Raw genomic sequence first — 144,179 nt, 5'->3', positions numbered from 1 at the left:
AATTTTCCAATGTTTTTAATCAAGTTTTTTGTTTTCTTATTATTGAGTTTTATAAGTTATTTGTATACCTTGGAAAACAGTCCTTTATCATATGTGACTCTTGCAAAGATTTTCTTCCAGTCTATGACTTGTCTTCTCATTCTCTTGACACTGTTTTTGTAGATCAGATTTAAAAAAAAAAATTAATGAAGTCCAGCTCATAAATTATTTCTTTCATGGATAATGACTTTGGTACTGTATATAAAATATTGTTGCCATACTCGATGTCATTTAAGTTTCTTCCTATGTTATCTTTAGAATTTTTATAGTTTTCATTCTATCTTTAAATCTGTGATCCAGTTTTAGTTAATTTTTGTGAAGGGTATAAAGTCTGTCTCTAGATTTTTTTTTTTTTTTTTTTTTGGTATGTGAGTGTACAGTTTTTCCAGTATTGTTTGCTGAAAAGACTATCTTTGCTCCATTGTATGGCCTTTGCTTCTCTGTCAAAAATGAATTGACTATTTATTTATGTAGGTCTATTTTGGGACTGTCTCTTTTGGTCCATTGATATGTCTATCTGTTTGTCAATATCAGACTGTCTCGAGTACTATAGCTTTATAGTAAGACTTGAAGTCAGGTACTGTCAGTTTTCCAACTTTGTTCTTCTCCTTTAACATCACTAGCTATTTTGAGTCTTTTGCCTCTCCATATAAACTGTAGAATCAGTATGACAATATCCACAAAAAAGCTTTCTGGGATATTGATTGGGCTTGTACTGAATATATAGATTATTTTGGAAAGAATTGATATCTTGACAAAATTGAGTCTTCCTATCCAAGAAAATGGAATATCTCTCCATTTATTTAGTCCTTCTTTCATTTTACCTGAGACTTGTACTTTTTTCTCATGTAGATCTTATAGATATTTTGTTAGATTTACACCTAATTAATTAATTTTTTGGTATGCTAATACACATATTGTATTTTTAATTTCAAATTTCTCTTGTTGATTACTAGCATGTAAGAAAGCGATTAAATTTTATATATTAACTTTGTCTCCTTTAACTTTGCTATAGTCATTAATGACAGTTCACCCTTCACAATGCATGGGTTAGGGTCGCAGACCCTCAGCACAATAAAAAAAATGTGCTTATAACTTTACAGTCTGACCTCTGTATCTGCGTTTCTGCATCAGTAGATTCAACCAACCACAGATCATGTAGTACTGTAGTGTGTATTACTGAAAAAAAAAGCATATAAGTGGACCTGTGCTCTTGGTGTGTGTTTTTTTTATTTGAGGTATAATTGACATAACATTAGTTTCAGCTATACAACATAATTTGATATGTGTACATATTATAAAATTATTACCACAGTTAGGGTAACATCCATTATCACATAGTTACAATTTTTTTTTTTGCCTTTTGTAGTTCTGAGCATTTTATATGATTCATTTTCTCTCATTATATTGGTTATACTTTATTTTTTTATTACTTTTACTTTGTCTTTTTTAGTGGTTTCCTCCTTTATCTTTTAAAATATTGTCTCACCATCTTTCTCTTCTTTATTTCTGGAATCTCCAATTAGATGTATAACGGGACTTTGTACTCTCTACTCATGTCTCTTATTTGCTCTTTCATATTAAAACAGAGTTTTTAAGGTACTTCATCTCTCTGTGATAAATTCCTTGTAATTTTTAGGCTCTATTTTTTGAATAAATACTTCACATTTCAGTGAAATCTATTTTAAAGCTGTCTGTGTCATTTAAAGTTTTGATTTCTATATGTTTTTTTATCTCTATAAATTCTCTGGGAAATTATTTTCAAATTTACTCAGTCAGTTTAGTATTGTCATATATCATATTTATATTTTCAATAACCTTTTATTATCTAGACAGATTACATACACCCATTTTTTTCTATGCCTGATAATTTAAATATTTGGAATATTTTCAATTCATATTTTGTGTTGGTTGTTTCTGGTGTTTTTCACTTTTAGTGGCTTTTTTTTCCCCTTTGGTAGCTTTTAATTGTGAGTTCATATTACTTTGATGTAATTATTTGATGGTGTCTATTTTTTATTTATTTTTGTTTGATTTTGGCAGGGTACTGGGGATACCACTTTAAAATAATCTTTGTTTTTTTTTACTTTTACAAGTATTGCAAATTTCAGATGAAAACTCAATGACAAGCTTTATATTATCTTCTGTGAGAGCTTACTTCTTCTCATTGATAGAATCAAGGTTGATACAATCTAGCATCCTACTGCTCCCTTCAGCAGCAGCTTTATGTGTGGATCTTCTATTAAACTCCCCATTTGAGGCTTATCCTCCTTTCATCACTGTTCTGTATTGGCAATAAGGCTAAAACTACAGGTACGTGTGGTTGGCAATTTCTCCCTCTTGAAAGCTACCTTAAATGCTGGCTTACATTTCAGGATTCCTGCTTTCCCTTCATTTGAGGTGTCTGTGGATACCATACATTTTTGCCAATGAAGAAATGTATTAAAAAGTTTGTGTATGTACTTTAAAAAATTATCATTTTCTTGGGGTTTCAGTGGCAGTGTAGTAGGGAGTATTAAAAATGGAAGTATATATGGTAATTAGTGTTTGTTTTTAGCTCTTAAGCCCAAGAGAAGTATTTTTAGATAAATGTCAATATTTATTCCAGGATAATGGAGTTTAAGATGACAAACTGGTACATTATTCTCTACCCACTCCCACTCTAGGACCCAAGCTATAATATATAATATAATAATATATAATGACCCAAGTCATTATATCAAAGGTTCTGATAAATACTATAATGGTGAAACATAGTTTTTGCCTTAACATTATTTGACCAGAAACTCTTCAAAAACTTCACCATAAGATCTTACCAAATATCCATTGGATATATATTTTGAAGTTATATACTGAGTTATACGCAGTAGAGACAGAGAATGGCATTATAACAATCAGAAGAAAAGAATTCCAATGTTTCCACTTCAATTGCAATTCAGCAGATATAATTATGTTGTGAACTTAGAAAAGCTGAGCTTTTTGACCATGGAGCAAAGACCCACTCTCTTTTATGAAAGCTATTTAGAAAAGGAAGCTCTTATAAATATATTCTATCTGCTAATTGTACATCTTTTCTCTGATGAGGAAACAAAGTTTCTGTGGCTCACCAAAGGAGATAAAACTATTCTCTCTCTCAAAGAGTTCTTTACCTGATTTCTCTGAATTCCAAAATGTTTTAATTTATATAGGTCACATAGTAGGTTTTACAGAGTTGAACTTCTGTACTTTAGTGGGAAATTCAAAGAATACATCAAAGTAGTTACATACTTTTCATGATTTAGAATACTTTACTTCAGTCAGATATACAGACATGGATAAGAGAAGGCAAAAAAAAAGAAAGGTAATCATTTTACAACTAAAATATTTTCTAATCAGAGAAAAACTCAAACAATTGACCTTGCTGTTAATGGCTTAATATATCATAATTGAAAATGCCCCAATTATCTTTTATTATCTGATTTTCATTATAATGAGCATTAAATTGAGCTTTATTGATTTGCATAAAAATAACATATCCCCTTAAAATACAAAAAAGAAAAGAGGAATGGAAACCTAATAAAAAATTGAGGGTTAAAAAGAGCTTTCAAGATATCCAAACGTTAATTAATATTCTATATACCTCATTTCCCTTTTATTTGCCTGAGCTGATGTATGTTTGGACATTTGGGGATCTATCCATGTATCTAACTACTTTTGTAGTAAACATAATTTTAAAATTACATTTTACAGAAAGGCTAAACAACAACAAAAACATTGTTTCTTCTTGTCTCTATTGTACAAAGGAAAATTATATTAAAGTAATAGTAGCCTTGACCTGCTGATAGCTATTTTTTCTCTGTTTTTAACTTCTTTTGATGAATTAAATAAAAAGTTTTTCAATAAGGTTAAAACAAAGGTAACCTTCAGGAGTTTTACAATTTCAGGCCTTATGTTTAAGTCTTTAATTCATTTTTAGTTGATTTTTGTATATGATACTATAAGGTAGGAGTCCAATTTCATTTTTTTTTGCAAGTGGATATTCAGTTTTCCCAACACCATTTGTTGAAGAAACAATCCTTTCCCTGTTGTGTATTCTTGGCTGTTCAACAGGTATAAAATTTTAGTTATGTTAAATGAGTAAGTCCTAGAGATCTGCTGTACAGCATAGTGCCTGCAGTTAACAATGCAGTATTGTGCACTTCCAAAGTTGTTAAGAAGGTGATTCTCATGTTAAGTGTTCTTACCACAAACAAAACAAAGCAAAAACAAAGGGACACAAGGAAACATTGGGAGGGGTTGGATATGTCTATTACCTTGATTATGGTGATGGTATCATGGGAGTTTGCATATGTCTAAACTCATCAAATTGTAGCCATTAAATATATGAATTTTTTTCTATATCCATTATATCTCAATAAAGCTATTTAAAAAAAAGATTACCTTATTTTTCAGCTATTTTCTCCTTGAATAATCCTTTGTGATCTGATTGATGAATAAAATCTTTTGGTTAACCTGGTAACTTTAAATTCATAAATTTATACAGAAATATCCACCATTATAAAAAGCAGAAAATCAAGAAAGTTTATTATCAACTAGTTTTAGACTTTTAAGAACGAAATAGCATTGCTGAGATTTTTCTTAAAAATAGCCAGTTGCCTCTGGAGATTTCCAAAAATCTAGTTTGAGAAATAAAAACTAAAATTTGCAGGTTTGTTTAATGTTAGAATGAGACTTAAAAATTACTTAGCCAAGCCCCCAAATTACAAGATATTCTAACCCAGCCCATATATAACAGCTATGCTATTCTGAATTCTTGAGATGCAATATAAATATTACCACATTCCTATAATAAAATCCCAATTGAGATCAGTAATTTTATTCTATGTCTACTCAGCATTCATAAAAATTTGTAGACGATTTCATGGTCATTATGAAATTGATGAACATATTTGGTGTGACTCCCTAACTACAGGACCTCGAAAGCAAGTCCAAGGGAAGAACAGAAGTCTGACACACTTTCCCCACATGGGTAAATCTGAGTAGATCTCAGACAGAAAGTAACTTACCCAAATTGTTATTAACATGTCTCTTAAGGAAATTCAAATCCTCTCACCCAACATATTGTTCACAAAATCATGCAGCCACTAGTTGAGGCTTTATGACTTACTCTTTGGGGAAGTAAATACTTCTCCTTAAAAGGTACAAGTAAGGAAGATCATTGAGAAAGATTCACAAGTAGCAGAAATCAGCACCAAACAAACAAACAACAAAAGCTTACGTTTTTATGCCTATTTTTACCTTTCTGTTGCAAACATTTATTTTCCCCAGAAGTTAAATTACTTAGATTTTACTATTTCCACACTTGCCCTTCATTGAAATTGTCTATTTGGTGTTTCTTTTTCTTGACAGATAGTAAATCCCTTGAAAACAATGATTCTATCTTATTAGTTATGTCCTCACCTCCTCTATAGTGCCTGGTCACAAAGGTGATCATTAATGATTTAATTTACTTAAACTCTTGTAAACATTGATAGAGAAATTATAATCTGTAAGATTTTTTCTATACATAAAAGGTATAAAAATAAAGGTGAAAAAAGACACTGTGGATCCTCAAGATACTTAAAATATAGGAGATTTCTCTGCCTCTACTAACATAGAGTTTGCATCTCTATTAATAGCATTTTCACATGAAACTTCTTACTTACTTTAGTTGTTTACATTCTGTTATTATAGTCTATTCACAAGAAATGGATTCTCACCTAACATAGCTAAAGAGGAGGGTACTGACTTTGAACCCCTTAGCCACATCTCAAGTGTACTCAAGGTAGGCAGGGGGAAAATGCTGGGGGCTGCATAGAGATGGGTTCTGCACTCAACACCACTCCTGGATCTTTAGACAAACTTGTTTCTAGAATTTAACTCCAGTGTTTTCTTATTAACATAGTTTAACTCTAACTCTCATGTTTAATTATCTTATGTCATGCTACCAACTAACTCCCTCATCTTCCTTCTTGGATTTTACACTTCTGATAATTTGCCTTACATGACTTTGGACTATTAAGGACTAACCATATGACTATATTCTATTTCTATATTCTGTTTCAACAGCTTGAGATAGAGAAAAAATCTTTCTTATTTAGGAGACAGTATCTAAGTTAGAGCAAAAAAGAATATCTAATAGCCCAATATATCCGTTAGAACCCACTTCTTCCTTCTTCTCTGAAACTTTCTTTGATGCTGACTCCTTGCTTCCCATGAGATCACACTCCTCCAGCCCTAGGTAGAGAAGAATAACTCCTTTAGATCACTGCTTTACCTTGTATGCATTCACTTTCATACTGCAAGACTGTAAGCTCCTTAATGACAGAGATGACTTCATTTTTTAATTTCTGTGTTAAGTGAAATTGAGATGATAAAAGTGCTTGATAAATGTTTGTGAAGAAAGTGATGGATACCATAACTAAAATCTTAGAAGTAGGGAGTAGTAAAAACCAAGGACTCCTTCAGGGATAATGTAGTGCTTAAGGTGAACCTAATAAGATAAGTAAGCAGCCACTATTTATGGTATCCACTTAGTTGGTGAAACTTCATGTCTTTGACAAGCCAAATTCTCACTTCCAAATCTTTCAAGAAGGAAGAAATTACCAGCTTTTATGCTCGGTTATACCGTTCAAACTCCAGCGACGTGGGTTAAGCTCATCTAGGAAATTATGAAGTTATTCTCTGGTGACAGAATGAAGAGTCTATACAAACTGGAGTAAAAGAACACTCAGAAAAGGAATGCATTGCTCAACTTTTCTTCTTTCAAATATTTAGGACATCAGCTTGGTTCTCTTTGAGGGGTCTTCATTTCTCTTCCTATGAGGTAGGAAGGGAGACCGTACAGAGCACTTTTCCCTAGGCTAAAAGCTCATTACCTCAAATTTCTAGTGTTTTAAAAGCAGGATGGGGTGAGGTGGGGATCAAAGGAGTAGTCAGATCCATCTCTGTGAGTCCTGTAGGGACACATCTTTCTGTGCCTTTGTGGGAACACTTATGGACTCATGCTGTTCTCTTTGGGCCTTTGGTAGAAATTCTGGCACCAGATGGGCATGCCATTGCACTGTTTGTTTCATGAGAATCCTTCTTTGCAGTTAATGCTGAAGTCAAGTATCATCCATTTTATAAATGCTTCAAATAGCATCTATTTCAGGAAAGAAACTGTCATGAAACACAAAACTGTGTAAACAGAAAGACAGTGTAAACACACTGTTTATAAGACATTGTAAAATCAAGTAACAGTCTGTACAATCCACACAGAGGCAGGATTGAAGTTAAGGGATGGAATCATCTTTATGGGCTGCTGTAATGAAGGAACCCTTCTAGAGAAGGCAGGGTATGAGCAATTGGGTATCCTTCCTCCTCTTTTTCCTCATTGACAGAGTTCTACTTTTGTGGAATTTTGTGGAATTAGATGATGTATTGATTGATTAATAAACTGAAAAAGGTATATTTTTGAAAAAAATATTTTTCTGAATACTGTATATGCATCTTATTTTGGTATCTAGTACCAAGTGTCTAGTTTCCAAAACAAACAAAAAAATAATACAAAGAGACTTGGATTAATTAGAGGGGCTGAGGCATTTTAAAATCTGGAAACAAAAATGTATTTTATCATATAGAGTTAAAACTTGGAAGCTAAATACTAAGAATAATATCTGACATTTTAGTCAAAATATGTAATACATTGCCACAGGGCATCGGTAAAACTCCAGCCTGAACCCTAAGATTGATATTCCCAGTAGCAAGACACTCATGCCTTGCTATTCCTGGAAATAGACTGAATGACCCAAGTTGCTTTTTTTTTTTTTTTTTTTTTGGTACGCAGGCCTCTCACTGTTGTGGCCTCTCCCGTTGCGAAGCACAGGCTCCGGACGCGCAGGCTCAGTGGCCATGGCTCATGGGCCCGGCTGCTCCGCAGCATGTGGGATCTTCCCAGACTGGGGCACGAACCTGCGTCCCCTGCATCAGCAGGCGGACTCTCAACCACTGCGCCACCAGGGAAGCCCCAAAGTTGCTCTTATATTAATGATATTTCCTGTTACACACTTAGTAAAACTATAATCAGTATAGAAACACTTCTGAATTATTAACCTAAAAGGTGAAAGTGAAATGATGGCGGTTAAGAAAAAAGAAAATTGTTTCAACTTCTCAGGAAAAAATATGGTTATTAAAGAAATAGAAAATATAGAACATAATATGACTTTAATTTTACTGGATTTTGTTATTGACTTCAGATATTTTAGAAAAGAGATGAAATCAGAAATAATATGTAGGTTTGAATAGAGAGATTGTCCCCTCCAGGTTTTAGTAGGAGAACAACACCAAGTCGGAGAGTAGGTGGAGTATTTTCTAGTGCTTTATTATTTCTCCTGGGAGGTTTACAGCAAAGTTCACCCTGTTCTGAAGAAAATATAAGTGGGTCATTTGCCTGATACAGAGATTGGCACTTCAACTCTGGCTTTTCCTTTCCTATAGGCAACCAGGAAATAAAAATGTGACGCTGAAAGCTTTGGCAAACATTCTCACAACTTCCTAATATCCATTAGTTCCTACTGATGATTCAAATCTATATATCCAGAGTATACTTAGAGTGACTAGATCTCTACCCTAAAAAAAAATATTGTACTATTTTGCAATTATAAACACAGAGTCTAGGAGATAGCACAAAACACGTTTTTGCTGTTCCCATTTAATCATCTCAGAAGGGAATTCATGAATTCTATTATCTTCTATCTCCTTTTACCCTATTTTTCATAATCCTTTCTTTCATTACTTCCACCCTGTCCTAGAATCCTTCCTCCAGCCTGGAGTAGCAAGACAGATTAATGTTTCTGTGTCTCATCCCCATATCTATTCTGTAAAGAGATCCATATTTTTCTTAGAAGGCATTTTAGTTCCATTAGCACTGTCAGGGTAAAATATCTATCACAAAAAGCCAAGCAAACATAACAGAGGAAAAAAAAATTTCTTTTGCTAATATTGAACAACGTTCAACACATTATTTTCTTTGTATTATTATGCCTTCAAACTATCTTTCTCTGTTCTCTGCTTTTTCCATTGGTTTTGTCTCATCAGGAAGAATACATAAGGAAAGTAGGAGGTAAGGGGAAAAGAAAATCTATCAATTGCACGAGATATATTAGTTAGTGATCAACATTGTAAAGGGCCAGCAGCTAGATACAAATCTTAACACACAAGTCTTGAACCAGAGTGAAGAAAGCACCATCAGAGAATGGACCAGAGAGCCTAAGGGGCTGTGGTGTTCAGGATGATGAAGGGAGAAAGAATTAAGGAAGGAAATCTGTTTGCCCTGGAAAGTTGAAGTGGGACCTTTAGAAGTGTGTGCTACTTCTACTCACTGTAGCCTAGGATTGGATTAAACCTGGAAGATGAATTTTTTAGACAAAGGATTAGGATACCTGAGGACAATTGGCAGGGAAGAGCCTCAGAAAGCAGGGCCAGTGTCACTGTAGAAAACCCTACTGGCAGGACCAAAAGAAAACCATTGACCTTTCATGGTATATACACTATATCATGAAGTCTACTCAAAAGTTAGAATACTTAATTCAAGGAAAGAGATACCTCCCACAATTATCTTTAGGTGAAGTGAACAAATCCATTAATGACAATTTTCAATTGGACCAAAATATTCTCACTGTTGCAATCAAGTCCATGATCCTACTGCATGTAAAACGTATGTGTGCTTAAGAAGATGAATTTGTTTTTTTTTGCTTGTATTTTTACATCTTTATTGGAGTATAATTGCTTTACAATGGTGTGCTAGTTTCTGCTTTATAATAAAGTGAATCAGTTATACATATACATATGTTCCCATATCTCTTCCCTCTTGCATCTCCCTCCCTCCCACCCTCCCTATCCCACCCCTCTACGTGGTCACAAAGCACTGAGTTGATCTCCCTGTGCTATGCGACTGCTTCCCACTATCTATAATTTTACGTTTGGTAGTGTGTATAAGTCCATGCCACACTCTCGTTTTGTCACAGCTTACCAATCCCCCTCCCCATATCCTCAAGTACATTCTCTAGTAGATCTGTGCCTTTATTTCTGTCTTACCCCTAGGTTCTTCATGACATTTTTTTTTCTTAAATTCCATATATATGTGTTAGCATACGGTATTTGTCCTTCTCTTTCTGACTTACTTCACTCGGTATGACAGACTCTAGGTCCATCCACCTAATTATAAATAGCTCAATTTCCTTTCGTTTTATGGCTAAGTAATATTCCATTGTATATTTCTGCCATATCTTCTATATCCATTCATGCAATGATGGACACTTAGGTTGTTTCCATCTCCTGTCTATTGTAAATAGAGCTGCAATGAACATTTTGGTACATGACTCTTTTTGAATTATGGTTTTCTCAGGGTATATGCCCAGTAGTGGGATTGCTGGATTATATGGTAGTTCTATTTGTAGTTTTTTAAGGAACCTCCATACTGTTCTCCATAGTGGCTGTACCAATTCACATTCCCACCAGCAGTGCAAGAGTGTTCCCTTGTCTTCACACCCTCTCCAGCATTTATTGTTACTAGATTTTTTGATGATGGCCATTCTGACTGGTGTGAGATGATATCTCATTGTAGTTTTAATTTGCATTTCTCTAATGATTAATGATGTTGACCATTCTTTCATGTGTTTGTTGGCAGTCTGTATATCTGCTTTGGAGAAATCTCTACTTAGGTCTTCTGCCCATTTTTGGATTCGGTTGTTTGTTTGTTTGTTATTGAGCTGCATGAGCTGCTTGTAAATTTTGGAAATTAATCCTTTGTCAGTTGCTTCATTTGCAAATATTTTCTCCCATTTTGAGGGTTGTCTTTTGGTCTTATTTATGGTTTCCTTTGTTGTGCAAAAGCTTTGAAGTTTCATTAGGTCCAATTTGTTCATTTTTGTTTTTATTTCCATTTCTCTGGAAGGTGGGTCAAAAAGGATATTGCTGTGTGATTTATGTCATGGAGTTCTCTGCCTATGTTTTCCTCTAAGAGTTTGATAGTTTCTGGCCTTACATTTAGGTCTTTAATCCTTTTTGAGTTTATTTTTGTGTATGGTGTTAGGGAGTGATCTAATCTCATACTTCTACATGTACCTGTCCAGTTTTCCCATCACCACTTATTGGAGAGGCTGTCCTTTCTCCACTGTACATTCCTGCCTCCTTTATCAAAGATAGGGTGACCATATGTGCGTGGGTTTATCTCTGGGCTTTCTATCCTGTTCCATTGATCTATCTTTCTGTTTTTGTGCCAGTACCATACTGTCTTGATTACTGTAGCTTTGTAGTATAGTCTGAAGTCAGGGAGCCTGATTCCTCCAGCTCGATTTTTCGTTCTCAAGATTGCTTTGGCTATTCGGGATCTTCTATGTTTCCATACAATTGTGAAATTTTTTGTTCTAGTTCTGTGAAAAATGCCAGTGGTTGTTTCATAGGTATTGCATTGAATCTGTAGATTGCTTTGTGTAGTAGAGTCATTTTCACAATGTTGATTCTTCTAATCCAAGAACATGGTATATCTCTCCATCTATTTGTATCATCTTTAATTTCTTTCATCAGTGTCTTATAATTTTCTGCATAAGGTCTTTTGTCTCCTTAGGTAGGTTTATTCCTAGATATTTTATTCTTTTTGTTGCAATGTAAATGGGAGTGTTTTCTTGATTTCACTTTCAGATTTTGCATCATTAGTGTATAGGAATGCAAGAGATTTCTGTACTTTAATTTTGTATCCTGCTACTTTACCAAATTCATTGATTAGCTCCAGTAGTTTTCTGGTAGCATCTTTAGGATTCTCTATATATAGTATCATGCCATCTGCAAACAGTGACAGCTTTTCTTATTTTCCGATTTGGATTCTTTTATTTCCTTTTCTTCTCTGATTGCTGTGGCTAAAACTTCCAAAACTATGTTGAATAAGAGTGGTGAGAGTGGGCAACCTTATCTTGTTCCTGATCTTAGTGGAAATGCTTTCAGTTTTTCACCATTGAGGGCGATGTTGGCTGTGGGTTTGTCATATATGGCCTTTATTATGTTAAGGAAAGTTCCCTCTATGCCTACTTTCTCCAGGGTTTTTATCATAAATGGGTGTTGAATTTTGTCGAAAGCTTTCTCTGCATCTCTTGAGATGATCATATGGTTTTTCTCCTTCAATTTGTTAATATGGTGTATCATGTTGTTAGATTTGTGTATATTGAAGAATCCTTGCATTCCTAGAATAAACCCCACTTGATCATTGTGTATGATCCTGTTAATGTGCTGTTGGATTCTGTTTGCTAGTATTTTGTTGAGGACTTTTGCATCTATATTCATCAGTGATATTGGCCTATAGTTTTCTTTCTTTGTGACATCCTTGTCTGGTTTGGTATTAGGGTCATGATGGCCATGTAGAATGAGTTTGGGAGTGTTCCTCCCTCTGGTATATTTTGGAAGAGTTTGAGAAGGATAGATGTTAGCTTTTCTCTAAATGTTTGATAGAATTCACCTGTGAAGCCATCTGGTCCTGGGCTTTTGTTTGTTGGAAGATTTTTAATCACAGTTTCAACTTCAGTGCTTGTGGTTGGCCTATATAGATTTTCTATTTCTTCCTGAATCAGTCTTGGCAGGTTGTGCTTTTCTAAGAATTTGTCCATTTCTTCCAGGTTGTCCATTTTATTGGTATAGAGTTTCTTGTAGTAATCTCTCATGATTTTTTGTATTTCTGCAGTTTCAGTTGTTATTTCTCCTTTTTCATTTCTAATTCTATAGATTTGAGTCTTCTCGCTTTTTTGCTTGATGAGTCTGGCTAATGGTTTATCAATTTTGTTTATCCTCTCAAAGAACCAGCTTTTAGTTTTATTGATCTTTGCTATTGTTTCCTTCATTTCTTTTTCATTTATTTCTGATCTGATTTTTATGATTTCTTTCCTTCTGCTAACTTTGTTGTTTTTTTTTAATTCTTCTTTCTCTAATTGCTTTAGGTGCAAGGTTAGGTTGTTTTTTCGAGATGTTTTCTGTTTCTTAAGGTAGGATTGTATTGCTATAAACTTCCCTCTTAGACCTGCTTTTGCTGCATCCCATAGGTTTTGGGTTGTTGTGTCTCCATTGTCATTTGTTTCTAGGTATTTTTTGATTTCCTCTTTTTTTTCTTCAGTGATCACTTCGTTATTAAGTAGTGTATTCTTTAGCCTCCATGTGTTTATATTTTTTACAGATCTTTTCCTGTAGTTAATATCTAGTACCATAGTGTTGTGATCCGAAAAGATACTTGATCCAATTTCAATTTTCTTAAATTTACCAAGGCTTGATTTGTGACCCAAGATATGACCTATCCTGGAGAATGTTCCATGAGTACTTGAGAAAAATGTGTATTTTGTTGTTTATGGATGGAATGCCCTATAAATATCAATTAAGTCCATCTTGTTTAATGTATCATTTAAAGCTTGTGTTTCCTTATTTATTTTCATTTTGGACGATCTGTCCATTGGTGAAAGTGGGACGTTAAAGTGCCCTACTATGAATGTGTTACTGACAATTTCCCCTTATATGGGTGTTAGTGTTTGCATTTTGTATTGAGGTGCCCTTATGTTGGGTTCATAAATATTTACAATTGTTATATCTTCTTCTTGGATCGGTCCCTTAATCATTAGGTAGTGTCCTTCTTTGTCTCTTCTAATAGTCTTTATTTTAAAGTCTATTTTGTCTGATATGAGAATTGTTACTCCATCTTTCTTTTGGTTTCCATTTGCATGGAATATCTTTTTTGATCCCCTCACTTTCAATCTGTATGTGTCTCTAGGTCTGAAGTGGGTCTCTTGCAGACAGCATATATATGGGTCTGTTTTTTGTATCTACTCAGCCAGTCCTTGTCTTTTAGTGGGAGCATTTAATCCATTTACATTCAAGGTAATTATCGATATGTATGTTCCTATTCCCATTTTCTTAATTGCTTTGGGTTTGTTATTGTAGGTCTTTTCCTTCTCTTGTGTTTCTTGCCTAGAGAAAGTCCTGTAGGGTTTGTGGTAAAGCTGGTTTGGTGGTGCTGAATTCTCTTAGCTTTTGCTTGTCTGTAAAGATTTTAATTTCTCCATCAAATCTGAATGAGATCCTTGCTGGGTAGAGTAATCTTGATTGTAAATTTTTTTCCTTTATCACTTTAAATATGTCCTGCCAGTCCTTTCTGGCTTGTAGAGTTTCTCCTGAAAGATCAGCTGTTAATCTTATGGGGATTCCCTTGTGTGTTATTTGTTGTTTTTCCCTTGCTGCTTTTAATATGTTTTCTTTGTATTTAATTTTTGACAGTTTGATTAATATGTGTCTTGGCATATTTCTCCTTGTATTTATCCTGTATGAGACTCTCTGTGCTTCCTGGACTTGATTAACTATTTTCTTTCCCATATTAGGGAAGTTTTCAACTATAATTTCTTCAAATATTTTCTCAGTCCCTTTCTTTTTCTCTTCTTCTTCTGGAACCCCTATAATTCGAATGTTGGTGCATTTAATGTTGTCCCAGAGGTCTCTGAGACTGTCCTCAGTTCTTTTCATTCTTTTTTCTTTATTCTGCTCTTCTGTAGTTATTTCCACTAGTTTAGCTTCCAGGTCACTTATCTGTTCTTTTGCCTCAGTTATGCTGCTATTGATCCCACCTAGAGTATTTTTAATTTCACTTATTGTTTTGTTCATCATTGCTTGTTTCATCTTTAGTTCTTCTAGTTCTGTTAAATGTTTCTTGTATTTTGTCTATTCTATTTCCAAGATTTTGGGTCATCTTTACTATCATTATTCTGAAATCTTTTTCAGGTAGATTGCCTATTTCCTCTTCGTTTGTTAGGTCTGGTGGGTTTTTAACTTGCTCCTTCATCTGCTGTGTGCTTTTCTATCTTCTCATTTTGCTTATCTTACTGTGTTTGGGGTCTCCTTTTTGCAGGCTGCAGGTTCGTAGTTCCTGATGTTTTGGTGTCTGTCTACAGTGGCTAAGGTTGTTTCAGTGGGTTGTGTAGGCTTCCTGATGGAGGGGACTAGTGCCTGTGTTCTGGTGGATGAGGCTGGATCTTGTCTTTCTGGTGGGCGGGTCCACATCTGGTGGTGTGTTTTGAGGTGTCTGTGGAGTTATTATGATTTTAGGCAGCCTCTCTGCTAATGGGTGGGGTTGTGTCCCTGTCTTGCTAGTTGTTTGGCATAGGGTGTCCAGCACTGTAGCTTGCTGGTCGTTGAGTGAAGCTGGGTGCTGGTGTTGAGATGGAGATCTCTGGGAGATTTTCAACGTCTGATATTATGTAGAGCTGGGAGGTCTCTTGTGGACCAGTGTCCTGAAGTTGGTTCTCCCACCTCAGAGGCACAACACTGACTCCTGGCTGCAGCACCAAGTGCCTTTCATCCGCATGGCTCAGAATAAAAGGGAGAAAAAGTAGAAAGAAAGAAAGAAAGAAAGAAAGAAAGAAAGAAAGAAAGGAGGGAGGGAGGGAGGGAAGGAAGGAAGGAGCAAGGGAGGGAGGGAGGGAAGGAAGGCAGAAATAAAGAAAAGAAAGAAAGAATGAAAGAAAGAAAGAAGGGAGGGAGGGAAGGAAGGAGGGAAGGAAGGAAGAAAGAAAAGAAAGAAAGAAAAGAAAGAAAGAAAGAGGATAAAATAAAATAAAGTAAAATAAAGTTATTAAAATAAAAAATAATTATTACGAAAAAAAACTTTTTAAAAAGAAAAACAAAAATGGATGGATAGTACCCTGGGACAAATGGTGACAGCAAAGCTATACAGACAAAATATCACACAGAAGCATACACATACACACTCACAAAAAGAGGAAAAGTGGAAAAAATAATAAATCTTGCTCTCAAAGTCCACCTCCTCAATTTGGGATGATTCGTTGTCTATTCATGTATTCCACAGATGCAGGGTACATCAAGTTGATTGTGGAGCTTTAATCCGCTGCTTCTGAGGCTGCTGGGAGAGATTTCCCTTTCTCTTCTTTGTTCTCACAGCTCCTAGGGGCTCAGCTTTGGATTTGGCCCTGCCTCTGCATGTAGGTCCCCAGAGGGCATGTGTTCTTCCCTCAGACAGGACGGGGTTAAAGGAGCAGCTGCTTCGGGGACTCTGGCTCACGCAGGCTGAGGGGAGGGAGGGGTGTGGATGCGGGACGAGTCTTCAGCGGCAGAGGCCAGAGGGACGTTGTACCAGCCTGAGGCATGCCATGCGTTCTCCCAGGGAAGCTGTCCCTGGATTCCGGGACCCTGGCAGTGGTGGGCTGCCCAGCCTCCCTGGAAGGGAGGTGTGGATAGTGACCTGTGCTCACACACAGGCTTCTTGGTGGTAGCAGCAGCATCCTTAGCGTCTCATGCCCGTCTCTGGGGTCTGCCCTGTTAGCCTTGGCTCGCGCCCATCTCTGGAGCTCCTTTAAGCAGTGCTCTTAATCCCCTCTCCTCGCGCACCAGGAAACAAAGAGGGAAGAAAAAGTCTCTTGCCTCTTCGGCAGGTCCAGACTTTTCCCCAGACTCCCTCCCAGCTAGCCGTGGTGCACTAACCCCTGCAGGTTGTGTTCATGCTGCCAACCCCAGTCCTCTCCCAGTGCTCAGACCAGAGCTCGAGCCTCAACTCCCAGCCCCGCCTGCCCTGGCAGGTGAGCAGACAAGCCTCTCGGGCTGGTGAGTGCTGGTCGGCACCGATCCTCTGTGCGGGAATCTCTCCGCTTTGCTCTCCGCACCCCTGTTGCTGTGCTCTCCTCCGCGGCTCCGAAACTTTCCCCCTCTGCCACGCGCAGTCTCTGCCCACGAAGGGGCTTCCTAGTGTGGGGAAACCTTTCCTCCTTCACAGCTCCCCCACACTGGTGCAGGTTTCGTCCCTATTCTTTTGTCTCTGTTTATTCTTTTTTCTTTTGCCCTACCCAGGTTCGTGGGGAGTTTCTTGCCTTTTGGGAGGTCTGAGGTCTTCTGCCAGCGTTCAGTAGGTGTTCTGTAGGAGTTGTTCCACGTGTAGGTGTATTTCTTGTGTATCTGTGGGGAGGAAGGTGATCTCCGCGTCTTACTCTTCCGCCGTCTTCTCGATTCCCCCAAGAGGATGAATTTGAATGTCAGAGGGATTTAGGTTTGAATCTTCACTACTTCCTTGCTACATCTCATTAGACAACCTGAATATTTCTCAATTTTCTCATCTTTGAAATGGAGATGCACAGAATTAATTAGAGAATTAATCAAATGTATGCAAAATGATAGGGCAGTGCTTAGACTGATATATTTACATGTGACAGATTTTATTTTAAAACATACTTAATATAATGATGAGTTTTAGTCAATAGAGCTAATATGATTTGATGATGGAAGAGAAATGCAGATATTTTCCTTCTGTGGAAGATACTAAATTGTAGGTTTTGCCACTCTGTTTTCATTCGCTCTGACGTTACAAATGGATAACTGTACGAATGTCTTTACAAAGTGTGTGAAGTTTCCTGCCTGATTAAGATGTAAGAAGAGCTTCTGATGGATGAGTATGACATGGTTTGTTCTTGTTTGGACTGTCACAAATTAGAATTGGGCAGTTATTCTTATCTAGATCAAGGCTTTCAGTTTCAATGTGGCATAGCATCTAAGTGTGGACACAGCAGTGTGGAAAAGCTGTTGCCTCCCACTAATCAACACAACATTTCTCTGCAATTATAGAGCAGTGATTCATTGGCTATTCTGTGCACAGCCCTAGTTTTCTCACACTGATGTGGTGGATGGGATGAGAAGAGGTACTAGTCACATAACTTGCTTGGATCAGAGGAGAAAAAGGCAATGGCTTGCTCATCTGAGGCATGGAAATGAACCCTGGACCAGGAATCAGGAAGACCATGGTGTTAACTCTCACCATTTCTGTGGACAAAATCAAGTGGCTTAAATTCTAACCTTCATTTCTCTTAACTTTAAATTGTGTGTGCATGTATGTGTGTATGTGTGTTTGTGTGTGTGGGTATGGATGAAGAGGGAGAGAAGAAAGGGGGAGAGAATTTTCCCCATGTATTTGAAAGAATTGTAATTAGTATTAACTGAGACATTTGCTAAGAAAAACTAGTGTCATAAATGTCAATAGGAGCATATATTGGTGATAGTGGAATGACAGGTTTTAGGACTGATGTTTCTGGACATGTGGTCCTTTGGGAATAGCTAGTGTCAAGTGCCTTACAAATATGAAAGGTTATTTTAGTATCATTTGCCCTACTTCTGACAAACCCATTCTCAGAATGCAAAGATTACTCACAAGAGATAGGTTTGTGAGTAATCACTGTGAACATCTTGCTACAGGAGTCTCAGGAAGGGCCACATGTCCAGAAACATCAGTCTCATAACCTGAAGTTCCACTCTTATGTATATATGTTCCTCATGACATTTCATTCACGTGAAGTGCTATGGAAACTGAAAATGCTGTATAAATTATTTTTATCATATAACAGCAGGAAGAAGTACTCCTTTTGTTATCAATAACTTCAGGTGATTGGTTAACCTTTGAACTGGAGTTAGATTTGAATATTTATCTGGTAAGGAAGTTGCCAGGCAGGAAAAAGGGGTGCTTGGAAATGGGAAGGGCTTTTGAAGGAGAAGGGGGTGGCAATAAACATGAATATTCCTGGATTCTCATTTTTGCTGCTGTTTAATTTTGAAACTAAGTTTGTATTTATTCATTCATTCAATATTAATAATAATCAATAATACTCTAATATGTTCAAGGCACTGTGCTCAGTTCTAGAGACACAGTGTGAATCAACATGTAAACTGTCTGACTGGGGCTAACAGCCTTGTTGGGAGACAAGTGCATAATGGGGCTAAGAAGAAGGTAGCAGAGGAACACATAGAAAAGGTCTTGGGGAAATCAGGGAAGGCTTCCTAAAAAATGTGACATGCAAGTTGAAATCTGAAAATGAGATAAAAATTAGTTTGCTGAAAAGGAGGAGAGGGAACAGTATCCTTGGATCAAGAAACATGGAGTGTGAAGGGAACTGAAATTTCAGTGGAAACTCCTTTAACTCCAATCACTTAATATTATTGCTAATATTCTCCCAATTTTATGCTGAAGTCTCATAGCAAGCAAACTATTCTTTACTATACCAAGCCATTTGCTTCCACTGACTTAATTAACTAAACAAATACATATTTCACAAGAGTCAAATAAGAAAGCTTCTAGAGAAAATTGGTACCTCCACAGGGTAGAGAATGTGTGTGTTTGGCATTGGGAGATGATGTGCAGGAATAAGAAAATATGCAGTATTTAGTGTATGAAGTGAAAGATAGATGTGATGTGGAGACGTAAGTGGGGCCCATGCCATAAAATATGATTTGACGCAGGCTATGGTAAGGAGTTTGGATTTCATCCTGAAAAAAACTGGATAAGCATGTGAAGGTTTTAAGCAAAAGACTGATATAATCATAGTAGTGTTTTAGAAACATCACTCTGGTTTTGGCTGCAGTATTTAAATATTTTTGATCATGTACCTCTAATAGTAAATTATTTTGTCCATTCCCCCTCAATATAATATATGTGGGTATGTGTGAGTGGATATATACACACATACCATTCTACAGATATATACATTATAAAACTTTTAAAGAGTGAATTAACAAAGAATGAAATAAAGTTTAACTAAATAATAACTTTTTTTATTTTTTTTATTTTTTAACATCTTTATCGGAGTATAATTGCTTTGCAATGGTGTGTTAGTTTCTGCTTTACAACAAAATGAATCAGTTATATATATATATACATATGTTCCCATATCTCTTCCCTCTTGCGTCTCCCTCCCTCCCACCCTCCCTATCCCACCCCTCCAGGCGGTCACAAAGCACCGAGCTGATCGCTCTGTGCTATGCGGCTGGTTCCCACTAGCTATCTACCTTATGTTTGGTAGTGTATATATGTCCATGCCTCTCTCTCACTTTGTCACAGCTTACCCTTCCCCCTCCCCATATCCTCAAGTTCATTCTTTAGTAGGTCTGTGTCTTTATTCCTGTTTTACCCCTAGGTTCTTCATGACATTTTTTTTTTCTTAAATTCCATTAGTACACTCACAAAGTGTAAGAAAAATATCCATGCTGTTTCTTCCTGTGGTTGCTTCTGCTTACTTCACTAATACAACATAGGCTCTGAGGAAAGAAACTTTAAGCCATCTGTCTATCTTGTGTGACATTTTTACCTAAAGCTAGGCAATAAAATCCTGTAATAATTTAATGGAACACATAGACACTGTGTTAGTTGTAACGCAATGTAAGGGAAATAAGAATGAAGGTGCAGTGTCTCGGGGACCCCTTTATGTTGCTGAAGGCCTATCCTCCCGGGAGGATACCTGCTTAATGCAGGTGACATGTGAAAACCTGAGAAACCAAGTGAGAGGATAGATGTCTGAGTGAACACCAAATAGTAGCAAAGGTAGTATTTTTCTCATAGGTTTGTAAAAAATTAAGTCAAGAGGCTTTCTAATATTTTCTTCCTTATACTTATGGATTGCTTGGGGGGTTAGTCTTGAGGGCATCCATTTATTTAAGGGGACAATAGTGTATAAAATAGATCATATTTGGTAAGTCACAAGCAGGAAGACCATTCAGGATTGTATTGGCATAGTCCTGGTAAGAAATGATGATATTCAGGACTAAACTTTGGCAATAGGGATTGAAAAAATATAGATATAGAGGGAAGATTTTAAATAGATAGAATCTATTAGGTTTTTTTTTCTTTATCTTGTAATAACTTTTAATGGAGTATAATCTGTAAAAATACAGAATCACTATGCTTTACACCTGAACTAATATAATATTGTAAATCAACTGTACTCCAATTTAAAAAAGAGAAAATGTCATATATCCATACAACGGAGTAATATTTGGCTATAAAAAGGAATGAAGGAACGTAGCACTGAAACATGCTACAGCATAGATAAGCGTTGAAACCATTGTGCTAAATGAAAGTGGACAGTCACAGGAGATCGTAAATTATATCACTCTGTTCAAATAAAATTGAGATACAGTTCACATACTATACAGTGGACCAATTTAAGGTACACGATTTCATGGATTTTAGTATATTCACAGGTATGTGTAACCATAACCACAATTTTAGAACTTTTTTTTTCACTTCAAAAAGAAACCCTGTACCCCTTAATTATTACTCTCCATTTGCTCCATGCATTTGTGAGCAACCACTAATTTACTATGTCTCTATAAATTTCTCTGTTCTCAACATCTCAATAAAACTGTTAACATTTTTTAAAAATTAAAATAAATGTATACAATTACAAGTGATTAAAAATACTTTTGAAAATTCCAAGGACTCTTCCCTGTGGGAGCCCACATCTCTCAGTAAGTCCAACAGAGCCAGCCTTCCCCATGGTTACAAGAGATCTATTTCTTCAGGTGAGTTTGAAATGGAGTAGATGGGTCATGTTAGAAAAATATGCACACACACACACACAAAGAAAGAAAGAAAAACACGAAAACAAAAAACATTTCAACACCAAGTAAAAAATCACTATCTCTCTGTAAGGTTTATAAACATTGCTACCAATTGAAGAAAGGATGTACTCTAATTTCCCATATATGCTCAGTAGGTCTGTAAACACTGAGTAGATTAGCAGGGAGAATGGCCCAGATCATTTAAGTGTGTATTTGTGTGTTTGCATGTGTACGTGCATGAACACACAGGCATCTTTCCCTCCTTCAAGTAGCAAATTGTTGAATTTCCATATATTAAATATGTGTTTGATGAAATTACATTGTTTTTGGAAATCGTTTATTCATTTAGTCAAAATGTTGTTTTTTTCAAGTCCCCTGACAAACCTCTTAATATGCATTCTTCACAGGTACTCAGCAGCTATAGTTTGTTAGTTGTTTTTTTTAACATCTTTATTGGAGTATAATTGCTTTACAATGGTGTCTTGGTTTCTGCTTTACAACAAAGGGAATCAGTTATACATATACATATGTTCCCATATCTCTTCCGTCTTGCGTCTCCCGCCCGCCCACCCTCCCTATCCCACCCCTCTAGGTGATCACAAAGCACTGAACTGATCTCCCTGTGCTATCCGGCTGCTTCCCACTAGCTTTCTATTTTACGTTTTGTAGTGTATATATGTCCATGCCACCCTCTCACTTTGTCACAGCTTACCCTTTTCCCTCTCCTTATCCTCAAGTCCATTCTCTAGTAGGTCTGTGTCTTTATTCCCTTCTTGCCCCTAGGTTCTTCATGACCTGTTTTTTTTTTCTTTCTTTCTTAGATTCCATATATATGTTCTACCATATGGTATTTGTTTTTCTCTTTCTGACTTACTTCACTCTGTATGACAAACTCTAGGTCTATCCACCTCACTACAAATAACTCAATTTCGTTTCTTTATATGGCTGAGTAATACTCCATTGTATATATGTGCCACATCTTTTTTATCCATTCATCTGTTCATGGACACCTAGGTTGCTTCCATGTCCTGGCTATTGTAAACAGAGCCGCAATGAACATTTTGGTACATGACTCTTTTTGAATTATGGTTTTCTCAGGGTATATGCCCAGTAGTGGGAATGCTGAGTCGTATGGTGGTTCTCTTTTTAGATTCTTAAGGAATTGCCATACTGTTCTCCATAGTGGCTGTATCAATCTACCTTCCCACCAACAGAGCAAGAGGGTTCCCTTTTCTCTACACCCTCTCCAGCATTTATTGTTTCTAGATTTTTTGATGATGGCCACTCTGACTGGTGTGAGATGATATCTCATTGCAGTTTTGATTTGCATTTCTCTAATGATTAATGATGTTGAGCATTCTTTCATGTGTTTGTTGGCAATCTGTATATCTTCTTTGGAGAAATGTCTATTTAGGTCTTCTGCCCATTTTTGGATTGGGTTGTTTGTGTTTTTGATATTGAGCGGCATGAGCTGCTTGTAAATTTTGGAGATTAATCCTTTGTCAGTTGCTTCATTCTCAAATATTTTCTCCCATTCTGAGGGTTGTCTTTTGGTCCTGTTTATGGTTTCCTCTGCTGTGCCAAAGCTTTGAAGTTTCATTAGGCCCCATTTGCTTATTTTTGTTTTTATCTCCATTTCTCTAGGAGGTGGGTCAAAAAGGATCCTGCTGTGATTTATGTCATGGAGTTCTCTGCCTATGTTTTCCTCTAAGAGTTTGATAGTGTCTGGCGTTACATTTAGGTCTTTAATCCATTTTAAGTTTATTTTTGTGTATGCTGTTAGGGAGTGTTTTGATTTCATACTTTTACATGTACCTGTCCAGTTTTAGAAGCACCACTTACTCAAGAGGCTGTCTTTTCTCCACTGTATATTTTTGCCTCCTTTATCAAAGATAAGGTGACCATATATGTGAGGGTTTATCTCTGGGCATTCTATCCTTTTCCATTGATCTATATTTCTGTTTATGCGCTGATAGCATACTGTATTAATTACTGTAGCTCTGTAGTATATCCTGAAGACAGGGAGCCTGATTCCTCCAGCTCCATTTTTCTTTCTCAAGAATGCTTTGTCTATTTGGGGTCTTTTGTGTTTCCATACAAATTGTGAAATTTTTTGTTCTAGTTCTGTGAAAAATGCCAGTGGTAGTTTGATAGGGATTGCATTGAATCTGTAGATTGCTTTGGATAGCAGAGTCATTTTCACAATGTTGATTCTTCCAATCCAAAAACATGGTATATCTCTCAATCTATTTAATCTTTAATCTCTTTCATCAGTCTTATGATTTTATGCATACTGTTTTTTTTATCATGTTAGGTATGTTTATCACTAGGTATTTTATTTTTTTGTTGCAGTGGTAAATGGGAGTGTTTTCTTAATTTCACTTTCAGATTTTTCATTAGTGTATAGGAATGCTAGAGAATTTTGTGCATCAATTTTGTATCCTGCTACTTTACCAAATTCATTGATTAGCTCTAGTAGTTTTCTGGTAGCATCTTTATGATTCTCTATATATAGTATCATGTCATCTGCAAACACTGGCAGCTTTATTTCTTCTTTTCCTATTGGGATTCCTTTTACTTCTTTTTCTTCTCTGATTGCTGTGGCTAAAACTTCCAAAACTATGTTGAATAATAGTGGTGAGAGTGGGCAACCTTGTCTTGTTCCTGATCTTAGTGGAAGTGGTTTCAGTTTTCACCATTGAGGACGATGTTGGCTGTGGGTTTGTCATATATGGCCTTTATTATATTGAGGAAAGTTCCCTCTATGCCTACGTTCTGCAGGGTTTTTATCATAAATGGGTGTTGAATTCTGTCAAATGCTTTCTCTTCATCGATTGAGATGATCATATGTTTTTTCTCCTTCAATTTGTTAATATGGTGTATCACATTGATTGATTTGTGTTTATTGAAGAATCCTTGCATTCCTGGGATAAACCTCATTTGTTCATGGTGTATAATCCTTTTATGGTGATGTTGGATTCTGTTTGCTAGTATTTTGTTGAGGATTTTTGCATCTATGCTCATCAGTCATATTGGCCTGTAGTTTTCTTTCTTTGTGGCATCTTTTTCTGGTTTTGGTATCAGGGTGATGGTGGCCTCGTAGATTGAGTTTGGGAGTGTTCCTCTCTCTGCTATATTTTGGAAGAGTTTGAGAAGGGTAGGTGTTAGCCCTTCTCTAAATGTTTGACAGAATTCCCCTGTGAAACCATGTGGTCCTGGGCTTTTGTTTGTTGGAAGATTTTTAATCAGTTTCAATTTCAGTGCTTGGATTGGTCTGTTCATATTTTCTATTTCTTCCTGGTTCAGTATCGGAAGGTTGTGCATTTCTAAGAATTTGTCCATTTCTTCCAGGTTGTCGATTTTATTGGCATCTAGTTGCTTGTAGTAATCTCTCATGTTCCTTTGTATTTCTGCAATGTCAGTTGTTACTTCTCCTTTTTCATTTCAAATTCTATTGATTTGAGTCTTCTCCCTTTTTTCTTGATGAGTCTGGCTAATGTTTTATCAATTTTGTTTATCTTCTTGAAGAACCAGCTTTTAGTTTTATTGATCTTTGCTATCGTTTCCTTCATTTCCTTTTCATTTGTTTCTGATCTGATCTTTATGATTTTTTTCCTTCTGCTAACTTTGGGATTATTTTGTTCTTCTTTCTCTAATTGCTTTAGGTGTAAGATTAAGTTTTGGATTAGAAATGTTTCTTGTTTCTTAAGGTAGGATTTTATTGCTATAAACTTCCCTCTTAGAACTGCTTTTGCTGCATCCCATAGGTTTTGGTTCATCGTGTTTTCAATGTCATTTGTTTCTAGGTATTTTTTATTTCCTCTTTGATTTCTTCCATATCCTCTTGGTTATTAAATAGTCCATGTGTTTGAGACTAGAATGTTAGTCTCATAGTTTTGTGGTCCAAAAAGATACTTGATATGATTTCAATTTTCTTAAATTTACCAAGGCTAGATTTGTGACTGAAGATATGATCTATCTTGGAGAATGTTCCATGAGCACCTGAGAAAAATGTGTATTCTGTTTTTTTTGGAGGGAATGTCCTATAAATATCAATTAAGGCCACATTGTTTAATGTTTCATTTAAAGCTTGTGTTTCCTTATTTATTTCATTTTGGATGATCTGTCCATTGGTGAAAGTGGGGTGTTAAAGTCCCCGACTATGATTGTGTTCCTGTCGATTTCCCCCTTTTTTTTTTCTTTTTTCTTTTTTTAAATAATAAGTTTGGTTTTTTGTTTGTTTTTTTGGCGGTACACGGGCCTCTCACTGTTGTGGCCTCTCCCGTCGTGGAGCACAGGCTCCGGACACACAGGCTCATTGACCATGGCTCATGAGCCCAGCCACCCCACTCCACGTGGGATCCTCCCGGACTGGGGCATGAACCCATTTCCCCTGCATCGGCAGGTGGACTCCCAACCACTGCTCCATCAGGGAAGTCCTCGATTTCCCCTTTTATGGATGTTAGTATTTGCCTTTTATATTGAGGTGCTCCTATATTGGGTGCATAAATATTTGCAATTGTTATATCTTCTTCTTGGATCGATCCCTTAATCATTAGGTAGTGTCCTTCTTTGTCTCTTGTTAATAGTCTTTATTTTAAAGTCTATTTTTTCTGATATGAGGATTGCTACTCCAGATTTCTTTTGATTTCCCTTTGCATGGAATATCTTTTTCCAACCCCTCACTTTCAGTCTGTATGTGTCCCTAGGTCTGAAGTGGGTCTCTTGTAGACAGCATATATAGGGGTCTTACTTTTGTATCCATTCAGCCAGTTTATGTCTTTTGGTTGGTGCATTTAATCCATTTACATTTAAGGTAATTATTGATATGTATTTTCCTATTACCATTTTCTTAATTGTTTTGGGTTTTTTATTTTAGGTCTTTTCCTTCACTTGTGTTTTGTAACTAGAGAAAGTCCTTTAGCATTGTTGTAAAGCTGGTTTGGTGGTGCTGAATTCTCTTAGCTTTTGCTTGTCTGTAAAGATTTTAATTTCTCCATCAAATCTGAATGAGATCCTTGCTGGGTAGAGTAATCCTGGTTGTAATTTTTTCTCCTTCATCACTTTAAATATGTCCTGCCACTCCCTTCTGGCTTGCAGAGTTTTGCTGAAAGATCAGCTGTTAACCTTATGGGGATTCCCTTGTGTGTTATTTGTTGTTTTTTCCTAGCTGCTTTTAATATTTTTTCTTTGTATTTAATTTTTGATACTTTGATTAATATGTGTCTTGGCATGTTTCTCCTTGGATTTATCCTGTATGGGGCTCTCTGTGCTTCCTGGACTTGATTAACTCTTTCCTTTCTCATATTCGGGACGTTTTCCACTATAATCTCTTCAAATATTTTCTCAGTCCCTTTCTTTTTCTCTTCTTCTTCTGGGACCCCTATAATTCGAATGTTGGTGTGTTTAATATTGTCCCATAGGTTTCTGAGACTGTCCTCAGTTCTTTTCATTCTTTTTTCTTTATTCTGCTCTGCAGTAATTATTTCCACTATTTTATCTCCCAGGTCACTTATCCTTTCTTCTGCCTCAGTTATTCTGCTATTGATGCCTTCTAGAGAATTTTTAATTTCATTTATTGTGTTGTTCATCGTTGTTTGTTTGCTCTTTAGTTCTTCTAGGTCCTTGTTAAACATTTCTTGTATTTTCTTTATTGTATTTCCAAGATTTTGGATCACCTTTACCATCATGTTTCTAATTACTTTATCAGGTAGACTGCCTATTTCCTCTTCATTTGTTAGGTCTGGTGGGTTTTGGCCTTGCTCCTTCATCTGCTGTGTGTTTTTCTGTCTTCTCATTTTGCTTAACTTATTGTGTTTGCGGTCTCCTTTTCACAGGCTGCAGGTTTGTAGTTCCCATTGTTTTTGGTGTCTGTCTACAGTGGCTAAGGTTGTTTCAGTGGATTGTGTAGGCTTCCTGATGGAGGGGACTAGTGCCTGTGTTCTGGTGGATGAGGCTGGATCTTGTCTTTCTGGTGGGCAGGACCATGTCTGGTAGTGTGTTTTGGTGTGTCTGTGGCCTTATTATATTTTTAGCCAGCTTATCTGCTAATGAATGCTGTTGTGTTCCTGTCTTGCTAGTTGTTTGGCATAGGGTGTCTAGCACTGTAGCTTGCTGGTCGTTGAGTGAAACTGGGTCTTGGCGTTGAGATGGAGATCACTGGGAAATGTTCGCCCTTTGATATTACATGGAGCTGGGAGGTCTCTTCTGGGCCAGTGTCCTGAAGTTGTTTCTCCCACCTCAGAGGCACAGCCCTGACACCTGGCTGGAGCACCAAGAGCCTTTCATACACATGGCTCAGAATAAAAGGGATAAAAAATAGAAAAAATGAAGGAAGATAAAATAAAATAAAGTAAAATAAAATAAAGTTATTAAAATAAAAAATATTTATAAGAAAAAAATTTAAAAAGTAAAAATAAACAAACATAAAGAAAAAAACCGGACGGAAAGTACCCTAGGACAAATGGTAAAAGCAAAGCTATACAGACAAAAATCACACACAGAAGCATACACATACACACTCACAAAAAGAGAAAAAGGGAAAAAAAAAAAATATATATATATCTTTGCTCCCAAAGTCCACCTCCTCAATTTGGGATGATTCATTGTCTATTCAGGTATTCCACAGATGCAGGGTACATCAATTTGTGGAGATTTAACCCCCTGCTCCTGAGGCTGCTGGGAGAGATTTCCCTTTCTCTTCCTTGTTCGCACAGCTTCTGGGTTTCAGCTTTGGATTTGGACCCGCCTATGGGTGTAGGTCGCCTGAGGGCGTCTGTTCTTCGCTCAGACAGGGTGGGGTTAAAGGAGCAGCTGATTCGGGGGCTCTGGCTCTCTCAGGCAGCGGGGAGAGAGGAGTACAGATGCGGGGCGAGCCTGTGGCCGCAGAGGCCGGCGTGACGTTGCACCAGACTGCGGTGCGCCGTGCATTCTCCCGGGGAAGTTGTCCCTGGATCCCGGGACCTGGCAGTAGTGGGCTGCACAGGCTCCCGGTGGGGACGGTGTGGAGAGTGACCTGTGGTCGCACACAGGCTTCTTGGTGGCAGCAGCAGCAGCCTTAGCGTCTCACGCCCATCTCTGGGGTCCACGCTGATAGCCGCGGCTTGTGCCTGTCTCTGGAGCTCCTTTAAGCGGTGCTCTTAATCCCCTCTCCTCGTGCACCAGGAAACAGACAAGAAAAATGTCTCCTGCTTCTTCGGCAGGTCCAGACATTTTCCTGGACTCCCCCCCTGCTAGCCGTTGTGCACTAGCCCCCTTCAGGCTGTGTTCACGCAGCCAACCCCAGTCCTCTCCCTGGGGTCTGACCTCCGAAGCCCAAGTCTCAGATCCCAGTCCCTGTCTGTCCCGATGGGTGAGCAGACAAGCCTCTCAGGCTGGTGAGTGCTGGTCGGCACTGATCCTCTGTGTGGGAATTTCTGCTTTGCCCTCTGCACCCCTGTTGCTGTGCTCTCCTCCGTGGCTCCGAAGCTTCCCCCCTCTGCTACCCACAGTCTCTGCCTGGGGGGGCTTCCTAGTGTGTGGAAACCTTTACTCCTTCACAGCTCCCTCCCACTGGTGCAGGTCCCGTCCCTATTCTTTTGTCTCTGTTGTTTCTTTTTTCTTTTGCCCTACCCAGGTACGTGGGGAGTTTCTTGCCTTTTGGGAGGTCCGAGGTCTTCTGTCAGCGTTCAGTAGGTGGTCTATAGGAGTTGTTCCACATGTAGATGTATTTTTGATGTATTTGTGGAGAGGGAGGTGATCTCCGCGTCTTATTCTTCCACCATTTTGAAGCTCCTCTCCACAATCTATTAGGTTTTGTGTTTGTTGAAGTGGGAAATCTTCAGGGAGAAGTCTGAGGGTCAGATGAGGTTCAGCAATCAAGGCACTGAACAGAATCTGCCATGATCAGCTTGTGTCAAAGTTGTGAAATAGGAGTTTGCTTCTGTTAGAGCTCCATCCCTATGCCTAATATTTAAAATTCTTCTTTGAATAATTTTTGTGGTCTCTCCTTTCCTGATATTCTTTGTACTTAAGTAGCCTAGCGCTTCCTCCAGTGGGGCTTATCTTGGACAGTCCAGCCCAACTAAGACATTTCTCTGAGCAAGCAAAATATCACAAGTCTCAGTTCTCAACACAAAAAGCCATGACACTGTTTGTTCTTGTGCTACAGACACAAGTCTTTGATCTCTTGCAAAATTTTCATTTTTTATTGATATATTCTAATAACTCAGCATGCCCATCCTTCTCATGGCATACATGCTCATTATAGCAGGTACCACATGAAGACAATGTCATAACCCAGATGAACATTTCTGGATAAGAATGTCAGGCTAGCAGGGAAAGGTTAGGCTTTGAGTGTGTGTGTGTGTGTGTGTGTGTGAGAGAGAGAGAGAGAGAGAGAGAGAGAGAGAGAGAGAGAAAGAGGGAAAGATGTATGTGTATATGTGTGGCTTCAAAGGCAGCAGCCAAATCTGTAAAAGTATTGAAAAGGTTTGTGATATATTTAAAGTGAAAATTAAAAAGCTCATTCCTCCAACTCATTCTACTTGATTTTTTTTGATAGAATGAATAGTATTGTAAAGTAAAATCTGAAATCATCAATGTCACAAAAGGGAAAATGTCTATTTTATTTACATAATTTTCTATTTAAAGCAAAAATAGTTAATAAATACTTAAATTTCATGTTTTGGGGACAAATTAGTTATACTGAGGTCCATGATGCATGAAACAATCAAAATGTTCAAACTAAAGCTCAATGATATACAAAGTAAATGACTAATGATGAAGAATTTGTGCACTTGCTATATTATTTCATTCTGAAATAGAGTTTAGCTATAATAAGTAAATCAAAGAGTAAAAGATTACTTTAGTATTAAAATTAATTATATGTGTGTATTATTAGTCTAAAATTAATCTAGAACACCTAATCCTCACCATTAAGCTGGCAGTAATTTCTAGGCCTGCTTTGACACTAACTTATAGTTTGACGTAGTGAAGTCACATATTTTCCACATTTCTTTAGTTATTTTTAAAGTTATTTTACCTCACTGGTTAATTTTTTTAATTTATTAAAATCTAATAATTTTGCATTCTTTTGCTCTCTGGCCAACTATGTTTTATTAGTAGAGAAATTAAAAATGTTCAGCTCAAAGAGCTGGGGTTTCATTTGCCACTAACTCTTCAAAGGTTTTTATTGACATAAGCATCCCATCTGGAACTTATTCCAGTCTAGACTCCTCCCTACTACATCTGCTTATGTGCTTAAATCAGAATTAACGATCTTGTTGTTACTTTTCTCCTATTTCATTTTTCATCAATATTTTAATCTAAGTTTAATAGCATGAAATATTGGGGCATATTTTGGAGGAAACATGTTTCTAAATGGGTTTAGACAAAAAGATATTAATGGCACATTATTCATGGTTGTTTTTTTTCTGTGCATGGCATTCAAAAACAATATTAATGGCACATTATTCATGGTTGTTTTTTTTCTGTGCATGGCATTCAAAAACAAATCTGTGAAAATGTTTTTCCATGTGAAATACAATGCCATTAAAATAATCATATTCCTGAAACCAGAAGATTGAGTTGGGTGAAGTCACTCTCTCCTCACAGTGTTATATTCACAGATAAACCTCAGTCAACTTATATATTAAGTGATAAATAAGGTATTGCAACGTATTGTATTCCCAAGTGATGTTAATATACTATATTTGTCTTTCTGTGTCTGACTTACTTCATTCTGTATGACAGTCTCTAGATCCATCCATGTCTCTACAAATGATCCAATTTCGTTCCTTTTCATGGCTGAGTAATATTCCATTGTAAACATGTACCACATCTTCTTTATCCATTCCTCTGTTGATGGACATTTAGGTTGCTTCTATGACCTGGCTATTGTAAATAGTTCTTCTGTGAACTTTGGGGTGCATGTGTAGTGCTGAGAAAACTGGACAGCTACATGTAAAAGAATGAAATTAGAACACTCCCTAACACCATACACAAAAATAAACTCAAAATGGATTAAAGACCTAAATGTAAGGCCAGACACTATAAAACTCTTAGAGGAAAACATAGGCAGAACACTATCTGACATAAATTGCAGCAAGATCTTTTTTGACCCACCTCCTAGAGTAATGAGAATAACAACAAAAATAAACAAATGGGACCTAATTAAATTTAAAGAGCAAAGGAAACTATAAACAAGATGAAAAGAAAACCCTCAGAATGGGAGAAAATATTTGCAAATGAAGCAACTGACAAAAGATTAATCTCCAAAATATACAAACAGCTCATGCAGCTCAATATCAAAAAACAAACAAACAACCCAATCAAAAATGGGTGGAAAACCTAAATAGACATTTCTCCAAAGAAGACATATAGATGGCCAACAAATACATGAAAAGATGCTCAACATCACTAGTTATTAGAGAAATGCAAATCAGAACTACAATGAGGTATCACCTCACACCGGTCAGAATCGCCATCATCAAAATATCTACAAACAGTAAATGCTGGAGTGGGTGTGGAGAAAATGGAACCCTCATGCATTGTTGGTGGGAATGTAAATTGATACAGTCACTATGGAGAACAATATGGATATTTCTTAAAAACCTAAAAAAAGAACTACCATATGACCCAGCAATCCCACTACTGGGCATATACGCAGAGAAAACCATAATTCAAAGAGATTTGTTTTTGGAATAAAGCAGATCTAGTGTTCAGTCCCACCTGCAGTGTTAACTATGTAATTTGATTCAAGTTACTTCTCAGAGCCCCTATTTTCTTTTATGCAAAATGAGGACAATAATTTTTACCTCTTAGAATTAAGATGAAGGTGTAACATCATAATATATGTGTGAATACAAGAGTTTGGAATGTGGTAGACACACATACTTGTTTATTTCCTCCATTTTCCATTTAAAGGGGTAGATCTGCATTCTCTCCAGTTTTTTATTCAATGCTTTACATCATCGTGAAATAAATATCACACTGGAATATATGTCATAGCAGAAGACTGAAAATGTCATCTCAGCTTCACCAGTTTCCAACATGGGACATATCTGGCATAAAGTGCTTTTCATCTGGAAAGTTGTATTATAAACATAGCACCTGAAAAGCTTCTGTTTGTACTTGGGAAACAAAAATATAGGATAGGATAATAATAACTGTTGAATTAAACTGAGTTTGTTAAATAAAAATGATACAATGCACAGTTCACAAATATCAGTAAACAATAAATAAAATAACTGTATGTAGGCTACTTTGAACCAATTCAACAAAGTTCCTTTAGCACATACTATGAATAAGGTGCTATAATAGATGATACAAAGATGAACTCAACATTTTTATCTTCTAGGAGCTTAAAAACTGCTAAGAAACAGAAGAATTGTGCATGGCTAAATATTACATGGTTAAATGTGAAAGCTCAGGAAAATGGGCCACTGTGCCAGACTGATTAGTATCCCTGTCTGTTCAATCTGTCAGTAGAATTTACCAAATGCCTGCTTTGTGCAAGCAATAGTACTAGGACATTGTCTCCGTTATCACCAGGGCCAGGCTTAGGCTGCTTCTGGACTTAGAACTGCTTCTTTTTGGCTGTGTTGGACATTTCTTAAGTCACACAAGGAGGACTTTCACCTGTGTCTATTTAGATTTTTATGTATGTGTGTTGCTCTCTGAAGCTCTCATTTAATTTTTCAAAAGAAAATACCAAAGGAAGTGATAGATTAAATCTACCCTCAAAGAGCCAACCAGTTGTGAGTAAATTGAATTTCGCATGCTGTTAGTTTGTGCTACTCCATGTTCTAAAATGAGTTGGAAAAAGTATTAACATGACCAATTGAAGCCTGTGGAACTATGTTATGACCATGTAGATGATGACACTTACCCTATCCATCTCAAATAACAAGTTAGTAATGAGCCTTTTTTTGTAATTTAAGCCCTCAGAGAGCCTCTTGTGAGTGCCCATCCCTCCACAGAGTTTGCAGTAGCAGACCAAGCACTGGTGATCATAATTTGTGACAAAGCTATGACAGAGGCAAAGAAAGGGGATTGTTATAGGTGCTTACTGATTTCCAGGTACTTTTATATGTATTACTTCACTTAATTCTCATGACAACTATGTGAATTAAGAATTATTATCAATATTTCTTAGTAATACAATTTAGAAAAAGAGAGATTAAATGACACCATCAAGACCACATTGCTAGGTGCAAACAGAATCAATTTCCCATCTTCACTACAGCAAAGTTTCCAAAAATTGCCTGATTAAAAAAGTCCTCATGGGTACAATTTAAAATTCTCAGGCTTCTTCTTTGGAAATTCTGATTTGATATTTCTGGAGTAAGGCCAGGAAGCTCAGATTTTAACAAAATTCATTGTAGGTTTTTTTTTAAACATGAGGCAAGTTTGGGAAATATTGCATCATGTCATGATGTGGAGTTGACCTCAGACATCCCTTTTTATGAGCCTTTTATTTACTTTGTGGCCCCTTACTCTTCACCCCTTTTGGAGTAGTCCCTTAGGACTCTCATGTCAAAATCTACTGCCTGGGAAATGGTTTTATATCAGTCATTGGCACCTGAGTATGAATTTAATTTATAGTGTTTCCTCTCCTGAGGAGTCTGCATTTTTAGCTTTAGCTCAGGATGTAGGAGGAAAGGTTTTGCCTTATGGTTAAAGAATGAAATATTCATAAAACTGGCAGGTGAGGAATGTGGGAGGAATGAATAAGGAGCTATTTTAGGACACTTGAAATCATAGCAGAGGAAAGGCAACCTTCTAGCCCTATGTTTAAAACTGTTCTGAGTTAAATTGAGGATGTGAAGAATGATTATATGAATATAACATTTTTTGTAGGAACTTGGGTGTTCACTTGGAATTTATACTTTAAAATGATTGTGACTAAAAATGTAATGGAAAAGAAGAAAGTCATGATGCTGTCAGGAGAAAGCACAGAGATTTCCCCATGAATACACTGCTTACACATTAGCTGCCAGAAGCAAACATATTTCTGGTATAGTGCAAAACTCACCAGTTGAAATGATAAATGGGTCTTTTGGTTTACGGTGAAGCATTTATCAGCTGAAGTGTTTTCATTTGCCAGTGTAATAAGGGACATTATCCCTTGGGTTTTGTAAATCAATAAGTTACTTATCTTTCCTGCAACCTATGTAGTAATGCTAGATATACTTATAAAAACAAAACAGAGATAGGATAAAATTTGCTTTGATGTAGTATGCAAATACTGTAGCGATAAGCTGAAAAAATGTAGGAAGTTGGAAAGTTCACATTCAGGCCTAATAATAAACCATAAGTGCCATAGCAGACCAGAAAGACAGATATTTTGTTACTGCAGATACCATAGTTCATGTTATAAAGTAACATATTCTGTAGCTCTTTTTTCTTGTTATATTATACTACTAGTGATACATGGAAAATGGAAAGCCATAACACCCAGCACGCAGTATACTGGAAAATACAGTTATGTGTTGTTGATGTATGCTGATACTGTGGTCATAAAAATCCAATTAATTATTTATTTCTAAGGTTAATAATATCGTTGATATATAAATAAGTAAAATTTCTATTTAACAGAATGACAGTTATTTGGAGGTTGATTTCCTAAAGTCTTCAGTGAGACTACCTGCATTATAATTCTGGATTCACATACGAATTAATATCCTACAGATAATTATTTAAACTTCGTGTGTCTTATTTTCCATTTCTGTAAAATAAGAACAAAAAGGTACACATTTCATATTTGCTGTGTTTATTAAATGAGATATGGAGAATATAGTTAACTAGTTAGTTCATTTGTTGGTTAGTTACTTGGAGTCCCAAAGGAAATATATCAGGCACATTCAAATGAAATAATTGAGATTATTATCAAGAGGATTAGTAACAAAGATGTGGGTGGAGTTTGGAGGAATCACAAGGAATAGTACAGGACTCTGAGCAAATAGCAGCAGTGCTATCATTACCCTAAGGCTCAAAGAGACAAGAAGAGGAAGGAGCCTCTGGAACCTTGAAGGAGAGTTATGCTTATTAGAGAGGAGCAGTGGCCTTTTGCAAGGGACAGTCAGCCTATGAACTGTGAGATAGTTTTGGAAAGGAAACTGATGGTTATTGAGGACCTGTTGTGTTCCAAAAAGATAAGATTTATTCTGGTTGCTTAGGTCACTGGTTCTCCAGTTTTGAGATCCCAGGATCCTTTCAAGCTCTTAGAAATTATTAAGAACTTCAAAGAACTTTTATGTATGCAAAGTTATATCTCTTGATATTTATGATCTTGGAAATTAAAACATAATTTTTTAAAAACTGTGTATTAATTTATTTAAAGATAATAATAAACTCAGGGATTAGCATACATTTTCTGTAAAGGGACAGATAGTAAATACTTTTGGCTTTATGGACCGTAAAGTCTTTCTTGTAATGACTCAACTCTGCTATTGTACAGCCAAAGCAGCCATAGACAATATGTAATGAGTATGACTCTATTCCAAAGAAAACTTTACAAAAAAAGCAGGCAGGCTAGATGTAGCCTTAAGACTGGATTTGGTCCAGGAACTATAATTTTCCAACTCCTGATAAAGCCACAAACATAAACCTATTAACATGTTAAACCTGTTAATATAATTGGCATATGTTTTATGATAAACATTTTTCAATATTGTGGGAAAAGAAACATTGTTTCTCATTTTTGTTAATCTAATGTCTTCTTTAATAAAAGAGTTGGATTCTCATATCTGCTTTTGCATTAATTTTATTACAATGTTGTTTTGGTTGAAATACATAAAGAAGATTCAGCGTTATCTGAATATACAGTTAGAAATGTGAAGAATATTAATAACCTTGAGATAATTGTGAATATTCTTCTTTGATAATACATCAAAACTCAACTAGTGGTTATTTTTAAATAGTTGCAATGTGGAATCTAATACAACATCAATGTTCATTGAATATTTTTTATGTTAAGACTACTTGTTATTCTTTTATGTTAAATTATTTAGTAACATCATGCATTGGTCATTTAAAAAATATTGTTCACTGTAGTGATGCAGAGCTTCCAAATGTGACACATTTCATTATACAATATTTTGAAAATCACATTTATGGATCTCACCATTTATCTCATCAGAAAAATCTTTATTGAGAAGGTGTCAAGCTCACAGTTTTCCAATATTCTAATTTTTGCTTGAAAACTCTAATTTTATCACTGACAACAAATACTGTCCATGGTTTTCCCTGAAGTGACAGTCTCACTTTGCTTTTTTTCAAGACAATATCTGCCAAAAGCCTGATTTTGAATAACCGTGGTTTGTTAAGTCAGTTCTTCTTCCAAGTAAAAATATTCCATGAATAAAGCATTCAGTTTGTACATCATACAGTTGCTTAACTGCTGTTCCTCAAGACAGTCTTCAAATTTGGGTATCCAAGAAACGTTTTTAATTGTTATCATTTTATCACACAGAATATATATTTTTTAATATACTTAAGGACAGAAACTTAAAACTTTATTAATTTTTATTGCTTCATCAAAAACATAGTGATAAAAACTAGTACAGTTGGGTGTTATTGCCTTGATTTGTGATAAGGCAACAGCAGTTTTACTCACCATTGTTTTTTGTACCATCAGTGCAAATATCAACACAGTAAAAGGGTAAATAATATTTTAGCATTATTATAAAAATACTTTTGGCCTCACATTCTCCTTAAAGGTGTCCTGGGTAACCCCAAGTGTCCATATACCATACTCTAAGAACTATTGTCCTACATTTTACAAATGAGATGCCAGAAAAAGTAAAAAATTAGTTTGGTGTCAAAAATTCAAATAATTTGTTTATGGCAGAATCAACATAAGACTATCTCTTAACTGTAACTGAGAGGTCTGCCCAGAGCACTCAGCTATCTCATTAGTATACTAAGAAGTCTTATAAATACTTGTCTTCCTTACCTAGGAAGGTTGTTGTAAGCGTAAAAAAGGGAAGGGACTTAGAAAATTTTATATCCCTACTCATTTTCAAGGTTCTAATAATAAATCTCTGTCCTAATACTTCTACTCACTGCTTTTTTTTCTTCTGAAACATGAGTTTACCACTCTGGGAACAGATGTAGGACTCTATTAGGTATGGCTATAGAAGGACAAAGCAGTAAAACAATTCAGTTAATCCAGAAAATCAGGTGGTTTGTTGTCAATTGACAAAGATGCATAGTTAATTTATGTTTTTACTCTGCAATTCTTTATCTTCTTATGATTAGGCACTGTTCTTCCAACTACCAAATGCAATAATGAATTTGCAAGATGCATTGCTTTTGCTTTTCAAAGGTGTTTTAGAAGTGTTAAGTAACATTTCAGAATTAAAGAAAAATGTTTCCATGAAATGATTAAACTTAAAAATGGAAGATATTATGTCAATTAAAGCAAGCCATGTTTCATGCTTAGATTTAGGCAGGAATTAATATAAAAGTAAATATTCCATCAAGATTTCAACTTAACTAAAGCCATTATTTTTATACCATAATTACAGCCATCCCTCTGTATCTGCAGGGGATCAGTTCCTGGACATCCACCCGCCACCACCATGAATGCCATAACCTATGTATACCCTCCTGTATACTTTAAATCATCTCTAGACTACTTATAATACCTAATACAATGTAAATAATATGTAAATAGTTGTTGGGGTGAAGCAAATTCAAGTTTTGCTTTTTGGAACTTTCTGGAATTTTTTTGGATATTTTTGATCCACAGTTGGTTGAAGCCACAGATGCAGAATCCATGGGTATGGAGGGTCAACTCTGTTTCATTGAACCAAGAAACAGAATTAAAAGCCAATGATTCATTGTACCTTTACTTATGAAAAATAATTCTCTCTGCCTTTTCTACACCTCTAAATATGATTTATTAATATTTTCATGACATAACCTGTACATTTCATAATCATCTTAGTTTTTACATGTTAATTTTAAGTTAAAATTATTTATCACCAAAACTATTTATTTACTTGGACTCCAGTCCGTTGTTAGTGGAGTTGGTTAGATTTTGTTTTATGATCTTGGAGTGATTGGACTGTGATAATGCTGTTAATCCCACACTCTGAGTTGATAATACAGCTGATCATTGAATAATGTAGGATTTAGAGACCTATCCCTTGTGCAGCTGAAAACTCATGTATCACTTTACAGTTGGCCTTCTATATCTGCAGTCCCACATCCACAAATTCAACCTTCTGAGGATCATGTAGTACTGTAGTATGTATTTATTGAAAAAAAATCCTTGTATAAGTGGATCTGTGCCGTTGAAAGGGTAAGTGTTGTTCAAGGGTCAAGTGTACAGTGACCTGCCTCTCATACTCAATTTTGTGAAGGTTTCTGTCTTTTCAAACACAATATGAATTCCCTATATCCTCTCTAATGTTGGACATGGCCTTATCTTTTTTGGGGCATCAAACTCAATTCTTGGGTTGGTTTTCTTTCCGGCTCCAACCTTGTCAAATTGCACTTTATAACAGGAAGTGAAAATGGTGAATACTGGGTTAATACCATAAAATTCAGTGCTATTTAAGCTGTCAATTTGTTGCTAAGATAATTTTATTGGTGCACAGAAACCTCTGCATCAGTTCTTTTGGAGCCATTGTCCAGCAGTAACCAACAGCAGGAAGAGACGGAGTGCAATTAGAAGCTAAGTGTGAACTTGGCATCCCTGAAGTTACAAGCCAGGGAAGTAAAGTTCTGTTTCCAAGTACAATTGCTAACTTTTGGTCAAAGCCAATAATGTCATGAACAATGCTCAAACAATGGTCAAAAACAATCGTTTCCAAAGATGATAGTTAAATAACAGTCATAGTCAAAGATTAAGAAGCCAGGAAGATTTTGATTGTGAATAGTTACTTTTATGTGTCAACTTTCCTGGACCATGGCATGCCCAGATATTTGATTAAATACTATTTTGTCTTTGTAAGAATGTTTTTCGATGAGATTAACATTGGAATTGGCAGAAAGATTGCCCTCCCTAACGTGGGTGGCTCTCTTCCAATCAACTGAAGGCCTGAATAGAACAAAAAAGGCTCAGTAGAAGGGAACTTTACTGGCCTGACTACTTGAGCTAGGACATCAGTCTTTTCTTGCCATCGGACTGGAACTCACACCGTTGGCTTTCCTGGTTCTCAGGCCTTCAGACTCTGGAACTTATACCATTTGCTCTTCTGAGTCTGCACTTTGTTGTATATACTGTGAATATATAATAAGAATAAGGGTTAAGTTAGGGAACTGGATTGGCTGAGAGCTGTTTTTATTGTGTACTCCTAAATTTTTATATATTTCTATTTTTTATATACAGAATAAAGAAGATATCATCAGAAGTTGTTAATAAGAATTGAGGAGGGTCATAAACAAAAAGCTATAATAAGTAATTTGTCAAATATTTAACACTAATCAGGTTATTTTAATCAAAATTTATGCCATTCCCTAAGTATAGTGTATTTGTAAAGAAAATTTGTCTGGAGTGATTGAATGTCAGGTAGAGTGTGCTTATACATCTCAAAATTGTTATTTAATTTGAGCTTATTAATGGGACATACTCTTTTATTTATGTTACCAGCACAGTTGGTGATGATATTTTTTCCTTTCTTTCAGTATACGTTACTGAAATCCTTGGGATTCATATGTGGTCATTTGGCCAGAGCTAGAGGCAATCCAAAATTCATTTACATAGGTCAAGAAAAAATTATTGCTGGTTTCCAAAATAAGCATCATAGTGTGATAACTAAAATTTGTTGCTGTTGATACTTGATACATATTTATATCATATCACATATATATCCTGATTACTTGGGGTCCTCTACAATATCAACAGGAGTTTTAGTTGCAATGGATTTGAGGAATTCACTCAGTACAAGAAGCCAGGGTAGATCCCAGGCATTGGAATGAGGAGAGCACCTATAAGTTTAAATTCTATGAGTCTTCTATAAAGTGGCCTGTATTTGAGACCAATTTAGTGAATCTATTATTTTACTTTCTTATATTTTCTTATGAAAAGTTTCAGTGTTTTGAATAGTAAATTGGTCTATTTTTCAAAATGAGAAGGCATTACTATTACTTTAACTTTACTTTTATAAGTATAAAAGTAGCATCCCATCATAAATATTCCAACATAAGGAAAGGACATAAAAAAACTGCACATATATCTACCATTACAAACATTTATTGATATCATTTGAGTGTTTTCTCCTAAAGGCTTCCCTCAGACATTTTCTTTATATAGTTGTAACACAGCACATTATGATAACAGTTCATACATGCCCTTGGTTATAATATCATAAACACGTATTATGTATTTATGATACATGGTCTTACTAACTGTCAGTTTTAATAGATACATAACATTCCTTGGGATAGATATATCATAATTTAAAATTTTAATTTTATGTATTCAAATAGAGAAAAAGTTTTTGTGGGAAATGGAAAAAGGAGCATAGACATTATGAAACAAGTGAGAATATTAATTTATTTCATCTGATTTCTGTTACAGAAGGGGTACAACAAAATAAGTGAGACACATATAAATGACCAACATTGGGCACATGAAAAATTCTCTTTGTGTGAAATATAGCTGTAAGGATTAATGGGAACCAATTCTAATCACCCAATTATAACTTGTGAACTCAATTTGACAGAATTGAGAATTTCAGAATACAGTGAAAAAAAATAATGAGGACCATATATCTATTTGCTCAATAAATTGTACTGAGTACCAACTAAATTTAAAATGTAATATTGAACTGTCACAGAGAACATTTCCCACAGAGGGGAAATAAAGAAGATCAGACAGATGTTGCCCATAGAGATACATACACAAGAAAGACATGTACATCCACACTCCACACTCACACACATGGAAAGTCTAATAAAAAATGAAGTAACTATGGGCTTCCCTGGTGGCGCAGTGGTTGAGAGTCCGCTTGCCGTTGCAGGGGACACGGGTTTGTGCCCCGGTCCAGGAAGATCCCACATGCTGTGGAGCGGTTACGCCCGTTAGCCATGGCCACTGAGCCTACACGTCCGGAGCCTGTGCTCCGCAATGGGAGAGGCCACAACAGTGAGAGGCCCGCATACCACAAAAAAAAAAAAAAAAAAAATGAAGTAACTAGTATACTATGTATGACCTAAATCATAATATTGGCTTTCAGAAGAAGAAAAAATTCCCAATGTGTAGTATCTAGGCAAATGTGAGGGGGTTATAAAGAATGACATTTTAACTAAACCTTTGAGGTCTTGAAAAATTTGGATACTGGAGGTATAAGATAGAGGGAAAGTAAGTTCAGACAGAAGAAAAATAATAAAGAATGAATAAAGGTAGGAAAGAAGAAAAATCATAGGAGATATAGGCAGTATATAAGTTCACAGAGGTTTTAAAAAAGGCAGTACTGCTTTATTAGTGAGTATAATAAAATGATGGTTATAAGAACCTCTTTGATGAAGAAAACAAATGAATGAATGTCTAAATGAATAAATGAAAGAAAATTTAACTTGGGGGAGAAAAAATGGAGATGTTTAGGAATTACAAGAAAGCAATTTAAGAAGTGAGAAAGATATCACCAAAGTAATGAGTATTGACAATAACACCCTGATTCCTTCATCAGACTGTAAACTGTTTCATAGCAGAAACTGTCTTTTTCAATGTTACATCTTCTGTTTAGTAAAGTGTCTGACATATAATAAATTTTTAGTAAATACTTCTTGAATGAGAATGATATTCAATAAACAATTTATGAAAAACTTCTCAGATATCCACCAATTAGAAGTAAGAACCAACAGAAACATATAATGAAGGACCACATGTTGGAGAAAAAGATAATTAGGATAAAGCAGTGTCATATGATGATTTTAGAAAAAGAACAGTAGAATACAGTGTATAAGATTACAGAAAGAGACCCAAGTTAAGATCCTTGTATTTATCTGGAAGGTTATCTTTAGTTATGTATAAAACTATATAGTTTCCACAGGAAGATGATTACTACAAGCATCAGTAGGATCAATTGATATTAACAATATATTGTAAGTAAGCAATTTCACGTGAGAAAATATGATATAAGTAATGTAAACATATTCATTTTACCATAATGGAATTTCATGTGGGAACTAGAGGACTGAGTGATAATACCTGTAGATTATGGACAAGGGAAGGGCTGCCTTTGACTATCCTCCTCTGGGCCATTTTGCTGCTCGTGACATGAGACAGACGTTTGCTGTGGTTGTCATCAAAACAGTGGACAAGAAGGCAGCTGGAGCTAGCAAGGTCACCAAGTCTGCCCAGAAAGCTCAGAAGGCTAAATGAATATTATCCCCAATACCTGCCACCTGAGTCTTAATCAGTGGTGGAAGAACGGTCTCAGAACTGTTTGTCTCAGTTGGCCATTTAAGTTTAATAGTAAAAGACTGGTTAATGATAACAATACATGGTAAAACCTTCAGAAGGAAAGGAGAATGTTTTGTGGACCATTTGTTTTGTGTGTGGCAGTTTTAAGTTATAAGTTATTAGTTTTTAAAATCAGTACTTTTTAATGGGAACAACTTGACCCAAAATCTGTCACAGAATTTGAGACCCATTAGAAAAGTTTAACGAGAAACCCACCGGTTATGATACCGGTGACAGCGTGTTTTATAAGATTTAAAGATTCCTTTGATGGGACATAATGCAATGACAATACCTGACAAAAGGCAGAACTTTTTGTTACTTACAGCTCCAAAGGAAAGAGGGCTACCAACTTGGGCAAAACAGCAGGAGGTTGTACCCAAGGACCCAATAACAGCAAGCTGGAACCATTGTGGGCAGCTTATGTGTAGCAAGTGGGGTGAGGTTAGCTAGGGTTTTCAGGCTTTTTGTGGATTGGCTAATTTGAATAATTTATCTGGCTCCTGATCATAGGGGTTCTCCCTAGTTGTCTGATACCTGACTCTGGGAAGTTTAGTGCTAGTACATAGTCACCTTGAATGTCAGGTAAATGGTTGGGGTGTAGAATTAATCAGCTACTCAAGAAGAATATTTGAAAAGCCTCTCACCAGAGCTTCAAAACTGAGTCAAGCCACTGAGCACTATCTGTGAGTCTTCATATAGCCTTATCTCAGAGTATTTCTTTTTCCACACAAATTAGATGATTGTGTTCATTGAGCAACACTCTACCTGTTGGGAAGATATCTCCTAACCCTGCCTTTCAAAGCCATCCATGAGTAAGGCTGAAGGGCAACCACAGTACTTTCAGCTTCCACTCATATATTGAGCTGAGCTTCCATGATCCACACCTAGCTTTTTGCCTCTTCTGTAAGCTGCTCATAAAGGAACCCTCATCCAAAATGGCCAAATGTGTGAACTGCAGAAGAGGCACAGGTACAACTGTGATGGAAAACATGAGAATTCAAGCTACCTAGTCATGAAACTTGTGTTCTCAGGCTATGTTTGCCTGTAATCCTAGATGTACTCTTTCCATCTTCTGAAGGGTACTGGTGGAATTGCTCTAATTTATGACTTAGTGGGGCTGAAAGAATCATTTCACAATGGGCAATCTGGTTGCATAACCTCTTGATGACTAATGACCTGGCACTCCATCTCCATCAGAGCCTGATTAATGCTAAAATGTATTTTCTGTATGGTGTGAAATGATCTGTTACAGATTGCCTTCTCCTGCTCCAGAATCCTATGAGTTTATGTTGTGATTCTTCTATTGGTGCTTGTCATAAATTCCACATGATGTTTTCCCCATAACAAATACCTTTAATACTCTACAGTGGGCCAAGCCATATGGTCCACAAGGCAGAGTGTCCTGCATCACAGTCTGAGTATTCTTCAGAGCCATATTCATACTTAAACCAGGTAGTCTTTTATATCACTCAGTAAATGGGTTTTGGCAAGATTCCAAAGGGTAGAATCTGGCACCTCAAGAATGTGAGGAGGTCTACTAAGCATTGTACTTTATTTTAAGAGGATGCTCCATAAAGCCCCAGACCAGTGGACCCTAAAAACATTTCCTGATATGACAGGTCTCTGATTCTTTTTAATACTTATCAACACAAGCCCCAACCCTAAAGTGCATATCTTATCAAGTTTTCCGTTGTACTTGCCACACTTTCTGTAAAGCATTTCCAGTTTTTTGTGGGTCTGATACCCTGGATGCCACTCTGTCCTTGCCATTTATTTTTATAATTACACTAACTTTGCTTCTGTCATTCAAGTCCCACCACTTGGTTTCTATTATTTTGACATTCCATGATTCCCATGCTATCAGGGGATTACCATTCCTGAAGTAGCATCTCCTGTCATCAGCTCTGGCCTCCAGAGAAGGGTCACCAGTCAGTTTCTCAAGAAACTCATGTCCCTGTCACCAGTACACTCCTATCAATTTGGTAAAAAGAGTGTCTTCTGTATCCTTCCATAGAACACAATCATTTGCCCTATGTAGTTAGTTTATTTATTTTTACAGTAGGTTCTTTTTGGTTATCTATTTTAAATATAGCAGTGTGTATATGTCAATCCCACACTCCCAATCTATCCCTTCCCCCACCACACTTCCCCCTGGTAACCATATGTTAATTCTCTAAGTGTGTGAGTCTATTTCTGTTTTGTAAATAAGTTCATTTGTATCATTTTTCTTTAGATTCCCCATATAAGCAATATCATATATTTGTCTTTCTCTCTCTGACTTACTTCACTTAGTATGATAATCTACAAGTCCATCTATGCTGCTGCAAATGGCATTATTTAATTCTTTTTAATGGCTGAATAATATTCCATTGTACATATATACCACATCTTTTTTATCCACTCATCTGTCAATGGACCTTCAAGTTGCTTCTATGCCTTGGCTATTGTAAACAGTGCTTCAATGAACATCGGGGTGCATGCATCCTTTCGAACCATGTTTTCCTCTGGATATATACTCAGGAGTGGGATGGCTGGATCACATGGTGGCTCTAATTTTAGTGTTTTAAGGAAACTTCATACTGTTCTCTGTACTGGCTGTACCAAGTTACATTCCCACCAACAGTTCAGGAGGGTTCCCTTTTCTGCACACTCTCTCCAGCATTTATTGTTTGTAGATTTTTTGATGATGGCTATTCTGACTGGTGTTAGGTGATATCTCATTGTAGTTTCGACTTGCATTTCTTTAATAATTAGTGATGTTGAGCACCTTTTCATGTGCCTCTTGGCCATCTGTATGTCTTCTTTGGAGAAATGTCTATGTAGGTCTTCTGTCCATTCTTTGATTGGGTTGTTTGGGTTTTGGATATTGAGCCACATGAGCTGTTTGTAAATTTTGGAAACTAATCCCTTGTCGGCTGCATCATTTGCAAATATTTTCTCCCATTCTGTGGGTTGTCATTTCATTTCATTTTTTTTTTTTTTGGCAGTACGCGGGCCTCTCACTGTTGTGGCCTCTCCCGTTGCAGAGCACAGGCTCCGGACGCGCAGGCTCAGCGGCCATAGCTCACCGGCCCAGCCGTTCCACGGCATGTGGGATCTTCCCAGACCCGGGCACGAACCCGTGTCCCCTGCATCGGCAGGCGGACTCTCAACCACTGTGCCACCAGGGAAGCCCTGTCATTTCATTTTGTTTGTGGTTTCCTTTGCTGTGCAAAAGCTTTTGAGTTTAATTAGGTCCCATTTGTTTATTTTTATTTCCATTACTCTTGGAGATGGATTGAAAAAGGTATTGCTGCAATTTATGTCAAAGAATGCTCTGCCTATGTTTTCCTCTAAGGGTTTTATAGTATCCAGTCTTACATTTAAGTCTTTAATCCAATTTGAGTTTATTTTTTTGTATGGTGTTAAAGAATGTTCTAGTTTCATTTTTTACATGTAGCTCTCCAATTTTCCCAGCAGCATTTATTGAAGAGACTGTCTTTTCTCCATTGTATATTCTGGATCCTTCCAGAGAACACAATCATTTTCTGTATGTAGTTTGAAATGTATGGTATGCCCTTCCCTCTGAGTCTTCTGATCACTTCTTTTCCTGTCTGCCATGGCAGTTCTAGAATTCTTATTCCACTTTGTGTGAGTCTTTGCTTTCTCTAAACCTCTAAGACCATACCAGCATTGTGTGAGTGCCATCTTTCACGGTCCTTTCCAGAATGTTAACTTATGTGTCACTCGAGAGTGCTCCCATATCAGTATACTCTCCTTTATCCAACTTTGTGTTATGGTCCATCTCCCTGGCTTCTGAGCCCCTAAGAACTAGTCTCTTAGTCACTGCATAGTTGGTTAGTCCCATCTAGTTAGTCTCTGTGCTTGACTGTACATATTGCCAAAATCATGCAGCTCCCTCATGATAAAGTCCCTTTCCTCTCTTAACCAAGCACTTCCCCAATAAATTTATACTATGGCTAAGCTTGGTGTTGTGCTCTAGTTTTGTGAGGTTGTTTTGTTTGTTTGTTTGTCTTTTTTAGTTTTTGATGGCCAGGAGAAGAGACCATAAACGGGACACATAATACCTGACTCCGTGATGTACCAGAGCTGGTTTGCTCCAGCTAATGAGAAACAATTGTTAAACATTCCAGGAATTTTGTGAGCCAATTGTTAAAATGTTGGTAGCTTGAAATCAATCATATTGTGAGTATTTACATTGTGCAAATCAGCAAATGCTACAAATCAGGGCTTTGCTCATTTGTTTGTTTGATTTTGATTGTTAAACATTTACTAGAATACCACTGAGATTAATCATCTTTAGGTAGCAAGAAGTGAGTGACTTGGACAGCCCCAGAAGATTTGAGAGAATCTGAGGATTTATGATTTTTTAGTGCATTCAACCAGATGTCCCCATCCAATGTTTCAGAGCCCCACTACTTTCCTGTCAAGTTTCTGACCTTGGTGTAGCTACTTTTTGGAGGTTGAGAATTCAACCTCTCCTGTAACTCTTCTACTATTATAACTAAGTCCTGGGCCTGTTCCAAAGCTTTTTTGTCCTTTGGCTAAAGGAGATAAAAAATTATCCTTATTTGTTGCCAAGGCATCTCTCCTGCCAAGTAAGACCAAGAGTTTTAAATTGATGACTGATCATCACCCTAGGCCTTTCATTGTCTTTCTCTAATGTATCAATTGCCCCAGCAACAGCTATATAGTCTTTATGATTACTTCTTTTCAGTATTTCTCAATTTCTTAGATATTACACCTGCTTTTGCATTTCCTTTCATTACTGTCCCATCCAAGTTTACCATCATTAAAAGTTTTAAAATTCATTTTCCTAATTACCATCCAGTTTCACAACATTATTTTAGAGTTGGCCTCTTAACAATGACTTTGGGCACCAAATGGTATGATTTTCCAGGGAAACAAACATTGAGATTCTGAGATTTGCATGTAGCAGCTTTATTGGGGATTTATCAAGGAGTTATCTCTGGAATAACCATGTGAGGGGGTGAGGAAAGTAGGATTTGGGAGAGGGAAAAGTTGAACTACAGGCATTTGTAACAGTGACGACCACTAATCCTATGGGGAGCTCTGGAACAGGGATGTTCCTATAGAACTGCCATCCATCAAGCAAGGGCCTGGGTGTTTGTATTACCCCATCAGTCAGTTTATGAATGAGGATGGCTTTCCCAGGAAGGGACTCAGAAGTGATGCATTGCAGCCAACATCCTTGGCAGCTGAAAAACTGAGTTCCTCAGTCCCAAAGTAGTAGTCAGGTGGTTTTCCTCAACATCCACCAGAAAACAAATAATCAAAACAACATTAATTTAAGAATCTTGTATCAAAACACTTGTGTCTTTCATATTTATTTATAAGAAGTGTTTTGGGACTTCAAACCAATGAGGTTTTAAAAACAACATTTCCCTTTTAGAATTCAAAAAATCTTCACTTCATTAGTTTAAAAAGATAAAGAAAATGGAAGTCATAGAAATGGTAACCCAGGGTATAATAGGGATCTTACAAAATGTCCAATCTTTTGAATAAAGTGAAAATGCCAGAAGATGCTTACTGTAAATCCAAATAGAACCACATAGTATAGAATGAAGTATTGATATTTGGTGTGTATTAACTATAAAGAGAGATGGGATTCTTAGCTCATAATTCTTAGCTCATAACGGCCAATATATTTCCCCTACATAAATAGGTCAGATTAGCCATGGAAATAAGAAATCTGAATAAACTTTTCAAGAGGCTAACATAATCTTTCTGCTATAATTTTAACAGTCATGTATCTCTGAAACAGCATTCATTTCTTATATCAACATTTTCAAAAATCATGGGTCATACTCCATTAAAAAGAGGCTTGCCATTTTTTTTTGATCTCCAAAATACCAAATTCAAATTTACTAATTTTACTGGGATGAATAACTCCTTAGAAATTGTAAGCACTTCTCTCCTCAAATCCAGTACCATTTCCTATTTTGCCATTTACTTATGCCTAGGATTAAATGAGTATTTAATCAAAAAGAGTAGTTGTTGCTGTTTGATACATGAGTAGCAAAAATATAATCCATGTATTTCTTACTGTGTAATTTTTATGTGAGGGAGAAATATTTATTTATTGAAAACACTGTTTAGTTTTACATAAAGTATGTTCTAAATAATCAAAATACGATGAAATTATTTAGAAAGGTGTGTTTTTTTTAAGAAAATTCACTTTTAACAGAAGTTTAACAAATCTGTACATTAGAGACTGTTCTTAATTTGTTAATGAGGAAAGGACATGAGAGACAAGCATATAACTGCAAATAATATAACTAAGAAAATGTTTTTTCTTCCCTTCCCTCCTTCCTCCCTCCATTTCTTTCCTTCTTTCTTTCTTCCTCTCTTTCTTTCTTTCTTTTTCCTTTTCTTTCTTTCTTTCTCAAACAGACTTCAATCCTCTTTCAAGGACAGAGAATAACTTCTTTTATAAATACATATATATGTTAATATATTTTTACAGTTACATCTATAATACAAATAAATGTATATACACATATATATATACATATATATATATAGAGAGAGTTGGACCTATACTCCAATGTTTTGCATTAATTAACTAGGGTAAGTTCACTAATAATCTACCCATTCCCAATAAATATTACCTTATTGGATTAAGTCATTATACAACTTGAGGTTCACCAGGAGAACAAAAAATAAAGTGTGATTTTTAAAAACTTTTTCTAAATATGATGTAAGGACAGGGAAATAAAGTTGGAAACTAGAACAATATAAGGAATTGAGGTGTGAGTCTATTAGAACAAAATTTAGTAAACAATGCCTAAGGTATTTTGGTGCTGAGCCTGTAAGTTCCGAACTTGCCTGGTTGAGACTATAGATAAGCATGGAAAATTACACTGCCTGAAAATGCATTATGTTAGTAAATAGGAAGGTTAGATCTCCATCCAAGACAGATGTGACAGGTTTAAGAACTAGACAGTTGCAGGAAAATGTGTAGGTGTGTTTTAGGAGGTGATACATGTTCCTGATTTTACAGAATTTCTATTTCCTCTGTAAAATATGAAGCAATGCCATTTGAGCATTTGAGAGAGGTGGTGGCAGGAAGCTGCAGAGGACTTGAAGAAAACTGAATATTTGTTGAGAAGAATGGAGAAGAAAGTCTTCCTTGTAAAATAATAATAACTAAAGTTATGAATTATTATACTTAAAATAAAAATAATCAGTAAAATTGAGAGTATATCCAAGATTGAATACCATAAATGTATACTGTAAGCTATTCTTCCTGATATCTTTTTTTCCTTCAAGAGTGCTGAGTAACCCAAGTTTAACTCAGAGGATACTGTTTTGTCATATCGATGCAGTGGTGATGAATTTCTGAACAAGCAAAGAGACTGAAGTTAAAGGTAACAAATCAATTGAGGCTATGTTAGCTCAGTTTAGAAAAGATCTAAATAAGGTAAGGAATTTGTGACATTCATATGGAGAGAATAAGACAGAGTAAGAACTTCAAATGACCTATAAACGTTTAAAAAATTTATTTTTTCACTTTAGTTTTAGTATGAAGTGATGAAATATGCAATTAGCTCATGGTATGTATGTATTCTAATGCCCTATTAACCTAAATATTCAATCAACCAGATCATTGTACTCCCTGACCGGTCTAGTTTAACAGGAGTTTGATTTATGCCTCTGCTCAGATACATAGTTTAGAAACCATTCAAATCCAGATCAAATCCTAAGTTTCTTTCCATAATATGAGTCACTGGAACTCTTGAGATTTATAATACTTTATACATACAAGAGGGCAATTAGTGAGAAGTCAAAGTAATTGAAAGATGATCTACATTGAAATAACAAATACAATTACTGCTGAATTCTGTTTGAATTTATTCCATTAATTATCAGAGTCACTATGCCTCCTCTTTCAAATATTTTCTAATTCAAGGTTATTACCCTCATAAAGGTGAGTTTGATGAGATCTTATCAGGTTATAGATAGGCCAATCTTTCATGAGAATGACTGGTTTTATATATTGTTCCATCTCATGTTACTCTCTTCTCTATAATAATAATACTAACATTTATTAAGTAGTTGGTATGTGCCAGATACAGTGCCAAGCATGTAGTAAGTATTTTATCTAATTTAAACATCACATAAGAATTATTATTAAATATTTTTACATGAAGAAACTAAAGTCTAGGAGAGATTAAATAACTTGCCATGAATCATGTAGCTGATAATCACTTCCCTTATCTAAACAGTTCTGTCTGATTCTAGAATCCAAGATTTAAAAATTCTGCAATTCCACCCACATCTCACTCCTTCCACATATGCTTCACGGTCTCCACTGGCACTTGCCCTGTAAGCCAAACTATAGATTCTAAACCATAAATTTCAGAGACTGATTCTCCCAAAATTATGCAGGACAATGCTCCATATATATAGTCTGCTAGACTGGTGACATTTTGCACCCATTTCCTGTTTATCACCTTCATCCTTCCCTTCTAGATTTGGCATGCAGAACTCTAAGTCCTTTTAAAAGACTGAGCCAATCCCACCACTATTCCAGAGAGGATATTTTGAATTTTTTTTTGTCCTTTAGAACCTAATCTGTTTTACCAGTTTCTCCAGTCAAGTCCACTTCATTTCCTTAAGTCCAGAAACTAAGGATAAACTAAAAAAATAATAACAAATTTAATCTAAAATTTCAGTGGTTTAATGTAACAGATTTGTTTTGTACTCACCCTATGTGTCTGGTGATGTTTTGACAATTACCCTATATGTCCAGTGATGGTCTGATCCACATGGTCACTCAAGTACTCAGGCTGATAGGATTTTACCATCTCCATGTCAAGAAATAGAGGCTAGCGAATTATAACAGAATTGTTTTTTACTCTCTCGTCCTAGAAGTAAAATACACAGAATGCAGTATTTATGAGAATTATAGTCTTTGTGATATATGTGTATAGTGTTTGTGATATATGTATATATTTATAAATCAGATAGATTAATCTCATTTCATATACAAAAGGATTTTATGAAAATTACAAAACTAGGAAATCTAGTAAATGGTGGAGCCAACACTGAAGCCCAACTCTTCTCTCTTCTCTTATCGTCTCTTTCCAATACATCACATTGTGTCAGCAGGTTAAGACTTGCAAATATACTCTTAACGTGTCAACTTTCTGGTTTTCATTACAATTATAAAGATCTTTAAGGAATATCGTTGGTTACAGTGAAGATATTCATTCAAAAAACAAAATTGGGGCTTCCCTGGTGGCGCAGTGGTTGAGAGTCCGCCTGCCGATGCAGGGGACACGGGTTCGTGCCCCAGTCTGGGAGGATCCCACATGCTGCAGAGCGGCTAAGCCCGTGAGCCATGGCCACTGGGCCTGCGCATCCGGAGCCTGTGCTCCACAACGGGAGAGGCCACAACAGTGAGAGGCCCGCATACTGCAAAAAAAAAAAGAAAAAGAAAAAAAAAATTACTTCTGCTTTTTAATCATGCTCTTCCCATTTGATTTGTTCCAATATTTATCACATTATAGTTATCTCCATGGTGATAAACTGTGATATTACAAACACTAACGAAATCAGGCTGCAGGGAAAAGATGATTATGGACAAAGGGCTCCTTGTGTATACATAAATAGCCTGGTAATCATAGATTATGAGAACTATTATTAGATAGTTTCCTTCTCATAGATTATGAGAAGGAAAATGAAAGCACACTATAAAGGGGAGTCTAATAATCATACATGACATAAAAAGAAGAGGAAATTGATAATTTAATTTTCCAAAGATCCTAGGTATAATAAACTGAACAATCAGCTCTCACTGTAGAAAACCACCATCTTTCAGGCTATTGGCAGTGCTTCAGAGATAAAAGCAGTATCATTTTTATAAGATAGGAAAAATGATATACTCCTGAGACCCTCCAAAAAATGTACCAAAAATTATAAATAAAAAAAAAAATTTAGCTTTCCTCTCTTAAACACCACAAGATTTACTTTGTAACACTGCTTTATTTGATGGTGTAAAGAAAATTCATGAGCATGTTTGTGCACACTGCAGGATGTGTCATTATTGGGAAACATGCCCCTTTCTTTATGAAGTTTACTGTATTTCTGTTACTTGCAGCAGAATCCCATATGCAAAAAAATTAAAATGTATTGTACCATATGTTAACAGATGAATGTTCTATATTCCTTATTTCCTCTCGGAGAGTATTGTGAGTGACCTTGCCAAAGAGGTAATTTGGACAAACTTCCTGATCCCATTAATAGAGAAGACTTGTTTAATCATCTGGTGCCACTCTCCATTCCAGTATGTTAAAAAACCTGAAAATTATGTATTTATTCATCTATTAAATGAATATTTGCTGAGTTTTTGATGTGCAAAAGCAGAAGTCTGGTTTTTATCTTTTATTATTTTTTCCAGACATAAACCCTTACATTTATTGTCAATCGATTTTTTTAAATACAGCTTTATTGGAGTATAATTGCTTCACTATACTGTGTTAGTTTCTGTTGTACACCAAGGTGAGTCAACCATATGCATGCATATGTTCCCATATCCCCTCCTTCTTGAGCCTTCCTCGCATCCTCCCTATCCCACCCTTCTAGGTCATCACAAAGCACCGAGCTGATCTCCCTGCTGCTTCCCACTAGCTAACTATTTTACATTCAGTAGTGAATATATGTCAATGCTACTCTCACTTATCCCCAGCTTCCCCCTCCCACCCTGTGGCCTCAAGTCCATTCTCTATGCCTACATCTCTATTCCTGCCCTGCAACTATATTCATCAGTACCATTTTTTTTTATTCCATATATATGCATTAGAATAAGGTATTTGTTTTTCTCTTTCTGACTTAACTTCAGTCTGTATGACAGTCTCTAGGTCCATCCACCTCACTACAAATATCTCAATTTCGTTTCTTTTTATGGCTGAGTAATATTCCATTGTATATATGTGCCACATTTTCTTTTTCCATTCATCTGTCAATGGACATTTAGGTTTGTTTCATGTCCTGGCTATTGTAATAGAACTGCAATGAACATTGTGGTACATAACTCTTTTTGAATTATGGTTTTCTCAGGGTGCATCCCCAGTAGTGGGATTGCTGGGTCATATGGTAGTTCTATTTTTAGTTTTTAAGGAACCTCCATACTGTTCTCCATAGTGGTTTTATCAATTTACATTCCCACCAACAGTGCAGGAGGGTTTTCTTTTCACCACAACCTTTCCACAATTTATTGTTTCTAGATTTTTTGATAATGGCCCTTGTGACCGGCGTGAGGTGATACGTCATTGTAGTTTTGATTTGCAGTTCTCTAATCATTAGTGATGTTGAGTATCTTTTCATGTGCCTCTTGGCCACCAGTATCCTCTCCTTGGTGAAATGTCTCCTTAGGTCTTCTGCCCATTTTTTAATTGGATTGTTTGCTTTTTAGATATTGAGCTCCATGAGCTTTTTGTATATTTTGGAGATCAATCCTTTGTCTGTTGTTTCATTTGAAAATACTTTCTCCCGTTCAGAGGGTTGTCTTTTTGTTTTGTTTACAGTTTCCTTTGTTGTGCAAAAGCTTTTAAGTTTAATTAACTCCCATTTGTTTATTATTGTTTTTTATTTCCATTACTCTAGCAGGTGGGTCAAAAAAGATCTTGCTGTGGTTTATGTCAAAGAGTGTTTTTCCTCTAGAGCTTTGTAGTGTCTCATGTTACATTTAGATCTTTAATCCATTTTGAGCTTATTTTTGTGTATAGTGTTAGGTAGTGTTCTAATTTCATTCTTTTACGTGTAGTTGTCCAGTTTTCCCAACAGCATTTATCGAAGAGGCTGTCTTTTCTCCATTTTATATTCTTGCCTCCTTTATTGTAAATTAGGTGACCATATGTGTGTGGGTTTCTCTGAGCATTCTACCTTGTACCATTGACCTATATTTTTGTTTTGATGTCAGTACCATACTCTCTTGATTACTTTAGCTCTGTGCTATAGTTTGAAGTCAGGGAGACTGATTTCTCCAACTCCATTTTTCTTTCTCAAGATTGCCTTGGCTATTTGGGATCTTTTGCGTTTCAATACAAATTGTAAAATTTTTTGTTCTAATTCTGTGAAGAATGCCATTGGAAGTTTGATAGGGATTGCATTGAATCTGTAGATTGCTTTGGGTAGTATAGTCATTTTCACAATATTGATTCTTCTAATCCAAGAACATGGTATACTTCTCCATCTGTTTATGTCACCTTTGATTTCTTTCATGAGTGTTTTATAGATTTCTGAGTACAGGTCTTTTACTCCTTAGATAGGTTTATTCCTAGGTATATTATTCTTTTTGTTGTAATGGTTAATGGGATTGTTTCCTTAGTTTCTCTTTCTGATCTTCCACTGTTGGTGTATAGGCATGCCAGAGATTTCTGTGCATTAATTTTGTTTTCTGTAACCTTACCAAATTCACCTATTAGTTCTAGTAGTTTTCTGGTGGCATCTTTAGGATTTTCTATGTATAGTATCATGTCATCAGTAAATAGTGACAGTTTTACTTCTTCTTTTCCAATTTGCATTCCTTTTATTTATTTTTCTTCTCCAATTGCCATGGCTAGGACTTCCAAAACTATGTTGAATAATAGTGGCAAGAGTGGACATCCTTGTCTCCTTCCTGATCTTAGTGAAAATGCTTTCAGTTTTCACCACTGAGTATGATGTTTGCTCTGGGTTTGTCATTTATGGTCTTTTTTATGTTGAGGTAGATTACCTGTATGCCCATTTTCTGGAGAGTTCTACCATAAATACGTGCTGGATTTTGTTGAAAGCTTTTTCTGCATCTATTGAGATGATCATATTATTCTTATTCCTTAATTTGTTAATGTGGTGTATCACATCAATTGATTTGCATATATTGAAGAATCCTTGCATACCTGGGATAAATCTCACTTGATCATGGAGTATGATCCTTTTAATGTGTTGCTGGATTCTGTTTGGTAGTATTTTGTTCAGGATTTTTGCATCTATGTTCACAGTGATATTGGTCTATAATTTTGTCTTTCTGTGATATCTTTTCCTGGTTTTGGTTTCAGGATGACGGTGGCTTCATAGAATGAATTTGGGAGAGTTTCTCCTTCTGCAAGTTTTTGGAAGAGTTTGAGAAGGATCAGTGTTAGATCTTCTCTAGATGTTTGATAGAATTTGCCTGTGAAGACATCTGTTCCTGGACTTTTGTTTGTTGGAAGATTTTTAATTATGGTTTCAATTTCATTACTTGTGATACATCTGTTTATATTTTATAGCTCTTCCTGGTTCAGTCTTGGAAAATTGTACCTTTCCAAGAAGTTGTCCATTTCTTTGTAGTTGTCCATTTTATTGGCATATAGGTGTTTGTAGTAGTCTCTTGTAATCCTTTGTATTTCTGCAGTGTCAGTTGTTACTTCTTTTTCATTTCGAATTTTATTGATTTGCGTCCTCTCCCTTTTTTTCTTGATGAGTCTGGCTAAGAGTTTATCAATTTTGTTTATCTTCTCAAAGAATCAGCTTTTAGTTTATTGATCTTTGCTATTGTTTTCTTCATTTCTATTTCATTTATTTCTGCTCTGATTTTTATGATTTCTTTCCTTCTACTGACTTTGGGTCTTCTTTGTTCTTCTTTCTCTAGTTGTTTTTAGTGTAGTGTTAGATTGCTTATTTGAGATTTTTCTTGTTTCTTGAGATGAGATTGAATTGCTATAAACTTCCCTCTTAAAACTGCTTTTGCTGCATCCCATAGTTATTGGGTCATTGTGTTTTCATTGTCATTTGTTTTTATGTATTTTTTTATTTCTTCTTTGATTTCTTCATTGATCTCTTGGTTATTTTGTAGCACATGGTTTAGCCTCCATATATTTGTGTCTTTTACAGGTTTTTTTTCCTGTAATTGATTTCCAATCTTATAACATTTTGGTCAGAAAAGATGCTTTATATGATTTCAATTTTCTTAAATTTTCCAAGGCTTGATTTGTGACCCAAGATGTGATCTATCCTGGAGAATATTCTGTGTGCACCTGAGAAGAAAGTGTAATCTGTTGTTCTGGATGGAATCTCCTATAAACATTAATTAAATCTATCTGGTCTTTTGTGACATTTAAAGCTTGTGTTTCCTTATTTATTTTCCGTTTGGATGATCTGTCCATTGGTGTAGGTGGCATGTTAAAATCCCCTACTACTATTGTGTTACTGTCAATTTCTCCTTTCATGATTGTTAGCATTTGCCTTGTATATTGAGCTGTCCGATGTTGGGTGCATAAAGGTTTATAATTGTTATATCTACTTCTTGGGTTGATCCTTTGATCATTATGTAATGTCCCTCCTTATCTCTTGTAACAGCCTTTATTTTAAAATCTATTTTATTGGATACGAGTACTGTTACTACAGCTTTCTTTTGGTTTCCATTTGCATGGAATATCTTTTTCCATCCCTTCACCTTCAGTCTGTATGTGTCCCTAGGTCTGCAGTGGGTCTCTTGTAGATAGCGTATAGATGGGTCTTGTTTTTGTATCCATTCAGCCAGTCTGTGTATTTTGGTTGGGGCATTTAATCCATTTAGATTTAAGGTTATTATCGATATGTATGTTCCTATTCCCATTTTCTTAATTATTTTGGGTATGTTTTTGTGGGTCTTTTCCTTCTCTCATGTTTCCTGCCTAGAGAAGTTTCTTTAGCATTTGTTGTAAAGCTGGTTTTGTGGTGCTGAATTCTTTTTGCTTTTGTTTGTCTGAAAAGCTTTTGATTTCTCTGTCAAATCTGAATAAGATCCTTGCTGGATAGTGTAATCTTGGTTGTAGGTTTTGCCCTTTCATCACTTTAAGTATATCCTGCCACTTCCTTCTGACCTGCAGAGTTTCTGCTGAATAATCAGCTGATAACCTTATGGGGATTCCTTTGTATGTTATTTTTGTCTTTCCCTTTTTGCTTTTAATATTTTTTCTTTGAATTTAATTTTTGTTAGTTTGATTAATATGAGTCTTTATGTGTTTTTCCTAGGGTTTATCCTGTATGGGAGTCTTTGTGCTTCCTGGACTTGGGTGACTATTTCCTTTCCCACGTTAGATAAGTGTTTGACTATAATCTCTTCAAATATTTTCTCAGACCCTTTCTTTTCCTCTTCTTCTTCTGGGACCACTATAATTCGACTGTTAGTGTTTTTAGTGTTGTCCCAGAGGTCTCTGAGATTGTCTTCACTTATTTTTATTCTTGTTTCTTTATTTTGCTCCTTGACAGTTATTTCCATCATTTTTTCTTCAGCTCACTTATTGATTCTTCTGCCTCTGTTATTCTCTTGTTGATTCCTTCTAGTGTATTTTTCATTTCAGTTATTATGTTGTTCATCTCTGTTTGTTTCTTCTTCAGTTCTTCTAGATCTTTGTTAAACATTTCTTGTATGTTCTCAATTTGTGCCTCCGTTATATTTCAAGATTCTGGATCATCTTTACTATTGTTACTATGAATTCTTTTTCAGATAGTTTGACTATTTCCTGTTCATTTATTTGGTCTTGTAAGTTTTTACCTTGCTCCTTCATCTGTGACATATTTTTTTGCTGTCTCATTTTTTTTTTTTTTAATGAGTGGGATTGTGTTCCTGTCTTACTGGTTGTTTGGCCTGAGGCTTCTAACACTGGAATTTGTAGGCTGTTGTGTATATCTGGGTGTTGGTGCTGATATGAGGACCATCGTGTGACCTCACCTTACCCTGATATTCACTGGGGTCTGAGTTTCTCTCTTAGTCCAGTGGTTCTGACAAGGAACTCCCACCACAGGAGCTTTGGCCTGTTCTCTGGCTGGTGAACCAAGATCCCACAAGCCACATGGGTGGTAAAAACAATAAAATAAAAGAGAGTACTATAACACAGTAAAAAATAATATTAGACTTGGAAACTAACAGATACGTTAGAAAGAATATAAAAATATAAATATAGATGAATCAACAACTGGAAAGTACAACAATACCACAATAGTAAAAAAGAGGAGGAGGGAAAAGAGAAAAAAAAAAGTGGGAAAAGGCCTTGGATGTGGAGGGTGGGGCATAAGCAAGGGCAAGGTTTGGGTGGTGGGCAGGGCCTATGCTTAGGACTCACAGGGCTGGAAAAGGCCTTGGGGGCTGTAGAGGGTGGGGCTTAGGCTCAAGGAACAGAAGGGGCTCAGGCGTGTCCCCCACCCCTGGTCTCAAAGGGTAAGGGACATCACCTGGGAGCCCAGCAGGCTTCCTGGACTTGAGTGGCCAGGGAAAACGTCCTCCTCTCCTCTCCTGCTCTTCTGTCCCAGAGGACCCCTCCCACTTGCCTCTTCTGTTCTCCCCTCTGCCTCCTTCTTATGCCCCCAGGACCAACGCATTCCCAGGGTGGGGGACCTTGGAGGGCAGGGGCCAGCCTTGGAGCTCAGCAGGCTCCCTGGCCTGAGTGGGCAGGACAAATGCCCTCCATTCCTCTCCTGCTCCTCCTGGATGGCTCCTCCTGCCTGCTTCTCCTGATCTTCCTGGCCTCCCTCCTATGCCCCCAAGGACCCATGTGGCCTGGAGGGGGCTTTGGAGGGCAAGGGACTTGCCTGGGAGCTCAGCAGGCTCCCCATGCCCTATTGGGTAGGGCGATTGCCCTGCACACCTCTGCTTCTCCTCCTGGATGGCTCCTCCCACCTGCCTCTCCTGAACTCCCCTCACCCTCCTCCCTATACCCCAGGATCAATGCAGCCAGTGGGAGGGGTTACTTTGAGGGCAGGGGACAAGCCTGGGAGCTCAGCAGCCTCCCTGGGACCAAGTGGGTGGGACAAAAACCCTCCTTCCTCTCCCACTCCTCCCAGATGGCTCCGCCTGCCTACGTCTCCTGATCTCCCCAACCTCAGGGATGCAGATCCTGTCTGACCACACTTCTCCTCCCCCTCTGTCCCTCCATGTCCTACTGGTTCACTTGGGGGTTCTTCCTGTCTCCTTGGGCATCAGGGTCCCCAACCAGTGGCCAGCAGGCACCCTGGCTGTGGGGAAACGCTAACTCAGTGTCCCCCACACCGCCATCTTTGTCAATCAAGTCTGGTTTTTATAGCCCATAGTTTTAGAAGAGTCAATAAGTTTTTATTTATTTATTTAAAATGTTAAATACTTATACAATTTTAAAGGTTACTTTTCATTTACAGTTATTACAAAATATTGTCTATGTTCCCCACCTTGTACAATATATCTTTGAGCCTGTCTTGCAACAACAGTTTGCACTTCCCACTCCCCAACACTACGTTGCCTGCCCGTAGCCCCCACTGGTAACCACTGGTTTGTTCTCTGTATCTATGATTCTGCCTCTGTTTTGCTACATTCACTAGCTTGTTGAATTTTTTAGATTCTACATATAAGTTATATCATACTGTATTTGTCTTTCTCTGACTTCTTTCACTTAGCATAATGCCCTCCAAGTCCATCCATGTTGCTGCAAATGCCAAAATTTCATTCTTTTTTATTGCTGAGTTTTATTCCACTGTACATGTATACCACTTCTTCTTTATCCATTCACCCGTTGATGAACACTTAGGTTGCTTCCATATCTTGGCAATTGTAAATAATGCTGCTATGAACATTGGGGTGTATGTATCTTTTCAAATTAATGTTTTTGGTTTTTTGAGATATATACCCAAGAGTGGAATTCCTGGGTCATATGGTAGCTGTATTTTTAGTTTTTTGAGAAATCTCTATGCTGTTTTCCACAGTGGCTATACCAATTTACATTCCCATGAACAGTGTACAATGTGACAGTCCCCCTTCACATCTCCCAGCCCACCACTATTGCTCAGCCCACCACTATCGCTCACACGTCCCTGTGCAACCTCCGGTGAAGGGGGAACACAGACAGGACAAGTCAGTACCCACGAGAGAGTGAGGATACCACAAAGAGGGGGCACCTGGCCCCAGGAGAGGGACACTTGTGTCTCCTTTACCATCTAGACCTCCCCAAGAGAGGTGCTCACCGAAGCACCACCACAGTGGGGACTGAAGGGGCTCACTGGGAACAGTAAACAATGCCACCTGCTCAGCCTTGGGCACCTGAGGCATGCCCTGGAGTGCTCCAGGGGCATCGCAGAGAGCCTGTGAAACATGCTCTCACACTGGCCTGTGGGCACAGCACCAGGTGCCCCACCCCCACCCCCACCTCAGGGAGGGCCGCTTGTGAGACACAGGCTGAAAAGGTGAAGTGAGTGTCTGCTGTCTCAGAGGACCCTGGTCCTGCTGACACCTTGAGGCAGGGGTGGGAGACCAAGTGTCAGGCCAGGTTCCACACCCCTGCCTTCCACACACCACCAATGGTGGGGAGGAGAGGTGAGGGGCCGCCAACAGAAGGAGAAGAGCAGCCCCACTGCTGTGAATGTCAGTTCCTCATCTCGCAAGGCTTAGGTCCCACCTGGGAGAGCATGACATCACCACATCAATGGATCCAGGTATGGTCATTGTTTTCATTCTTCCAATCTAAGAACATGGTAGATCTTTCCATCTTTTTGTGTTTTCTTCAATTTCTTTCATCAGTTTCTTATAGTTTTTGGAGTATAGGTCTTTTGCCTCCTTACAAATATATTTTCACATATTATATTTTCTCTCTGTAAATACATGCTCACACAAGAATATGCAATCACACCCTGGAACCACATTTTAGAGTCATTAGATACTCTGAAATGATACTAGATCAGAAGATAAATTATAGCAAATCATTTCCAAATTATGGGAAATTTCAAAACAGTAAAAAAGTGAGTCCAGAATATTATTGTTCATGATTTATCTTATCAATTAATAATGTCAAAGAAAAAACTATTATCTATTCTCAGTACTATTTCGTGTGTATGTGTGTGTGTATACACTAAAGAGAGAGAATAAATAAATTTTAGAATAAAGGCCAGTCCTTTAATGGAATAAATTTATTTTTATGAAACATCAAAAACCAACACTAGTCTATACACTGACATCTGTAAAACACTGATATAAAGGTTGGAATCTCAGGTCTTTTAGTTAAAAAAACTTTTTTTCTTCCAGTCTTATTGAGATATAATTGATATATGGCACTGTATAAGTTCAAGCTATGCCGCATAGTGATATGATTTACATACATCATGAAGTGATTATCACAATGAATTTAGTAAAAGTAGACATCTCTCATCTAATATAGGTCAAGAAATAAAAAAATAATAATAATGCAATTTTTTTTACATCAATTTTGTTTTTGACATCATGTTTTACATCTGTTTGTTTTGTGTATCCCTTAACTGCTCATTTTGGATATAGATGATTTTACTACTTTTGTGTTTTAACCTTCTGACTAGCTTTATATGTGGTTGGTTTACTACTTTCACTGTATGTTTGCCTTTACCAATGAGCTTTTTCCTTTTTTATTTTCATGTTTCTAGTTGTGGTCTTCTCTTTTTCACTTAGAGATGCCCTTTAAAATTTCTTGTAAAGCTGGTTTGGTGACACTGAACTCTTTTAGCTTTTGCTTGTCTGCAAAATTTTTGATCTCTCCATGATACCTAGATGAAAGTCCTGTTGGGCTGAATATTCTAACTTGTAGTTTTTTTCCCCCTTCATCACTTTAAATATATCATACCTCTTCTTTCTGGCCATCAGTTTAAATATATCATACCACTCCTTCCTCTGTGCTGAAAAGTCAGCTTGTAGCATTCTGGGGGAGTTTCCTTTTTTTTTTTTTTTTTTTTGCGGTACGCGGGTCTCCCACTGCCACAGCCTCTCCTGCCACGGAGCACAGGCTCCGGACGTGCAGGCCCAGCGGCCACGCCCACAGGCCCAGCCGCTCCGCGGCATGCGGGACCCACCCCAGACTGGGGCACGAACCCGCGTCCCCCACATCAGCAGGTGGACTCCCAACCACTGCGTCACCAGGGAAGCCCTCCCCCGTGGCTTTTAATATTCTCTCTTTATCTTTAATTTCTGCCATTTTAATTATATGTGTCTTGGTGTGATCCTCTTTGGATTGATCCTGTCTGGGACTCTGCTTCCTGGACCTGGGTGTCTATTTCCTTATCCAGGTTAGGGAAGTTTTCAGCTATGATGCCTTCAAATATGTTATCTGCACCCCTCTCTTTCTTTTCTCCTTCTGGGACCCCTATAATAAGAATGTTAGTACACCTGATGTTGTCTCAGAGATCTCTTAAACTGTCCTCATTTATTTTATTCTTTTTTTTTTCTGTTCAGCTTCCATGATTTCCCCTACTCTGTCTTCCAGCTCATTGATCTCTTCCTCTGTATCATCCAATCTACTGTTGATTCCTTCTAGTGTATTTTTCATTTCAGTTATTGTATTCTTCAGCTGTGTTTGGTTCTTCTTTATACTTTCTCTTTGTTAAAACCTTCTAACCTCTGGCTCTGTTCATTTACTTTTCTCCTGAGATCTTTTTTTTTTTTGCGTTACGCAGGCCTCTCACTGTTGTGGCCTCTCCCATTGCGGAGCACAGTCTCCGATGGGCAGGCTCAGCAGCCATGGCTCACGGACCCAGCCGCTCCATGGCAATGTGGGATCTTCCCAGACTGGGGCATGAACCCGTGTCCCCTGCATCGGCAGGCGGACTCTCAACCACTGTGCCACCAGGGAAGCCCTCTCTTGAGATCTTTGATTGTCTTTATGATCATTACCTTGAGCTCTTTATTGGGTAGATTGCTTTTCTCCACTTAGTTCATCTTCTGGTATTTTATTTTATTCCTTCCTTTGGAACATGCTCTTTTGTTGCCTCATTTTGCCTAATTTGCTGTTTTTATTTCTATGTATCAGGCAACTTGGTTACAGTTCACAGCCTTGGAGAAGTTATCTTTTGTAAGAGACATCCTGTGTGTCCCAACAGCATACTCCCCTCTGGCCACCAGAGCTATATGCTATAGGGATGCTCCCTATATGGGTTGCCTGGGTCTCTCTGTTGTGGTCGACTGACTACTGTGGGTGGTCTGGTAGGCATGGCTGGCCCCTGGTCTGGTTGGTTGCAAGGCCCTAGGGGGTCTTGGGGCTAGTGCTGGCCCACTGGTGTGCAGAGCTGGGCTCTGGAGTGGGTAATTGTGGGGCTGTGGTTCCCAGACCTAGTGTTGTTCTGCAGGTTGGTGGGGCCAGTTCCTTACATGGTTGACTATGGGTCCTGGCACATCCCAAAGCTGGTGCTGACCCACTGGTGAGAGGGGCTGCAACCCAGGGTGGCTGGCTGAGGGGTTCAAGGTGTCTTAGAACTGGTTTTGGCCTGCTGGTGGGTGGGGCCTGGGTCCAGGGTGTCCTGGAGCTAGTACTGACTCACTGATGGGAGGTTCCAGGTCTTGGGGGTCTCTGGCTGCAGGGCACTGGGGTTCCTGAAGCTCGTGTCAGCCTGCTAGTTGGTGGGGCTGGATTCCAGGGCTAAGGGGCTCATGGTGTCCTAGAGATGGTATTAGCTTGCTGGAGGGCAGGGCCATGTATAACATATATGTAAATTTCTTAGTTTTGATAAATACAATATCAGTGTGTAATATGTTAATATGAGAGGAAGCTTGATGAATTGGGTATGAGAATTCTCTGTATTAACTTTGGACGTGTTCTAAAAATCTAAAATTATTTCAAAACAAAATGCTGTATATGGGCCGTGTGTGTGTGTGTGTGTGTGTGTGTGTGTGTGTAGCCTGAACATTGAATTGTTGTAATGAAGATCTACTATTTATAAATTAGACACACAAACAACCACAGAGGTGACTGAGGCTCAACCAAATTATTTTAAAGGAATACCAAGCTAGCAACCATTGCTGTGGCAGCATGTCACATCTCAGGTAGAATGAAAGGATTGATAAAACCTATGCTTGCTTTTCTATTCCTTCCTTATTTTCTGGAATCATTCAAAATAAATTTTTCCTTATAGCTTGTGTGTATTCTAATATTCTTTTCCTTGACTGAATCCTTCCCATAGGTATTTAGAAACTCCTAAATGCCTCCCCTCTTAAGTATACAATCAAACAAATCAATCCCATTTTTATTTCAAATCTCCTATCTATTTCCATACATTTCCTCCTCTTCATCAGTACACTTAGAGAAGGAATTTTCCATATTTAATACCTCAATTTGTCCATTTCTCATTTACTTTAAAAACCCATTCAAACCTGGTCCCACTGTTTCCCCAAAGTGGCTCTCAATACAGTCACCAATGATCTCCATATTGTTCAATCCAACAGACATATTTTAGTACTTGCTTTACACAGGTCTTCCTTATTTAAAGAGATACTTTTCTGTTGGCCTTTAAAGTAATATGTTCTCTTGACTTTCCTCCCTCTATGTCTGTTACTTCTCCATCTCTGTGGCAGATTTATGAGTGTTGGCATTACTCAACCCTCAATCTTAGAATGAAAAGTATAGAATACTTTTCGTTCTATACATAAATAATTCACAATCTAGTGTTTTTAACTCAAAGCTTTCTATGAGTCCCTGATCTATATTTTTAAGTATCTTCTGAACTTCGATGGTTCACGTGTACCTCAAATTCAATACTGTCATCTCAGCGTTTATTACCTATTATTATTTTAGGTCTTCTTATTTCAGTCAGTGAAAGACACCTTCATTCATCCAAATAGTAAACCAGAGGCCTAAAACTCTTCTTTAAGACTTCTCTTTACCTTTACTCAATATATTAAAACTATCTCCAATTCCTATTGATTTTATTCTCGTCTTAAAATTCAATTTCTAATCTCTGTCTTTTTAATGCCAAATCCCCTAGTCCAAGTTGCCAATAATCCTTGCCTAGGGTTCAGCAAGAAAACATTAGCTAGTCTTCTTGCATCCATTCTAACTTCCTTTCCAATATGTTTGCCATAATGCTGTTAGAGTATTCTGTTCAAACAGAAAATTATTTATATCACACTCTTGTTTAAAATTATTTTGTATTATTTTAAGAAAAATGAAAATCTATAACTTTAGTTTGTGAAATGAAGCCTACCTCCTTTCCAGCAACAGCATATACTACATTCCACCTTACTTTCTCCAAATTAAACTTCTTTGACTTTCCTTAAATCTGTCATGTTTCTTCTCTGTTTCACGTCTTTGGAAATTTATGCCATGGGTGATTGTGATCATAGAAGAGCATGAATAAAAGCATGGTGTCAAAGAACAGAGATGTATATGTGAATCTCTGATTTATTTATTTGTTCCCCTATTTAAAGGAACTTCCCTATCACTTTTAAGCTTAACTTTCTTCATCATTAAAATGGAGTTGGTAGTAATATTTGCCTTATAGACTTCCCAAGTGCATTAAATAAAATGAAATAGAGTAACTAGCTAAATTCCAAAGTGTAAGTCATTGCCTTTGTGTCTTTTGATAAGTCACTTATCATCTTTAGACATTATTCTCCACATAAGAAAAAGAGTATGTTGGACTGTATATGTTATATAGTGCATGTATAATTTTTTTTGTTTGTTTTTTTGTTTTTTTGCAGTACACGGGCCTCTCACTGTTGTGGCCTCTCCTGCTGTGGAGCACAGGCTCCGGACACGCAAGCTCAGTGGCCATGGCTCACGGGGCCAGCTGCTCTGCCGCATGTGGGATCCTCCCACACTGGGGCACGAACCCGTGTCCCCTGCATCGGCAGGCGGACTCTCAACCACTGCACCACCAGGGAAGCCCATGTATAATGTTGATATTAACTGTTTAGTAATGTTGAAAATATGGGACTAATAATAGGAAATAATCATTTTCCTTTTTGATTTATGGTTTTGGGTAAAAAGTTATTTTTGAATAATACAATTAACCAAATATTATAAATATTCTGTATGTAAATACTAAATATTCTTTATATTATGAATACTGAAAATTCAAAATTTCTGCACTTTAGTTTTATCAGTGTTCCATAAACTTAATATGCATGTGAATCACCTGGGGGTCTTTTAAAGGTACAAAAGCTGATTCAGTTAGGTCTGGAATGATTTCCAAAATTATGCATTTCTAATAAGCTCCCAGGTGATGCTGGGATTCCCACCTTTAATTTGCCTTTTAGATATATAAGAATGGATGGATAGAGGACACTATCATCAGCATAAATCAACCTAAAAAGGCTAATTTGAGCACTCTATATTTTTAAGTTGTACTATGAACTATGAAAGAAAGAAATATGTATATGTCTTCCCATCATGGCAATTGAAAAGTGAGGTTAGCTTTTCAATAGAGGAATAATGGAAGCTCTATTAAACCAATTTAAATGGTGCTGGCTGATACAAAACAAATGGAAAGTTAGAGTATGTTGTATGCATTATAGATGTATAATAAATAATTAAAATAAGAACTCAATGGATGAGCAGATTGTTACTTGCAGAAATAATTGGGTATGATTAGGAAAAATGAAAGATTTGAATCGGGATTTGAAGGTTAAATAGACATTAGATTCTTGGCACAAAGAAGAAGGAGCTTTTAGGATGGAAAAGTGACATTGATCACAGTCACAGAAACAGGAGTATGTACCACAGAAATTGTACACATACAGTGACAAGTGAAGTTCATTTGGACTTATAGGACTTGAAAAAGTTAGACACTGAGCAACAGCATTTGACATGCTAGTAAGTCTGAGTTTGTTATGTGCAATTTGTCAGTAATAAGATTTTAAGTACCCAATATTCATGTTGTATAAATTATAGTAAGGTCAGTATTCAATATTATTTGTATAATAACAATATTCAGTTACATCTTAATGTTATTCCTTGAATGCCAGAGAAAAATGGAGCAACAGCTGACATTTCATGGTACTGCCTATTGGATGTATGTCTCATAGGTGAATGTCATCTCTTATGTACATCACAGCAGTATAAAAGTTGAGAATCTCTGTGCCAAAGACTAGTGCCTGACACATAGTAGGTACTCAAGAAAATACTTGCTCTTTGACCAAAAGGATACCTGATCAATTAGCAGGGGTGTTACTTGATTACAGAATCCTTTGTGCTTAAACAGATTATTTAGTGGTAACAATTTTTATCTGAAGAAAGCTAAACATAATATTGCCTTATTGTATCAAAGACAGTAGAAAGAACCATAAATATTTATTAAAAATTCAGTTTTATTATTATCTGCATTTAACAATCAGAAGACTGAGATAACTAAGCAGATAAATTGATAATTTCAGAGGGAGGATCCCTGTTTGAAGTCCTTATATGTCTAACATAAAGGAGCCAGATATTTTAACAATAACTTCTCAAATACTGGAGGTCACAAATCATTTGATAGATGATAATGTACAACAGTTTATTTAAAGAAATACTATTATTTAGAAGGGCTCCAGATTCCATGAATGTAATCTTTCAATGACTTTTCCTGATTTGAAATACAGGGATTTATATTCTCTTATGCTTTTACTCAGCTGTTGTCCCAAGTACCAATGTGATGTTGTTCAAATTAAATTAGTGTTCCAATATTGCAAACTTTAAGTTCTAATGCCACTCTTAAACTAGCAATGTAATTATATACATTACCTCCTGGTATTTATTATTAATAGGAAGATAATAAAGTGGGTGATTAAGCATTTGCTAGTTACTCTTGTAATCACTGGACCAGCTTCCTAAGGAAGCCAGGTTCAATAATATGTCACCAAAATGATAAAATCTTAATGAATCATTAACTAGCTGTGGAATTGTCAGGCACAGAGGAGAGTTATTTTTTGATCATAAGAAAGGACATTGAGGCTAAGAAAAAGATGTAATAATTTGGGTCACATTTATTAGGACAAATTAATACATATATCCTAATGCTGGGTTTTCTAGTTTGTCAATTTCAGATGCTCTGAAACATAGGTAAATTATTTTTTCCTTTATCCTGAGACATAGGTAAATTATTTTTTCCTTTATCCTGAAATACATTATGTAAGAGTTATTTAAGTAAAACACTTGCAAGCCTCCTAGTACCTTTGGATCTGCATAAATAAGTTCTTATTAATTCAAAAGTCATCTTATCTTACAATTCTCTAGTTTCAAAGTTATGCTTAGTTTTCTGTCTTTTGTTGCCATGTAGATGGACAACCACAGGTAATATACACTTCTCTTTTTATTTCCTCTAATTAATATAAGCTAGAAATATATATATATATATATATTATTTATCAAGATGGTTGACATAGTGTAGACACTGTTGGAACCTCTACAACTCAAGCAAACTGAGTTACCGAAAGATGAACTCCCAGATGGCATGAGGGATACAGCTTGTGTTCTTGTGGCACATAGTTATGTGGTAGAACTGTAGGAGAACCCCTGAGACACAACTAGTCTTTCATGTAGTCAGCCAACCCTGCAATGAGGTTTATAAAACCAACCTTAGATGCAAGCTGGAGGTTTTAATTGATTCTGACTAGAGGAGGGAAAAAATAATCTCAATCAGTTGGGCTGCCATGTTGTTTGAGAAATGTTTCTAGGTCCCAGGGAAGATTATCATAGAAAGAATTTGAAGAGTGCCATGATAGCAGATTTTAAGTATTTCATCTGAGAGACTTCACTTGTAAGAAAGAATAATGAAATTAGGACCACTGAATGGGTATTGATGAGGGTCATTATTTAGCTCAAGGAATAACTGTCTAAGAAATAAAGCCATCAAAAATGCATTCAATGGTCCAGCAATTCCACTCCTGGGTATATATCTGAAGAAAATGAAAACTTAATTTGAAAAGATACATGAACCTCAAGGTTCATTGCAGCACTATTTACAATAGCCAAGATATGGAAGCAACCTAAGTATCCATAAACAGATGAATGGCTAAAGAAGATGTGGTATATCTAGATACAATGGAATATTACTCAGCCATAAAAAAGAATGAAAATTTGTCATTTGCAACAACATGGATGGACCTGAAAAGTATTATGCTTAGTGAAATAAGTCAGAGAAAGACAATACTGTATGTTATCATTTATACATGGAATCTAAAAAATAAAACAAATGAATATAACAAAACAGAAACATTCACAGATATAGAGAACAAACTAGTGGTTACCAGTGGGCAGAGGGAAGAGGGGAGGGGCAAGATAGGGGTAGGGGATTAAGAGTTATAAGCTATTATGTGTAAAATAAATAAGCTACAATGATATATGGTAATGCATGGGGAATATAACCAATATTTTATAATGACTATAAATGGAGTATAACCTTTAAAAATTGTGAATCACTATATTGTACATCTGAAACATATAATATTTTAAGTCAACTACACCTCAATTAAAATATGCAAAAAAATAATTGTCTTAGGAGAAAACAAATGGGGTAGGTTCATTGACATTGTTCTTGGTAATCATTTTTTGGACTTGACACAAAAAACAAACAACAAAAGCAAAAATTAAAAAGTGGGACAACATCAAATTAAAAAGCTTCTGCACAGCAAAGGAAACCACTAACAAAATGGAAAGGGAATGTACAGAATGGGAGAAAATATTTGCAAAGCATATATCTGAAAAGGAGTTGCCAAAGTTAGAGTAGCATCAACATATATACACTATCAAATGTAAAATTGATAGCTAGTGGGAGGCAGCAGCATAGCACAGGGAGATCAGCTTGGTGCTTTGTGACCACCTAGAGGGGTGGGATAGGGAGGGTGGGAGGGAAATGCAAGAAGTAGGGGATATGGGATATATGTATGCATAGGACTGATTCACTTTGTTGTACAACAGAGACTAACATCATTGTAAATCAATTATATTCCAGTAAATATGTATAAAAAATAATATCCAAAATATATACAAAACTTATATAACACCATAGCAAGAAAATAAAAATAATAACAACAAACAATCTGATTTAAAAATGGGCAGAGGGACCTAATAGAAATTTTTTTCCAGTGAAGGCATCCAAATGGCCAACAGGTACATGAAAGTGTGCTCAACATTGCTAATCATCAGAGAAATGCAAATCAAAACCACAACAACTTATGTCATACTGATTAAAATGTTATCATCAAAAAGACAAGAGATAACAAGGGTTGTCAAGGATATGGAGAAAAGGGAACATTTGTGTACTCTTGATGGGAATGTAAATTGATAGAGTAATAATGGGAAATAGAATGGTTGTTCCTCAAAATATTACAAATAGAATTACCATATAATCCAGCAATTCCACTTCTGGATATTTATCCAAAAGAAGGAAAATCACTGTCTGAAAGAGATATCTTCTGCAGCCCCATGTTCATTTTAGCATTATTCACAATAGCCAAAACATAGAAACAACCTAAATGTCCATCAGTGGGATGAGTGGACAAAAATAATTTGGTATGTAGATACAATGGAATATTATTCAGCAATAAAAATGAAATCCTCCCATTTGCAACAACATGGATGGTCCTTGAGGGCTTTTCTAAGTTAAATAAGTCAGAGACACAAATACTGCATGATCTAATTTCTATGTGGAATCTAAAAAAAAACAAACTCATAGAAAGAGAAAACAGATTGGTGGTTGCCAGAATTGGGGGTGGGGGAGGGTTGGGGAAAATAGGTGAAGGTGATCAAAAGGTACAAACTTCCATTTTTAAGATAAATAATTTCTGGGGATACAATGTACAGCATGGTGACTATAGTTAAGAATGTTGTATTGTGTATTTGAAAGTTGCTAAGAGGTTAAATCTTAAAAGTTATCATCACAAGAAAAACAATTTTTACTATGAGTGGTGCTGGATGTTAACTCATTGTGATAATCATTTGTAAATATTACATATAATATATATGCATCGCATAATTATATTTTACACCTTAAACTAACACAGTGTTATATGTCAATTATATTTCAATAAAACTAGGAAAAAGAGAAAGAAATGGATTCAGTGTTAAAAAAATTAACAGTCTACTATGTGAGGTAGTGGGCTTCCCTCCTTTTTTTTTTTAAGCGTGAACGATTACCTATTAGACATGTAATAAGTGAGATTTCTGAATTTTTTATATTAAATATCTTATATTTCTATATGATTATTATGGTTATTACATTATTTAATTCATGCAAATCACATAGAATAATCTCTGCCCTATAGTAAGTGCTTAACAACTGCTAGTTATCATGTTTATTATCAGTAATGTCTTTATTATGTCTTATTATCTTATGTTGCCCTACTTTTTACATTGTATCTTCTGCCCAGTTGAATTGTGTGTCTTAAATAACAACATTTGACAGGTTCTTTCCTGTTGTAAAGACCAATTAGTCTCTAACCTTTAAGGTATGTCCAACATCTGCCCAGTTAAGGTGGAGAGTATCAATCTCAGTTCACAAATATGTTAATATGTATGTCTGAAATTGGAAAGGTATTCAAGAAAAATTAGAGATTTGGCAACACTGAGAAGAACACTATCCTAAAAGTTAACCTCTTTTAATTTGAAGTGTTTCATATTGGTAAGGAAGTCATCAAGTTAAGTATTTGTCCTTAGCTGATCTTTTCATTAACCGAAGGTATAAAACTAGGGTTTGAAACCTTATCATTTTCACCAAGATTTTGTAATGACTGGATTGCTCATACAGAATTATTGTAAAAAGTTTTGCCTATTGATGGAGGGATCTTTAGAAATATTAGACCATGACATATCTCTGTAATAGAGACTGCTATATGTTCCCCATGTCCATTCTCTACTTCTTCTTGTAGGGGTAGAACTTTTGCTAAACGTATACTATATAGTTGTCCAATCAGATTACACTTTCCAGCCTTCTTTGCAGTTAGAAATGACCATGTGACTAAGCTTTTGCCAATAGGATGTGAGCAGAAATGATGTATGAAACTCCTGAGTCTCTTTTATATCAGGAAGCTGCTTACTCTACTTTTTTCATCTGGAGAAATGTGGGCCAGAATGAAAGCCAGTATTGACTATACAGGTAAGAGGAACATGCTAATGAATGCAGAGCAAGACAAAAGGAACATAGGTGCTTAGATGACCTTGTGGAACAGAGAATCCCTTTTACTGATGTCCTCAACCCTGGCTTCTGACAAGTTTCCCTTTATCTGCTCCCTGCATGTGCTTCACTGCTTCACCACATGCATTTCTTTTGCTCAGGCTTCCTGTTGTTACCCTAGTTATTTGAGAGAGAAATTTCTATCCTGTTTGACCCACAATATTTGTTGTCCCCTATTTCTTAAGAAGCTTAGCCTATACAACAACTAATAAATTCTCTAATGTATTTTAAATGAGGCTGGGATGATTACTCTTTCTTTCTTTTACAGATTGTCTGATTGGTTGTTGTGGATTTTTCTCAAAATAAATGTGAATCTTTTCAAGGCCCTTTGCCTTGAATAAGATATATGCTGAAAAAAATCTCTCGGTCTCATGGAACTAAATCTGTCCTCGTGGATAGATTTAAAATTGACTTTAAAGGTTTCAAATTTAATAAATCTGACTTATAGTTAAATAAATAAATAAACAAATAAATAAAAATGAGGAGGTTTTCAATTGAATACTGCCTACTTAACCATAGATGTCTATAGAAAGGTCAGCTATGGAGTTGAGGCATGAAATCTGTCTGAGTAGATCAAGAAAGCCAGGAAATGAAAGAGTCATCACTTAGAGAATAATTTATTTTGTAATTTAAAAGTGGTTACTCTTTGCCTGAGGGAATATAGGGGAAGATTTTATATATACTTTGTTTTGACTATATGTGTACACTCATATAGGTTTAGATACTTTGATTTGGAACTCATTTTTTTAAAAGAACCCTGTTTCTAAAATGAGTTGAATACAGTGGGGTTGCAGAACAGTTTAACATCCACAGGAAAATTCTATATAGATTTTTTTTTTGATAAATAAAAATTGTCCTGCTCTCTGCCATTGTCTTATTTCTCCCAGTAGAAATTCCATGAAAGCTCAAGTAACAGTCATGTTGTAGAGATAACATGTGTCTATATCCGGAAAGATAGGAATGAAAATTATAGAAAATCCTAGTAGTTGGGTCTACATGCTAAACATAAAATGCAGATCGATTACTTCATTCCTTCATTGATAGTTTGAGCTGGAAGCAATCTCAGCTCTATTTCCTTGACTCATAAATAAGAAATTAGAGGCCAGAATAGTTAGACAAAGTAACAAGATTAATCAAGGTCACAAAGTTAATTGAGGTTAGAGTCAAGATTAGAACATTGGTTTCCTGGTTTCCAGTCTTAGGTTCTTCCCACTAAGCCATATCATCCTTAGGGCTCTGTTTAAAAATAATCTGGTTGAAAATATGGTGAAAGGAAAGAGGCAAGTCTCTCCAGGTAGCTCAACCAAATGCACAATTCCTGAAGGTTCACTCACATAAAGCATACCTGGCTAGAGCACCAGTATCTTGTTATAGCAGCACATATTAAATCAAAGAAATTGGAGTCTGAACATGCCTGGGAGGGGCTGCAAAGTGTAACAATCTGGGCAGTGGGATTCAGGCCATATTTTGAACTGCTTGAAAGAGAGGGGAAGATTTAAGCCCAAATGGGGCTTAAATGAAGAATAAATCTGTTAGCAGAGCAATTACTCATGTACTCTGTAAACTGCCTCCTTTAAGGATTAGCAGATAAATCTAGCCCTAGGCATTAGAGTTTTCTTGGCACATCTTCCTCCTTCTCCATGTCAATAACAATGTATTTACCCAATTACCAGATAATCCCACTTAAATTGATCAATTGATAGCTTCCCAGTCCTTTCAAAGCACTGCTTTGTTTTCTTTGGCCTCAAACACCTAAAAATATTTCTAGGGGTCAGGAAAGTACAAATTGCAAATTTATTATTCTTGGAGTTGCAGGATGACCTTTAACCCTGTGTTTCTGAACCCTGCATGGTGCCTTGGAAAAGTGATTTCCATTAAAGTAAATAGGAGTCCTAAGGCAAAAGGCTGAAGGGAGCTTTGAGACTTAACCCCTTCACATACTTAGCCCACACTGAGAAGAGGAATTTTTAATGACAAATGGTACTTGCCCTTTTTAAGTCACTTCACTCTGAAAAGGCTGAGTTTTTTTTTCTTTTCTTTTCTTTTTTGTTTTATTTTTTCCCTTGCCTTTGCAACTAAACAAAAGCATATACAAATTGGTAAAAGTGATAACTGCTATGGAGAAAATAATTTTTCCTTCATACAGTAGACATATAAACACTAGATGGGTTTAATTTAAACAAGAATAGCATAGATTCTCAACTTCTCATTTGAAATCTTTAGAACTAACAAAAAAGGACTGCTCAGAGTACAACTTCCTTCATAGTTCTAGGAGGAGTTAAGAGATTTACCAAGTAAAAACATAGAATATCCAGTTAAATTAGAATTTCTGATAAACAGTGGATAATTTTTTTAGTTTTATTGTGTAGTAAATATTTCATGAGACATATTATATGAAAATGTCTCCATTGTTTATAATATTTTGGGCATTCTGTAGTCTGGCATTTTGTCTGGCAATAGAATCATGAGAGACCCTAACATTTCAGTTATTGATGGTGTAGTGGTTGCCAAACAACAAGAGGAAGGCAGCTGCTGAGGCACAACATAATTTAGGACTGACTGGGTTCAGAACGTGCTACCGCCAAAAATATGGCACCTTGGCGGATTGAATGTTTGAAGCTGAAAGATTTTGAGGAAATGGCAGAAGCAGGAGGGTCTCTGACCTTCCCCTTTCCTTCTCCTTCGAATCAGGTCATAAGACCCTCCTATGAGAGGTGACCTCCCTATACCTTTATCATGAAAGCAGCTCTTTTATGCCTTTCCTGTTTGCCATTTCCTGTTCCCCTCTAGCCTTAAAATAACCTAATTATAGGAATGAGATCACTAGGCAATTTAACCTAACTCCTGACTTATGCTCCGCTGAATGCACACAGTGCCTTGCCTAGCCTGTTGAGTTTTTCCTAGATTAAAAGAAGTAAGAATGAAGAATTAAGTAGTTAAAGAATGACTAGCTCTCTACCTCCAGCAGCCTTCACAGCAATCATCCAGGCAGACCTCGTGGGCAAGACAGCATCTGAAGAAAAAGCATGAAGAGTCAGCCAGTCTGCACACAATGGAAAAGGACACAGAACGCTACCTCCTGCCTTGATAATTCACAGAGATTCTTTCCCCCCTTTTTCCCTTTAAAACCTGTCATGGCTGAGCAGAATCTTTGGAGTTGGTTTGGGACATCAGTCTGACTTCTCCCCAGGCTGCTGGCGCCCTGAATAAAGTGACCTTTCCTTTCTACCAACACTTGCCTCTCAAGTATTGGCTTCTGAGTGGAGAGCAGCTGAACTTAAGTTCATTAACAATCAGGAGGAAAGAACATCCTTATAACAGGCCTTGCTGTTTCCCCAGTTTACCACACTCAGCTCATAGTCTTTGTCTTATGACATCTTTCCATGACTGTCCATTCTACATCAAACTTAGCACAATAGCACTCAGGTTTAATTGTTTCTTTGGGTCTTTATTTCTTCATGAAGGCTCCCTTGTCATGTAAAATTTATATCAAATGAATTTGTATGCTTTTCCCCTGTTAATTTGTCTTTAACAGTTTAATTTTCAGACCCAGTCAGGGGCCATAAGAGGGTCAAGGAAACATTTTTTTCTTCCTCTTCAGGACACATTCTGCCATATATCACTTTCATTAATAATTAACAGAACAAAGGATTTCAGCAAGGTTTATGATGGAAAAAAAATTTTTCTTCATCAACACCACTTTTACAGTTTGCCTCCTGCTTTCATTTTCAGCTGCATCTCTCAGCCTTCTCTCATCTCATATTCCTCCCAGACTAGTTTCCTTTTCCTGCCCCAAGAATGCACTTGGCTATTACCCACATTCCCCAATGTATTCTGATCACATTGTTCTCCCATCTGGTACACAGTTTTCCCATCTGTATCTTCTCTATCATTTAATATCAGTCACCGTTTAAATCCTATTGCCTTTATGAAATTTCCCTTGTTATGCAATGGCCCTCCTCCCCATCTTGAAGCATCTGAGAATATTCTAGATCCTTTATTTGGCACTAACATTTCAGTGTGGTTCTTTAAGTTATTAATTCTCTCTTTCTCTCTCTCTCTCTCTCTCTCTCACACACACACACACACACATGCATACACATACACAAACACATACAATCCTCTTGGCTTTTTAGTTAAAGGGTGATGAAGGTAGATGGATGAAGGTAGATGGATTTATTTAGCTGTATTTATCTTCCAATGATAATAAATGTACCAATTATGTATCTGATCTGTGTTAATTGTTTCAATATTCAGTCAATCTTCTAACTTGAAATCATTCTCTCTTTGAATTAATGTTCATTCAATAATATTTATCGGGCACCTATTGTGTGCCAGATGTTTCCTAAGCTTTCAGATCACTAAAATCTAAATCACATAAGAGCAAAGATTGTATTTGTATTGTATGGCTAAATCTTTAGAAACTGGAAAATGCCTGGCACAAAATAGGTGCTCAATGGATTTTGATTGAAGCAATAAAATAGGACCTACTATCTGTTTGTTGTCTTAAATTCAACCTTTCTTTCTTCCTGAAAATTTACCTCTCTTTCTCTGTCTCTTTTAAACAATTGCATCAGTGTCTGTAATTGTTACAGTGCCTTCAATTTTTTTTTTTTTTTTTTTGGCCTTCAATCTTTAACTTACTGATTACTATGCAGGTTGCTGCTAGGATTATAACCCCCAGTCAGTTCTAATAGCTTTAATTCTCAGCTTATGCACCTTCTATGATGTCCTGTTACATAATAGATAAGGACCACGTTCTTGAATGACATGTTCAACCCTTCACAACCTGGACTAACCTTAGTTTCCAGATTTAGCTATTTATTCTCTACCTCACTCTTATGATTCAACCAAATCCACCTAATTCCCCTTTGATGAGGCTGTTAAGAGCTAGAGTTTTCTGGGGTCAGATGTTTAGTAAAAGGAGGGTTGTGGGTCACTAAACAATCTCACTTTTAAACTCACTAGCCATTTTCTATATAATTCTTTGCATATGTTGTTACAGATAGTAAGGTTTTCTCCAGATAGAAAATTTTCTTGTTTTTCTTTGCTTGAAAATCCCTAGGCTTCTGTTCCAAGTCTTCTTATGCATAACTGTCTATGTGATTCCTGTCCACCTGCCTGATTTAAAAAGAGAAGTTTCATTCTGTGCTATTATAATACTTTGCTTTGTCTGTATCTCTGCCAGGGTGAGCATGTTAAGTTGTAACTTGACTAGTTTCTGAGCTCCTTGAAAGCAGAGACCTTGTCTTGACCATCTCTATGCATATCAGATACCTAACATGTGTTAAATAGAACATGAATTATTTGATATGGTAATTACACTTGTGTAGGGTGTTTCTCTTTTCTTGACTGTCATTGTATGAATATATCCCCACCTTCATTCTGGTCCTCCTTTTGCTGCCCTTCTTTTACATTTGACTGAACCTCAGAGTGACTGGTGAGTACAGATGGTACTCAACCTACAATGGTTTCACTTATGATTTTATGATTTTTTGACTTTATGGTGGTGTGAAAACAATATGCATTCAGTAGAAACCATATTTTAGATTTTGAATTTTGATCTCTCCCTGGGCTAGTGATATGCTACATGATACTCTCATGATGCTGGGCAGCTTCCAGTTAGTCACAAAATCACAAGGGTAAACAACAAATATACTTAAACCATTTTGTACTCATAGGACAATTCTGTTTCTCACTTTCAGTAAAGTATTCAATAAATTACTTGAGATATTCAATGCTTTATTATAAAATAGGCTTTTTGTTAGATAATTTTGCCCAATTGTAAGCTAATGTAAGTGTTCTGAGTATGTTTAAGGTAGGCTAGGCTTAACTATGGTGTTTGGTAGGTTAGGTGTATTAAATGTATTTTCTACTTAGGACATTTTCAACTTATGATGGGTTCTTTGGGGGTGTAATGCCATCATAGGTAAAGGAAAATTTGTAGTCCCTCCTACAAGTATGCAAAGGCAAGAGAGATAGCTAGCACCCTCATACAGATTTCTGTAGGTAGGTTACCATTTCAGTGATCTCTAGATCTGCCAGTGTTGTGGCTTTAGGATTACAAATATCAATCCAAAGCCTCCTTGTAAACTTGTGAGGTACCTCACAGAAGCCCCATTTAGCACTTACAAACTCCAGGAGAGGAGGAATTTTTATCTCTTTTGTTTATCTTTCTATCCCCAGCACCTGTTATTGTGCTAGCAGTATAATATTCACTAAGTAAATACTGTTGGTTAAAAACCATGTGTCTGAAGCCATGCAGTTGGTAAATGTCAGAATTATAACCAAAAATCAGAACAGTTTGGTTCCAAAAATCATTTTTTTAATAGTTTGCTACCTCTTAGATGACAATTATTTAATATAAACTCAAGCTCTAGAGCTCAAAGTCTAGAGCCTTTGCCACCTACTCCATCTAATCTATTTATTCAGACTTGATCTTCTGGTGCTAAGTGCCTTGTCATTCTTTCTTATGAAAATAGTTAACATTTATTGAGCTAACATTATTAATAGGCACCATGGTAGGCATTTTACATTTATAAACATAATTAATCAACACAAAAAGCTTATTAACACAATTTCAAAAATGGTGAAATGTGATACAGTGTGGTTAAGTAGTATGTGCAAGGTCAAATATTTGTAGCTTATTTTGGAGCCTGTCTAGCTTCACATACTATATCCTTGATCTCTATGTGCCAGAAGAGTCATATTAATCAGTCTAAAACTGGATATCAGCAAAGGAAGAACTATTAGCTGAGTGTAGCACACCAGCTTCTGAAAGTGTACCAGTGTCATCAGAGTAACATGTGAACTCACCCCTGCCATGCTGGTATAAAGAACGATGTGAAATGGTGTCTGCCACAGCCTCCTTATGTCACTAACAGCAACAGTTCACAAACCCCTCCACTTGACCATCAACAGGTGTTACATCTGTGAAAGCAAGCAGAGAAATAGCATAACCACAGGACCTGAAATCACTTGCCTCGGTATTAGAAATATAAAAATGCATATTGAAGTGTAATTAATGGTTAAAATATTGAAAACATATGCGTTTCAAAAATCATTTATTGCTTTTTAAAATAAGGAATATTTTATTTTTAATTGAATTAAAGTGACTTTTTTTAACCACTTAGTTGTTGCAGAGACAGCTGGAGCATAGCTGTTAGGGGAAAAAAGAGTGAAGTCAGAAAAGCTTTAAATTAGGTAAATTGACTTGGCAGATTTTTATTATGTTATTGGGGAATATGGAAATTATATGTAGTATTAAAAATACACTCAAACATACAAACATGAAATAGTACAAATACAAGGATAGGAAGTGTGTATATCTCTCCGTATTTATAAATACAAATAGAATACTCTTTAATGTGTAGTATTCCTAATCCAATGCATATCCCTAAACTCTCCTTTTTGCTTAAAATTGATTATGGTATGTTGAGGATATCTTATCTTTGGGAGTGAAGTAAGCTGAAACCTATTAACTCAGAAAAAAGGAGCCATTTAATTAGGAGGATTGAAATGGTTCCTGTTTTCCTCTCATGTTCTATCTATGCCTCAATCTAAAACAAAGTCATTCTCTTCCTTTCAATCCATTAAAGTCTTCAAAGTTTTCTTCCAGATAAGCTATCTGTATTTGTGTTTACTCCTTCTTTTGTCGATTTCTTTTGTATTTATTTTTTAGGCATTTTTATGCATTAAACAACATTTTTTTTTATTCTCTATTTTTTTTTATTTTTTAATTTTTTTACATTTTTATTGGAGTATAATTGCTTTACAATGGTGTGTTAGTTTCTGCTTTATAACAAAGTGAATCAGTTATACATATACATATGTTCCCATATCTCTTCCCTCTTGCATCTCCCTCCTTCCCACCCTCCCTATCCCACCCCTCAAGGTGGTCACAAAGCCCCGAGTTGATCTCCCTGTGCTATGCGGCTGCTTCCCACTAGCTATCTATTTTACGTTTGGTAGTGTATATATGTCCATGCCACTCTCTCATTTTGTCACAGCTTACCCTTACCCCTCCCCATATCCTCAAGTCCATTCTCTAGTAGGTCTGTGTCTTTATTCCTGCCTTACGCCTAGGTTCTTCTTAACATTTTTTTTCTTAAATTCCATATATATGTGTTAGCATACGGTATTTGTCTTTCTCTTTCTGACTTACTTCACTCTGTATGACAGATTCTAGGTCTATCCAACTCATTACAAATAGCTCAATTTCGTTTCTTTTTATGGCTGAGTAATATTCCATTGTATATATGTGCCACATCTTCTTTATCCATTCATCTGATGATAGACACTTAGGTTGTTTCCATCTCCTGGCTATTGTAAATAGAGCTGTAATGAACATTTTGGTACATGACTCTTTTTGTATTATGGTTTTCTCAGGGTATATGCCCAGTAGTGGGATTGCTGGGTCATATGGTAGCTCTATTTGTAGTTTTTTATGGAACCTCCATACAGTTCTCCATAGTGGCTGTACCAATTCACATTGCCACCAATAGTGCAAGAGTGTTCCCGTTTCTCCACACCCTCTCCAGTGTTTATTGTTTCTAGATTTTTTTGATCATGGCCATTCTGACTGGTGTGAGATGATATCTCATTGTAGTTTTGATTTGCATTTCTCTAATGATTAATGATGTTGACCATTCTTTCATGTGTTTGTTGGCAGTCTGTATATCTTCTTTGCAGAAATGTTTATTTAGGTCTTCTGCCCATTTTTGGATTGGGTTGCTTGCTTTTTTGTTATTCAGCTGTATGAGCTGCTTGTAAATTGTGGAGATTAATCCTTTGTCAGTTGCTTCATTGACAAATACTTTCTCCCATTCTAAGGGCTGTCTTTTGGTCTTGTTTATTGTTTCCTTTGCTGTGCAAAAGCTTTGAAGTTTCATTAGGTCCCATTTGTTTATTTTTGTTTTTATTTCCATTTCTCTGGGAGGTGGGTCAAAAAGAATAAAATATCTAGGAGTAAACCTACCTAAGGAGACAAAAGACCTGTATGCAGAAAATTATAAGACACTGATGAAAGAAATTAAAGATGATACAAATAGATGGAGAGATATACCATGTCTTGGACTGGAAGAATCAACATTGTGAAAATGACTCTACTACCCAAAGCAATCTACAGATTCAATGCAATCCCTATCAAACTACCACTGGCATTTTTCATAGAACTAGAACAAAAAAATTCACAATTTGTATGGAAACACAAAAGACCCTGAATAGCCAAAGCAATCTTGAGAACAAAAAATGGAGCTGGAGGAATCAGGCTCTCTGACTTCAGACTATACTACAAAGCTACAGTAATCAAGACAGTATGGTACTGGCACAAAAACAGAAATATAGATCAATGGAACAGGATAGAAAGTCCAGAGATAAACCTATGCACATATGGTCACCTTATCTTTGATAAAGGAGGCAGGAATGTACAGTGGAGAAAGGACAGCCTCTTCAATAAGTGGTGCTGGGAAAAGTGGACAGGTACATGTAAAAGTAAACAACATTTTTATTTACCACTATATATAAAGTGTGTGTGTGTGTGAGTGTGTATGTTTGTATGTATGTGTGCATCATGTAAAGTATAATATAGGAGTGTAAATATCTAAGATATAAGTATTTTCCAGAGTGTTTTAGTTATTTTAGTATGGTGATTTCTGTTTTCAGGATGTATTTGATATTTATGTAGTTTATCAATCTTTCCTCCAGATATTGTGTAACATTTAGAAAGGTCTTCCCAATTTCAGAGTAGTAAAATGCATTTAATTATGTCATCTTGTACTTTTATATATTTTTTCCATTTAAACGTTTTGACTCATAGTGGAATTTATACTGTTGAAATTGTGAGAAATGGATTCAACCTTATTTTTTTCTATATGACTATCCAATTGTTTGAAAGCCATTTGTTGATTAATTCACATTATTACCACTGACTTAAAATATCTTCGAAAAAACTAAATATCCTCATATACTTGGGTTTGTCCTAGACTTTCTCTTCAGTTCCATTTACATACTAATTCATGAGTTTTATTCCATATCACTTTAACCCTTTATTACTTCTTTAAATATTTGCATTTGGTTGCAGTATGGTGTTTTAAGACAGTTTCATCATCCCACTGAACATTTTCAATAAGGATCCATGGCTTGCAGGGATTTTCCAGCAGTTTTGCTCCTTTGTTTATAGTTTATTTTTGTGGACATGAGTCAAGTTTATATGACTAAGTATCTGTATAATGCAAGAACATTGAAACTCAGTAAATATATATTTTTGTTAAAAAGCCACACTTTTATTTCTTATAACTTTGTAATACATTTCAGTATCTTATAAGAATAATTCTCCATCATACTTTTTACCCCTGGCTCTTTTTGTTTATTTTTCTTCATGAACTTGCAAACCAGTTTATTTAATTAAGAAGAGAATCTCTTTATATTTTTATTGTTGCCAGAATTTGACTCCCTTCTGGACCACAAAACTCTGCAGGTCCCTTTACTTTTCTCTTCAAGGAGAGTCATGTCTTTTTACCAGGATTGCTGAACAGTGACAAACACTACTCTGTTTTCTGTTTTTATTTTAAATTTTTTTATTGAAGTAAAGTTGATTTATAATATTATATTTGTTTCAGGTGTACAAGAAAATTGTATAGGTTACACTGCATTTAAAGTTATTATAAAATATTTGTGGTATTCCCTGTGTTGTACAATACATCCTAGTAGCTTTTTAATTTTATACATAATAGTTTGTATCTCTCAATGCCCTACCCCTATTGCGCCCCTCCTCCTTTCTCTCTTCCCACTGGTAGCCATTAGTTTATTCCTTGTATTTGTGAGTCTGTTTCTGTTTTGTTATATTCATTCATTTTATTTTTTAGATCCCACATGTAAGTGATAACATACAGTATTGTCTTTCTGTGTATGACTTATTTCACTAAGCACAATATGTTTCAGGTCCATCCATCCATGTTGTTGCAAATAGCATAATTACATTATTTTTCAAGACTGAGTAATATTCTGTTACATTTGTCACATCTTCTTTATCCATTCATCTGTTGATAGACACTTAGTTTGCTTCCGTATCTTGACAATTATAAATAATGCTGCTATGAATATTGGGGTGCATATTTTTTTTGAATTATAGTTTTCATTTTCTTGGGATGTATTCCCAGGACTGGAATTGCTGGATCATATGATAGTTCTATTTTCAGTTATATATCTGCTAAATCCAAGGGTTAATGAGTTTTTACTGAATAAAATACTTTTGACTCTTGCATCTATAGCTGCTTTTTTTTTTCTATTCTTTTAAATTAATACTTCACACCAAAGGTCACTGGCAATTTAACCATGGTCTACAAATGACTGACGTACTTAGCTGATTATTCAGGAATTACTTGGCTGTCACTGTGTCTTTGTCTAGTAAATTTTGTCAGGAAGTGAATGCAATTGCTTATCTGAAATACCTATACAGTCTGAGAACTTCATTATGTAGGCTGTTATAGACATTCTTTCCTAGCAAAAATCATAAGATCTATGAAATTAAAATTTTTCTATTTTCAGAAGAAAGTATGTGTGGCCTCCTGCTTTAAAATTTTCCCATATAAAATTCTAAATCATTAGCCTAAATATACCCTTCTCATTTGACAGCATGGCCTCAAGGTTAAATAATGTTAAATTAATAAATTCTCTGAACAGTGGTCAGCTCTGAGTAAGCATTTTCTGATTTGGAATTTAACAACTATTATTTGCTTTAATATTCAACTATAGCATACTAAACTCGAATAACATTTTTATTACTATTGTACCACTCAATGTCAATTTAGTACAGCTCATAAAAGCTCAATAGAAGTGATGAGAATAGATATTTAACCACTGACCTTCACCAATGGAATCTACCTAAGCAGTTCTTTTCAGCTTGGGGAAAACTCAGCTTGATTCATTTCAAGTTAGGGTTTTCTTTCTTTTTTGTAAGCCCTGTCACTCTCACTGTCACCATCCTGTACTCTCTTGAATAGTTTACCTACTATCTCTGGTTTGTTTTCTCAATGGTAAAATTTGTAATGAAAAGAATGATATTGCATTAATTTATTCAACCATATTTATTGAGTGCCTATTTTTGCTAGAAAATGTTCTAGTTCTTGGGAATACATTGGAGAAGAAATATTCTTCCCTCATGGAGCTTTAAGAAAACTGTTGGTAGAAACAGACCACAGGTCAACATATAAGTAAAATATATTGTTTATTGGGTAGTGAAAGTGATGTGGAGGTAAACAGGATTAAATAATAAGAATAGGGAGAATTGAGGCAGTGAGATTAGCCACTACACAGGATAATTAAGAAAGGCTTCACAGACAAGATGATATTTGAACAGAGATTCAATGGAAGTTAGAAAGTGAATCTTGAGTGTATCAGGAGAAAGGGACAGTCTGCAAAAAGAACAGCAAGTTCAAGTGTCCTGAGGTAAGAATTTGCTCAGTATTTTTGATGGACAGAACAGAATTAAGCAGAATAAAAATTGTAGGAGGTAAGATCACAGAAATACTGGGGATGGGAACAGATTATGAGGACCATCGAGGCCATGGTCATTAAGGACTTTTGCTCTGAGTAAAAGGAGAAGCCACTGGGGGTTTTTGAATATAGAATTGACATGATCAGATTTTTGTTTTAAAAGGATCAATTTGGTTTGGGGTTGAAAATTAACTAATAGTGAGGGCAAGGGTTGAAGTAGGGAGACATCTTAGAAGATTATTGTCACAAAGTGTGAGATGATTTACATCTGGATTGTATTGGTGTCATTGAGAAGTAGATTTAGGAACTAAATATTTTGATGTTAGGATAAACAGAATTTGTTTGTAAATTGAATATGGGCTATGAGCTTGGAGTTAAGAAGGACTCCAAGATTTTTGGCCTGAGTCGATAGAAAAATGGAATTGACATATATTTAGATGTAGACAAATGTGGGAAGAGAAAGATAGTTTTGGAGGGAGACGTATTTCAGGAGCTTGGTCTCAAGGAATGTTAATTTTGAGACGTCATTTAAACATACAGTTAGAGATGCCATGTATGCAATTGAGCATAAAAGTCAGGGTTTGTTGGATTTGAGGGTAAACTATATATTTTGGTGTATTATTATCACAGAATTGGTATTAAAGGCCACAGGACTTGATATGATGACTTAGATGATGGGTGAGAGTAAATAAGAGACGTTACTTACTACTTGATTAAAATATTTGGAGCCAATTTCTGTCTTAACTGATAAGTTCCTTTTCTGTCATTAGTACTTTTCTATATTCCAAATGATCTTAAATGGAGGATAGAGTACCCTATGAAATGAGTTCAAATATTCAGACAGAGGAAATAGCTGATTAAGAAAAATCACAATATTTATCTAATATGTAATCTTACTAGGAACAGAATGATTGGGAGGAAGGAAGCCCAAGTGTTCATTGTATTCCACAAATGGTGTGGCTGGCTTGAATCTACTATCATTGAGAGATTTAATATCATTATGGACACCAAAATATTTTTAGGACTGTAGGAACCCCAACATCAATGATAAAGCAGACGAGCAAACTTATATAGTAGAAATAGCAAAGAGTATGGAATAGAGGAAACCAGTTTGTGTCTTGGTCAACTTATTATCTGTGTTACTTTATTTTTATTTATTTATTTTTTAACATCTTTATTAGAGTATAATTGCTTTACAATGGTGTGTTAGTTTCTGCTTTATAACAAAGTGAATCAGTTATACATATACATATGTTCCCATATCTCTTCCCTCTTGCGTCTCCCTCCCTCTCACCCTCCCTATCCCACCTCTCTAGTGGTCACAAAGCACCGAGCTGATCTTCCTGTGCTATGCGGCTGCTTCCCACTAGCTATCTATTTTACATTTGGTAGTGTATATATGTCCATGTCACTCTCTCACTTTGTCACAGCTTACCCTTCCCCCTCCCCATATCTTCAAGTCCATTATCTAGTAAGTCTGTGCCTTTATTCCTGTCTTACCCGTAGGTTCTTCATGACATTTTTTTCCCTTAGATTCCATATATATGTGTTAGCATATGGTATTTGTCTTTCTCTTTCTGACTTACTTCACTCTGTATGACAGACTCTAGGTCCATCTACCTCATTACAAATAGCTCAATTTCATTTCTTTTTATGGCTGAGTAATATTCCATTGTATACATGTGCCACATCTTCTTTATCCATTCATCTGATGATAGACACTTAGGTTGTTTCCATCTCCTGGCTATTGTAAATAGAGCTGCAATGAACATTTTGGTACATGACTCTTTTTGAATTATGGTTTTCTCAGGGCATATGCCCAGTAGTGGGATTGCTGGGTCATATGATAGTTCTATTTGTAGTTTTTTAAGGAACCTCCATACTTTTCTCCATAGTGGCTGTACCAATTCACATTCCCACCAGCAGTGCAAGAGTGTTCCCTTTTCTCCACACCCTCTCCAGCTGTGTTACTTTAGACTAGTCATTGAGGTTTCCTGGGTTGGGGATCAATGTGTACATTAAAATGTATACAGTAATTTTTCCCTTGACTACCTCAGAGAACCATTTTTGAGAATCAAATAGAACATCTGTGACAGAGTTTTGTGAATTATTAGAGCCCTTAATAGATATGAGATTTCTTGATTGATTTTAAGATCAGTAAAGTTTGGTAATCTTGGTATGAAGCAAATGGGCATTAGGAAATAAAAAAGTTGAAGCTCCTGAATATTAGCAAATCACGAGTTTGTTTTTTTTTTTCTTTTTCTATACACAGCTCAAGATTAGGAAATCAACATGGTCAGTGTGTTTGAGAGGGTGCAGATCATGAGGGGTTCATTTGACAGGGCAAACAATGCTCAGTTGTTGAAAATAAAAGGAGAAATAGGACTATTGATTTGAGACAGAAGTAGCATTGAACACTTCACACATTGTGATTGCTTACCAGAAACTGTGGGGAGTAAGAGAATTTGGGATAGATATACAGTCAGTTTTGTGTTTTCCATACTACACCATTCTGATTGCCTACAACATTTTTTCCATAGCTATTTGTGCATGGATGTTTCCTATGTGCTTTCTGATATGGTTTTCTTAACATAATTTCTCAGTCACAGTAGCAAATGTAGGTATAGGATTCAAAGTAAAAACTCCTGGAGCATAGTCTAGCAAGTAATAAAAGTAATAATAATAGTTCTTAATTGTCCAATGCCTGCAAAAGTTTAGGTTTGTAGCCAAAATTTCTATTCCTTACATTAACCTTATAAGATAGGTAATGCTATTTCTTTTATAGATGAAAATATTGAGATTCAAAATAAATAAGTAGTTTTACCACAATGACAATCCTAACCAGGATAAAAATCTAGTTCACTTAGACTCCAGAGCTTCTTTATATCCTATGAAAAATAGTATTTCTCAATTTTGCCATTTAAGTAATTCCTACTGCAATACCACTTTTCTTGTGGGTTTGACATCTTGTATATTCAGTGGCTGTAGAATAAGCTGAAATAGGCAATCACATAAAATTAACCATATAAATTGAAGAGAAGAAAGAGTCTTAAGAAAGAGTCAAATAGGTATTTCCTTTGAATTCTTTTAGCTGTTGGAAGTGTTGTTTTCAGAATCCTGATTTCAAATCTGGATTAATAGAAAGGAGAGTCTTTGTTTATTAGCAATATCTTTCATAAAATAGAGAAGAAGAAATAAAGTGTGCCAAGTAACTTCTAACATGTGTTTCACTTCAGCCTTAAAACAATCCATGATCCTCAAGAGTGAATCTGACTTCCTTAAATTTTACACAGTTATGAGAAAACAAACCAAGCCAGCTTAAGGGACAGTCTACAAAATAACTGGCTAGGACTTTTCAAAAATACCAAGATAAAGAAATACTAGAAACTAGACTAAAAGAGAATAAAAAGCCATCACAACTAAATGCAATACCTGATCAGATTCTGGATTGGGAAAATATATTTGCAAAGAGCATCATAGAAATAATTGACAAATGTTGAACATAGTATCTGGAATAAATACTAATAATATTGTTTTAATTTTTTAAAAATTTTTATTGGAGTATAGTTGATTTACAATGTTGTGTTAGTTTCAGGTGTACAGTAAATTGAATCAGTTATACATATACAAATATTCACTCTTTTTTAGATTCTTTTTCCATATAGGCCTTTACAAAGTATTGAGTAGAGTTCCCTCTGCTATACAGTAGGTCCTTATTAATTAACTATTTTATTAATATATATAGTAGTGTGTATGTGTCATTCCCAATCTTTCAGTTTATTCCTCCCTCCATTAACCCTGGTAACTGTAAGTTTGTTTTCTACATCTGTAACTCTAGATTTATGAATTTTAATCATTGTATAATATGGAAGAGAATGTCCTGTTCTTAGTAAATACACAATAAATTACTTAGGGGTAAAGTGGTGTAATAGTCCAACTTACTCTTGAATGGCTCAGATAAAAGTTATAAATATATATGTGTGTGCATATGTCTGTGTGCGCATGTATAAAAAAAGAGAGAATGATAAAACAAAAATAGACAGAATATAATCAATTTGTGAATCTAGGTAAAAGGTTTAAATGTGTGTTATTTGTTTTGTTCTTACAACTTGCCTAATGTTTTAAAATACGTAAATATAAAAAATTGCAAAAGGTTTATATTTTATATTATATATATATATATTTATTAATAAAAACAGCCACCACTTAAACCCACTTATCAATATAAGCAATGTAGAACAGTCAACCATTATGTCTATTCTATAATACAAAATAAACTGTATAGAATCACCTATTAACTATTCTTGTCCAAAATGTTTAACCTGAAACTAATGAAGCCTTCAGAATTAATTCCAACTTACAGAAAGTACAGAAGATAGAGGAACAAATGAAATGACACCATGAGAAAGCAGTCACCAAGATTCAGAAGTTGGAACTTTCTGTAGGAAAATACTGACCTAGTTTTCAACAAATCATTGTCATGAAAACTGTGGGTCTGTTTTAGATTAGTTGTGACTCAAGAAGCACAACAAAAGGCAAATCAGTTGTGATAATCTAAGGGAATTTGGAGAAATATGAGTAGGAAGTTTTAATTAAATTATAATAACTAATATTCATTATAATTTGCATGATAATGAAAGTGTGTTTATGTAAGAAAAAATTTCAATTTTCATTACTTTTTAGGAAAATATAATAAAATATTTAAAGGTAATTATGAAATCTAAAAGTTAATTTAAAATATTTCAGAAAAATAGACCAAAATATGGAAATATTAATAAATTTAAGACAGATGAAGAGTATATAAATGTTAATTAAACCCTTCTTTTAGTATAACTGAACACTTTATCAAATATTTGCTATAACAAATAGAATTGAATTAAATAGACTTGTAAATCATTGACCAAAACAGACTGGTAAACATCAACTTTAGTTGGCAGAGAAGTCAGAAGGAAGATATTGAGGTATTATAACTGCAGACCAGTGAGCATGGTACACAATAATTACAGATCAGACATAAATAGCTATTGTGAAAATATAGGTATCAGGCTGATCTTGGTCAGAGACAGAGTTACAATTGTAATAAGCTCTCAAAATAAAGGAAGCCACAGTTGATGTGGATCCTAGTTGAGAAATTTGCAATTTTCCCCATCCCTGGATTTTGATAGTTAGCAAGCAGGTCAACTTGGAACAGAGAGATGGCGGCTTTTCCAATAGTGCAATTTGCATGCCTACTACATCACAGAAAAATAATTCTTAAAGCAAATTAAGAATGCCATTAAGAATCACAGCAACCCTTTTGTTGGCAGGAAGAAAAGTGAAGAAAAGTACAATGAGGCCAGAAAAGGCTGCTGTAAGTTGGAAAGAAAGAAGAAAATAGAATGGAGTTCATGTTAGCCAAAAAGTTGGAATAATAAAAGGCCATTATTTTTTATTTTATTTTTAAAGATGTCTTAATGGAATAAAAAGACGTATGCTGATTCATATTTCTAGATATAGTTGAGATGTTACTACATATGATAACATCCAATTCTAAAGATGTTTTAAAATGGATCCCTGAAAACATAAAAATGAATATATTAGAGATACAGAATGAGGATGATGTGGAAACTATGACAACTATTAGCCAATAAAAATATCAATTCAGAAGGAAGACTCAAGTTTGAGGAAATTGTGAAGTTGAATTATAGGTTACCAAGAAATGAAGGTGAAAGCTTGGTTTTGCTTTTGGAAATTCCTGCTATCATTGCAGCAAGAAGGTAATTCTCAGGAAGCTAAAGAGTTTTAAGAATAACAAATGACAAATTAAATGCTAGTGATGATATATTTATTCATTCAAGCATCTATTAGTAATATTTTGTAGATATACTGCTAAGGCTATAAATATAAAGACAAAAAGGATTTTTGTAAAGTTAGGATCAAAAAAAAGATACACATAAATACTAAAATTAGAGAATTTCTATTTAATGTAATTCATTCATTTCCAGTGCTTCTGGGAAGATAGTATCATTAAAGATAATATAAGCATTGTAGACTTGGAGCATTTGAAGATCCAAAAGAAAGTTGGATACTAATATATACAGCAAAAATATAGGAGATGAGCTCAGAAAGTAGGTAGGAGCTTATCTGTAGATTACTATAGTCAATGATAAGGGATTTGATTTTATTCTAAGTCATTAGCTAAAGAAAGTCACTGACAATTTTGAAGCAGATGAGTGATGTAATTGATTTTATCACTCTGTGTGCTATAAGAAAACATAGTCTAGGGAGAGCAAGAGTTGCACTGGGGAGAGCAGGATAGAGACAAATGCAGTACAGTAAAACATGCTGTAAAAGGACTTTACCTAGGAAATATAGAAACGGTTTCTCAAAGTAAATACCAATGGATTGGCTTGAAGAGTATTTCTGGGAGATACAAAGATTCTTAGTCTTATTTGTTTTTGTTTTGTGTTCTGAAAATAAATTTAGAGACAAATTTTTTAAGAGAAGTTTTAGGTTTACAATAATATCGAGAGTAAGGTACAAAGACTTCCTGTATACACCCTGCTCCCAAACATGCGTAGAACTTTCCCATTATCAACATCATTCACCAGAGTCGTACTTTTTTTAAACCAAGTATAAACCTACAATAACACATCATAATCACTAAAGTCCATAGTTTACTTTAGGATTCACTCTTGGTGTTGTACAATATATGGATTTGCACAAATAATGATATATATCTGTCATTATAATATTATATAGATTATATAGAGTATTTTCAATGCCCTAAGAAATCCTCTGTGTTCTACTTATTGCTCCCTCAACCTCCCTCCTCCACAACCCCCAGCAGTTGCTATACTTTCTACTGTCTCCATCTTCCAGAATGTCATGTAGTTGAAATCTTACAGTACGTAGCATTTTCATACTGGCTTCTTTCACTTAGTAACATGTGTTTGTTTCCTCCATGTCTTATTAGTGATGAATAATATTCCATGTTTTGATATACCATCATTTATTTATCCATCGCCTACAAGGACTTCTTAGTTGCTTCCAAATTTTGGCAATCATGAATAAAACTGCTATAAACCTCTATGTACTGGTTTTTGTGTGGACATAAGTTTTCAACTCCTTTGGGAAGATACCAAGGAGTACAATTGATGGATTGCATTATGAGTATATTTAGTTTTATAAAAAAACTGACAAACAGTCTTCCAAAGTGGCTGAACCATTTTTCACTCCCACCAGAAATGAATGAGAGTTCCTGTTGCTCCACATCTTGAGCAGCATTTGGTGTTGTCAGTATTCTGGCAACATTCTGTTAGGTGTGTATTGGTAACTTGTTCTTTTCCTTGATGTGGCACATCTTTTCACATCTTTATTTGTCCTTTGTGTAACTTCTTTTTAACAGTTTTATTAAAGCACAATTGACACACATTAAGCCACACATATTTAATGTACAGAATTTGATAACTTTGATATATATTTACACCCATGAAATTATGGCCACAGTCAGGGTAATGACCACATAACTCCTCCCAAAAGTTTCCTTGTGGCACTTTATAATCACATCCTTCCACTACCACTATTCCCAAACAACCACTTATCTGCTTTCTGGTATTAAGTATTAGTTTGCATTTTCTAGAATATTTATAAATTGAATCATACCATATGTGCTCTATGTATCTACTGTTTTAACTCAGCATATTTTAAGATTCATTAATATGGTAACATATATCAGTACTTCAATTTTTTTCATTGCTGAATAGTATTACATTGTTTGGACATACCACTTTTTGTCTATTTGTTTACTTGTTAATAGACATTTGGGTTGTTTCTTAGTTCTACTATTACAAAAAAGCTGCTTTGAGTATTCATATGTAAATCTTTTAAAGGACATATCATATTTTAATGCTCTTTAAATTAAATTATTTTTACAGTTTAATTCCTAATTGTTGCTAATATTTAGAAATAAATTTGAATTATTTATATTGTTCTAGAAACCTACCACATTGCTAAATTCACTTTTTTGTTCTAGTAAGATCTTTTGGAGAGTTTATTGAATTTTCTATGTAGAATATAATGACATCTGTGAATAAAAACAAATTTTATTTCTTTCCACTCTGTATGCGTTTTATTTCTTTCTCTTGCCTGATTGCACTGGCTAAAAACTCTAACACAATGTTGAATAAAGGTGATGGATACAGGCTTCCTTTCTTGTTCCCAGTCCTAGTAATATTCAGTCTCTTGGAACTAAGTGTGGTGTGAGATGGAGCTTTTTTATAGATGCCCTTTATCATGGTCAGGAAGTTCCCTTCTATTGTAGTTTGTTGAGAGTTTTTATAAAGCAAAAATCATGTATTTTATTAAATGCTGATTTTCTGTGTTTATTAAGAGGATCATTTTTCTTTTAAGTTTTGTATTATTAGTAAATTTTTATTGATTGTTTTTTCTAGTGTTAAATCAATCTTCCTTGAATAGACCTCACTTGACCATAATATACTGTGCTTTTTATGTATCGTTGAATTTGATTTGCATTTTTTAGGACTTTGCATATATATTTGTGAGTGGTATTGATTTGTAGTTTTCTTTTCTTGAAACGCCTTTGTCTGTTTTTGCTATCAGAGTACTGTTATTGATTAACATACAGTCCAATATTTGATTAAAGAAGAAAAACATTATGTACATTGCCCTGTGAGAATCACTTTTCATAATCTATCTCATTTCATTTTTTTGCAACATCCTTTACGCAGTCAAAAGATCACATCTAGTAAAAGGTAAACTGCATTTTAATTTTGTGCCAGCTATCAATGTATTAGCTCTCAGTTCCAAATCTTTTCATTACCTGCTTTGTAGTAATGGACTGGGACCTTTGAGCATTTTGCCTTTGCAGCAAGTACAGTGTCAGCTGAGGTGCTGGAAAAGCTATTGTAAGAAAAAGAGTCTTCTCTGCTATCAGAGACACTGCTCCAACCATACAAACAGGCTACACAATCTCTTTGCAAGCTTGGACCACTGATCCCCCACCACTAACCACCTTATTGAAATCATCTGGAGGTGGACACTGTGCACTCCAGACCTAGTGCCATGCTGCCAATGAGTAAGCTTCTGACACATCGATCTTTCTGTGCCTGTCTCTCAGCCTCCATCTGCCTGCAACCCAGAGGCTATTTCTTAGGGCTCTCACAATGTGGACACTGTATATCCCAGGCTAGACACTACTGGCATGTATGCTCTCAATGTGCCATCTCCCTCTGCATGCTGGCTTGCCAACCTTGGTCTGCCTACATTCCAGATGGGTGTTTCCTCCTTGCCTAGTGACTGTGGACTAGTTTTGGCATGGGCACCCAGTGAACCACTCCACCATCAAGTAAGGTATGATTCTCCAATGAGGTGTGATTTATAGCCTTGTAGGAGGATCCCCACCCATATTGCCCCTTCATTGGTTACACCTCCTCAGTCCTAAGGTATTTTTTGAGGTTTTTAAAAAAAATCTCTTTATAGTTACTCTACTGAGATAGTTAATATTTATTTGTATTAAACTATCCCTATTCAAATTACTCTGAAGTTTATTTCTGTGGATTGTTTACAGTTTACACAAATGTACATTTTTTTCTTCCACAAATCCATGTTAACTTCCATTGCCTGTAAACAAATACCTCTACTGTCAAGGACTCACTACCTCACCAAGGGCTATAAAAGTTAAAATTGTGTTTCTCATGAAACAACTTAATATGCTCATAATATCTAGAGGCTAAGTTGTTAACATAGTCTTACATCAAAAAATGAACATGGTCTTGTTAGCCAAACCAACACACAAGAAATAATTAAGGATAGAAAATAGTTATTTATTGCAAACTATGCTTTATACAAAGCTAACTTTTGGAGAAGGTTAAGGAGAGGCACTTCTTGTTTATGCAGCTTGTTCCACTTGTACCTCACTTATACTTCTTGGAGACTTTCACCTTTTCTCAGAATAGAGGAGCATCTTCCTAGAGGAATGCTGGTTCTTCATTATTCCCTCATAAACGTTTCTCCCTCTTTCATGCATTGGGTCCCCCCAAATAGTAGGATTTCAATTCACCTTGACCCTTTGGCCAGGTTGCAGACAATCAGTCCTGTTTCTCTTCCTGATAAAAACTAAAAGGAACTTCAGATTTCTGCTGAAGAAAGAGTATCATGATGCTGAAGGAAAATAACCCCAACTTTTTGGCATCTGGGTATAAATAAATAACGCTTGAATGTTGTTATGTTACAAAGGGTTGTATATATTTTCCTTGTTATAAATAATATTTACAATGACTCTCTCTTTAAAAATCTCTTGGTTGATGATAAGACAGAAAATTTTGAGCTTCGCATGCAGAGTCAGCTTCTTCCCTCTCCAAGGAGAAGAAAGCAGCTGGGATTTTTCATCTGTTTGATCTGTAGTGAGCCAGGGAGATAGTCTGTGACTACAGCCAGCCCTAACTGTCATCTTTGTTGTCACTGGTTTAAGAAAACTAGTGTATACCAGGTCCTATTCATGCTCTGAGACAGTCAAGACACGAGCCAGTTTTCTGAGAAGCCCCTGAAAAATTTGGAACGTTGGATGTGTGGTCCAACTTTTTGTATCCCCAGAGAGAAACTGGGATCTGGGGGATTTCCTGCTGATCATATATGATGCTGCACTGGGGGTAGGATTGTAGTGAGACGGTACTTTGAATTTCTCTGCTGGCTTCTATGTGGCTGATTTTACACTTCCCCAGAGAACAGGAACCTCTCAACTAGTTTCCTGATTTCTCTCAAAGGGAATCTGATCATATTTTATTTTTGAAACAATGTCTGTTTTTAGTATTAGACGGTTTTATTTATTTTTTTTTTGCAATCATCACCTAAGATTTTTAGAAACTTACAAGGAGGAAGATAATCTATTGTGTTTATTCATATTATTGCTATTTCTAATGTTTTTCTCTTTCCTTTTGTGCCGATTACTTCTTTATCATTTTGTCTCTCCTTCAATGACTTCATTTTTCCAGCCTTAAAGGTTAGGTCTGATAGTGAAAAATTCATTTAATATTATCTTGCCTGAGAATGTCTTTATTTCCCTTTCTTTCCTGACAGATAGTTTTACCAGGTACAGAATTCACAAGTGCCATGTTTTTTTCTTTCATTTCTTGAAATATACTGATCTGCTTCCTTCTGGCCTCCATTGTTTAAGATTAAAAAAATCTGTTTTCATTTGTATTATTGTGCCTTGTATGTAAGTTGTTTCTCTCTAGATGTTTTTAAGGTTTGTAAATTGTGTTTAGTGTCAGAAGTTTAATTATAAGTCTTGACATGGATTTGTTTGTTTGTTTGACCTATTTGGTGTTCTCTCAGCTTTTGTGTATCTCTTTTGTCAAATTTGGGAAATGTCTAAATAACATTTCTTTGAATACTCTTTTGGGCCCACTCTCTTTTTCATCTTCTGGGACTCCAATGATATGAGACTCTTTATTTGTATATTTATTTTCAGTCTACATTTTGTCTGTACTTCAGATGAGATCAACTGTATTGATTTGCTTCAAGTTTATTGATTATATACACCATCATCTCCACTCTAGAGTCCTTACAGTGAGGTTCTTCTTTTTTCCTTTCTGTTATTTTATTTTTCAATTATATAATTTCTTTGGTTTACTTTTAGAACTACTTATTTGCTGAGATTTTCTTTCTGTTGTTTTTCTTTCAAGTGAATTGGTAATTGTTTGTTGCATCATTTGATGGTTGTTTAAACATCCTTGTATGGTAATTCCAACATCTGGTTTATATTGGTGTTGATATTTTTTCTTATTCAAATTGTAATTTTCTTGATTTTTTCTTTGTATGATGGGTAACTTTCAATTGTAAGTTGACAAAATGGTCATTTTGTCTATTGTGTTGGAGAATTTGGGTATTATTTAGTTTTTTATTTCAGCAGGTAAACACTTTATTTAGGTTTAGCATACATGTCTGTATAATTTTCTAGGTTTTTACTCCAATGGCAGTTTAAGTTTCTGAACCATTGTGGTATTATTTTGTTCCACTTGGTTTATATGATGCCATTTGGTTCTCACTTGTTCAATCTGTTGCTTCTTTAGGGAATAGAATGAGCTTCCACCAGCCAGAACTGTCATTCCTGTGGGAGAATTTCTGCAATATAATTATTCTCCAGTTTGTGGGTTGTCCACCCAGCGGGTATGGAATTTGATTATATTGCAAGTGCACTTCTCCTACTGTCTTGTTGTGGCTTCTTCTTTGTCTTTGGATGTAGCCTGTATCTTTTTTGGTAGGTTCCAGTCATTTTTATCAATGGTTGTTCAGTAATTAATTGTTATTTTGGTGTTCTCATAAGAGGAGGTAAGCTCAAGGTCCTTCTACTTCACCATCTTCCATACAAGATCTTTAAACATCTGACTAAGTATAGTCTTGAATACTAGATAGTTCTGTAGGTCAGAAGGTGAACATGGGTCTCACTGGGCCAAACTCAAGTTGTCAGCCTGGCTGTGTTCCTTTCTGGTAGCTCTAGGGAAGAATGGGTTTCCTTGTTATTTTCCAGTTTTTGGAGGCCTCCTGCCTTCCTTGTCTCATTGCCTTATTCTTCCATTTCCAAAAGCCATAAATAGAAATATACAGGCCAAATAGAAATATAGATCAATGGAACAGGTAGAAGGACCAGGAATAAACCCACACATCTACATTTAATTAATCTATGACAAAGGAGGTAAGAGTATACAATGGAGAAAAAACAGTCTCTTCAATAAGTGGTGCTGGGAAAACTGGACAGCTACATGTAAAAGAATAAACTTAGAACATTTTCTAATACCATACACAAAGATAAACTCCAAATGGACTAATGACCTAAATGTAAAGCTGGATACTCTAAAACTCCTAGAGGGAAACATAGGCAGCACACTCTGACATAAATAGCAGCAATATCTTTTTGGATCCATCTTCTAGAGTAATGGAAATAAAACAAAAATAAATAATTGGGACCTAATTAAGCTTAAAAGCTTTTGCACAGCAAAGGAAACCATAAACAAAATGAAAAAAACAACATTCAGAATGAGAGAAAAGATTTGCAAACAATGCAATTAACAAGGGATTAATCTCCAAATATACAAATAGCTCATACAACTCAATATCAAAAAGAAAAAAACAACAACAACCCAATCAACAAAATGTGCAGAAGACCTAAATAGACATTTCTGTAAAGACATAGAGATGGACAAAAGGCACATGGAAAGATGCTCAACATCTCTAATTATTAGAGAAATGAAAATCAAAACTACAATGAGGTATCACCAGTCAGAATGTCCATCATCAAAAAGTCTACAAATGCTGGAAAGGGTGAGGAGAAAAAGGAACCCTCTACACTGTTGGTGGGAATGTAAATTGGTACAGCCACTATGAACAGTATGGACGAGCCTCAAAAAACTAAAAATAGAGTTACCATATGATCCTGCATATACATCTGGAGAAAACCATAATTTTAAAAGATACATGCACCCCAATGTTTATTGCAACACTATTTATATTATAATAGCCGAGACATGGGAGCAACATAAATGTCCACTGGTAGAGGAATGGATAAAGAAGATGTCGTATATTTGCACAATGGAATATTACTCAGCCATAAAAAGAATGAAATAATGCCATTTGCAGCAACATGGATGGACCTAGAGATTAGCATACTAAGTGAAGTAAGCCGGACAGAGAAAGAAAAATATCACATGATATTGCTTACATGTGGAATGTAAAAAAAATGATACAAATAAACTTATATACTAAATAGCAATAGACACACATATAGAAAACAAAAGGGTTACCAAAAGGGAAAGGAGGGGAGAGGAATAAATTAGGAATTTGTGATTAACATATACACATTACTATATATAAAACAGATAACCAACAAGGACCTACTATATAGTACAGGGAACTATACTCAATATTTTGTGATAACCTGTAAGGGAAAAGAATCTGAAAAAAGAATAGATATATATGTGCCTATAACTGAATCACTTTGCTGTACACCTGAAACTAACGCAACATTGTAAATCAACTATACTTCAATTAAAAAAAGATCACTGATCACAGATCAATAAACAAATATAACAATAATGAAAAAAGTTAAATATTAGGAGAATTAACAAAATGTGACACAGAGAAATGAAGTAAGCAAACACTATTGGAAAAATTGTACCTATAGTCTTGTTTGGCACAGAATAACAGAAAACAATTTGTAAAAAATAAAGTATATACAAAGCACAATAAAATGAAGTATACTTGTATAGGCCTTTCAAACCAAGTGAGTAGTAGAGATAAAGAGAACAGTTAAGAATTTCAGACACAAATTTAGGTTTGAGAATGTGGAGAAAAGAAACAGTGTGAACAAGGCATTACTATTTGTAATTTTTTTAATGTTAGAATAAACAACACTGTTAGTGGTATGACTTTAATCTATATTTCTTTAGTGATTGATAGTAAACATTAGCTTATTTAAAACATTTTAAAATCACATTAGTAAAATACGATTTGAAATTGTTTTAGTCAAAAGTTATTTTTTAAATCCTTTTTAAAATTATATTTCTTGGAAATGCAACCAGTTTAAAATTACCACTATAGTTTATGATTTTAATGATCGAACACATAAGTGTAGTTGGTTAAATACTGCATCACTTTTCTACTGGAATAATCACAATCACTTATGCTATTAGTTCTATGTTTGGCAATTGTATTGAAGTGTTGATGTAAAATGCTAGGAAATCAGGTTGTGAAACCTTATTTGTAAAGCTCTTAGAACTCTTTCAGCAGTAACAACATAACTCATTTTTGATTGTGTTATACTGTGATTACAGGTGGAGAGGTCTTTTTGTATACTAATTTTGCTTATGTTTCAGGAATAGAATTCTGAGATCTTCCTGTTGGTAAATATAGACTACATATCTGAATGCTTTGCTTTGTGGTTTCCCTCTGAAGATGGTTTTGGTGTTAATCCCCAAAGGATTTCATCATAATATCCATGATGTAAACTTTTGTTATTGCAGTGTATCAAGACAATAATACAGAGATGTGATATACATATAAGGATATCAGAAAACTAAACAGAGAGTTCATCAGAGAATGAACTGACAGTGAAAAAGGAATCTCTGGTCGAGACAGAAAAAGTGATGAAGCAGCGATGACCAGCAGGAGGATTCTGATTCTGCCCTGCCCTGCCCTTAGTTCCTAGAGAAGGTCACATCACCTCCACTTTCTTGTAATTTAAGGGCATATTGTGAATTAGGCTAGAAAGTCACATGCTATTGCCTGTGACTAGTCCTGTGAGGAATATATTTTACCCACAAAGACACCATGAAATTAATATAATTTGTGAAAGATTACATAGATTTCTACAGGTGTCTCTGAGAAGGCAAGGTGGAAAATAAGATTACTGTTGATTAATGTATAGCCTTGGAAAAATCAATAGTCCAAGCTTGTTTTTTAAGTCCCTTTGACTCCTGTTTCTGAAGACTTTCTCTCTAATATAATCTGCATTTTGAATATATTGTGGTATTGAGGGGGAGTCAAGGAGTGCTTAATTAGGAAGGAGATATGACTAGACATTAATCAAAATCCACACACAGGATTTTTCAGCAGTAGTTTTATTAACAATGTAGGCCAGGCAATTCTTTGTTAAGGGGATTATGCATTGTAGGATGTTTAGCAATATCCCTGCCATTTATCCACTGACTACTAGTAGCCACTTTCCCAGCCCCAGCTAATTGTGACAACAAAATTGTCCTAACCATATTTTCCAAATGTACTCTTGGAGGCAAAATTTCCCCTGGGTGAAAACTACTGGATAAAATAATTATAGCAGTTTGATTTTACTTATCAGTGATTGATTTAGGAATAATGAAACACATCTAAGTCATAATCAAGTTGCTACAAGATGCAAAATCAAGGAGGTAAAGAGGAATATAGTTTTGAGTCAAACAGAATCAGATTCAAATTATTATTCTGTGAATTTTATCAAGTTGCTTAGTTTTACAGAGGCTCAGATTTCTCAGTTGTAAGTGGAAATAATAGTATCTATGTCAGAGAATTACTGTGGGGATTAGATAAAATGAATGTAAGCTCCTTAACAGATTACCTAGAATATAATAAGTATTCTACTGTTAAATACTAATAGATGTAATGATGAAAACATGACCAAAGTATGGGAATTCTAGTATGAAATACTAGAAATACTCTTTAAAATTTTGATGGGAAAAATCATCAAAATATAAATGTATTGAAATCTCATGAATAAAATTTATTCATATTATATTTCATATTAAATTGTTGTCAAATTCTAATAATTGTATTCATTTAAAAATTCTAATAATTTATTAGATTTTACAAGTAATATTGAATTTCTAACAAATTGAAATAATTAAATATAATGTTAATAGAAATATATTGAGAGGGCTGTTTAAAGACTTTTATTTTTAAAATATGAGATTCAGGAAATTGTGGGCGGAATTTTTTTATATTATCATGAACTGGGATCAATAACATAAGAAATCAGCTTTATAAAGTTTTTCAATTCCACTAAAAATCAATGACAGTGTATTGCACAGGTGCACTCTTCAAATACAAGAGATATAGCAAGACTTAATGCCTTATAGTTGTACTTTATACCTTTGCATAAATGTGATTGTATTTTATACCATTGAGTAGAAAAAAAAAATCCATTGAAGGTCATAGATCCATTAGAAGGGAAAAAAATCAGCTGAGGAAGATACTCATATGGAAATAAATTAACAATTAACATGTTAAATATTTGGCAGGTTCTGTACTTCTAGCTCCTCATATGTGTAAATAAAGGAAGAATTTAGTAATACAAATGAACAGTTCCTAGATTTTTACACTCTTCTATTTTTCAAGTTCAGAAAATAAAAGGATCTATTTTGTTAATATATTTATTCTTTCATCTAAAAGGTAGGAGTTTTAAAGAAAGGAAAGAGGGTTGAAATGATAAAGAATGAGAGCAACACAAATAAAACAGATGAAACTGACAGGAAGGAAAAGCAAAGACACACAGAAAGAGTGAAAAGAAGGCAGATAGGAGAAACAATCAGTAAGATGATTTTCCATTGATTTACACTGTCATTTGTAAATATTGCTGCTTGTGATTCATAAGATTATGTTGTGCTTTCATAACTATATTTACAATTGAAACATCTATGTCTTGCCACTTGATTCAGCTGCTAGATAGAATTAAGTAGCACTTTGTTCTGGCATAAATGGTGAATATTGCTATGTCTGGAATTCACAAATAGGTCTTTCCTCATTGGGACTTACATACATTCTTATTCCAGCAACACTTTCTTGCAAACAAACTGTGGCAGAGACAGAGAAATGGTTAGGAGTTGTTTGCCTACAAATTCTTTTTTTACATTTTCTTTGTTCTTTTCTTATGACATCTTTGTAAGTGTAAATGTTTGATAGTATAATCAAAACAAAAGGGCCTAGAAGCCACATAGAAAAGCAATGAAGATTGTTAAGTGTTCTGGTAGAACCTGGGTTATTATTAGCTGTACAGGGAATGGTTACTAGGTAATGAAGTGCTTAATCTAAAATTGCCAGAATCATTTAAGAGTCACTAACTCACATGGTAAATTTGAGATACTGAAGCTATCCTAATTTTCTTTTAGCATCAGTTTAAAATTTTTATGAAAATAAATAATACATATTTAGTTAAATTTGGAGGCAACAGTTATATCAACGGACTCTACAGGTAAAGAAATCACCTAGACTTGCACTCATAACTGGCAATACTTAAACCAATTCTGGTTATTATTATTAGACAGAAAATGAAAATCAAAGTCTGAGTCCTTGGTTCACAGGGCATCGTATTTTTGACTTTTTGGTAGCTTGTTTTTCCAAATCTTCTTTAAAAATGTACATAGGCTTGGATCTTTAGGAAATTATCTCAGATTTTTCATTGAAATATTTGGTTTACTTTTTGTTTTTATTTTTTTATTGAGGTATAGTTGATTTACAACATTATATTAGTTTCAAGTGTACAACATAGTGATTCAAAACTTTTATAGATTATACACCATTTAAAGATATAAAACATTGGCTATATTCCCTGTGTAGTACAATAGATCCTTGTAGCTTATTTATTTTATCCATAATAGCTTGTAACTCTTAATCCCCTACCCCTAACTTTCCTCTCCCTCTTCCCTCTACCCATTGGTAACCACTAGTTTGTTCTCTGTATCTGTGAGTCTGTTTCTGTTTTGTTATGTTCAATTAGTTGTTTTACTTTTTAGATTCCAATATAAGTGATATCATACAGTATTTGATTTATTTCACTAAGTATGACACCCTCCAGGTTCATCCATGTTGTTGTAAAAGGTATAATTCAATTCTTTTCTATGGATAATATTCCATTTTATATATATATATATATATATATATATATATATGCCACATCTTCTTTATCCATTCATATGTTGATGGACACTTAGATAGCTTCTATATCTTGGCTATTGTAAATAATGCTGTTGTGAATATTGGGATGTATGCATCCTTTCAAATCAGTGGTTTGATTTTCTTGGGATATATATCCCAGAGTGGAATTGCTGGATTATATAATATTCTAGTTTAGTTTATTTAGTTTAGTCTATTTTAGTTTTTTGAGGAACCTCTCCATACTGTTTTAAATAGTGGCTGTACTAATTTACATTCTCACCAACAGTGTACAAGGGTTACCTTTTCTTCACATCCTCACCATCATTTGAATTTGCTGTCTTTTTGGTGATAGTCATTCGGACAGGTGTGAGGTGATATCTCACTGTGATTTTAACTTGTATTTCTCTGATGATTAGCAATGTTGAGCATCTTTTTAATGCTTGTTGGTAATCTGTATGTTTTCTTTGGAAAACTGTCTATTCAGATACCCTGACCAGTTTTTATTTGGGTTGTTTGTTTATTTATTTATTTTATTTTAGTTGTATGAGTTCTTTGTGTATTTTGGATATTAACCCTTTATGAGATCTTTTTGGATATCATTTGCAAATAACTTCTCCAATTCAGTAAGTGGCCTTTACATATCATTGACTGTTTCCTTCACTGTGCAAAAGGATTTTAGTTTGAGGTATCCAACTTGTTGCTCTAGTTTCCCATGCCTGAGGAGACATATCCAAAATATTACTAACACCGATGTCAAAGAGTTTACTACCTATCTTCTCTTCTAGGAGTTTTATGTTTTCTAATCTTACACATATGTTCTTGATCCATTTTGAGTTTATTTTTTATATGGTGTGAGAAAATGTTCTAATTACATTATTTTAATTATAGCTCTCCAGTTTTCCCAGCATCAGTTATTGAAGAGACAAGATTTTCCACATTTTATATTCTTGCCTCTTTTGTCATAGATTAATTCACCATAAGTGTGAAGATTTACTTCTGGGCTCTCTATTCTGTTCCATTGGCCTATGTATCTGTTTTTTTTTTCCCCCCCAGTATCATACTATTTTCATGACTGTAGCTTTGTACTATAGTCTGAAGTCAGGGAGTGTGATACCTCCAGTTCTATTCTTCTTTCCCAAGATTGCTTTGGCTATTCTGGGTGTTTTGTGTTTCCATAAAAATTTTAACTTATTTATTCTAGTTCCGTGAAAAATGCCATTGGTATTTTGAAAGGGATTGCATTGAATCTGTAGATTGCCAAGGGTACTGTGGTCATTTCAACAATATTAATTTTTGAAGCTAGATTTATTCTTTTTGATTGGATGGTAAATAGGATTGATTTCTTAATTTATCTTACTGATAGTTTTTTGTTAGTGTGTAGAAATGCAACAGATTTCTGTACATTAATTTTGTATTCTACAACTTTGTCAAATTCATAAATGAGCTTTAGTAGATTTTTGGTGGTGTCATTAAGATTTTTTATGTATAGTGTCATGTCATCTGCAAACAATGACAGTTTTCCTTCTTCCTTTACAATTTGGATTCCTTTTATTTCTTTTTCTTGTTGATTGCTGTGGCTAGGACTTCTAATGCTATGTTGAATAAAATTGACAAAAGTGGGCATCCTTATCTTGTTTCTTATCTTAGAGGAAATGCTTTCAGCTTTTCACCATTGAGTGTGATATCATCTGTGGACTTATATGACCTTTATTATGTTGAGGTGTGTTCCCTCTACACCCACTTTGTTGACAGTTTATATCATAAATTGATGTTGAATTTTGTAAACGATTTTTATGCATCTATTGAGATGATCATATGATTTTTATTCTTCAGTTTGTTAATGTGGTGTATCATATTGATTGATTTATGGATACTGAATTTTCCTTGCATCTCTGGGATAAACTCCACTTGATCATGGTTTATGATCCTTTTAGTGTACTGTTGAATTCGATTTGCTAATTTTTTTTTGAGGATTTTTGCATCTATGCTTTGAAGTGATATCAGCCAGTTATTTATTTATTTATTATTTTTATTTTTTATTTTGTGATTACTTTGTCTGGTTTTGGTATCAGGGTGATTCTGGCATGACAGAGTGATTTCAGAAGTGTCTTTTCCTCTGTAATTTTTGGAATAGTTTGAGAAGGATAGGTGTTAACTTTTCTCTAAATTTGTTATAGTTCACCTGTGAAGCCATCTGGTCTTGGACTTTTGTTTGTTGGGAGTTTTTAATTACATTACTGCTTCAAGTTCATTACTGGTAATTGATCCATTTATATTTTCTATTTCTTCCTAGTCCAATCTTGGAAATTATACATTTCTAGGAATTAGTTCTGTTAGGTGTAATGTTAGATTGTTTATTTGAGATTTTTCTTGTTTCCTGAGGTAGGCTTGTATCACTGTAATCTGCCCTCTTAGAACTGTTTTTGCTGAATCCCATAGATTTTGGATCATTGTGTTTTCATTTTCATTTGTCTCCAGGTATTTTTTTATTTCTTCTTTGATTTTTCTTCAGTGATCCACTAGCTATTTAGTAGCATATTGTTCATCTTCCACATGTTTGTAGTTTTTACAGTTTTTTTTTTTCTTGTAGTTGATTTCTAGTCTCATAGTATTGTGGTTGGAAAAGATGCTTGATATGATTTCACTTTTCTTAAATTTACTGAGACTTGTTTTGTGGTCTAGTCTGTGATCTATCCTGGAGAATGTTTCATGTGCCCTTGAAAAGAATGTGTATTCTGCTGCTTTTGGATGGAATGTTCTATATATGTATCTATTAAGTCCATTTGGTATAAAGTGTCATTTCAGACCAGTGTTTTCTTATTAATTTTCTGTCTCAATGATCTGTTCACTAATATAAATGGAGTGTTAAATTTCCCTACTATTGTGTTACTGTCAATTTATTTCTTTATGTCTGTTAATATTTGCTATATATTTGGGTGCTCCTGTATTGGGAGCATATATATTTACACTTGTTATATCTTCTTCTTGGATTAACCCCTTGATCATTATGTAATGTCCTAGTACTGGTGCCAACAGGCTGGTGGGTGGGACCAGGTCCCAGTGTTAATAAGCTAAAAGGGACATTCCAAAATGGCATTTGCCAGTACCTGTCTCCACATGGTAGAAGGAGCTCCCAAAATGGTTGCCATAAGTGTCTATGTTCCCAGAGTGAGCTCTAGTTGCTTCCTGCCTCTGGAAGATTCTCTAAGATCAGCAGCTGTGCCTGACCTAAGTTCCTTTCAAATTATTGCTTCTTCCTTGGGTCTTGAAACTTATGAGATCTTGCGTGTGCACTTTAAGGGTGGAGTCTCTATTTCCCACAACACTCTGGCTCTTCTGAAATTTAAGACCCACTGGCCTTTAAAGCCAAACATTCTGGGAGCTCATCTTCCCTAGGCAGGACCTCCAGGCTGCTGAGCTTGCTGTGGGGCTCTGACCGTTGGTTCTTGAGGATAACATCTGCAGTTGTAATTATCTTCTCATTTGTGTGTGTCCCACCTGGGGATATGGGCCTTGAGTATACAGAAACTCTGCCCCTCTTACCCGTATCCTTGTGGTTCATTCTTTATATCTTCAGTTGTGGAAGACCTTTTCTGCTAGGTTCTGGTCTTTCTCATCAATAGTTGCTCTGTAAATAATTGTAATTTTGGTATGCCCCTGAGAGGAGGTGGGTTTAAGGCCTTCCTACTTTGCTATCTTGGCCAAGCTCTCTACATGAAATACTATATTTTAAAAAGAAAGTTTAGTAAAACCAATGTATGGATAAAAATACCTCAGTTTTACAACTATTTTAGGTCATAATTAGGGACTATTATTTTTAAAAAGAATAAGATATACTTCAATGACTATAGTTTATTTATGGTTTAATGACATCCATTATTATATAGAAATATATAGAAACATAATCCAGAGTGAGTTTTTCAGTTCTTCTATGTTACATAATTTTGTCAGCTAAAGGTGCAATTTTTATTCATTTCTACTCTTTTATTAAACTGGTGAGAGTTTCTAGAGATATTTCATCTCTAACAGATGCTAGAAAATTGTTCACAAGGAAACATAATACTGCTTATATTAATATCTTAAAATTCATTAGCATTTGCTTCAGGTAAATTTCACTGACTGAAACTAGTGAAGGATATATGATTTACATGCATGTCTTGATTTTTTTTGAAAGACAGACATTCCTCTTCAGACAGGACTAAAATGTTGGTTCAGCAGGAGCAAAATGAGTGATTTTTCTAAAGGAATAGAGTGAGCAGAAGAAGAATAAATAGGAGAAAGAAAAACAAAGAAGGCAGGAAGTAAGTGGAAGAAAATAAAAAAGGTTGAAGATGGGGAAGAAGGAGTGAGTAAAGAAGAAAAGGAAAGAGAAAATTTAGAAAGGGAAGAGAGAGAAAAGGGAAAGGAGGAGTGAGAAAGGAAAGAAGAAAGAGAAAATGATAACAGTAGAAGAAAAGGAAAGGAAAAACCATGAGGAAGAAGGCAAGGCCACTGAAGCGGATATAGCTTTGTTGGTTGAGGATTGTAAGTTGGAGAATTATGTTTTTAGACTGCCTTGAATCATCACTCTGGAATCTTGATCAAATTAATTTTCTCTTTAACTAGGAAAGTAGATAAATGGGAAGAAAAGCAAGGGATAGCTTTTCAAGCCAGCAATCCCAAGATTACTAGCCAGTTGCCTTTGTGTTTGTGAGTTACTTCTATATTGAACTAAATGTATTTATTCCTCGTGAATATGCATTCATTACTCTTCACTGTCTTTTACTTTGCTAGATTTTTTTCAAATTTTCTTAGCTAGAAGGAGAAACAATTTACTATCTCAGACATCAGTTTCATACACAATAGACTGCTGGTTAGGTGTGGGAGATTCTATCCAGGTATTGGAAATAGTGTCACCCAGTAAAGAGAACTTTGGAAGGCTGGAGAAAGCTTCAAATACAAACACATGAGCTGTTCCTATGTGGTCTGCCTGGGTATTCAAATATCAAGCCACTTCCTTACTCTTCTCTTAATTCAGCTTATTGAAGTTTTGATTGTATTTAATGATATTATAGGCATAGATATAAGGATGCACAAAACATAACCCACCATCTCTCCCCACCTTGAATTACCCCATACTAAGTATACATGAAACAACAGAATGTAGATGAATTAAGTAGTCTTTTATTAATATCTGAGTTAGTATTCCAGTGTAAAGCAGATTGAGTTGAAGAGATAAAAATGGAGGTCTAAGTTGAGCCTGCTAATTCCTCTTGTATCTAAATCTTGGAATTTGTACACTCTCTGGTCAGCAGCATGAGGAAGAAAGTGGAAAACCCAGTGGGTTTTGGTGGGGAAATTTGAATAAACAAGCCCTGGAATATTTCATACACTCAGACACAAGGAACTGTGGAAGGATGATAGGCCCTCTGAGTCCAAAAGAGAGCACAGGCCCGATATACTTATTCAGATGCCTAAAGCAGAATAAAATAAACATTTATAAGAACAGAAGATAGGTTTCTGCTCCTAAGGCATAAGAACTTCATCCACTAGTAATAATTGCTCAATGAAGCATTAATAAAACAGCTAGGACCTAGAAATGGGGTAGTCAAAACCTAACTTAGCATGGAGAAATATAACTAATAATTCTCCCATTCCTACATTCCAGTGAAGTTGGGACTTCTGAGATAGTTCTTTCTGGTATAACTTATGTACAGAGGTGGAGTACTGTGGTAGTATTCAGCTGGAATCCATCTGAGGTGAAATTTGAAGTGGCTCTGGCCACTGACTTTTGGTTATTGTGACCCAAAGACATCAAATTGAACTGATTTTTTTTTTTAATTTACTAGTCTATTGATAAGCTAAATAGAAATTTGCTATTCCAGGGTGGTAAGGAATTTTTCCAAGTTGTTATAACTAATTGCTACTATTTCTAGAATATTATGTGACACAGAGTCATAGTAAACACTTAATATAATCCTCATAAGTGATGAGAAAATATAAGACATATAAAAGACTTAGAGACCAGCCCCTTTGTTCATTACTAAGAACACTATCAACACAAATATAATAGCAGTTTGGGGTTTGTTTGTTTTTTTCAGTTTTTTGTTTTTAAGATTTATTTATTTTTTGATGCATTCAAGCAGATCTGTGTCACCTCAAGTTTTTCAGAGACCTACCCAGAGGATTTTAATTATACATGAGAAACTACTTCAAAGGGTGGAGGTATTCTGACCCATTTCATCATCTCTCTGAGGGCAGCCATTATTTCAATTATGATATCCAAACACATTCCATTACCTCATGTGAGAGATTATAATGGGCAAGCTCCTCTCTGTTTTTTAATAGCAACAATAGATGGCAAGCTGTTCAACAATTTTTGAACAATGATTTAAACAAATGTTTTTCTAGCTATACATGTTATATTCATTACAGTAATATGGATTTTATTTTTCTGAGAAAGATTACCACAGATTTTAGGGGAACTTACTACAGAATAACATAAATAGTCACAATTTCCCCAAGAGAAGGAAATATCATTAAATGTATGTGTATATACAGAAGGTTTCAGGCCCGTAAAGGAAAATTTGGCCAGTCTTTCTCTGAATGTGAGGTTAAATAATTTGCAGAACACAGCAGTACAACTATTTACATCTAGGACTCTATTCCTAAAGTCAGTACTCCTGAATTCTGCAAGTGCTACTGTATTGCCACATATAAAGTTTTACTAATTACATTTGTGCAGAATTTATGTATGCTTTGTCAGCATACATTGTTTATATTATAGCTAGGTTTATTTGCATTCAAACCAAATTCTGAGGCCGTTCACACTCAAAATGTTACCTATACATTATTTGGGGTTTATTTTGAAAATATATTTATTCTAAAGGGTAACGTTAGGACCAGCATCTTTATTCTCTTCCGTATCCCTGACTAAATCAACACAAATGAACACTTTAGAATTCAGGGAAATATATTTCAGAAATTATATTGAGTCTACTATTATTTTTCCTCAATTGTTAGGGAATTTTCTGTTTACATTTATGCACAAAACTCAAAATTCCATCTACCTGTGGGGTTTCCTCATATGTGTTTGTATTTGGAGCACAGAAGACTTTAAATATCTGCAAAATATGAGAAAATTCTGCCTTTTTCTTAAACTTAAGCTTCCAACCCAGTTAGAGAGGGAATATGACAGAAAGCAAAGAGTAGCATGATTCCAAGTTTAAAAAAATTAAAAGACAAAAACAATTGTGGATTACCTCAGAGAAAAGGAAGAAAAACCAAAGATGAAAAGTTTAGGTAATTGAAAGAGAGAAAATAGCAGAAAAAAAAACAAAAAACAATAAAAAAAATATATTCTTAAATGAATATAAAGACAGAATGAGTGCATATATTTGCATATTTGCGTTTGCATCTGACTGTTTCCTCTGGAAAGAGTAACAAAGATTACATATGTTTTCCAAGACCACTCTTCTCCATTAAAACACTGATGTGTAATGATCCAAAAATACTAATTTCTGTAATGTAATTTTTAAGACTTTATTATTTCAGGGCACTTTTAGTTTTTCAACAGAATTGAGAGGGGAATGCAGAGGTGCATAGCCTCCCCCATATCAACATTATTCACCAGAATGGTACATTTTTTATCAAGGATGAACCTACATTGACACATCAATATACCCCAAAGTCCATAGTTTATCTTAGGATTCACTCTAGGATATTGTACAGTCTATGGATTTAGACAAATGTATAATGATATATATCCATTATTATAATATCATACAGAGTATTTCAACTGTCCTAAAAATCCTCTGTGCTCTGCCTATTCATCTCTCCTTGCCTACTCCTGACAGCAATTGATCTTTTTACCATCTCAATTGTTGTGCCTTTTCCTAGGTGTCATATAGTTGGAATCATACAGCATGCAGCCTTTTCAGATTGGATTCTTTCACTTAGGAATATGCATTTAGATGTCTCTTCATGGATTGACAGCTCACTTCTTTTTAGTACTGAAAAATATCTGGATGTACTGTAGTTTATTTATCCATTCGTTTACTGATGGACACCTTGGTTGCTTCTAAGTTTTGGCAATCATGAATAAAGCTGCAATAAACAGCCTTGTGTAGATTTTTGAACAGACATTAAGTTTTTAACTCCTTTGGATGAATACTAATGACTACAACTGCTGGATCATATGGTAAGAATATGTTTGGTTTTGTGAAAATATGCCAAGATGTCACCCAAAGTAACTGAACCATTTTGCACGCCCATCAGCAATAGATAAGTGTTCCTATTGTTCCACATATTTGCCAGCATTTGGTACTGCCAACGTACCAGATTTTGGCCATTCTAATAGGTAGGAAGTACTATCTCATTATTTCTCTAATATGATTTTAATGTGTGCTTCATCTCAAGTTCTTCTGCAAAGTTCCTGCTAAAGTTGTATATAACCAGTTTCATTCAAACTATCTTTCCATTGACCTTATGTTAATTATGCCTCCTTAATAAGGGGTTAAACTTAACAGATACAATTGAGAATATGAAAATAGAATAAGAAAATTCTGGATGTCTTGGTCACAATAGAGCCTTGAAAAAATAGACAGCTGATCTATGAAATTTAACCCAATTAATAATTAATAAAAAATGACTATAACATGATTGTGTGGTATGAAAAGAGATCACCTCCTGGACTTTCCATATTGTTATCAGGACTTAATGATTCATGGCCATGAGTGATATTGATGAAATGATTAATTAGTAAATGCTCTTTGCAATGTGGCTTTGCATTTCCTCTATCAAGGATGGAATTTTTTCTTTACCCACTTGGATCTGGCCTTCTTAGTGATTTTACTGAGTAAAAGAATGTGGCAGAATGGAAGGTGTGAGCTCAACCTTGAGCCTAGGCCTCAAGAGGCTGTGTGTGCTATACTTTCTTGCTTGGAACCATGTGACCACCAAATCCAGATTAGCCTGCTGGAGGATGAGAAATCATGTGGTACAGAACCAGTTGATCCCAGATGAAGCTGTCTTAGATCAGTGAATTCCCAGTCAACCAACCAGTTGACTGTACAACCATGAGCAAGAATAGTATAGATGAACCTGAAACAGACCAATAGAACTATCCAACTGACCTACAATCCTGTGAGCTAAAGTTAAATAAATGATTATTGTTTTATCATTGATTTTGGGGGTGGTTTTTATGAAGAAATAGTAATCAATATAGCATGATAGAATGCTTAACTTATGATTCAAAGTTGGGGACAATTCTTTCCTCACTACCATCACGCAAAAGAGAACAGCTGTATTCCATTGCACATTGAAGGTATTGGTGTAGATGAGATTTGTTGATGGTGTTCACTATCTCTAGAATACTCACCGGTTCAGCAAGTGTTCCTCTTCACCCTTTGCTAAAGATACAACATTGAAATATTCAATAAAAATATCTAACTTAGATAAGTACTAAGAAGAAAAATAAAGCAGAATGGAGTAGGGAAGGATAAAGGACTGCAATTTTGGACACGACCATTACATTTGAGAAGGCCTCATGAAGGAGGTGATGTTTGATAAACACCCACAAGACAAGAGAGTAAAGCATTAGGATATCTGAGGGAAAGGCATCCCATATAGATGCAAGGTCTGTATAAGGTCTCAGGTAGAAAGATGTTTGGTGTGTTGACTCAACTGAGGGAAAGCCAATGAGGCTGGATCAGTGTGAATGATGGGGAGAGTAATATGGAATCAAATCAGAAAAATTGTTGAGAACAGATGATAAGCAAGTTTTTCAGGTCATTCTAAATCTTTAGCTTTTACTCTGTTAAATGAAGAGCCACTGGAGAAATTTTACCAGAGGAATGTCAAGAAATGGCCTTCACTTAAATAGCATCATCTTGGCTTCTGAACTGAGTATACTTAAGAGAGGTGGGATTAGAAGCAGGAAGATGTCTGTATCAGCAATCCAAGTGAGAAATGATGGTGGACCAAGGGAGCAGCAGTAAAAAAAAAAAAATGACCAGAATATCATTATATTTTGCAGATAGTGCTGAAGGATGTATTGATACAATAGATTCAGTGTGAGATACAAGGGAAGAAAGGTTTTTGGCCTGAATAAGAACTTACTGGTATATTATTCTCAGATGACATGAACTTATAATACAAACAAACCAATGCCAAATCTCAAGAGTAGCTTCGATTTTGTCTACTCTAGGTAGAGCAGTTATTCTGTTGTTTAATATGGCAGGTGGTTTCAGAATATGTTTTTAAATGTAACTGAAAGGTAAAGGATTTATAAAGGGGGAAGATGAATCTCCATCTTTCCCCCTCCCTCAGTCTGATCATTTGAGCTACTTTACGTTTGTAGCCTGCATATAATGTACTGATTAAATCACATTATGTGTAGCTGGGTGAATATATTATTAAACAAATTACCCTTTTCCAGAACAATGACTGTGCATATGTAGCAAATGGTTGAACATTTTAATAAGGAGAGTGTAATTATATTGTGGTTATTGCTTTTTGCAGGATTATTGGCCTTAGTTTGGAGGTTAATATCTTCTAATGAAGATATTTATTGAAAAGGAAGGGTTTTCAAATTATAGTCAGTACTCATGACTCACTGAAAATATCCCTGCTTAAGAAATAAGGGAGCACAGGGGTGGAACTTTTAAAGATATTATTGAACTTAAAAGCAATAAATCACCAACTGGTCTTGTTTTTTTGTTTGTTTGTTTGCTTGTTTTTTCAGGAATCACTTCTTGGTGCTATCTATCTATGTCTATCTATCTACCTACCTACCTACCAATCTACTTATTTTGCATTGAAAGCAAAACAATGCAAAACAAATAAAACAAAAATTATCTGTCTTACTGTTATATGGAAAGAAAATGCTCCAGCAAGTGGAAGATTCACTTGGAATTATTTAACATTTGCTTTTCAACCAGTTGTATGCACTCAGTTCTTATCCAAGAAGAGGGCTCCAGATGAGACTTCTAATTAAGAAAAATTCAAAGGGACTTTTTTTCTGATAACTGAAAAAAATAATTTGACCACCCAAAATCTATGGCCTCACTATAACTTATAATGAGTATAAAACAAGTGTGTCAGTATCAAAGGGATTAAGTTGTGTTTCAAAGATAATTTGAAGATAAAAATAAGGAATTGCATGCTGGCAAGATGCTTGGGGTTTGCCTGTGTCTACATGCTTATGTTTAATGACAGTTCTTCAGTAATTCACTCAACCAAATTTGAGAAAATTGCAGTTATAACAAGGAATTATGTTTTCTGGTTTATAGGGAAAAAGGTAGAAAGTCACACATTAGATCCACATCTGAATTACTGGTCAACGATACTGTCAAGTGAAAAAATAGTGAAAACAATGACAGTTTTGTTATTCAATTACCAAAATACTTTAATTAAAACTAGAATAATTAAACTAGTTTGCTCAACTTCCTTTCTCTGAGAGTGTGAACCAAGTTTTGACATCTTAGGATAGATATAGAGCAGTGACTGGTTCTCTACTAGGATTGAACTTCACAATTCACTGAGTTGCTCTCAAACTATATTCATGTTCAGGTACCATTCCAGAATAAGTAAATGGAATCTATAAGTGATTCTATATGGGAAAGGTCATTAATAACGTTAAAGTTCCACAAGGTGATTCCAGTGTGGAGCTATGGTTGAGTAATAATGGTGTAGTACATAGGAAATTTCTGTTCAGAACAGTCCCATGTATTCCAACAGTTGGAAAAACACTCAGTCTGAGAGGTTTCTCTTTTATAATTTACAGGGGAAGTTTGAATCTCAGTCATGATGACATAATTGTAGATTTATTTAATTAGAAAAGCTTTCCTTTAATATGTGGCAGAGTTCAACAGACTTAAGAAAAGTTCATCTTGACTGGAGTTAGATTTGGGAGGTGTGATGGTTAATTTCATGGGTCAACTTGACTAGACCACAGGGTGTCCAGATATTTGGTCAAGCATTATTCTGGGTGTTTCTGTAAGGATGTTTCTGGATGACATAGCATTTATATCAGTAGATTGAGTAAAGCAGATTTCCCTCCTTAATGTGGGTGGGCCTCATCCAACCTGTTAAAGGACTGAGTAGAACAGAAAGCCTGACTGTTTCCTGACTAGGAGAAAATTCCTCCTGCCTGACAGCTTTCAGTCTGGGACAGAATTTTTCCTGCCTTGGGACTTTAACTGAAACATCAGCTTTCCCTGGTCTCAAGTCTGCTGACCTTCAAACTGAAACTACTCTATTGACTCCTGGTTCTCAGTCCTTTGGACTCAGACTGGCACTGAACCAACAGTTTTGTCTAGCTTGCTGACTCACCCTGAAGATCTTGGGACTTGCTAGCCTCCATAAATCTGTGAGCAAATCCTTCACAGCAAATATCTTTCTATATGTGTGTGTGTGTGTGTATGTGCACACACACATATGCATATATTATGACTATATTCAGAAGTGGTAAGGGAAAAAGGAAGTAAAAAGCACCTATGGCCAGAACAAGGTCTATATAATACATATACAGATACATAGATATAGCTATGCATACATCATATATGTCTATATCTATATACATGTATCTATCTCTATATCTATCTATGTACCCACTGAGAGATTGAAGATTATTTTTATTTGTTTTCCCTCTCCCAATTCCCTACTAATATAAAATGTGTTAACAGTCATCAGCCTTATATCTCAGTATTTAAGTTACAGAATGTCACGTATATCTAGATGTCAAGTTCACAAGTGATGAGCTGAGTCAGATTCTCCTATTATCAACTTTATTTTATTGGGAACTACATTTCCCAGAATTTTCCTTACTCTATGACTTCAAGTTAAAATTAACACATGTGGTTGTGTGAGGTTTGGCAGTTATAAACAAAGCAGAACCTTTATGTTCTGAAGGTTGTGGGTAAGAGGCATTGAGATTCAAAGGAAAAGTTTCCAGAGGATTTCAGTTTTCCCTTGCTCCTGCCCTCTCCCCATCCAGCTCTCTTTTGTGAATTCCAGCCCTGCCTATCAACAGTGATGTAAGGCCCACTACCACACACTTTGCTGAAAACTCATATGTAGTAGCCATGTAAAGCCAACAGCCTGACATAAATATCAATCTCCCTTCATAGTCTCACTCTAACAGCCAGATGCACTATTCTTCCAAATTTCCTTGTAAGCTCATACTAATTTGTCTGTGTCAGAGTTGGTTAATGATTTTTCTCCAATCCTTCAAGAATTTCTTTCATGTATTTATTTCCCTAGTTCTTCCTTTAATTGTTTGATTTCTAATTTCTATGATAAATTTCTTATTCCATAATATTCATGTTAGTACTGATTGAATACTAATTTATACATGGAGAGAATAAATAGACTTAAAGTCCAAAATCTGAAGAAATGAAGACTAAGAACATTAAAAAAATAAAAGAATCTTGAACTTAAGAAAAAACACTGTAGAATTAATCAAACAAAAATGAATGAAAATCTTCAACTGACTTTAATTAAAGTATAAAAATATAACACAGAAAATATGGGTAAAGCTAAGTATATGAGCTTGGCAATGTTTCAAAATGGGGTTTACATTTCATTCCATCTAATTCAAATGTGGTTTTCAGACTTAAAGAATATAGTTTCCAGGAAAAGTTTTCAATTATCATTTAACAAGTCACAAGGACACAAACAATTCTGAAAGAATTTGTTCCATTTCTTCTACAATCTCTATTTAATCTTGAATATATTGCTTTAAAAATATTACTGTTGAACTCTTGCTAATATGTATTAAATATGTTGGGGTATTAAATTAAATTGGGGTATTAAATGTGTTGTCAAGGGAATATATGAACTGATCCATGAAATGTTTTAATATGTATATATAACCATTAAGATCTTCAAGGACATTGGATCAATCTTTTGTTATTAACACTGAGACCTTTTGTTAGATGTAGCTCAATGTTTTTGACTAGGCTGAGCAGCACAATCTTTTTTCTTTTCCCCACTTGTTACTCTTTGGTCCAGAGTTCTGTCAGTTTTTAAGTTTTATCATGGGCTGTCCACTTGGTAGTATAAAGAAGAGTTCTCCAACATCATGAAAAACAGAAAGATATTATTGCAATAGAAAGATTTCCAAGAGTTCGAAGATCAATAAGACACAATTACCTTCTTTTTTAGGAACTTAGATTATGCCAGGAAGGACATACAAAGATGAGTAACTGAAACAAATGCTCTAAAATACCTAGATGAAACTTTGCATATTATTTTTATAATTTTATAATGACTCTAGGATTAGAAAAAATAAAAATATAAAACAACGACAGCTACTTAGCTCAACAGCTCTTTTGTGGTCTACATGAACCAAATTTGCAGTGTGGCTGGATTTTTTGTTTCTATCCAGATATTCTCAAGTCTCAGCTAAAGAACTCAGAAATAATCTCCAAGTCTCATGGTGATTACTATTTCTTAAAGTATACTTGCCTTTCTGCTTCTTTTACCTTACTGGACCAGAAGAGTTAAGCTGATATGAGGAAACTTCTCATTTCAACTTGAGCTTCTCTGTATTAATTATGTATTGAAAATTTTGTTCAACATCAGGGAGCTGCTTCAATAATTAAGTAATCATTTAACAGCAGTGAACTACACTAGAAAAAAGAAACTGAGACTTTTCAAAGCACCAAGTAGTAAATAGGATTTTTTTTTTAACATCTTTATTGGAGTATAATTGCTTTACAATGGTGTGTTAGTTTCTGCTGTATAAAGTAAATAGGATTTTAATTGTTACTGTTTATTGTAAGGGAAAATAACATGTTTAGTGGAAATTGTATTCACCATATGGAAGCATAAATGCACAAAACGGCTTTTTCAGTTATCAGCTGTCTTAGTTTTTAGTTCTGCTTTGGAATACAACCAGTCTCAGAAGAAAAATATCACTTTGCATACTAAGTTATCATAAGCATTGTCCCTAAAATATTTTTTACTCATATTCAAAGCACACATTATAATATACCTTCTGCACTTGAATGTCTCCTAACAACACACTAGTGTGCAGTATAGATTTTTAATAAAGAATGCCAAAATGGCCTTATCAAAGAAAATTTGCATCCAGAGATATCTGTGTAAAAGTAGTTTTCTTTGTTAAGCTCCAATGAACCCATTTAAGAGATTCAAGTTGAAGGCAAAAAGTCTTTGTTTAAATTTAAGTATAGTTGATTTACAAGGTTGCGTTAGTTTCTGGTATAGAGCAAAGTGATTCAGTTATACATATATACACATATTTTTTTTCCATTATGGTTTATTATAGGGTATTGAATATAGTTCCCTGTGCTATACAGTAAGACCTTGTTGTTTATTTTATATACAGTAGTTTGTATCTGCTAATCTCAAACTCCTAATTTATCCCTCACCCATCCCCCTTCCCTTTTGGTAACCATAAGTTTGTTTTCTATGTCTGTGAGTCTGTGAAGGCAAACATTTTTCGTATAGTAGCTCCCTTTCCCAATAAATGCTTCCCAATATACTACTATCTTACTAATGAGCATGAATAATATATAATAATAAAATATAATAATAATAAATATAATAATAATAATAAAATAGGAGTAAAATACACTCTTATGACTTGTTGATTTTTCAACTAAAAAATATACTGACCTAGCCACTGGAAATAAAAGTATGCATAAGTTAAGTTCTTTGTCTTCAAGGAGATGGAGAAGCAAGTGGTAAGTTCCAAAGTGAAGGTACTAAAGTTCTAAAACATAGCAACTTATTCTCCATGAAGAAGCTGGGGAAATTTCCCAGAAAGTATTTATCAATGCCGTAGGCACAGTGAAGAGGAAGTATACCATTTCAGGAAAAGAAAGTGTGCAAAAATATTTGTGAGAGAGATTGTTAATTGTCTTCCAGTATCTCTTCCCACTCTTTCTTGTAATAATTTTCTCCAATATTTTTATCTAGCTGGATGTGGCCAGGTGACATGTTTAGGATATTAGGAAGTAAGCAGAAGTCATGATTGTATCTTCCAGATAATATCATTAATTAATTAAGTTGCTTATCCTTTGCTTTTCCTCTTTTCTCTTTATTGAAATGCAGGTAAAGTGAAGTTGCATCAGTTATAATAGTGAAGATGAGGGCTCTATCCTAGGAAATCATAGAGCACCCCAATAGAAGGGAACTGGTCCTTGTCCACTCTGGATTGTCTGCCTAAATTTGGACTGTTAATGGGAGAAAAATAAAATTATACTTCACCAGAGCTGCAGTATTTACTGTTCCTCTTGTAATAGTAGCTTAGTCTATGCTCTAATCAACATGTTATAAAAGCATGACATACCATAGCATGCTTGTGTTATATTCAGAAAGGCTGGAAACTCAGGTATAAAGAGATCAGAGATATAGACTAAATCTGGAAAGAAACGACATGATTAGATTTTTATTGGCACTGTATGTATTGTATTATAGATACAATCATGAGTCATCAGAATCTTAGGAAGGCTGGTAATATGATCAGTTTAGTGTTCATGTATTGTATTTAGGTCTTTATATTTACCTAATTTGTGGTAACAGCATCTCATTTTCCTTTGGAGGAATTTCTTCTACCTCTTGTATGCAGACTCCATGGGATGGTAAGTCAAGATGAGCTAGTAGTCATCTGATAGGTATGTGACCTAATTTAGGCAGTTAGATTCTATCTGCCAGAACTTTTAATCTGATTGGACTAGTACAAGGATGGAATCATATTTATTCACTAAACATGTGTTTGTTAATTAATTAAGCCTCTACTCTGTGCCAGGCACTATTATAGATATTGAAGTCAGTATACAAAAGAGATTTAAAAAACTTACAAATATATATCCACATGTATGGAATCTTTCTAGTAATACTATCCACATCTATTTGATTATTTCCTGTTCATGTACACTAGTATTATCCTTGTTCCTGTATTTTCTTAAACATGTTTTCCAAACCTCCTGTCAATTCTGTGAGCTAATGTTACCCAAAACTTCCCTGTTTCTTCAAGAGTCAATGTCTATTGTTTGCAATCAGTAACAGCTAGTATATATTTGAGTCAAAAATAATACTTTGATTCAGTTCAGTATAATGAACATTATTACTTATCTATTGGGTAGTAGTCACTGTGCCATGTTCTGGGGAAAAATAAATAAGGCATTACAGTTCCTGTGATAAATTGAATTATTGGACAAAATCTCACCTCATCCTACATCCACACCCTTATTCTAACCTTATTATTGTTAGTACACTGTCTTGTCCCTTAACTTTGTATTTGGACTTATGACTTGCTTCAGCTATCTGTGTGTGGACAGTCATATTAGAGAGAGGGCCATAGCATATGTAATTAGTTATGATATGGTCATACTGGAGTAGGTTGGGTCCCTAATCAAATATAACATATGTTCTTATCAGAAGATGATTATGTGGAGAGAGACATTCAAGGAGAACACTATGTGATGACAAAAGCAGAGACTGGAGTGATGCAGCTGCAAACCAAAGAATGTCAAGGATTGATGGCCTCTACCAGAAGCTAGGAAGAGGAACTACCAAAAAAGTTATTCTACATCCAAAGACATAAAGAAGAAACCCACGAAGCAGTAGGAGGGGGACACTCGCAATATAATCACAAAAGAAGATCTCAAATCAATAGCATAAACTTAAAACTTAAGAAATTAAAAGGAAAATTATAAACTAAACCCAAACAAGTGGTAGGAATTAAATGATAAATATAAAGGGGGAGAAGTCAGTCTTTTTTATCAATGGTTGTTCAGCAGTTAGTTGTGATTTTAGTGTGCTCATGAGAGGAGGTGAGCTCAAGGACCTCTACTCTATCATCTTGTCTCCAATCCTGAGATCTCTTTTTTTATTAATTTTTTTTCAATTTTATTTTATTTATTTTTTTATACAGCAGGTTCTTATTAGTTATCTATTTTATACACATTAGTGTGAGATCTTCCTCTTTTTTTTTTTTTTTTTTGGGTTACATGGGCCTCTCACTGTTGTGGCCTCTCCCTTTGTGGAGCACAGGCTCTGGACGCGCAGGCTCAGCGGCCATGGCTCACGGGACCAGCCGCTCCGTGGCATGTGGGATCTTCCTGGACCGGGGCATGAACCCGTGTCGCCTGCATCAGCAGGCAGACTCTCAACCACTGCGCCACCAGGGAAGCCCTGTGTGTTCTTTTTTATTTTTAATTTTTTTAATTGAAGTATAGTTGATTTGCAATGTTGTGCCAGTCTCTGCTGTACAGCAAAGTGACTCAGTTATGCACTTATAGATATTCTTTTTTTTATATTCTTTTCCATTATGGTTTATCACAGGATATTGATCATAGTTCCCGGTACTATACAGTAGGACCTTTTAGTTTATCCATCCTATATATAATAGTTTATATCTGCTAATCCCAAACTCCCAGTCCTTCCCTTCCCCACACCCCTCCCCTTGACAATAAGTCTGTTCTCTATGTCTGTGAGTCTGTTTCTGTTTTGTAGATAGGTTCATTTGTGCCATATCTTAGATATCACTCACATATAAGTGATATCATATAGTATTTGTCATTCTCTTTCTTACCTAACTTAGCATGATAATCTCTAGTTACATCCATGTTGCTGCAAATGGTACTTCAGTTTCTTTTATGGCTGAGTAGTATTCCATTGTATATATGTATCCCATCTTCTGTTTTTTTTTTTTTAACATCTTTATTGGAGTATATTGCTTTACCATGTTGTGTTAGTTTATGCTGTATAACAAAGTGAACCAGCTATATGTATACACATATACCCATATCCCCTCCCTCTTGCATCTCCCTCCCACCCTCCCTATCCGACCCCTCTAGGTGGTCACAAAGGACTAGGCTAATCTCCCTGTGTTAAGCGGTGCTTCCCACTAGCTATCTATTTTACATTTGGTAGTATATATATGTCCATGCCACTCTCTCACTTTGTCCCAGCTTACCCTTTGCCTTCCCCTTGTCCTGAAGTCCATTCTCTACAAGTGTGTCTTTATTCCTGTCCTGCCCCTAAGTTCAACAGACTTTTTTTTTTTTTTTAGATTCCATATACATGTGTTAGCATATGGAATTTGTCTTCCTCTTTCTGACTTACTTCACTCTGTATGACAGACTCTGGTTCCATCCACCTCACTACAAATAACTCAATTTTGTTTCTTTTCATGGCTGAGTAATATTCCATTGTATATATGTGCCACATCTTCTTTATCCATTCATCTGTCAATGGACGCTTAGGTTGCTTTCATGTCCTAGCTATTGTAAACAGTGCTGCAATGAACATTGTGGTACATGACACTTTTTGAATTATGGTTTTCTCAGGGTATAGGTTCAGTAGTAGGACTGCTGTGTCATATGCTAGTTCTGTTTTTAATGTTTTAAGAAACCTCCATACTGTTCTCCCTAGTGGCTGTATCAATTACATTCTCACCAACAGTGCAAGAGGGTTCCCTTTTCTCCACACTCTCTCTAGCATTATTGATTGTAGAGTTTTTGAAAATGGCCATTTTGACTGGTGTGAGGTGATACTCATTGTAGTTTTGATTTGCATTTCTCTAATGATTAGTGATGTTGAGCATCCTTTCCTGTGTTTGGTGGCAATCTGTATATCTTCTTTGGAGAAATGTCTATTTAGGTCTTTTGCCCATTTTTGGATTAGGTTTTTGTTTTTTAAATTTTGAGCTGCATGAGCTGCTTGTATATTTTGGAGCTTAATTCTTTGTCCATTGCTTCATTTACAAATATTTTCTCCCATTCTGAGGGTTGTTTTTTGTCTTGTTTATGGTTTCCTTTGTTGTGCAAAATTTTTTCAGTTTCATTAGGTTCCATTTGTTTAGTTTTGTTTTTATTTTCATTTCTCTAGGAGATGGGTCAAAAAGGATCTTGCTGTGTTTTATGTCATAGAGTGTTCTGCCTATGTTTTCCTCTAAGAGTTTTAGTGCCCAGTCTTATATTTAAGTCTTGAATCCATTTGGAGTTTATTTTTGTGTGTGGTGGTAGGGAGTGGTCTAATTTAATTCTTTTACAAGTAACTTTTAGTTTTCCCAGCACCACTTATTGAAGAGGCTATCTTTTCTCCATTGTATATTCTTCCCTCCTTCATCAAAGATATGGTGACCAAATGTGTGTATGTTTATCTCTGGGTCTTCTATCCTGTTCTGTTGATCTGTATTTCTGCTTCTGTGCCAATACCATACTGTCTTGATTACTCTAGCTTTGTAGTATAGTCTGAAGTCAGGGAGACTGATTCCTATAGGTCGGCTTATCTTTCTCAATATTGCTTTGGTTATTTGGGATCTTTTGTGTTTCCATACAAATTGCGAATTTTTTTGTTCTAGTTCTCTGAAAAATGCCATTGGTAGTTTGATAGGGCTTGCATTGAATCTGTCAATTGCTTTGTGTAGTAGAGTCATTTTCACAATGTTGATTCTTCCAATCCAAGAACATGGTATATCTCTCCATCTGTTGTATCATCTTTAATTTCTTTCAACAGTGTTTTATAATTATCTGCATACAAGGCTTTTGTCTCCTTAACTAGGTTTATTCATAGGTATTTTATTCTTTTGGTTGCAATAGAAAATGGGAGTTTTTCCTTCATTTCTCTTTCAGATTTTTCATCATTGTTGTATAGAAATGTAAGAGATTTCTGTGCATTACTTTTCTATCCTGATACTTTACCAAATTCATTGATTAGGTCTAGTAGTTTTCAGGTAGCATTTTCAGCATACTCTATGTAGAGTATCATGTCATCTGCAAATAGTGACAGTTTTACTTCTTTTCTGTTTTGGATTCCATTTATTTCTTTTTCGTCTCTGATTGTTGTGGCTACACCTTCCATAACTATGTTGAATAATAGTTGTGAGAATGGGCAACCTTGTCTTGTTCCTGATCTTATTGGAAATGGTTTCAGTTTTTCACCATTGAGAACGATGTTGGTTGTGGGTTTGTCATATATGGCCTCTATTAGGTAGAAGTAAATTCCCTCTATGCCTACTTTCTGGAGGGTTTTTATCATAAATGGGTATTGAATTTTGTTGAAAGTCTTTTCTGCCTCTATTGAGGTGATCATATGGCTTTATGCTTCAGTTTGTTAATATGGTGTATCACATTGATAGATTTGCATATACTGAAGAATCCTTGCATTCCTGGGATAAACTCCACTTGATCATGGTGTATGATCCTTTTAATGTGATGTTCGATTTGGTTTGCTAGTATTTTTGCATCTATATTCATCAGTGATATTGGTCTGTAGTTTTCTTTTTTGGTGATATCTTTGTCTGGTTTTGGTATCAGGGTGATGATGGTCTTGTAAAATGAGTTTGGGAGTGTTCCTCCTTCTGCTATATTTTGGAAGAGTTTAAGAAAGATAGGTATCACCCCTTTTCTAAATGTTTCATAGAATTCACCTGTGAAGCCATCTGATCCTGGGCTTAAGTTTGTTGGAAGATTTTTAATCACAGTTTCAATTTCAGTGTTTGTCTGTGGGTCTATTGGTCTGTCACTGGTCTGTTCATATTTTCTATTTATTCCTGGTTCAATATCAGAAGGTTCTGCTTCTTTAAGATTTGTCAATTTCTTACAGGTTGTCCATTTTATTGGCATATAGTTACTTGTAGTAGTCTCTCATCATCATTTGTATTTCTGCAGTGTCAATTGTTACTTCTTTTTCATTTCTAATTCTGTTGATTTTAGTCTTTTCCCTTTTTTTCTTGATGAGTCTGACTAATGGTTTATCAATTTTGTTTATCTTCTCAAAGAACCAGCTTTTAGTTTTATTGATCTTTGCTATCGTTTCCTTCATTTCTTCTTCATTTATTTCTGATCTGATCTTTATGATTTCTTGCCTTCTGCTAACTTTGGTTTTTTTTGTTCTTCTTTCTCTAATTGCTTTAGATGTAAGGTTAGGTTGTTTATTTGAGATTTTGCTTGTTTCTTGATGTAGGATTTTATTCCTGTAAATGTCCCTCTTAGAATTGCTTTTGCTGCATCCCATAGGTTTTGGGTCATTGTTTTAATTGTCATTTTTTTCTAGGTATTTTTTGATTTCCTCTTTGATTTCTTCAGTGATCTATTGGTTGTTTAGTAGTGTACTGTTTAGCCTCTATGTGTTTGTATTTTTTACATTTTTTTCCTGTATTTGATATCTAGTCTCATAGTGTTGTGGTTGGAAAAGATACTTGATATGATTTCAAGTTTCTTAAATTTACCACAGCTTGATTTGTGACCCAAGGTATGATCTATCCTGGAGAATGTTCCATGAGCACTTGAGAAGAAAGTATATTCTCTTGTTTTTGGATGGAATGTCCTATAAATATCAATTAAGCCCATTTTGTTTAATATGTCATTGAAAGCTTTTTTTCCTTATTTATTTACATTTTGCATGGTCTGTCCATTGGTGAAAGTGGGGTGTTAAAGTCCCCAACTATTATTGTTTTACTGTCGATTTCCCCTTTTATGGCTGTTAGCATTTGCCTTATGCATTGAGGTGCTCCTATGTTGGGTGCATAAATATTTACAATTGTTATATCTTCTTCTTGGATTGATCCCTTGATCATTATGTAGTGTCCTTCTTTGTCTCTTGAAATAGTCTTTATTTTAAAGTCTATTTTGTCTGATATGAGAATTGCTATTCCAGCTTTCTTTTGGTTTCCATTTGCAATGAATATCTTTTTCCATCCCCACACTTCCAGTCTGTATGTGTCCCTAGGTCTGAAGTGGGTCTCTTGTAGAGAGCATATTTATGAGTCTTGTTTTTGTATCCCTCTAGCCAGTCTATGTCTTTTGGTTGGAACATTTAATCTATTTACATTTATGGTAATTATTGATACGTATGTTCCTATTACCTTTTTCTTAATTGTTTTGGGTTTGTTACTCTAGGTCTTTTTCTTCTCTTGTGTTTCCTGCCTGGAGAAGTTCCTTTGTCATTTGTTGTAAAGCTGGTTTGGTGGTGCTGAATTCTCTTAGCTTATGCTTGTCTGTAAATCTTTTAAATTCTCCATCGAATCTGAATGAGATCCTTGTTGGGTAGTGTAATCTTAGTTGTAAGTTTTTCCCTTCCATCACTTAAATATGTTTTGCCAGTCCTTTCTGGCTTACAGATTTTCTGCTGAAAGATCATCTGTTAATCTTATGGAGATTCCCTTGTATGTTATTTGTTGCTTTTAATATTTTTTCTTTGTATTTAATTTTTGATACTTTGATTTATACGTGTCTTGGCATGTTTCTCCTTGGATTTATTCTGTATGGGACTCTCTGCCCTTCCTGAACTTAATTGACTATTTCCTTCCCCATATTAGGGAAGTTTTCAACTATCATCTTTTCAAATTTTTCTCAGTCCCTTTCTTTTTCTCTTCTTCTTCTGGGACATCTGTAATTTGAATGTTTGTGCCTTTAAGGTTGTCCCAGAGGTCTCTAAGACTGTCCTCAATTCTTTTTATTCTTTTTTCTTTATTCTGCTCTGTGGTAGTTATTTCCACTATTTTATCTTCCAGGTCACTTATCTGTTTTTCTGCCTCCAGTTACTCTGCTATTGATTCCTTCTAGAGAACTTTTCATTTCAGTTATTGTGTTGTTCATCATTGTTTGTTTCTTCTTTAGTTCTTCCATGTCCTTGTTAAACTTTCTTTGTGTTTTCTCCATTCTATTTCCAGGATTTTGGATCATCTTTACTATCATTCCTCTGAACCCTTAATCAGGTAGACTGCTTATTTCCTTTTCAATTGTTTGGTCTGTTGGGTTTTTACCTTGCTCCTTCATCTGCTGCCTATTTCTCTGTCTTCTCATTTTGCTTAACTTACTGTGTTTTGTATCTCTTTTTCACAGGCTTCAGGTTTGTAGTTCCCATTGCTTTTGGTGTCTGCTCCCAGTGGGTAAAGTTGGTTCAGTGGGTCATGTAGGCTTCCAGGTGGAGGGGCTGGTGCCTGTATTCTGGTGGATGAGGCTGGATCTTGTCTTTCTGGTGGGCAGGACTGTGTCTGGTGCTGTGTTTGGGGGTGTCTGTGAACTTACTATGATTTTAGGCAGCCTCTCTGCTAATGGTTGTATTTTTTTCCTGTCTTGCTAGTTTTTTGGCATGGTGTGTCCAGTACTGGTGCTTTCTTTTCTTTGCTTGGAGCTGGGTCTTTGCATTGAGATGGAGATCTCTGGGTGAGCTCTTGTCAATTGATATTACATGGGACCAGGAGGTCTCTGGTGTTTCACATCTTTATCCATTTTTCTGTCAATGGACATTTAGGTTGTTTCCATGTTTTGGCTATTGTGAATAGTGTTTCAATGAACATAGGAGTGCATGTTATCTTTTTGAATTATAGTTTTGTCTGGGTATATGCCCAGGAGTGAGATTGCTAGATCATATGGTAATTCTATTTTTAGTTTTCCGAGGAACCTCCACACTGTTCTCCATAGGGGCTGCACCAACTTACTTTCCCACCAACAGTGTAGGAGTGTTCCCTTTCCCCCACACCCTTTCCAGCATTGTAATATATAATGGAAAAAAGTCTCTTCAGCAAGTGGTGCTGGGAAAGTTGGAGAGCTGAATGTAAATCAATGAAGTTAGAACACACCCTCACACTATGCACAAAAGTAAACACAAAATGGCTTAAAGACTTAAACATAAGACATGAAAGTATGAAACTCTTAGAAGAGAGCATAGGCAAAACATTCTCTGACATAAATTGTACCGATGTTTTCTTAGGTCCGTCTCCCAAGGCAATAAAAATAAAAACAAAAATAACCAAATGAGACTTAATCCAACTTACAAGCTTTTGCACAGCAAAGGAAACAATAAAAAAATAATAAAACAACATATGGAATGGGAGAAAATATTTGCAAATGATGCAAAATACAAGGGCTTAATCTCCAAACAGCCCATACAGCTCAACAACAAAATCGAAACAAACACTCCAATCTATTTGTATTCTTAAAGCTGAAATGAGCCTCTTGTAGGTAGCATATACCTACATGTTGAGTCTTTTTTAATTTTAATCCATTTAGCCACTTAAGTCTTTTGATTGGATAATTCAGTGCATTTACATTTAAAGCAATTACTTATAGGTATGGACTTATTATTGGTTTTTAGTTACTGTATTCTGGTTATCTTATAATTTCTTTGCTCCTTTCTTCCTCTCTTACTCTTTCTTTGTGATTTGATGATTTTCTGTAGTGGTATTTTGACTCCTTTATCTTTTGTGTATCTATTATAGAGTTTTGCTTTTTGGTTACCATAAGGCTTACATAAAGTATACTATAACACCCTAGTTAGGTTAATAATAACTTTATTTCAAATGAATACAAAAACTCTCCTCCCAACATTTTGTTTTTACTATCACAATCTGTGTTTTTTTTTTTACATTGTGTAACCATTAACATATTATAGTTGTAGTTTTGAAAATACTTCCGTTTTTTAACTTTCACACTAGAGTTATAAGTGATTCACCCAAGAGCATTACAATAATTTATTCTGAATTTATATATTTACTTTATCAAAGAGTTTTATATTTTTATATGTTTTCCTGTCACTAATCAGCAGCCTTTTGTTTCAGCTAGGATAACTTCCTTTAACATTTCTTTAAGGCCAGTTTAGTGGTGGTGAACTCCTACAGCTTTTTGTTGTTGTTTAGAAAACTCTTTATCTCTCCTTCAGATCTGTTTGACAACTTTGCTGAGTAGAATATTCTTGTTTGGAGCCACGCTATTTTCAACTCTAACTTAACCTTTACCTCCTGCTTGTGCTGAGCTTAAAATTAGCCAAGGTTAAATGTTACTGTCTCCTCAGGTCTTCTCTGAGCATGTTTCCTGCCCTGCATATGCACATGGGCTTTCTAGTTGACCCAGTATATGCTGAAATATTTCAAAGCCCTTATTCCCCCAGATTCTCACTATCAATATTTTCTTCCCAGGCTGTGTGTCCATTATGTGCCTCAACTGTTATTTTTTCCCATACATGGCAAGAAGGGCTTTTCATTTGTTTCTCAATGTTTTCATAGCCTCCCCTGTCTGATAGAATTCCCAGGTAAGCAAAACAAAGGGAATCCCCTTGCATTAGTGCTTTTGAAAATCTGTCAGGTCAAAGAAAACAATATTTCTTGGAAACAAGGTATGCTCTATCTATTTTAAAAATCAGATACCTGCATCTGGAATTTTTGTTGCCATCCTCAAGACCTTGGCAGTGCTAGGGAAATGGATGGAATCAGGGTCAATTAAAATGCCACAACGAATTTCTACCATGTTCAAACTGTCTTTAAGGGTTTGCTTATTTCCTCTAAACTTTTGACTATCTCTCTGAGTTCTGCTAAGATTAATTCTGACAGTTTTTACTAGAGCTTTCAGTGTTTCTGGGGAAGAACAGACCAACCTGCCCAGAGTTCCCTACTCTGCCATTTTCACTGACATTACCTACACCTGCATTTCTTAACATGACTAATTGTGTACTACCAAGTAGAGAATATATGATTAAAGTTCTTAGATTTTCTAGTATAATAGAGGTAATGTCCATTATACAGAAATGTGTTCATGTACATATAATAAGCTATAATCACTAATGAAGAAGATTAGTGGGAAGGGAACATTAAAATCAGTCAATTGAAGTGACTTTTTCAATATTGCTCTGTTGTTTTTTGACTGAGAAAGGGACAGAGCCCATGTATTCTGTCTTTCAGCTCAGCACAATCCTATACACAGATCTTCATAGTAGAGAAGATTGCTGTTGAATATTCACTAGTACATATTTTGTAACTTCCAGTTCAGTTTCTTGTTGGTGACATAAAACTTAAATCAATAAAAAATACATATCATTAATCCTCAAAGCCAGCGACATTGGTCTTCATAACAGTGATTTTAAAATCCCTTTTAATATGTGACACAGAGATTCACTTTCTCTCCCTAAATGTTCTTAAATGCATGCTCTCCTTCCAGTGCTTCTAAATTTGGATCTTATATTTTAGCTTTTAACGTCAATTCAAAGTGAGACCAAATGTAAAAAGCAATACATATATGTGTGTGTAAGGGGAAGGAAAAACATAAAAGCTATAGTTATCTAATGGAGCAGCTGCTTAAGAAATCTTTGTGCAAACTTAAGTTAATTTACTGCTTAATGAAATATTAGAAAATACTTCATATGAGTTTGGTGAGTGAGGGATAGTTAAGCCCTTGCAATGGAGAAGGTACAAAAGCAGCAAGTACAACCTGAGAATCCAGTATGGTACCTGATATCTATGGACAATAGTCAACTGTTTTGTAAGAAAGGAATGCTCAAGAGCTAGCAAATTCTGTATTTAAATCTACAAATGTTCACAACTCTTCTGTTTTATTTTTTAATTTTTCTGTACTTTATTAGCTGTTATCTTTGCAATTTTAATGAGAATTGTGGCTTCTCTCTCTCTTATATCCAAGTCTGATGTCATTGTGCCCAGTAATATTCAGTCAGTTTCATCCAGAGGCCAGAATTTTAAGTGTAAATGTCTTTCCTGTGCTTTGCCTTATAAAGTTCCTGGGTGATTTCTGCAGGCAAGCTTTTCAATCTGACTCAGTGCCCACCATTTTACTCTAATATAGGTTTTCACCTGGAGACTATTTCGTGTTGGCAAGATGGTGATATATTCTTAAAAGTTTGTAAAAGGTCTACATGGGAACAAAAGCTTTCTCCACACCTTAATTGCTTATAGCATACTTGAAATTTTATCTAAATGAAAAAATTAATCTCAAACATCAAGTTTTGTTGTTTCACAGCTTTGCTCAAGCTTGGAGTCATTAAGAAATATATTCAGAATTAACAATAGATTGTTTGAAATAAAGGCAACCATTATGAACACTTCTGCCTTTCCTGATAGTGTCTTGGGGTATAAATGCCTAAGAATTATTATTCTTAGAAGAAATATAATACTTTATTAATAAAATATGAGTCAAAAGTTTCATTTAAAGTCTTCTAGTTATTTTATTTTCTGGGAGAAAAAAACATTTTGTCATTTTTTAAAATAAGGAAATATATGTATGTGTTAAGTGATTTATCCTAGGTCTGACTGAAAGACTCAGGATTAGCTTCTATTTTTTGCTTATGTCTATTTCTTGCCCAATCCTTACGTGGTACTCCATGGCATAGATAGAAGAGGTGTGGCCAGATGTCCACCACATGGGTTTCTATGATGCATGTACCTTTCACTGATTAATGTACCATATTCTCTTGAGTATTATCTTTATGGCCTTTTAGGAAGAGTATTGATAAGATATTGAAAACTAAAGGTCACAATCTTTCATAATTCTCAAGATTTCAATATGACATTCCTTTGTTTGAAAATTTAAAACAAGGTATTTTGACATTACTTCATACTATGAGAGAAATTATAAATGCTGATTGATAGTAAGATTTTTTAAGTTTCCCACAAAGAAACCTAAAAAAGGGTAGACTATTTAAGATCTAGCATGTCCAATAAAAAGAAGGATAAAAGAAGGAGAATATAAGGAGAATTGTAAAGATTGTTTAGTTCTCATACAGATATCTCTGCAGATAAAGACTTTGCAAATACATGAATTATCCTGTGTTCCAGTTTCTAATTCACATACCATTGCTTTTCCCTATTATGTCTATGTTATGCTTTGTCAACTGAAAAAAAGCACAACCTAAAAGTTGAGAATTATCTTTTATTTGGGACATTACTGAAGACTATTGCCTGTGAACCAGCCTCTCATAGAGCTCTGAGGAACTGTTCCAGAGAGATCAGGGAGGAGTCAGGATATAGAGCAGTTCTTGCTGAAAAACAATAGCAACATATAGTTGAACGTCAAAAGATTACTGCTAACCCCCCCAAAAAAACCCAGACATCTCAAATTTTAGTGCATTTTTATGTACGGGAAGATGCAAGAATCTGGGTTCATTGAAATTATTCCTTTGATATACGTCTTAACTACAAAGGGCCAGTATCTGGTTTCTCTGCATCCTGTATTCCCCTAAGGGTTCACTGTTAGGGGTGGCTACAGTGGCTGATGGCTTGATGGTAGGCAACATTCATGTTTACTAAAATGGCAGGTAACATTTTTTTTTTGGTCCACAGATTTTATTTCAGGTTTCAGAAGTAGATTAATAAACAAAATCCTTTGAACTTCACAAGTATTTGGAATTTCACCATATTTTATTTCACCTTTGGAACCTCACTTTCTACTGATAGCACCTGTGCTTCAAGCATGAAGAAGAAATAAACTTACTTACATTTTCTTTTAAATTAAAATTTGAACAGAAGTCAATTTTATGAATATGATTGTTATCATCCCCTGGAAAATGTGTTAGTTGTTTTTGAGCTGTTACTATCATTATCAATGTTTTGAACAGAAACTTTAAATACAAAATAATGAAATTGTCAATGCCATTCTACTTCTTTTATTTTAAATCACTGATGCAAATTATCAATGAGTATTTATTGATAATTCCAATCTTATTGTTAAACTCAGTATTATGTTCATGACCTAATTATCTATATATCCATATGGCCATGCCACTTGGTGTCCCAGGCCTGTACTGTTTCTCACTGACATGTTCCCTCAAGTCATAATTAAGCTCTCTCCTGTTTCTACCTTCAATATGTAGTAAATTTAATTCTTATAAATAAACCATTATGTCAGAAATATCAGTTTACTTCTGGAATTTTCCCAGGTTTCTTATTCTCTATGGTGTTAACCTCTTTTAGTTAGCACTCCGAAACTGTAGCATGGTGGTAGAAGCAGGCAACAGGGAGGCTGAGCAGGGAATCCATGTTCTTTGCTCCCCATTTCATCTTAGTAGTGTACAACGTCCTCAGGATATTTTTGTTGTCACAGTGAGGAGGGCACCATTGTCAAGGGCAAGGAGGTAATACACAAAAATACTAGTATCCCTATAATACTCTTGGAATATCCCACTTATCAAAACAGCATCCTGCATTCCCCATGGCACTTTGATATTTATTAATGCACAAAACATCTCATAGAAATATAGTCTTAAAACATGTCTTTATATAATCTTTAAATCCACATTTTTTTCTTAATTTTTATATTCATTAAATTTTCCAGGAATATAATACCATATAACTAGATGAAATATTATAATTTATTTTGTTTTGAATTTTAAAATGAGTTGTTCACCTTTAGAAAAATCATAGCATGAATAGCAATGCCAATTTTGTGTATTTGAGTCACCGATACAACTATCAATTTGAATTTATGGCTTATTCATTAATATTCATTCTATCTATAGGAACAAGCATATGACCATTTCCTTACATTTTCTAAAGTCAGTATATCAAAGCATTTACATATTGAATAACAACTGCAATCATAATTTTTATTACTTTTGTTGATTACTGTTAGGACATTATATTGATTTTTAAGTAATATAAATAAGTGTTTAATTGTCTCTGTGAATTACATTAGGATACTAAAGGGGACTTTATTCATAAAGTTATTAAAAAAACAGACTGGGCCTGTTAGAATTAATAATCACAGTTCTGTAATATATGAAGTGACTATGGAAAAATAAAGGGCTAAAACAAGAATTGCCCCCATGATCTGGGACTGAATTCAAGTCAGAATACAGAATAGAAGAAGGTCCAAAACAAATAAGAGCAAAGAGACCAAATGTCATCCTGACTCACTGGAGTCAGGTCACAAAAGTGGTTTTAAGTTTCTGTCTTGTTAATTCAAAGGACATTAGTTCTAAGAATGGGAAAAGAAGAAACTAAAGATTAAAACGGTCAGAGACTGAATGGACTTCTACTGAGTGGGAGAGAGGATGCAATTCAGGGTGAGGACAAGGAAAGGGAAAAATGTTGTCTGGAAAATTAATGATCAGTATAGAGGTTGGCCCTGCTAAGCTCTTGATTTGGCCTTTTTATAAAGGAACATGTGTAACAAGATTACTCTGCTCTGGTGCCCCCATCTGTTTATTTTCCCATTCTCTCTTGTACTTTGTTTCTGTGAGCTCTTATTTCTTGTCTTCCTCTCTGAATGTTTAGACCCCTGCATGGCCTTTTTTAGTTCCTTTTATTCTCACCTGAAGGTGCAATTCCTGAGGTGCCTTTTACATCAGCTTCTTGTATCTACCTGTTCCTGATGTATTGCTCTCTCCAAATTATGTTTTTGAGTATGGGGATCAGTGAAGGCCAAAATTTCCATGTGTCTCTGGAACCCTCACCTAGCGCAAACTTTAATTTCAAATACTGTCAATGATTCCTGACCTAATTCTTTATTCTTGATCACTGGTCTAGATTCAGTACAATCACACATAGATGGAGATTAAAATAGGCCTTTTGAAAGATAATTCATTCTTTTAGGTTGTTTAGGTACCTTTTGCTGATGGCTGTCTTCATGAAACAAAGAAATTGTTACACTTTTGATTCTTGTAATAACATTCAAAGCCCATGAAAAAGTTTTACCAGAATGTATTATCTAAGCATCCAGTGCCATTTGACATGAAGTGAGATATTACAAGGACTGGAAAACTTTAAAGGACTAGATAGTAAATATTTTACATTTGGGGCCAAATAGCCTTCATCAAAGCTACTGAATAGTGTCAGTGTAGTGCAAAAGCAGCCCTATACAAGGCATAAACAAATGAATATGGCTGGTTTCCAATAAAACTTTATTTACAAAAAGAGGTGGTAGGTTGCATTTGGCCCCTAGGCAATAGTTTGCTAACCCTGGACTATCAAACTGGTAGCTTTTAATAGCTCAGTGAATTAATTTGAACTTAAATGTGTTTTATAATTTTTCCCTTCTGCACAGTCTGCCCAGGAAGATTCCAGTGTAAACTACACCTTTGCCCAGCAAATGAAATCAACTTGAGTTCTTATGAGATAGTTGCAATATATAGTATTATATTATGCTTACTGTGTAAAGTATGTAAAAATTGTTAAGCCTTGCCAAAATTCTGTGCTCAGAAATGGTGAATGATAAAGTTTAAAACTGAGAGAGAGTTGATATTTATTGCTATAAGGGGACATACTATCCTTTTTCTTACCCTCATTTGTTAACCATTTAAAATATTTTAGAGTAGTTAAATTGTACAACCAAAGTGCACTTTTCCAAACAGTGGGAGATAATTTAAAAAACATCAATGCTCCTTACAATTAAAGGAATGAAAACATCAAAACTACACAGTTAATTAAAATAAAATATTGAAAGGGTGTTTACCTAACTACTAGTATAACCTAGTATACTAGGTTATACCTAGTATAACCATTATCCATTCTTGGTCTGGTCAAGAAATATTTGTGTGTGTGTGTGTGTGTGTGTGTGTGTTTCTCAACACAAATGGCTCCCTAAGTCTTTTACCCTTTGTCAAAATTTCCACATAGCAGATTGAAGTTATTGTCGCCAAAATCAAAATCAGAACCTGAAAAATGTACTTATACTGAATGTAATTCCCATGTAACGTTCCTCTTTTGGATGATTTCAACTTTAGAACTTTTGCCCAAAGTATCTCAGGTTAAAATTATTTAAGAAATTTAAAATCAGTCAGAAAAAAGAAGGAAATCCTGCCATTTGTGACAACATTGGTGGGACTTGAGAGAATTATGCTTAGTGAAATAAGACATAGAAAGATAAATATTGCATGATTTCACTTATATGTGGAATGTAAAAAAAAACAAACTCATAGAAGCAGAGATCAGATTGGTGGTTGCCAGAGGTGGGGAGGTGGAGAGTGGAGGAGGTCAAACGTTATAAATTTCTAGTTACATGATAAATAAGTCCTAATGATGTAATGTACAACATGGTGACTATAGTTAACAATACTGTATTGTGTATTTAGAACTTGTGAAGAAAGTAGATCTTAAACATTCTCACCACAATGAAAAAAGAATTTGTAACTATGTGAGGTGATGGATGTTAACTAAACTTATTATGGTAATCATTTCACAATATATACAAATATCAAATCATTATGTTGTACACCTTAAACTTTTATACTGTTATATGTCAATAACAGCCCAGTAAAACTGAAAAAAATAAAATTAAAACAATATTTGCAGACTTCTTAATATAGTGTTTAGGAGAAAGCATTCTGGGAAAAAACTACCCAGGTCCAAATTCTTAATCGTTTGGTCAGGTGTCTAATGTTATGTTCTGAAGTATCTTTGAATTTATTTCCTTAGAAAGAAAAACTGTCACTTTTCAAGAATGATTTAGAAAATTTCCATTTTGCTGTTTACTGACTGTATCTTACCTATCAAATTCTTACTTCTTTCATTCATCTAAAAAGTATTTAATGAGAGCTTTCTACATGCAAGGACTTGTTTATACAAAAGTAAACAGATATGATTTTAGTTCTTATGGAGTTTCTAGGCTGATAAACAATCCAGAGTAAACAAGTAGATGCAGAAATAAATGTTTATTTAAAATGTAACCAATTATATGTGCAAAGATAACAGGATCCTGAACAGTACAGCATGAATTGCACACCTCCGAGAATTATGCCCCTTTCATTATACATACATATTTTGATTCAAAGGTGTCATTTACATAGAATCCTAGGGAGTCAGTATCCCTGGAGTTGGTAATAAGCTGTCCCTGGTGGTGTGATGGAGAATAACAGTGTGATGAAAGATAGGGAGAAAAGACAAAAGTATAAAAGCAGAAACGTATCGTGCATATAGTAGTTAGGAAAGACTTTTCTGGGAAGTTAACATTTAAGATAAACAGAGAAGGAAAAGGAGTAGCCATACTACAGCAGAGAAAGAATTTTCCAAACTAAGAATAGAACAAAATATGAGGCCATATGTTGGAAAGAACAGTGGTGGGGTTTTTTGAGAATAATAAAAAAAAAAGAGTCAACGGGATAGGAGGTAATCTGTGGCATGTGGTGAGGTAGTAAGAATCCTAGGGGACTTAAAGTCACAGTAAGGATTTTCAATTTAATTCTTGGTGAAAACAGAAATGACTGAAGAGAGAGTGATATGGTCTGGCATATTTTCAGAGGAAGTTCTGGATATTTCATATTTAGTCAAAAGTGCTGAAATTATATCAAGAAAGAAAGTACATTATTGAACCAGGAGAGTAATAATAGATAGGAAGAAAAATAGATTTGAGATATATTTTAGAGGAAGAATTGACAGGATTTTGCTTTCATTTATTCAACATCATCCTTATTGATTACATGAAACACAACAGGTCCTTAGAAGGGAAGCTAGATTGGCTATAACTAAACATTTCCAAAAATATCTAATCAGACTTGTCTAATAATGTTGAATAATTTGTAGTGAACTGGAATTTTCATGGTCATTCAGGTAAACTTACCCCATTACTAAAAAAAAAAAAAAAAAAAATGAGGTGATGGAAAAATCAAAAGCACAAATAAAGTCCTCTTTTAGTTCAGAACTGCTTTAAGTCAGAATGAAGAAATTTCTGAATGAATTTCAACTATTCATTTTAATAATATTCCCTCGTTTACTTTCTGTTTCACAAATTTTCTAGGGTGGAAAACACATCACTAAAATAGCTTTAAGAGTTAAACTAGACATTTCCTAATATTCTATGCCAATTGAATTTCATTAAATATTTATCCATTGGGTAGGCAATGTTTAGAATGATAAATAAATGCTAAGTCTCTGCTTTGCATCCTAAGATCTTCTCACAGATGATGGTAATAAAGGTAAAAATGACCATTTTCTCTTAACATTGTATTATATATCCTCAGTAATAATAATTTTATGTTTTATCTAATACTACAACCCATTATAAAGTCAAATATTATAGCAAATATCAGGATACATATATTTTTTGTTCAATCTTAATATTTTATTAATAAATTTAATATATGTTAATTTAACTTCAATTTTTTTTTAATTTTAGGCTTTGAATGCATTTATTTATTTAGAAGTAATTTATTTTTATTTATTTTAACATAATTTTTTTCTAAAAGATATAGGTAGACAGCCCTTGCTTTCAAGTTCCTTTTAGAGAATCAGCCTTATTTCTTGTTAAGGAAAGTCGATTGTACTCTCATAAGAAATAATATAAATCATTGTTCAAATATTTGTATTAGTTTATCATAAAAACATTATTATCACACTTATTTATGTACTAAAAATTATAGTGTTAGAATCTGTTGGAAATAATACTAGCATTAAGATTTTAAAACCTAATTCAGCATAAAAGTTACACACATCATTGAAATGCTTTAAAGTATAGCTGTCTCAGTGTTTACTTTTTTTAGAGAGAAACCTGATATTTCTATCATGTGACACCTTCACCATCAAGGCCATAACTGAGGCTTACAAGTCTTTTGTCAATTAGATCTAAATCCTGAATTCGGACCTACAGTCTTGAAATTTTCCTGAAATAAAGAGAGTTACAGGAAACTCAAATATTACCTATAATGTCATTTCTTAGGAAACAGAACCAGAAAATCCAGCATAATTTTTAATAAAGTAACGTTTGACAGCTTCACCTCATAAACATTCATTGAAATCGCATATGTGTTCACTTTTAAATTGAATCCTACACAAAGGACATCAATAGAAGTGTAATTTTTTTTCAGGAATTAAATGAAAGTCCAGAGTATGGCTAAATGCGTGACTAACTGCTGTTAAGAAAATATTCTTATATAATTATTTTTCCAGAGTGCCCATTGCCTCCTGGCATGAATTCCTCAATTTATTTTTGAGACTCCTGTTCCAATTTGTTTGGTATAATTATCTTACCTATCACCAGGCTTTCTTTCCAAAGTTCTTTAGCCAACAATCAACCAAGTCACACCTCTTTCTCTGAGTCCAAGGAGAGGATGTCGAATGTAAAACAGTTCAAGGAAATAAATAGTTGCTTCCTTTAGAGTATAGTTTGTGAAGCACCAAATTTCTAATGAAGACATTTATTTTAATTGTAACAATTATTTTAAGATTTTGATTCCAGCAATGAAATAGAGAGGTAGGAAGGATAATTTATTCTACTGTGTAGATTAAAAGAGTGAAAACAAAACCAAAAATATTTCTTCTTGATTAACATGCTTTACAATCCACTTTTTCTCTCAGCTCTGTGGAATAAAAGCATAATATAATCCTAATCCCTGATCAGTTAGTTGTTCAGAAATTAGCCTTATATACATATATAGGAAGAAATGTCCTCCACAGAATTAAACTGCACACAGCTAAGGAGATGAACATTACAGAGGAGAAGAGGATGGCTAATTAGCAGACATGTTCCTCATATGACAGCATAAGAACTTTACTACTAAAATTAAAAAAAAAAAAAACCTCTTTGAAGACAGGAACTGTTACTTTTGTCTTCTTATTCTCATCATCACCCAGCTTAGTACTCATCCAGTATAGTAAATGCAAAATAGATATTTACTGAGTGAAAGTTAATCAAAATTCATCAAAATTCATCAAAAATTCATCAAAAAATGCATATATTGCTTCATACTCCCCAGATATAAAACAGATAAGATCATTGTCCTCAGGCATGCTGAGTCTTTCTGTTCTTCCATTTATAGATAATTGTCCAATAATTCTTCTGTGTGCTGTATTAAGTTTTCTAGAACAATTTTAAAGCATTGCTGTGACACATTACTTTGTAAAATAGCAGAGCTTGGGATACCAACATATTTTAGGTTAAAGATGGAGACACTTTGCAAAACACAACTGGGAAGTAGGCATAGAAAATATTCCTTTGCTTACTACAGTTAGGAAGTAAAATTTCCCTAGACCTCTGGCCACAAGTATCCTAATATGCATATATGATAAGAAACACTGATTCTTAAATCTTACTATACATCAGAGCCATCCAGGGAGCTTAATAAACAAATATTATCATATCCCAAAATCACTCAGAGTAGGGACCTAGAAACAGATGTTTCAATGTTTCTCAGATAGTAAAAGAAGTAGCAATTATGAAGCATGCTTATAAAATAGAACTATCTCTAGTATAAAAAAACAATCAAACTTAAAATGATACTTGAAATCTGTTTTAGAGATTTAATATGATATTGCTGAGTTTGTGTTATTGTGATTCATTCATTTACACATGTATATCTCTTTAATTCAATATCCTTATTATTTAGCATGGTTCTCACTACACAGTAGTAACTCAAGAGACTTTTGCTAAATGATTAAATAAATTGAAAGGATTCTAATAACAGAATGGTCTTATACCCCTTCATATCCTCTAGTTTCTAACATAGTTTCTTGAAAGAAAATAGTCCGTCAATGTACATGAGTTTAAAAACTGTTACTCAGAGAGAAAGAAAGAGAGATTAATTCACAGGCATGTGCTCACAGACACACACACAGAGTCAAAGATAGTGACACAGCAGGGCATCCACACAAAGAAATTAATTCAGAGTCTGATTCTTGCGATGATGGAATAGCTTTAATTGAACTAATCCTGCCATATATAACAATTCTAAAACCTGGAAAAATATCAAAACAACTGTGTAAAGGAACAAGGGAGTGACCAAATGTAATGTTACTGAGTCAGAGCTTGTACTGTTAATAGCAAGACAGGCAAATAAATTGAGAGACAAGGTGTTGGAGCAAGGAATAGCAACTTTATTTGGAAAGCCAACAGACCTAGATGATGGTGGACTAGTGTCCCAAAGAACCATCCTACCTGAGTTAGAATTCAGGCTATTTCTATATAAAATGGGAGGAGGTGTGGCTGGTTGTTGCAAACTTGGTTCTGGCCAGACCTCAGAGGGGGTGTGATAATTCTTTGTTCTTGAAGATATATATGTAGGTCTGGTCACGATATTCCTATAAATTTTCAATAAGACAAATGTTATTTTCTGTTCTGCAAATTTTTACCTCTATATGAATGAAAAGTGTTATGGCTTTAAAGGTCAAGCCTGGAAGCAGAGCCTTGAGAAAGATGTATTATATATATTTTAGGCTATAGGCACAATTCTTTTACTGATAGATGAGACAAAGGTGCAAAAACAGCATGACTAAGCACAGGTAACAGAGCACGAAGGTTAGAGCTAAAGGAAGAGATCCAATATGGAGTCAGGTTTGTTCTTTTCTGTTACAATAGGAAGAAACTGGAGGGGATTTGACCCTCAAAAGAAGAGAACTACATTGGATGAGATCCATCTGTATATGACTTTCCCCTGAGGGCAATACCCGTCTACACATTAGGCAGCTAGAACTCAAACAGATAGGTGCAGTGTTTTGGGACTTAAAAGTCAGGGGACAGAGATGGTAGAAACCAGAGAAACTGGGTATTACAGGGAAAATACATGAAAAGAGGAAGCACCAAGAGGGGAACCCCTAAATAAACTCCCTTTAAATCTTTGACTGACACTTAATTAGGCATGTGAGGGTAAAGATTGTAAAGATATAAGAAGAAGTTAACAATTAGCTGAAAGAAGTGAGTAGAGATTACAGGTGCTATTCACTTCAGGGGTACAAGAGTTTAGAGTTCAAGTACTACACAATTAGCATAACTTTAAAGCATACAGAGACTTTCTATTGGAATGCAAGAAAGGCCAAATTTAGCAGTAGATTCTAGTAAAGTATTAGGAGTAGAGTAAAAAACAATATATTCATCCTAAAAATAAAAGCAAAACCAGAATAGACCCACCCTAACAAAACATTCAACCAAATTATAAAAGGTTGAAAGTGGCATGTCAGTAATTTACTTAATAGAACAAAAAACCTAACACCCTTCAGTAGAAGATAAGAAAATTCTGTCTTTACAATGTATCATATGTTATTTTCATAACACAAGAGATAACACTAGGCATGTAAAAAAATAGGAAAATGTGACCTCTCCCCATCAAAAGAAAATTAATTCAATGGAAATAGATGCATTAACAATGCAGGTGTTGGAATTAGTAGGCAAACACTTTGAAATAACTATGATAAATACATTTTTAAATTTTTTATCAAAGTATAGTTGATTTACAGTGTTCCAGGTATACAGCAAAGTGACTCAGTTATATAAATATGTATCTATTTTTCTCAGATTATTTTCCATTATAGGTTATTATAAGATATTGAATATAGTTCCCTGTACTATACAGTAGGTCCTTGTTGTTTATCAATTTTTAGACAGTAGCGTGTCTCTGTTATTCCCAAATTCTAAATTTATCCCTCCCTCCCTCTTTTCCCTTTCATAACCATAACGTTTTTCTATATCTGTGAACCCGTTTCTGTTTTGTAAATAGATTCATTTGTAACATTATTTTAGATTCTGCATATAAGTGATATCATAGATATTTGTCTTTGTCTGACTTACTTGACTTAGTATGATAATCTCTAGGTCCATCCATGTTGTTGCAAATGGCATTATTTCATTAATTTTTATGGCTGAGTAATATTCCATTGCATATATGTACCACATCTTTACCCATTCATCTGTCAATGGACATTTAGATTGCTTCCATGTCTTGGCTATTGTAAACAGTTAATGGGGTGCATGTATCCTTTTGAGTTAGAGTTTTCTTTGAATATATGCAGAGTGGGATTGCTAGATCATTTGGTAATTCTATATTTAGTTTTTCTAGGAACCTCCATACTGTTCTCCATAGTGATTGTACCAATTTACATTTCCACCAACAGTGTAGCAGTGTTCCCTTTCTCCACACCCTCTCCAGCATTTATTATTTGTAGACATTTTATTGATGGCCATTCTGACTGGTGTGAGGTGATTGTATTTGATCATTATATTTGATAAATATTTTTAAAAATCCATAAGAATACCTAAATATATCAAAGTGGAGATTTTCAGAGAATATTTGGAAACTGTAAAAATGAACAATATGGAAATCTTGTTTAGATGTAGAAGTAGAAATGAAAAGTGCAAAATCTGAAAAAATAATAGGTTAGACATGATAGATGAGAGTATTAGTGAGCTTGAAGACAAGTAAATATTAATCTAGATGGGAAAAATAAATGAGTTTCATTGACTGACGAGACAAGCTTAAATGATTTAATAAATATATAATTGGAATATCAGTAGAAAATAGTGCAAGAAGTACTTGAAGAAATATTGGCTGAAAAAATTCCAAATTGATTAAAAAGAGGAACCTACATATTCAAGAAGCCAAGCAAACGTCAAGCAAATACAAAGCAAATTTTACCTAGGAATATTACAGCTAAACTTCAGAAAAGCACTAACAGAATAATATTAAAAGTGAGGGGGGAAACTTACATATTAAATATAATGAAACACTAATACTGTAAGGTAAATTTCCATCAGAATAAATAGTGGAAACCAGAAGAAAATTGCTTAACAATTTTAAAGTGCTGAATTTTTCCATGCATAATTTTATATCCTGTGAAATTATCCTTCAAAATAAAGACAAAATAAGAACATATTTTGGAAAAATTGAAAGCTTAGAATTTGTTACAAACTTATACTACCAAAAACAAAAAAGAAACAAAACCAAAACAAAAAACTAAAGGGCACTCTTCAGGTTGAAGGAAAATGGCACCATTTGGAAATAATATTCTATGGAAAGAAAGAAATAGCACTTGAAGTGTTAAATATATAGATAAATATAAATTTTTTTCTCTTTATTCTTAACTAATTTAAAATTAATTTAAAATATATAATTAAATATAAGTAAATGTGGAATATATAAAATATGTAGATGAATAGTACATGACAGTAAT

Source organism: Monodon monoceros, unplaced genomic scaffold (assembly GCF_005190385.1).
Source record: "Monodon monoceros isolate NGI ecotype Baffin Bay Population unplaced genomic scaffold, NGI_Narwhal_1 Super_Scaffold_7, whole genome shotgun sequence".
NCBI lineage: Eukaryota > Metazoa > Chordata > Mammalia > Artiodactyla > Monodontidae > Monodon > Monodon monoceros.
Note: the sequence above shows the minus strand (reverse complement) of the source record.